The sequence below is a fragment of the Mustelus asterias genome, chromosome 17, assembly GCF_964213995.1.
Source record: "Mustelus asterias chromosome 17, sMusAst1.hap1.1, whole genome shotgun sequence".
NCBI lineage: Eukaryota > Metazoa > Chordata > Chondrichthyes > Carcharhiniformes > Triakidae > Mustelus > Mustelus asterias.
Window position 1 is genome coordinate 84,759,201 of NC_135817.1, and position 144,179 is coordinate 84,903,379.

Genomic DNA, 144,179 nt, shown 5'->3' on the forward strand with positions numbered 1-144,179 from the left:
AGGCCCCACCTTCTCAACCTTGTCCCTCGCCTGAGGTGTGGTGACCCTCAGGTGAAATCACCACCAGTCAACATTTATTGTCCATCTATAATTACCCTTTAGAAAGTGGTGTGCTGCCTTCTTGAACTGCAGCCATCCTCATGGTGTATGATCTCAGTCCCAGGACAATACTGCAAGTGTTCACTGGGATAGTATCCTAGGTCCACCCATCTTCAGCTGTTTCACCAATGACCTTCTCTCCAACATAAGGTACAAGTCAGGAGTGTGATGGAAGTCTTTTCATTTGCCAGCCTCAACACTCAAGAAGCTTGACATCATCCATGACAAAGCAGACTGCCTGGCTGGCCATCTTAAACATTCACTCCCTCCAACACCGACACACAGGAGCTGCAAGGTAGACCATCCACAAGATACACTGCAGCAACTCACCAAAGCTCTTTTGCCAGCACCTTCCAAACCCATGACCTCCACCACCTAGGAGAAGATGCACAAGAACACCAGTACCTGCAGTTCCCAACCAAGTCAGTCACCATCCTGACTTGGAAATATATCGCCATTCCTTCACTGTCACTGTGTCAAAATCTGGTAATTCCCATTCTGACCAGACCACTGGAGTGGGTCAAGAAGAAGGTTCATAATTACCTTTTCCAGGACAATTAACAATGACAATAAATGCTGACCTCGCCAACGTCAAAGAAAGTCGTGCAACGTTGGTCTGAGGAATCAGATGATCTCCTAGAGTCAGTAGAATGGTCCGTATTTAAAAACTCTGTGACCAGCCTGAACGAGTACGCCACTACAGTAACTGACTTCACTAGTAAGTGTGTAGAAGACTGAGTGCCAAAAAAGCAAATCCACGTGTTCCCCAACCAGAAACCATGGATGAACAGGGATATCCACTGCTTGCTGAAGTCCAGGTCTGAGGCGTTCAAGTCAGGTGACCCTGACCTATACAAGAAAGCCAGATACGATCTAAGGAGATCCATCAAAGATGCTAAAAGACAATACCGGACCATGCTAGAGTCCTAAGCTAGCCACATGGACTCCAGTCGACTATGCCAAGGTCTGCAAGACATATCAGGCTACAAGATGAAGGCATGTAAAATCGCCGGCTCCAACGCACCCTCTCCGATGAGCTCAACGCATTCTATGCCCATTTTGAGCAAGAGGTCAGCGAGAACATGCCTCCACCCCGAAGCTTCAGATGAACCTCTATCTGGGGTCACCATTGCAGATGTCAGAGCAGCCTTCTCGAAGATCAACTCACGGAAAGCGACTGGCCCGGATCGGGTACCCGGACGAGCACTCAGATTCTGCGCGGATCAGCTGGCGGGGCTATTCACAAACATTTTCAACCTCTCTTTACAACAATCTGAGGTCCCTATCTGTTTCATGAAGACGACCCTCATTCCGGTACCAAAGAAAAGCCAAGCAGCGTGCCTTAATGACTATCTGGTGGCTCTGATATCCATCATTATGAGGTGATTCGAAAGGTTAGTCATGGCACGAATCAATTCCAGCCTCCCAGATTGCCTGGATCCACTATAATTCGACTACTGCTGCAACAGGTCCATAGCAGACGCCATCTCCCTGGCCCTGCACTCAACCCTGGAACACCTAGATAACAAAGACATCTATGTCAGACTCCTATTCATCAACTACAGCTCAGCCTTCAACACCATTATTCCCACAAAACTCATCTCCAAACTCTGTGGCTTGGGGCTCGGCTCCTCCCTCTGTGACTGTATCCTGAATTTCCTAACTCACAGACCACAATCAGTAAGGATAGGCAACAACACCTCCTCCACGATCATCCTCAACACCGGTGCTCCACAAGGCTGTGTCCTTAGCCCCTTACTATACTCCTTATACATCAATGACTGTGCGACCAAATTCCACTCCAACTTGACTTTCAAGTTTGTTGATGACATCACGTAGTGGGACGGATCTCAAACAACGCCAAGTCTGAGTACAGGAAAGAGATAAAAAATCTGGTGAACTGGTTAAACGACAATAGTCTCTTCCTCAATGTCACCAAAATGAAGGAGATAGTAATCGACTTCAGGAAGCGTAAAGAACATGCCCCTGTCTACATCAACGGGGACGAAGTAGAAATGGTCAAGTTTTTAGGTGCCCAGATCACCAACAAACTGTCCTAGTTCCTTCATGCCGACGCTTTAAGAAAGCCCACCAACGTCTTTACTTTCTCAGAACACTAAGGAAGTTTGGCATGTAAGCTACAACTCTCACCAACTTTTATAGCACAGAAAGCATTCTTTCTGGTTGTATCACAGCTTGGTATGGCTCCTGCTCTGTCCAAGAACACAAGAAACTACAAAGGGTCGTGAATGAAGCCCAATCCATCACCCATCCATTGACACTGTCTACACTTCCCGCTGCCTCGGAAAAGCAACCAGCATAATTGAGGACCCCACACACCCAGGACATTCTCTCTTCCACCTTCTTCCATTGGGAAAAAGATTCAAAAGTCTGAGATCACGTACCAACCGACTCAAGAACAGCTTCTTCCCTGGTGCTGTCAGACTTTTGAATGGACCTACCTTGTATTAAGTTGATCTTTCTCTACACCCTAGCCATGACTGTAACCCTACATTCCGCACTCTCTCCTTTCCTTCTCTATGTACAGTATGCTTTGTCTGTACAACGCGCAAGAAACAATACTTTTCACTGTATGTTAATCCATGTGACAATAATAAATCAAATCAAATCAAATCTATTCAAATTCAAAGACATCCACAACTTGTGAAAGAGCAAATTGAAAAAAATAAACATCATTAAGAAAATGATTTATTCATTATTGTTTTGTGGGACATTGTTAATTGCCCGCCATGTTCCCCGACTCTACACCAGTGACTACAGTTTAGAAACTGCTCCAGTGATTGTAATGCACTTTGGGACTGCCTGGGACTGTGGAAGGTGACGTCCTTAGTGCTCTTTCTAGAAGCATCCCAGATTGTTCAGATTCATGGCACATTCGATGACAAGAAAGTTCAACAAAAGCATAGATAAAAAAACGTAACATCAAATTTATCGGAGAATGAAACAAGGACAATGGTGCCTTTGGAGAAAATTTCCCACTGTGGTTACAATGTCTCTAATATTCAGCGATCCTGAAAATATTTTATCAAGCGTTCGTGAGATACAAGACTCCCTGGCAAGGCTTGTATTTGTTGCCCATCCCTAACTGCCCAGGAGTAATTGGTGAACTGCTGCAGTCTGCGCGGTGTGGTTACTGCAGTGCTGTTGGAAGTTCCAGGATTTTGCCTGGCCAACAGTGAGGGAGCGCAGTTCCGTATCAGGATGCTGTGTTGCTTCGAGGGGAACTTGGTGATGTTCCTATGTATCTGATCCCCTTGTTCTTTCTAGGTGGTAGAGGTTGTGGGTTTGGAAGGCACTGTCAAAGGAACTTTGGTGAGTTGCTGCAATATACAGGTGGTACACACTGCTGCTGTTGTGCGTTGGTGTTGGAGGGATTGAATGTTTAAGGTGGCGGATGGAGTGCCAATCATGCGGGCTGCTTTGTCCTGGATGATGTTGAGCTTCTTGAGTGTTATTGATGCATACATCCAGGCCCATCACACTCCTTACATGTTTCTTGCAGATGGTGGACAGGCTTTAGGGAGTCGGGAAGTAGAATTCCCAACATTTTCCCGGCTCCTGTGGCCACAGTATTTACATGGGTCTATTCATGTTGCTGATCAGTGGTAAATAACTGATGAGTGGGGGATTCAGCAATGGTCATGCCATTGACCGTAATAAGATTCTCTTATTAGAGATGGCAATTACATGAAGACTTGTATGGCACAGAAGTTAGTTACCACACATATCAGCAAATGTCAGAACAGTGTCCAGGTCTTGCTGCATATGGATACAGACTGCTTCAGCATGTGAGTGGTGCGTGAATGGTACTGAACATTCTGCAATCAACAGCAAACATCACCACTTCTAACCTTATGACACAGGGAAGGTCATTGAGGAAGTAACTGAAGACATGTTGCACCCTCTGCAGAACTCCTGTAGAGATGTCTTGGGGCTGCGATGATTAGCTGAACAACCACAACCATCTTCCTTTGTGCTAGGTATGACTCCAACCAGTGGAGAGATTTCCCAATTCCCACTGATCAGTTTTGTTAGGGTTCCTTGATACCCTAGGTCAAATGTTGCCTTAATGTAGTGACTTTAACCTCACCTCTCAAATTCAGCTCTTTTTTTCCAGTTTTGAATCAAGGCTACAGTGAAGTCTGGAGGCAAGTGCCCCTTGCAGAACCCAAACTGAGCACTGGTGAGCTGGTTATTGCTGATAAAGTGCTGCTTGATAGCACTGAGAGTGACATCTTCCATCACTTCACTAATGATTGAGAACATATTGGTGGAACTGTAATTGTCTGAATTAGATTTGTCCTGCATTTTGTGGGCTAAACATACGTGAGCAATTTTTCACATTGTTGGGTAGATGCTAACATTGTAGCTGTACTGTAGCAGTTTGGCTTGGGGCAAGCCTACGTCTAGAGCACAAGTCATGCGTACTACAGTCAATCATGATCCACAGTGATGTTTTCTGTGAGGGAGTCCCAACTTGAAACACTGGTTAATGGTGGTGTATAGTCTTGTTTTTGGAATGCTGCGAGGAGTCACGTGAAACCCCAGTGTGAATAACCAGTCCAGTTGCTGTTTAATAATTATTGAAAACTATTTATTAAAGTCAAATGCACACGAACAGGACTATAATACTCTGAGACAATTAAGTATATGAATCACTATTCACACAGTTTATGTAGAAATTACCTGTTTCTCCAAAATATATCTATGATCCCTTAACTCCTTAAGACTTTCCGCTTCACAAGCAACATCTAAATTAAATAAATCTAGAAGTCAAATCCAGCTTATAGTTACCAGACAATACAAGGCTGAGGATCAAGTCTGGGAAATGTCTTTTCTGGTCCAGCGAAGATATTTAAACTGCCTTTATGAAGGTTTCAGCACTGTCTTGGCTTTAAGACTTATATGCAGGTCTAGCCTCCTGGCTGTGAGTTATGGACTGGCCTCTCAAGCTGTTACTGGGCTGCCTGCTTCTGAGAGTGCTGGCAATTAAATAAGGTACAAATTTAATCTTGACTTTGTGCTTTGCTATTTGTGCGTCAAGGTTAAAATTTAGTTAGCTTCATTTTAAACAAAGGTGCATGTATGTATAGACATGGAGTACAATGGTTTACAGCATGAAAGCAAGTCCTTTGGCCCAACTTGTCTATGCCGCCCAGTTTTTACCACTAAGCTAGTCCCAATTGCCTGTATTTGGCCCATATCCCTCTATACCCATCAAAATGCTTTTTAAAAGACAAAATTGTACCCGCCTCTACTACTACCTCGGCAGCTTGTTCCAGACATTCACCACCCTCTGTGTGAAAAAATTGCCCCTTTGGACCCTTTTATATCTCTCCCCTCTCACCTTAAACCTATGCCCTCTAGTTTCAGACTCCCCTCCCTTTGAGAAAAGATGTTGACTATCTACCGTATCTTTGCCCACCATTATTTTATAGACTTCACGCTCCAAGGAAAAAAGTCCCAGTCTATCCAGCCTCTCCTTATAACTCCAGCCATTAAGTCCTGGTAGCATCCTAGTAAATCTTTTCTCCACTCTTTCTCACTTAATAATACCCTTTCTATAATAGGATGACCAGAACTGTACAGAGTATTCCAAGAGTGACCTTACCAATGTCTTGTACAACTTCAACAAGACGTCCCAATTCCTGTATTCAATGTTCTGACCAATGAAAGCAAGCATGCCGAATGCCTCCTTCACCATTCTGTCCACCTGTGACTCCACTTTCAAGGAGCTATGAACCTGTACTCCTGGATCTCTTTGTTCTATAACTTTCCCCAACTCTCTACCATTAAGGACTATCTGAATAAGTCCTGCCCTGATTCATTCTACCAAAATGCATCAACGCACATTTATCTAAATTGAACTCCATCTGCCATTTATCGGCCCTGTGGCCCAATTGATCAAGATCCCGTTGCAATCCTAGATAACCTTCTTCACTGTCCACGAGACCACAAATCTTGGTATCATCTGTAAACTTACGACCCATGCCTCCTAAATTCTCATCCAAATCATTAATATTAATGACAAATAACAGTGGACCCAGCACCGATCACTGGAACATTGAGCTGCCAGTCCTGTCCCTCCCTTAGCTATGTTTCAGTGACAGCTATAATATTCCAGTGGCATGTACCCATCCATGCCCTGAGTTCATCTGCGTTGCCCGTCAGGCCTCTTGCAGTTTAATTTGGACGTCCTTTGCTCTCTGCCCTGCTTTCTCAGACCATCTGTCCAGTCTTGTTTTGTACACTCTCCCTTGTGCTTTATTTCTCTTAGCCTCACTGGACCCATTCACTGAGCTCTCCAGTCTCTGTACTCTATATTGTTGGCCCTTATGATATTTAACTTTAGTTTCTTTGCCTTTCACTTTTCCCCTTACTGCCTTTTGTTTCTGTCCCCACTCTACTCTGACCTCCTGCATCGGTTCCCATCCCTCTGCCACATTAGTTTAAATGTCATGATGTGGAGATGCCGGCGTTGGACTGGGGTAAACACAGTAAGAAGTTTAACAACACCAGGTTAAAGTCCAACAGGTTTATTTGGTAGCAAAAGCCACACAAGCTTTCGAAGCTCTAAGCCCCTTCTTCAGGTGAGTGAGAATTCTGTTCACAAACAGAGCTTACTTGGCTATCAGTTTCTGCTCAGCGACTCTGCACTGTCGTGTGTCGCGAAGGCCGCCTTGGAGAACGCTTACCCGAATATCAGAGGCCGAATGCCCGCAACGGATGAATGAACACCGCTTGACAATCACCAGGCAAGACTGTTCTCTTCCTGTTGGGGAGCACTTCAGCGGTCACGGGCATTCGGCCTCTGATATTCGGGTAAGCGTTCTCCAAGGCGGCCTTCGCGACACACGACAGCGCAGAGTCGCTGAGCAGAAACTGATAGCCAAGTTCCGCACACACGAGGACGGCCTCAACCGGGATATTGGGTTCATGTCACACTATTTGTAACTCCCACAGTTGCGTGGACCTGCAGAGTTTCACTGGCTGTCTTGTCTGGAGACAATACACATCTTTTTAGCCTGTCTTGATGCTCTCTCCACTCCCATTGTTTTGTTTCTTAAAGACTTGATTAGTTGTAAGTATTCGCATTCCAACCATTATTCATGTAAATTGAATCTGTGTCTTTATAAGCTCTGTTTGTGAACAGAATTCCCACTCACCTGAAGAAGGGGCTTAGAGCTCCGAAAGCTTGTGTGGCTTTTGCTACCAAATAAACCTGTTGGACTTTAACCTGGTGTTGTTAAACTTCTTACTACATTAGTTTAAACCCTCCCCAACGGCACTAGCAAACACTCCCCCGAGGACATTGGTTCCAGTCCTGGCCAGGTGCAGACTCTCCGATTTGTACTGGTCCCACCTCCTCCAGGACTGGTTCCAATGTCCCAGGAATTTGGATCCCTCCCTCTTGCACCATCCCTGCCTTCCTACTCTTCCTTTGTCTGGTGATCACCCATTCCCTAGCTCCCTCAATAATCTTTGTCTGCGGTGTGAACAACTCACTGAACGTGCTATTCACGACTTCCTCAGCATCGTGGATGCTCCAAAGTGAATCGATCTGCAGTTCCAGAGCTGTCACGCAGTCTAACAGGAGCTGTAGCTGGACACAATTCCTGCACGTGAAGGAGACAGGGACACCGGAAGGGTCCCTGAATTCCCACATCGCACAAGAGTATGAAATATATTGTCAATTGTGTTATCCTTACAAATCTGTGTACAGCTGTAATGGTGGAGCTGTGGTGGAGGAGTAGCATATTATAGCTCAAACTTTCTTGTCTAATAAATGTTTTATTCTTTTATTAAAAGTTAATTGGCAGTGATTCTGTTCATCCATGCCTGCAAACAAAAAAGTTAGGATTTATTAAGCCGGATTTCACTCTGGGACCTGACTGTCCCATCAGCTGGGATTGTAACAGAGCCCATAGGTTTTGCTGTATCCAGTGCCTTCAGCCATTCAGTAAACTGAATTGTCTGAAAATTGGCATCCATGATGCTGTGGACCTCAGGAGGGGGCCAAGATGATCATCCATTTGCCACTTCTGACTGAAGAATATTGAAAATGCTTCAGCTCTGTCTTTTGCACTGATGTGTTGGGCTCACCCTTGATTAGGATTTGTGGAACCTCCCCCTTCAGTTACTTGTTTAATTGTTCACCACCACTCTCGACTGGGTGTGGTAGAATTGCAGACCTTTGATCTAAATCCGTTGGTTTTGGGATTGTTTCGCTCTATCCTCTGTTGTTTAGCATCTACTTCTATGTTGTAGCTTGACCAGGTTAGCAGCTCAATTTCGCACATGCCTGGTGTTGCTATTGGCAGATACTCCTGCACTCTTCATTGAACCAGGGTTGATCTCCTAGCATGATTGCAATGCGAGAGTGCAGGATATGCCAGACCTTGAGATTACAAACTATATTTGAATATAATTCTGCTGCTATTGATGTACAGCACCTCATTGATGTGCAACTTTAAGCCGCCAGATGTTCTTAATCCACCCCATTTAGCACAGTGCTAGTGCCAACATAATGTGAAAGCAGAACTTCAACTCCAGTAATGTTTACTCCTACCAACACTGTTATAAACAAACGTATCTGTGACAGTGAGATAGGTAAGGCCGAGGCTTTTCCCTCCTAATGACTCTCTCATCATCTTCCATAGGCCCAGTCTCACAGCTTTGTCCTTCAGGACCCATTCAGCTCAGTCATAGTGGTCCTATCGAGCCACTCTTTGTACCCTTGTTACCCCCAGTGCTTCAAAGTTGAAGTACAGCAAACAGTACTGATTCAACAGTTGAGGGAGGTTTTTTTAATTCTTTCACAGGATGTGCATGTTACTGTCTGAGCAGCATGTACTGTCCATCCCTAATTGCCCTTGAGAAGGTGGTAGCAAGCTGCTTTCTTGAACCACTGCAGTCACATGGTATAAGTGCACCCCCCAATGCTGTTGGGGAGAGAGAAATCATAGAAACCCTACAGTACAGAAAGAGGCCATTCGGCCCATCGAGTCTACACCGACCACAATCCCACCCAGGTCCTACCCCCATATCCCGACATATTTTACCCACTAATCCCTCTAACCTAAGCATCTGAGGACACTAAGGGGCAATTTTAGCATGGCCAATCAACCTAACCCGCACACCTTTGGACTGTGGGAGGAAACCGGAGGACCCGGAGGAAACCCACGCAGACACGAGGAGAATGTGCAAACTCCACACAGACAGTGACCCAAGCAGGGAATCGAACCCAGGTCCCTGGAGCTGTGAAGCTGCAGTGCTAACCACTATGCGGCACGGTAGCACAGGATCTTGACCCAGAGACAGTAAAGGAACAGGCTGGTATGTGACTTGGAGGGGAACTTCCAGGTGGTGGTGTTCCCATGCATCTGCTGCCCTTGTCCTTCTAGTCGGTAATCAGCAGGAGGTTTGCTTGTCCGTTTGGCCAGATGCCATGAGACTTCATGGAGTCGGGAATCAATTTTAAGGGCTCACACTCTCTCAAGTGAGATGGTGATGGTGACTAAGTCACCAACGCTGGAGGGCTCAGTCCTGCCAGTGGCACAGGACATACGCAGGGGTTGGCTGAGGCTCGAGGACGTAAGGTACGGTTTGCTGAGTGCGAGTATGTCAGCTTGACATGTGGAACAACTCTCCCAATTTTGGCACAAGACCCCAAACGTTATAGAGAACTTTGCAGAGTCGACTGGACAGTGTGTGCCTTTGTCCTTTCCAGTGCCTCGGGAGATGGCGAGTGCTCTGTCCCATATCATTCCTCCTGCTGTGATTACAATATCACTACTGCAGTGCAACTCAAGGTTTAGTTACAATGTCTCTGAAGAAACATTCAACTTGTACAAGAAAATAACTTTTCAAGGTGAAGACAGAATTGTTTGCAATAATATTTAATTTGCTAAAGAGACAAAGAATTAGCCAGCTGTGGTATTCTCATATTCACAGCAGGAACCCGCAGTTGAAGGCAGTGTGAATCAGAGAAAGGCCTGGAATACTGCCAAACTATTCAACCCATGCCACCTTCAAAGGCAGTTCCCTGCCAGTAGCAACATTGTTGGACAGTCTACCATACAGTTTCGCCCAAGTGCAAGAATTAATTACATATCTTTCAGCCATATTAGTACCTTTGCAGAATGTTGCACGGAAACAATGAAGTATAAAGTGGTCCAATGCACTACTACTAATTCATCAACTCAAATTGCTCCTGCTTAGTGCCACCAGCAGAGAGAAGTGAGCAGAGGTTTACACCGGTTGCAGTCAGTTCTGAAGCTTCTCTCCAGGTACAGCCTATGTTTGGAGCGCCGTTAAATATGTTTCACATTATGAGTGGAGTGGGCATGAAATATTTCTGACGCCCATCAATAAATACTCTCCCAAACCCCATGTGATCACACTATCACCGTTAATCCAAGTGTGTGGCATCAACACTCTCAAAGCCACCTCCTCCACCTTCCTAACTTTACATCAGACCTGTGGATCTGGGCATCCAATTCAACTTGCCACCTGAACATTTCTCGGGGTATTTGGTTTAACCGTAAGTTCATATTAAACTGTTCTGATTCTTCCAGGTCTTTCATGCATCTTTCTTAGAGGGCAAAGGTTAGAGCCTCTATATTTGGTTCACTCGAAGCCCCCCCCCTTCCTCTGCCCCCATCGCTGTCCCACCACCACCATCAGTATTTCTTCTTTTTGGATTTGTGCTTTTTGTACTGGCGCCCCCGCTGCTTGCCGCTGGTCTGAAGCTTCTCCCGGCTTCTGCTGTCACTGTCGCTGTCGGACTCCCTTTCCTGCCCTCCTCCTCCGCCGCTGCTGCAGCAGTTCCCGTGGGTTGCGTCCCTCTGTTGCCAATCATCCCAGGCCGGCTGCTGTGACCTGGCCACAAGTTCCGGTGGCACTGGACTGAAAGGAGGCATCTGAGCCGTGAGTCCCACCTGCTGTGCCATTGCCTGGTAATATTGCTGCTGCTGCTGCTGTTGAACCGTCTGCGAATTGATGTGGTACTGCTGCAGCGTATAAGTGTTCATCTGAAAAGAAAAGCAAACTACCTTAAGAATGGCAAAACACCTCGGGATTTCTGCACCGTTCCCCCACACCATGTTTTCCCTTCATCCCTGAAAGCGTTGAATCCTGCAATTCCTCCAGGCATCCCGGTTGTGGGATCAGAAGCTGCTCCTCTTCCACGACCCGCTAAGCAAGCATCAACCAGCTGTTCAACAGGGGAGGGTGTCATACAGCAGGCCCTCTCACCTGATGCCAAAGCCAGCACCAAGTGCAGTGGTGGTGAAAGTGGCAAACATGATCGCGGGGTGGAAGCCCAGGGAATGTTAATTAGCAAGTGCAAAAAAAACGCAGGCACACAGCCAACCCCTCAAGTACAGTGCTCAGTGCTGAACTGTGCTACAGGGCTGTGAAAGGTGAGAAATACAAGGGAAAGCAAGCTGATTAATGGGATTGTACACCCAGAGCCATGAGGAACAAAAAAGTAAAGACTTGCATTTATATCGCAGTTGGACATCCCAAAGCATTTTACAGGCAATGAATGCAATCCCTGATGTAATATAGGAAACACCCATATATAACTGCAGCATTGATGTACCAGAATAATGCTGAGGCTAAAAGGGTTAAATTATGAAGTAAGGTTGCACAAATTCCCCTGAGCAAAGATCTAATTATAATCTAACTTTAAAATTATAGCATCTATACTCATTAGGCGCTTAATCACAAAATCACTGAGGGAGTGCTGCATTCTCAGAGGTGTGTCTGTCAATTGAGACTTTACACCGACATCCTGTAAATCCGCGTGACACTATTAGAAGAAGAACAGAGGAGTTCTCCTCTGTGTTCTGATCTAGGAAGGAATGTAGAAAGAGGCCATTCACCACTCAAACCTGTCTCGCCATTCAACCATAATCATAGGACAACTAGTTTGTCCAGGGGAGATGCCAAGATGCACTTCTTCACACAGAGGCAAATGGAAATCTCAAACTCTCTCCTCCTAAAGTTTATTTATTGATCACATTAGGCTTACATTAACACTGCAATGAAGTTACTGTGAAATTCCCCTATTCGCCACACTCCGGCACCTGTTCGGGTCAATGCACCTAACCAGCCTGCCTTTCAGACTGTGGGAGGAAACCGGAGCACCCGGAGGAAACCCACGCAGACACCGGGAGAACGTGCAAACTCCACACAGACAGTGACCCAAGTCGGGAATCGAACCCGGGTCCCTGGTGCTGTAAGGCAGCAGTGCTAACCACTGTGCTACCGTGCCACCCTCCAGAAGAGCTGCTGAAGTTGGGAGTCAATTGAAAATTCCAAACCGAGTTAGATTTTGCTGCAGAAGAATCTAAATGATCCCAAAACAAAGCGAGTTCACTCAACTGATTGCTGGGATGATGGGGCTGACCAATGAGGAATGGTTAGACCAGGGCCTGTATCCATTGGAGTTTAGAAAAATGAAAGGTAATCTTATTGAAACACTTACGCTCCCAAGGGGATTTTACAGGATAGATGCTGAGAGGATGTTTCCTCTTGTGGAGAGACTAGAACTAAGGGGCACAGTTTTAAACTAACAGGTCTCCCATTTAAGACAGAAATTGGGAGATTTTTCTTCTCTCAGTGGGTCGTCAGTCAATGGAATTCTCTTCCCCGTGGAGGCTGAGTCATTGAATAGTTTTAAGAATGAGATTGATTCCTGATTGACAAGGGAGTCAAAAGATATTAGGGGGGGGGGGGGGGGGGGAGAAGTGGAGTTGAGGTTACAAAGAACTCCAGCATAATCTGACTGAGTAGTGGAGCATGTTAACGAGGCTGAATGGGCCACTCCTGTGCCTGCTTGTATGTATGAGACGGTGAAGTTAAGGCAGACATCACTCATGATCTAACTGAATGGTGAAATAGCTTTGTGGGGATGAATGGTCTCTTCCTTCCTACATTCCTTCCTAGTTCAGAAGACGGAGGATCTTAGTATACTTCAAACAGTGCCATGCCACCTTTACAGGCCTCAGTATAAAGTCTCCATTGAAAGGTGCACTTCTGAGAGTGCAACACCACCTCAGTACTGGAGCATTCGCCGAGATTCTGTGATTAAGCACCGATGAACATAGGCACCTGGGAGAAACTTAGAGAGCTGATTGAGTTATTTAACAAGTTAAGGACAACAGATAAACAGGATGGAGATGCTTAATACATGATCGAGCTTTCCACTTCCTCCACCCCCATTTTATGCCACTGTGACCAAAATCTTCATCCATGCTTCGAGTCACGACAAAACTCCAACTCTCCAATGCCTTCCATCCTAGACAAATACCAAGTTTCCAACAATAAATGACTCGTGCCCATCACATCTGCTCCTGCTGGTAATCTCTGGCTGTCTGGACCTAATGCACTGGATTTGAAATCTCGTTCTTGCCTCAGGCATCCTACCTCTGCAACCCCTTTGCAGCCACACAGCGCAAGCCCATGTTCTCGGGTCCACTGACCATTGCCTCCTCTCTCCTACTGTCAGCCATCTTATTTCCCATTGCACTTTAGATGTCAATTCCAATGCAAATTTCTGTATATAGGTTTAAAATTTTAAAAACAAATTTAAAAACATCAAAAGCAGTCATTTGGAATACTGACACCCTCCAATAACACAATACTGTGGAACAGCTACTTCAATGACCTGTTTGAGTTACTAAACAACAATTTCATTTTATTATCTCAATGAAACATGCGGCAGCAATAGGACCATGGCGTCATACATGGTTTAATGTTCCTACCCTTTCAAATTGTGTGCTCTCTCATAAGCGCATGATAAAACTCTGATAAAACAATAAACCCCATATAATGTACCCTGTGATATAGTGGTGGACCCTCTGATATAATGGTGTATTCCCTGGTATAAATGTAACCACAGTAAGGAGTCTAACAATACCAGGTTAAAGTCCAACAGGTTTATTTGGTAGCAAACGCCACTAGCTTTCAGAGCGCTGCTCCTTCATCAGGTGGAGTGGGAGATCTGCTCACAAGCAGGGCATACAGAGACACAAACTCAATTTACAGAATAATGAATGGAATGCGAGTGTTTACAGTTAATCAAGTCTTAAAGGTACAGACAATGTGAGTGGAGAGAGCATTAAGCACAGGTTAAAGAGATGTGTATTGTCTCCAGACAGGACAGCCAGTGAGATTTTGCAAGTCCAGGCAAGTCGTGGGGGTTACAGATAGTGTGACATGAACCCAAGATCCCGGTTGAGGCCGTCCTCATGTGTGCGGAACCTGGCTATCCCCACAACTTGCCTGGACTTGCAAAATCTCACTGGCTGTCCTGTCTGGAGACAATACACATCTCTTTAACCTGTGCTTAATGCTCTCTCCACTCACATTGTCTGTACCTTTAAGACTTGATTAGCTGTAAGGACTCGCATTCCAATCATTATTCTGTAAATTGAGTTTGTGTCTCTGTATGCCCTGTTTGTGAGCAGATCTCCCACTCCACCTGATGAAGGAGCAGCATGCTCCGAAAGCTAGTGGCGTTTGCTACCAAATAAACCTGTTGGACTTTAACCTGGTGTTGTTAGACTCCTTACTGTGTTTACCCCAGTCCAACGCCGGCATCTCCACATCATAAATGTAACCTCCAGTTTAATACGCATATCTTCCGATAAACTAACTGTATAATGTTGCACCCTGATGAACAGTGCACCCTCTAATACAATGGTGTACCCTATGATAACCAAACGGTGTGCCCTCTGATAAAACAGTGTACCCGCTGACTTACCAATAGCAGCATCACGGAGGATTTTCTAGTATATGTAAAAATGGTACATGTGCGTGCATTTTGTCCATCCTACTCCAGATGTCACACTTTGTTACAGATGCAAAACAAGCTTTAAAAGAGAGAAAGAAAGCCAGTCACCTAATGTTTCTGACCTGGGGCCTGCTACTGATGAGCATTTTCCAATTTTCACTGTTCCCTCACACAACAATTAAACTCAAATCGATCTCCCAGCCTGTATTTACTTAACGACAATTAAATTTTGTGGCCTTCATTAGCTGATCTTAAAACAGGACAATAAAACATTACGTACCACAGTCCGGTCCTTACAAAACAATGTTCTATCATTGAACATTATTCAGCAAAGCGGCCTTACAGTTCTCATTTGTAATTTATTTTGATCTATAGCTTTGGTTTCCTTTCGCCGGCCTTACTCTACTTCTGCTCCTGGGCCTGGGTAAGCGCTGCTAATGGACCACCTGCGTTTTTGTTTAGATTGAGAGGCTTAAGGTGAAGTAAATTAAGAATGTCATGTTTAGGTGATGTTACATTGTGTTCTTTGAAAGCCTACGGAAGGAGATAGGAGATTCCTGGGAAAGAAAGCAAGAGTAGGGAAACGCTATGTTGGTTCTTGAATTCAAAACAGTAAGTTTGAAGGAGGCGTATTCCAGCATCATTGATGGTACAGCACACCCTTAGCAGCCTATATTACATGCTATTATATTGTCAACATCCTGGGGGTTACCATTAATCAGAAACTTAACTGGACCAGCTACATAAATGCTGTGGTTGCAAGAGCAGGTCAGATGCTGGGAATTCTGAGGTGACTCTCACCTCCCGACTCCTCAAAACCTGTCCACCATGTATAAGGCACAAGTCAAGCATGCGATGGAATACTTTCCACTCTCTACTGCCTGGATGAGCACAGCTCGATAACACTCAAGAAACTCGACATCATCCAGGACAAAGCAGACTGCTTGTTTGGCACTCCATCCACCACTTTCAATATCCACTCCCTCCACCACCAGCGCACTGTGGCAGCAGTGTGTACTATCTACAATTCACTGCAGAAACTCACCAAGGTTCTTCCAACAGCACCTTGCAATGGTGCAAGAAGGTGGCCACCTTCTCAAGGGCAGTTAACGAGGGGCAATAAATGCTGGCCTCGCCAGTGACACTTACATCCATGAACAAATACATTGAAAAAAAAATCTCTAGCGTGGAGACTGACTCAGAACCACCAAGTCAAGGAGCCAAAGCTGGAACACAACCTGTATGTTTCTCCAAGACTGAAGGAGCAAGCTGCTCTGCATTTTCTGTTTTTAATCTCCCGCCTAACACTGTCCGGCCTGTTCGGGAAGCACATGTCTACACCATCACGAGAGATTCCAAGCAGCTGAACCCGATTGCTTGCAATGTCGCACCCTGTTCAATTTGAGCTTCCGACCCTAGATTCTCCTTGTAACAAATATCATCTCCTCGTGCTGCCTTTCCCCACCTCAGCTACTGAAACCCACACCCATGCCTGCCACCTTCAGACAAAACCATTCCGGCAGTCTACTGTCTTGGCACGCTTCCCATTGTCCAATTTCATCTCATCTGAACTCTGTTTCCTATGTTCTCACTTGATTTGCACTGGCTCTTGGTCCAATGTTTCCATTCTAAAATTCCCATTGTTGTGTTAAAATCTCTCCACAGCTTCGGCCCCTCTTACTCTTTGTAGTGTCTGCTAGCTCCAGAACACTTCCCACAAAACTCTCCATGTTCTGCCCCTTTGTGCACACATATCCCTTTGCCCCATCAGTAAGGTTCTTCAGATCTCAGGCTCTGAAACTCCTCTTTAAACCTCACTGCATCTGTCTCCTTTTTCCAACCAACTTCTTTGACAAAGCTTTTGATCACTCACCCACCTTAACAGCACATTTTTTGTCTCAGCATTCATTTTTGCCTGACTATGCCTCTGTAAAGTGCCTTGGGACGGTCCGCTACATTAGCATCACTATATAAATGCAAGTTGCTGTTATAGGAAATACTGTTCACTGTCCCTGGGAGAGGTTGGTTACCTATTGAACGAGGCTTTAGGTCTGAAAGACCTCGGGTTTCCAATCCACAAGGCTTTATAATTTCATACTCACTCCAGCTTGCCAGTCGTAAGGGTCAGGATTGCTGAAGTTGTTGTTCATGGAGTATGGCGGAGGCAGGCACAAGGAAGAACTTGGTCTATCATGGAATGGAGAGTTCCTAAAACAATATACAATGAATATATTAACAGGGGACTAAGGAAGGCAAGGGCTGACCTATGCATCGCCCTCAGTTCACTGTACTACAATGGCCCCAAGATTTAAAAATATTTATCCAAGGTATTCAAAACTATGACCTCACCCTTCTCTTTCTCTGTAACCTTCTCCAGCTCTACAACTTTCCAAGATGTCTGTGCTCCTCTAATTCTGACTTTTGCACATCTGATTCTCACTGCTCCATCACAGACAGTTATGCTTTCAGCTGTTGTGTCTCAAGGTCTGGAATTCTCTCTCTGAACCTCTCTCTCCTCTTTCACGATGCTCCTTATAACCTCCCTCTTTAATGAAGCTTCTGGTCGCCTGTCCTAATATCATCTTTATCATGTTAAAGGCGCTACATCAGAGTTGGAAATATAATATAGAATCACAGCGCAGAAACAGGCCATTTGGCCAAACTAGTCTGTGATGGTGCTTACACAGTGCTTCCTCATCTCAGCTTTCCTGAATGGCTTTCTATGCCCTTTTTTTTAGTAATCAAGATTCCTTGTGAAAGCATCCAAGCTAACTGCCTGAACGATTGCTGTGGTGTTAAGTTCTACAGTCTAAGTCATGAGTAAAGGATTTGCTACTGATTCAGGAGTCAGCAACCTGCAGCTACAGGTGGTGGTCTTTGGCCTTTTCTAGTTGGGTCATGTTCACATGAAAAATGACTTTAAAAACTCAGAAGAGAGCTGTGTTTCTACTGGAAGGAGAAAAGGCTAATCATATGTATAAAATGCCTTGGGATTCTCCTTATTCCTGTCTACCAAGGACATTTTGGGACCCCTTTTTGCCCCCCCAACTCCCTGTTTGAGCATTTCTCTACTTTCCCTGTATTCAAGTGCTTCATCTGTTTTCAGTTGCCTAGACCTCGTGCATGCATCCTTTTTCTTTTTGGCTAAGACTGGCAATTTCCCTGGTCATCCACGGTTCCCAAATCCTGCCTTTCCTGTCCTTCCTTTTCACAGGCACATGCCTGTCCTGCACTCCGATCAACTGCACTGCCAAGTGAGGTGGTTCAGGCAGACACGTTAGCGACATTTAAGACTTATCTGGATAGACACATGAACAGACAGGGAATAGAGGGATACAGGCGCTTGGTCTAGATAGGACAACGTGATTGGCGCAGGCTTGGAGAACCAAAGGGCCTGTTCTTTTGCTGTACTGTTCTTTATCATTATGCAGCATCTTATGATTTTAAATTGTGTCTACAAAAAAACATCATTGTGCTCGAAGTACATCTATTTATGAGTGATGTAGCTACACCATGGTTATAGATAATGCTTCGAGCAACAGGTTTTACGGTTGCAACCATTATTGTTTTTAATACAGCCAAGATGATATGTTGTTCTGTATCGGTTAATAGAAGCTATTTTTTAAACCATGAGAACCAAGTGCCAAAAAATCATGTTAATTCCATACATCGTAAGCAAAAGCTTAATTTAAAGATGATTTTACTGACAACATTATAGTTAAGTCAAACAATGCAATAATTCAGAATTAGGTCTATTTTAATTCTAATATTTTTCTACCAATTAAATATACAACCTATACATTCTATGAGACACTTGGCAATTTGTCAAGTATCGGGTTTCATAATCGTAAATTCATGTCTTACAGCTCCTAATAGTTTTTATTTTTGGCACTTTGTGACAATACTGTGCCTTGAAGAAATGTATTTGAGTTGTGTTCGTGAGCAGGATCTCTTGTGGCAGTTCTACGCACTTGGGAGACACTCTGTTTATAACCAGCATCCTGTATTGTTGCTGCAGCAGCATAATTGCTTAATCTGAGCTAATGCTGTTCTGCCGTTCTTGGTGTTCCCCTGGGATTTTGCAGAGTGGGGCTTGATTAGGATGACTGACAGGTATGGTCATGTGACTGGGTACAGCTAGGCTTACACAGAGAACTCAAGCTCAGTCTGCTTTCTGGGAGGAGAAGAAGTGTCTCTATTTTCTGTCTCTGAAGTCTGGAGACTAAGAGCTACCAGAGATGAGGTTTACTTCTCTGAAGTTTTGAGGGTATATCGTTCTCTGAAAACTGTTGATTGGATCTCTGTCCAGAAGTGTTTTTAAGCTTGAAATCTAGTATCACATACGCATTTTTGGTTTCTGTCCTTACTGGTTCGACAGAAAGGATTCGTGTCTATGGGAAATACTGCTGAATTGGAACAATAGAAATAGCTAGCTGTTAAGAATTATATTTTGTCATGTTTAAGACTTTTATTTGGTAAAGGTTATGTTACTTCTTTTTGTTATATTCCAACTGTGTTCTTAAATAAAGTTTGTTTTGATATCAGCTTCCAAGTGGGTTACTTGAATCATACCTGGAGTGAAACATTTATGCTCCCCCCAGTGCCAAAATCAAATGTAAAAGTTAAGTCTAGGCTAACTTCATAACATACCTTGGAGTTCCTGGTCTGGTCTTTATCAACCCATTCTCTGCCCTCGTGGATTTATTAATAACTATCTTGTCTTTAGAGATCCTAGTTTTGAATTTTCTCACAAGTGGAAACATTCCCCCATATCTATTCTATCCGAACCATTCAGAACTCTTCTCTTTCCCAAATAAATTAACCCAACTTGTTCAATCTTTCATAAGAGCTGTATTCTCTCAGTTCTGGTAATATCCTTATAATACGGTATTTTGTAGTTTGGAGGAGGGGGGGAGGAGGGGGGAGGAGGGGGGGAGGAAGGGGGAGGGAGGGGGGGAAGGAGGGGGGGAAGGAGGGGGGGGAAGGAGGGGGGGGAAGGAGGGGGGGAAGGAGGGGGGGGAAGGAGGAGGGGGGAGGAGGAGGGGGGAGGAGGGGGGGAGGAGGGGGGGAGGAGGGGGGGAGGAGGGGGGGAGGAGGGGGGGAGGAGGGGGGAGGAGGGGGGGAGGAGGGGGGGAGGAGGGGGGGAGGAGGGGGGGGAGGAGGGGGGGAGGAGGGGGGGGGAGGAGGGGGGGGGGAGGAGGGGGGGGGAGGAGGGGGGGGAGGAGGGGGGGGGAGGAGGGGGGGAGGAGGGGGGGGGAGGAGGGGGGGGAGGAGGGGGGGAGGAGGGGGGGGGGAGGAGGGGGGGGAGGAGGGGGGGGGGAGGAGGGGGGGGGAGGGGGGGGGGAGGAGGGGGGGGAGGAGGGGGGGGAGGAGGGGGGGAGGAGGGGGGGGAGGAGGGGGGGGGAGGAGGGGGGAAGGAGGGGGGGGAAGGAGGGGGGGAAGGAGGGGGGGGAAGGAGGGGGGGGAAGGGGGGGGGAGGGGGGGGGAAGGAGGGGGGGAGGAGGGGGGGGAGGAGGGGGGGGAGGAGGGGGGGGAGGAGGGGGGGGAGGAGGGGGGGGAGGAGGGGGGGGAGGAGGGGGGGAGGAGGGGGGGAGGAGGGGGGGAGGAGGGGGGGAGGAGGGGGGAGGAGGGGGGAGGAGGGGGGAGGAGGGGGGGAGGAGGGGGGAGGAGGGGGGGAGGAGGGGGGGAGGAGGGGGGAGGAGGGGGGAGGAGGGGGGGAGGAGGGGGGGATGGGGAAAAGGGGAAGTGGTGAAGAGAGAGAGAGGAGATGAAGAATAGGGAGTGATTGTACTGCTTCTATGCCAGATTGGAAGTGTAAATGACTTCCTCTGTCAACAGCTCGGTGATGCAGGACAGGACCCACTGGAGAAATAACTCCCTCTTCTGATTTTCATGTTCCCTCACCCAACAACCATGGGAAAGTATCTGGCTTTCAGTAAGAGCCTCGGCACATACCTGAGCTAGGAAATTCAGTGACATGGGGTTACTGAACAATGCTGGCTACCGAAGTTGCAGGTTGGATCTTTTCATTTCATTAATACATATTTACCCCGTTCTCCCTCTCCTAAAGGTGCTGGTTCTTGCAGTCCTCACAAACCAGCCTGGAGAATACCAGCAGGTTACAGGGATAGCGGGAGGTCCCTTATCCAATAATCTCTGGCAAGTACGGAAAGAGCGCACCTTTCGCTGTGTAGCAATGAAAAAGTACTGTTCTGTACCTGCTATCTTGTGGTGCTCGGCATTGTATGTTGTCCAGTCCCGGGTATACTGTGCTTAGGTCCACTGTATGAGAGCTCCCTGCAACACAGACAAACACAGCTACCCTGATATCATCACAAAACATATTGCTGCTGCTAAACTCATAAAAGGTGGTATCAGTTACAATGTGCTGTCAAAACCATTAGCTTTTTGGACAGTGCTCTTCTATTATACACTCAATTTACTCCAATTGCCCAATCACTAACAAAAGCAAGTTAGAACTCCTTGTTTCATTTCAGTATAGACTGGGCTGCAATTATGATCGTACAATCAAAACAGATTGTTCCCTCAATTTAATTAACCTCCTATGATTGAAAAGAACTGTTCTTTTATATACTATCAGGATTAATACCCGTAGGAGAGTTCCAAACTTCCATTATTCTTTGTGCAAAGTCATGTTTCTTGACATTACCCTTGAATGCCCAGGTTGAATTTATCAGCCCCCACCCCCCTCCCCACCACACCACGAGAGAAAATAGTTTCTCCCTACCCTATGGATTCCTACTACCACCTTAAAGACCCCAACTTTGTCACTCCTTATGTTCTTTCATTGCCACTGGTGTCAAAGTCACCGAGTTCCCTTCCCTCCCTTCCCTGCTGCCTTCCTAACAGCACAGTGGGTGTACCTACACCACAAAGACTGCAGCGATTCAAGAAGGCAGCTCATCAACACCCTTTCAAGAGCAATTTAATTAGAATTAAATAATTCTAGCCTTGCCAGCAACGCTCACATCCCATGAATAAAAACAAAAATACATGTTTAATACACAATCTTGGAGTAGTTGTAGGGGTTAACTAACAACAGCACTATCAGTCTTGGATTGCTGAGACAATTAGGAATGGTGCCAGTTAGTTTGGGGAGGAGAAGGGGAGTGTGAGAGATGAATAGCTCTCTCTGTAATAAATATCAAATAAAGATAAGTTAGTGAAGGCCACGCAGAAGGCTGCGGTGAGTCACGTAGAGAGAAAAATGAACAAAGTGTAGCAATAGTTTCAGCAATGGCGAGCAGTAACTCTGATTTATTTATTCATTCAGGGCCAGCATTTACCACCCATTTACTGCTGGGCCATTTATAGAATCATAGAAACCCTACAGTGCAGAAAGAGGCCATCTGGCCCATCGAGTCTGCACCGACCACAATCCCACCCAGGCCCTACCCCCATATCCCTACACATTAACCCGCTAATCCCTCGAACCTACGCATCTCAGGACACTAAGGGGCAATTTTAGCATGGCCAATCAACCTAACCCGCACATCTTTGGACTGTGGGAGGAAACCGGAGCACCCGGAGGAAACCCACGCAGACACGAGGAGAATGTGCAAACTCCACACAGACAGTGACCCAAGCCAGGAATCGAACCCACGCCCCTGGAGCTGTGAAGCAGCAGTGCTAACCACTGTGCTACCGTGCCGCCCAATTTCAGAGGATATTTAAAAGTCAACCACATTGTTGTGGCTCAGGAGTCACATGTAAGCCAGACTGGGTAAGGGTGGCAGATTTCCTTCCCTAAAGAGCATTAGTGAACCAGATGGGTTGATATGACATTCGACAATGGTTTCATAGACTATTACTAGACTTCTTCATTCCAGATTTTTATTTAATTCAAATTTCACTATCTGCCATGATGGGATTCAAACTCAAGTCCCTGGAGCGGGTCTGGATTACTAGCCCAGTGACAATACAGCCTCCCCCACTTAATGACACCTCCAGCCAATATACTAATCACGCACAGGGGGAACATGCTGGTGTAGTAACTTTAGAAAAATCTAAATGAACCACAATGCACCAAAGCTCTTCTGGGACCTATAACTAGTTTTATTTGGGCTAGGACGAGCACTCAAAATGACATAACTTTAGGTCTCAAACAGTGGGCAGCACAGTGGTTCGCACTGCTGCCTCACAGCTCCAGGGACCCGGGTTCGATTCCCGGCTTGGGTCACTGTCTGCGCGGAGTCTGCACATTCTACCTGTGTCTGCGTGGGTTTCCTCCGGGTGCTCCGGTTTCCTTCCACAGTCCAAAGATGTGCGGGTTAGGTTGATTGGCCATGCTGAATTGTCCCTTAGTGTTCCTGGATGTGTAGGTTAGAGGGATTAACGGGATAAATGTGTGGGGTTGTGGGAATAAGGCCTGGGGTGGGATTGTTGTCAGTGTAGACTCGATGGGCCAAATGGCCTCCTTCTGCACTGTAGGGTTTTTATGATTCTAGTTCATTGTTCATGACTATTCCTGAGAACCAATTTCATTGATACTGCACAAAATGGCTTATGTCAATAAAGGAAATGAATCAGACATCTCAGTGTTCCCTGCTCCACTAACATGTATCGAAGGGAAATGTCATATGACAATATCTGATCAAACAATCTCTAAACCTACCTCTCACTTAAGGGATTAGTGGAAATATCGATTTTCACATTCAAACTGGAACACACAATCATTTTGACATTTGACTGCAGGACTGAAGGAGTAGTGCATTGTTGGAGAGGCTGTCTTTCAAATGAGACGTGAAGTGAGGTCCTGTTGACCAGATGGATATAAAAGATCGCCTGGCACTTTTCAAAGAAGGTTCTCCCAGTATTATGGCCTGCAACTGTCCCTCAACAAACACTAATGAAACAGATTAACAGGCCATGTGTTGTTTCTGGGACACTGCTGTGAACTAAAGGGCTAAAGCAGTTGTCTATTGAACAACGACTATATATGGTTGTAAATTAGTTTAAAGTTTTTAAAAAGTTTATTTATTAGTGTCACAAGGAGGCTTGCATTAACACCGCAATGAAGTTACTGTGAAAATTCCCTAGTCGCCTCACTCCGGTGCCTGTTCGGGTACACTGAGGGAGAATTTACCACGGCCAATGCACCCAACCAGCACATCTTTCAGTCTGTAGGAGGAAACCGGAGCACCCGGAGGAAACCCACACAGACACAGAGAAAACATGCAGATTCCGCACAGACAGTGACCTAAGCCAGGAATCAAACCCAGGTCCCTGGCGCTGTGAGGCAGCAGTGCTAACCACTGTACCACCGTGCCACCCATTTATTCTTGAATTAAAATATAACCATTTACATAGAGATCAGGATCTGATGCCTTGATTGATTTTTCACCTCTGCAATATTGAGATCAATGGAAGCCCCTAAAATAGTGTCAGCCATGGTGCAAGTGGGCAGCATTCATTTCCCTGAATCAGAAGGATAATGCTTTAAATCCCCCTCCAGAGCACACAAGCTAGGACATCACTCCAGCCCAGTATAAAGTATAAAAGTGTATTTATCAGTGTCACAAGTAGGCTTACATTAACACTGCAATGAAGTTACTGTGAAAATCCCTTAGTCGCCACACTCCCGCACCTGTTCGGGTACACTGAGGGAGAATTTAGCATGGCCAATGCACCCTAACCAGCACTGTGGAAGGAAACTGGAGCACCCGGAGGAAACCCACGCGGACACGGGGAGGACGCACAAACAGTGACCCAAGTTAGGAATCGAACCAGGGTTCCCTGGCGCTGTGGGGCAGCAGTGCCAGCCACTGTACCACCATGCCGCCAGGAACTAACAATCTGCTTAAATCTTCTTCTCAACGTCTAGATTTCCTCAAGGTACATAGTGCTGCAATGGCCTCTGGCTCTCTCTGATCAATGGGCTGCTCTGGCAGAGAAATAGGAGACCCAATACAACAGAAATCAGCAGCTCGAAAAACCACTGGCACAAACCCACTGTGCCAGCGAGTGCTAAAGTGTAGAACCACATGACATACCAGAGCGATACTGTAGATTCAGCGGTCTACCGTATAATCTGATTCCGTTTAGCAAGGTGATGGCGTATGGAACGGACTCGGTGTGCTTGAAGCAGACAAAGCCATAGGTCTTCTGCCTGCCATCCTTGTCTTTAGCTATGTGCACCTTGGTCAATGGTCCAGCCTGCAATCACACAACAGCATCAGTCGTAACGCTCACTGACATGTTAGCATCATAGAACTTTGCAGCGAAGGAGGCCACTTGGCCCATCGTGCCTGTGCTGTCTCTTGCCCAAAGAGATTGGGACAGGTACTTTAAAAGAGAAAGATTTGGAAAAGAGCAGAAATAACAGTACCAAAGAACCAGTACAGACAGGATAGGCTGACTAGCCTCGTTCTATTATATATCGCATCATGATTCAAAGGAACTTCTTAAGTTCCTGGCAGCCCATGGGACTTGCAATTATTCGAAAAACACTGTGGATCGGTGAGCTAAACGGGCTGAACGACTTCTGCTTGAAACTATCCGTGCGTGCAGTGCAATATAGTTCCAGCAGTTGAGAGAATGCAAATATCTCAGATGTTTATTAAAGTCTGAGTCAGAGTGCTCCTCTCTCAGCATCTTTCTGGGACTAACTGAGGGAGCTACCTACCAAAATATCTCCAATGTGGGGGGGAAGAAGAATTTTATTTAGAATTAATAAAATACATTATTAAGTTATTGCAGAGAAACAGGTTTTTTGGCACAAGTTTGTGGCATAGTTTTTGTACCCTTCCTCCAACTCTCCTCATCTAACCCCACCAATAAAATTGCTAGCTCTTTCTCCCTTGTGTGTTTGTCTGGTTCCCGCTTAAAAACATCTCTATTATTTGTCTCAACCACTCCCTGTGGTGTCGAGAGCCACCTTCACTTCACTCTCTGAGCGAAGGTGCTTCTTTGGAAAAACAAACTCCTGTAGCTGCTTGGGATTTGAAACCAAAAACAGAAGGTGCTGGAAAATCTCAGCAGGTCTGACAGCAGCTGTGGAGAGAGAATAGAGCTAGCGTTTCGCGTCTGGATGACCCTTCGTCAGTTCTGACGAAGGGTCATCCAGACGCGAAACATTGGCTCTATTCTCTCTCCACAGAAAGGGCGGCGCGGTGGTTAGCACTACTGCCTCACAGAGCCAGGGACCCGGGTTCAATTCCAGCCTTGGGTCACTGTCTGTTGTGGGGTTTGCACTTTCTCCCTGTGTTTGCGTGGGTTTCCTCCGGGTGCTCCCATTTCCTCCCACAGTCCGAAAGATGTGCGGGTTAGGTTGATTGGCCATGCGAGATTGACCCTAGTATCAGGGGGATTAGCAGGGTAAATATGTGGGGTTACGGGAATGGGACCTGGGTAGGATTGTGGTCGTTGCAGACTCGATGGGCTGAATGGCCTCCTTCTGCACTGTATGGATTCTATTACAAAAAGATGCTGTCAGACCTGCTGAGATTTTCCAGCATTTTCTGTTTTTGTTTCAGATTCCAGCATCCGCAGTACTTTGCCTTGACAACTCCTAAGTAATTGAAGAACAAAGAGTCATGTTAGACTCGAAACATTAAATCTGTTTCTCTCGGCACCAGCCCAGATGCTGCCACCAACCTTGCTGAGTCTTTCCAGCACTTTTGTTTTTTGTTATTATGCATCTTTTGAATTCCTTTCTGCACCTGTCACTGACTATCTCATTCCTGTGAACCCGTTCCAATCACATATTTAGGGCATGTTCTACATTGAGAGTTCAAACTGTCACTCAGATTTAAAAAGGGTACTGGGGAATTTCCAAACCAGGCACCGGAAAGGTTAATTTACCCATCCTCTGTCTTGATCAAAGAACAAAGAAAATTACAGCACAGGCCCTTTGGCCCTCCAAGCCTGCACCGACCATGCTGCCCGATTTAACTAAAACCCCCTACCGTTCCAGGGACCATATCCCTCTATTCCCATCCTATTCATGTATTTGTCAAGACGTCCCTTAAAAGTCACTATCGTATCTGCTTCCACTACCTCCCCTGGCAACGCATTCCAGACACCCACCATCCTGTGTGTAAAAAATCTGCCTCGTACATCTCCTTTAAACCTTGCCCGTCGCACCTTAAACCTATGCCCCCTGGTGATTGACTCTTCCACCACAGGAAAAAGCTTCAGACTATCCACTCTGTCCATGCCTCTCATAATCTTGTAGACTTCTATCAGGTCACCCCTCAATCTCCGTCATTCTTGTGAGAACAAATCAAGTTTCTCCAGCCTCTCCTCATACTGATGCCCTCCATACTGAGTTTTTCACTCAGAACACACACTCATTCTCAGTAGTATCAAAGAAATCAGCAGAGTTGAAGCTGTAACCCTTGTGCACCTGGACTCATCAAAGCAGAGCTGTCTCCAGACTGCGCACAGAGCAGATACTGGCAAGGAAGAGGCTTGTCGGGGCGTCTGTCTGACAGCAAATCCAACCACATGTCTAAAGTCTGAAAGGATGAGGAAGATTCTCCCTTTTTTAAGTGCCTTGATGGGAACTCTCTCCCGTGGCCCCGAGCAGTAAACCCCTCACCTCTGCACCCTTCCGATCATGGCCTCTTGTGCACCCCAGAATCCCTTCACTCCACCAATTGCAACTGTGCATCAGACTCTGCAATTGTGCCTCTAAACCACTCTGTCCCTCCCTCCTCCTCAAAGAAACCTCTTTGGTGAAGATTTCATCCTCCTCCCCACACAACAAAATCCGAATTTCCTGCTTTGGTTCAGCACCCATTTGCATTCCGATTACACCTCTGTAACTTTAAGTGCCAGCCATGGTTCAGTGTAACACCCTTGCATCCAAGTTTCACAAGATCTTTTCTTTGGTGGGGGTGGGGCAGGTGTTTTTGCGTGAGGTTTTTCTGGGGTATTTTATGGGACGAGTGGATTCTGAAGGGAATGGGTTTGAAGTATATATATTTAGTGGAGAAATGCTACAGGGGCAATCCCTGGTAAAGATTTTGCCCATAGATTTATGGGAATATTTCAGGGTGGGAATATATCCAACAGGACATATTTGAAGGGAAGGATTTTTGGGGGCATATTTTCTCAGGGTAGATTATCAGCGGTAGATTTTATGGGAAAATTTCAGTGTGGGATCCCCAGGAGGGAATGGGTTTTAGGGGAATTTTCAGAGGGGATATTTAGGAGGAAGGCTTTACTCAGGTCTACTTTCAGAGGGTTGATTTTGAAGCAGTTAATTTTCAGAGTAATCCTCACAGTCTGAGGATTCGGGGTAGACCATTTAGAATGGAGGTGAGGAGACATTTCTTCACCCAAAGAGTGGTGAGCCTGTGGAATTCATTACCACAGGAAGTAGTTGATGCCAAAACATTGAATGTATTCAAAAGGTGGTTGGATATAGCATTTGGGACGAATGGGATCAAAGGTTACGGGGAAAAAGCAGGATTAGGCTATTGAATTGGACAATCAGCCATGATCGTAATAAATGGGGAAGCAGCGCAAAGAGCCAAATGGCCTCCTCCTGCTCCTCACTTCTATGTTTCAATGTTTCTATGTAATTTGCAGGGGTGATTTTCGGGGGGGTTGATTTTCGGGGGGGGTTGATTTTCGGGGGGGTTGATTTTCGGGGGGGTTGATTTTCGGGGGGGATTTTAAGGGGGGGGATTTTAAGGGGGGGTGGTTTTCGGGAGGGGTGGTTTTCGGGGAGGGGTGGTTTTCACGGGGGGTTGGTTTTCGGGGGCGGGTTGGTTTTCGGGGGGGGTTGGTTTTCGGGGGCGGGTTGGTTTTCGGGGGCGGGTTGGTTTTCGAGGGGATGATTTTCGAGGGGGTGATTTTTGGGGGGGTGATTTTCGGGGGGGTGATTTTCGGGGGGGGTGATTTTCGGGGGGGTGATTTTCGGGGGGGTGATATTCGGGGGGGTTGATTTTCAGGGGGGGTTGATTTTCGGGGGGGTGATTTTCGGGGGGGTGATTTTTGGGGGGATTTGAAGGGGGGGTGGTTTTCGGGGAGGGGTGGTTTTCGGGGAGGGGTGGTTTTCACGGGGGGTTGGTTTTCGGGGGGGTTGGTTTTCGGGGGCGGGTTGGTTTTCGGGGGCGGGTTGGTTTTCGAGGGGATGATTTTCGGGGGGGTGATTTTCGGGGGGGTGATATTCGGGGGGGTTGATTTTCAGGGGGGGTTGATTTTCGGGGGGGTTGATTTTCGGGGGGGTTGATTTTCGGGGGGGATTTTAAGGGGGGGATTTTAAGGGGGGGTGGTTTTCGGGAGGGGTGGTTTTCGGGGAGGGGTGGTTTTCACGGGGGGTTGGTTTTCGGGGGCGGGTTGGTTTTCGGGGGCGGGGTTGGTTTTCGGGGGGGGTTGGTTTTCGGGGGCGGGTTGGTTTTCAGGGGCGGGTTGGTTTTCGAGGGGATGATTTTCGAGGGGGTGATTTTTGGGGGGGTGATTTTCAGGGGGGTGATTTTCGGGGGGGTGATTTTCGGGGGGGTGATATTCGGGGGGGTTGATTTTCAGGGGGGGGTGATTTTCAGGGGGGTGATTTTCAGGGGGTGATTTTCGGGGGGGTGATTTTCAGGGGCGGTGATTTTCGGAGGGGTGATTTTCAGGGGGGGTGATTTTCTGGGGGTGATTTTCGGGGGGGTGATTTTCTGGGGGTGATTTTCGGGGGGGTGATTTTCGGGGGGGTGATTTTCAGGGGGGGTGATTTTCGGGGGGGGTGATTTTCAGGGGGGGTGATTTTCGGGGGGTGATTTTCGGGGGGTGATTTTCGGGGGGTGATTTTCAGGGGGTGATTTTCAGGGGGGGTGATTTTCAGGGGGGGTGATTTTCAGGGGGGTGATTTTCAGGGGGTGATTTTCGGGGGGGGTGATTTTCGGGGGGGTGATTTTCAGGGGGGTGATTTTCAGGGGGGTGATTTTCAGGGGGTGATTTTCAGGGGGTGATTTTCAGGGGGGTGATTTTCGGGGGGTGATTTTCGGGGGGGGTGATTTTCGGGGGGGTGATTTTCAGGGGGGTGATTTTCAGGGGGGTGATTTTCAGGGGGTGATTTTCAGGTGGTGATTTTCAGGGGGGTGATTTTCAGGGGGGTGATTTTCAGGGGGGTGATTTTCAGGGGGGTGATTTTCAGGGGGTGATTTTCAGGGGGTGATTTTCAGGGGGGTGATTTTCAGGGGGTGATTTTCGGGGGGGGGTGATTTTCAGGGGGTGATTTCCTGGGGGTGATTTTCAGGGGGGTGATTTTCGGGGGGTGATTTTCGGGGGGGGTGATTTTCGGGGGGGTGATTTTCAGGGGGGTGATTTTCAGGGGGGTGATTTTCAGGGGGGTGATTTTCAGGGGGTGATTTTCAGGGGGTGATTTTCAGGGGGGTGATTTTCAGGGGGTGATTTTCGGGGGGGGGTGATTTTCAGGGGGTGATTTCCTGGGGGTATCTCGGGCTGGGCTGAGTGTGGGGGGTATTTTGAGGGGATATTGTGAAGGGAATGGGGGTGTTTCTGGGCGCGTTATACAGTTTATTAAATAATCTATTTGGCCTTTTACCTGCAGGAAGAGCTCGAACAGGATCTCCTCCCGAGTGTTGCTGTCCAGGTTCCCCACAAATATAGTCCTGTCCGCCTCGTCCTGTTTACTCATGGCCCCGGGCCCCCCTTCTCCCTCCGGCTCACCATCAATCCCCGGCCCCAAGCCGCACTGCCATTCTCCCCGCGACCGCCACACAGCCCACAACCGGGAACCCTCCCGGCCACAGGGGGCGCCAGAGCCGGAGGACCCAGTCCACAGTTAGCGGGGTGTCGGACTTCCAGACACAGGCGGCGCTACAGCCGGAGGACCCAATCCACAGTTCGACGGGGAGGACTCCCAACCACAGGGGGGCGGTAGCTCTGGAGGAACCCTGTTCACGGTTAGCGGGGTGGAGGACTCCCAGCCACAAGGGGCGGTATCTTAGGAGGGGTTCGGCGCAGCGTTAATTCGCTGAGGTACTCCGAGTTGACGGGTGGCGCTGTAACTGGAGGACTCAGCACCGCGCCAGCGGGGAGGAGAATCAGTCGGAGTGGTGCTCAGTTTAAGGAAGACTCGGGACATCGTGAATGGCCTGATGGACAGGGTCGCTGTGCCCAGAGGAGTCAGCGGGCCATTCCCGGTGAAGTACACCTGTCTAATCGACGGCGCTCTTGCCTGAAGGCTCGGTACGCGTGAATGAAACGAATATCCTCCCAGACGGCAGGGGGCGCACTTGCAGGAGGATTCAGTGGACCACTGGCCGGGTGGGGTACTCCTCGCCGGGGGGTGGGGGGAGCCGGGATGGAGAATTCAGTGCAGCATTATAGGGGGGGCTACTCCCAGAAGGCAGGTGGCGCTGTAGGATGCACTATCAATCACGGCGGCACGGTAGCACAGTGGTTAGCACTGCTGCTTCACAGCTCCAGGGACCTGGGTTCGATTCCCGGCTTGGGTCACTGCCTGTGTGGAGTTTGCACATTCTCCTCGTGTCTGCGTGGGTTTCCTCCGGGTGCTCCGGTTTCCTCCCACAGTCCAAAGATGTGCGGGTTAGGTTGATTGGCCATTGTAAAATTGCCCCTTAGTGTCCTGAGGTTTGTAGATTAGAGGGATTAGCGGGTAAAAATATGTAGGGGTATGGGGGTAGGGCCTGGGTGGGATTGTGGTCGGTGCAGACTCGATGGGACGAATGGCCTCTTCCTGCACTGTTTCTATGATATGTGGGGTTTCTATGATTTCTATGAATCAAGCGAAGACTAGTTTGTATACAAGAACAAATAGGCTTTTATTTGCAAAAGCCTTGGAGCACACCCGAACTGGTCCAGCGACTGAGGCAGGGGGGTGGGGAGCAGTCACCTTTATACCTGGACTGGTGGTGGGGGGTGGAGGAGTCTCAGGCAGGGCTGGCAGGGGCATGCCCAGGCATGTCACACACACAGTCAATAAGCTTAACAGTGGTTTACCACATTGTGGAAGGAGGATCTGTAGCACCATTGGAGTGGAGTACTCCCTGCCAGTAGGGGGCATTGTTGTGGGAGGACTGTGGTTAACAGGGCTCTCAACCAGGTCCAACCCATCTCCGGGCCACTGCTCTCACCCCCCTCCCTACCTCTGCATTCAAAGGATCATTCTCTGCCATCTCCAGTAACCCCAGCACGATGCCACTACTCACCTCCCCCGTTGCATTCTGTCGGGACTGTTCTCTCCGGGACACCCTGGTCCACTTTTCCGTACCCAACGCCTCACCCTCCCCATGCAATTGTAGATAGTGCACCACCTGCCCCTTTACCTCCTCCCTGCTCACCATCCCAGGTCCTTCACAAGCCCCTCCTTCAATCTGGTCTAATGCATTTGCTGCTCCCAATGTGGTCTACTCAGACCAAACACAGACAGGGTGACCGCTTTGTTGAACACCTTCGGTCCATCCACAAGCAGAACCCAGACCTTCCTATTGCTTGTCACTTCAACACACCGCCCTGCTCTCCTGTCCACATGTCTGAACTTGTCCTTTTGCAATGTTCCAATAAACGCCAATGAAAACTGGAGGAACAGCACCTCACCTTCTGATTGGGCACTTTACAGTTTTCTGGACTGAACACTTGAGTTCAATAACTTTAGAACATGAACTCTCCCCTCCACCTTCACCCCATTTCCATTTGTTTTATTTCATTCTGTTTCTTATTTTCATTTCATTCATCCATTTTTACCATTTCTCACTTCTATTTTTCCACTTCTCCTTCTCACTCTCCTTGCACCCCCCCAAGCCCCCACCTTTCAGGCCAACTGCCTTAACAATCTGTACCTCTGTTCTGCCATTCACACATTCTGATCACTCAGTGGAGACTTTTAGCATCTCTCTCAAACCTCCTTTATCCTCATTTACATTCCCTTTGTCCTATTACAGCACCCCCCGCCCCCATTGTATAAATCTCTCCTGATTTTCTTTGCTCTTAGCTCTGATGAAGGGTCATCCTGGCTTGAAATGTTGGCTCTATTCTCTCTCAATGTGGAGATGCCGGCGTTCGACTGGGGTAAACACAGTAAGAAGTTTAACAACACCAGGTTAAAGTCCAACAGGTTTATTTGGTAGCAAAAGCCACAAGCTTTTGGAGCCTTAAGCCCCTTCTTCAGGTGAGTGGGCTTCTTCAGGTGAGAGCCACTCACCTGAACAAGGGGCTTAAGGCTCCGAAAGCTTGTGGCTTTTGCTACCAAATAAACCTGTTGGACTTTAACCTGGTGTTGTTAAACTTCTTACTCTATTCTCTCGCCACAGATGTTGTCCGACCTGCTGAGATTTTCCAACATTTTCTGTTTTTGTTTCAGATTCCAGCATCCACAGTGTTTTACGTTTACCTGTTTTGGGAGAATTCAGTGTAACATTAGCAGGGTAGAGTACTCCCAGCCAGAAAGGGGCACTATAACAGGAAGATTCAGTGTAATGTTTGCAGGGTAGAGCACTCCCAGCCAACAAGGGGCAATGTAACAGGAGGATTCAGTGTAACATAAGAGGGATCACGTTCCCCTATAGGTGGAGTATTTCACCATTTGTTCGTGGTCGAGCTCAATGGTAAGGGCCTCCCACCCCACAGCTGGTACTCTGGCAGAAAGATTCTCACTCCTGTGGCAGGTGAAGCCAGTGATTTAGGTCTCCCCAGCCTGCAGGGGTCACTGTGAGGCAGGTGGAGGACTGACACGAGATGATGGTACAAAGACATTGGGACACAGGTTCAATGTTTGGGGAAATACAAGGAAGAACTTTCTTGCACAGCGAATGATAATGACCTGGAACACTCATCCTTACAGAGCTAGTAGAAGCAGAGATGATGAATGATTTTCAAAGGAATTTAAGGCAAATTGCAGGATTATAGGGATAGAATGGAATTCATAGGAGTGTTTGACAGAGAGCTGGGATGGACTCGAAAAGCTGAACAGCCTCTCCCTGTGCCATACTTTTTAGAAACATAGAAACACTACAGCACAAAACAGGCCCTTCGGCCCCACAAGTTGTGCCGAACATATCCCTACCTTTTAGGCCTACCTATAACCCTCCATCCTAATAGAAACATAGAAACATTTTGATTTATTATCACATCTATTAGTATACAGTGAAAAGCATTGTTTCTAGCATGCTATACAGACAAAGCATACCGTTCATAGAGAAGGAAAGGAGAGAGTGCAGAATGTAGTGTTACAGTCATAGCCAGGGTGTAGAGAAAGATCAACTTAGAATGAACGGTGGGAAGCTTTTCCCCAGGTCGGTGGTGACGTTCACGAGGCGTCATAGGTTCAAGGTGAAGGGGGGGAGGTTTAACACTGATATCAGAAGGACATATTTTACACAGAGGATGGTGGGGGCCTGGAATGCGCTGCCAGGCAAGGTGGTGGAGGCGGACACACTGGGAACGTTTAAGACTTATCTAGATAGCCATATGAACGGAGTGGGAATGGAGGGATACAAAAGAATGGTCTAGTTTGGACCAGGGAGTGGCACGGGCTTGGAGGGCCGAACGGCCTGTTCCTGTGCTGTATTGTTCTTTGTTGGAACATAGAACAGTACAGGCCCTTCAGCCCTCGATGTTGTGCCGAGCTTTGTCCGAAACCAAGATCAAGCTATCCCATTCCCTATCATTCTGGTGTGCTCCAGGTGCCTATCCAATAACCGCTTGAAAGTTCCTAAAGTGTCCGACTCCACTATCACAGCAGGCAGTCCATTCCACACCCCAACCACTCTTTGAGTAAAGAACCTACCTCGGACATCCCTCTTATATCTTCCACCATGAACCTTATAGTTATGCCCCCTAGTAACAGCTACATCCACCCGAGGGAATAGTCTCTGAACGTCCACTCTATCTCTCCCCCTCATCTTATAAACCTCTATTAAGTCGCCTCTCATCCTCCTCCGCTCTAAAGAGAAAAGCCCTAGCTCCCTCAACCTTTCCTCATAAGACCTACCTTCCAAACCAAGCAGCGTCCTGGTAAATCTCCTCTGCACTCTCTCCAATGCTTTCACATCCTTCTTATAGTGAGGTGAGCAGAACTGCACACAATATTCCAAATGTGGTCTCACCAAGGTCCTGTACAGTTGCAGCATAACCCCACGGCTCTTAAACTCAAACCCCCTGTTAATAAATTTAAATTTAATGTTCCCTCCACCCATATTATCTGTACCTTTTAAGACCTGGCTGGCTGTAGAGATTTGCATTCTAATTAGTATTCTGTAACTTGATTTCTGTGTCTGTGTACTGTTGGAGAACAGATAACTACTCCATCTGACGAAGGGGCATCGCTCCGAAAGCTTATGGTATTTGCTACCAAATAAACCTGTTGGACTTTAACCTGGTGTTGTGAGACTTCTTAATAAACGCTAACACAGTATAGGCCTTCTTCACGGCTCTATCCACTTGAGTGGCAACCTTTAGAGATCTGTGGATATGGACCCCAAGATCTCTCTGTTCCTCCACAGTCTTCAGAACCCTACCTTTGACCCTGTAATCCACATTTAAATTAGTCCTCCCAAAATGGTTCACCTCGCACTTATCAGGGTTAAACTCCAGCTGCCATTTTTTGGCCCAGCTCTGCATCCTATCAATGTCTCTTTGCAGCCTACAACAGCCCTCTACCTCATCCACTACTCCACCAATCTTCGTGTCATCAGCAAATTTACTGACCCACCCTTCAGCCCCCTCCTCCAAGTCATTGATAAAAATCACAAATAGCAGAGTTTAGTGCGAGGTGGGTCCTTTCAAAACAGCAGGGAAGAAGCTGTTCTTGAGTTGGTTGGCATGTGTCCTCAGACTTTTGTATCTTTTTCCTGATGGAAGAAGGTGGAAGAGAGTATTTCCAGGGTGTGTGGAGTGCTTAATTATGCTGGCTGCTTTGCCAAGATAGTGGGAAGTGTAGACAGAGTCAATGGATGGGAGGCTGGTTTGCGTGATGGATTGGGCTACATTCATGACCCTATGTAGTTTTTTGCAGTCTTGGGCAGAGCAGGAGCCATACCAAGCCGCGATACAACCAGAAAGAATGCTTTGTATGGTGCATCTGTAAAAGTTGGTGAGAGTCGTAGCTGACATGCCAAATTTCCTTAGCTTTCTGAGAAAGTAGAGGAGTTGGTGGGCTTTCTTAATTATAGTGTCGGCATGGGGAGGACCAGGACAGGTTGTTGGCGATCTGGACACCTAAAAACTTGAAGCTCTCTATCCTTTCTACTTCGTCCCCGTTGATGTAGACAGGGGCATGTCCTCTACTACGCTTCCTGAAGTCGATGACTATCTCCTTCTATAACCTCCCTGGCCAGGGGTTAACGTGAGGGGGCCATGTAGCTGGTGAATGTATTTGTGACTGTGTGCCTTTTCCTAATTCCTAATACATGCATTGATACAGCTGGAACTGAATCACAGAATAGCTATAGCACAGAGGGAGGTTATTTAGCCCATCAAACCGGGCTGCCTTGCTTCAAAAGCAACTGAACCAAGTTCCACTCTGCTGCCCGCTCCTCATGGACCTGCAATTTTTCTTTTCTCCAGTATCCTTTTAGAAAGCGCAACTGAATGTGCCGCCTCCACACTCCATTATTCACAGGCTTGTATCGACTTGTTTGTGTAACAAATCAGATTCTGTGTTGACAGACTGAGTTAGACAGATTTTTGCTAGATAAGGGAATCGAGGCTTATGGCAGTCATGGAGAGTGTTGGACAGGAATGTGGATTTATTATTGTCACATGTATTAACATACAGTGAAAAGTATTGTTTCTTGCGCACTATACAGACAAACATACCGTTCATAGAGAAGGGAAGGAGAGAATGCAGAATGTAGTGTTACAGTCATAACTAGGGTGGAGAGAAAGATTAACTTAATACAAGGTAAGTCCATTCAAAAGACTGACAGCAGCAGGGAAGAAGCTGTTCTTGAGTCAGTTGGTACGTGACCTCAGACTTTTGTATCTTTTTCCCGACAAAAGAAAGTGGAGGAGAGAATGTCCGGGGTGCGTGGGGTCCTTAATTATGCTGGCTGCTCTGCCGAGGCAGCGGGAAGTGTAGACAGAGTCAATGGATGGGAGGCTGGTTTGCGTGATGGATTGGGCTCCATTCACGACCTTTTGTAGTTCCTTGCGGTCTTGGGCAGAGCCGGAGCCATACCAAGCTGTGATACAACCAGAAAGAATGCTTTCTATGGTGCGTCATTGCTGACATGCCAATTTTCCTTCGTCTTCTGAGAAAGTAGAGGTGTTGGCATGGGGGGACCAGGACAGGTTGTTGGTGATCTAGACACCTAAAAACTTGAAGCTCTTGACCCTTTCTACTTCGTCCCCGTTGATGTAGACAGGAGCATGTTCTCCTTTACGCTTCCTGAAGTCGATGATTATCTCCTTTGTTTTGTTGACATTGAGGGAGAGATTATTGTTGCTGCGCCAGTTCACCAGATTCTCTATCACATTCCTGTACTCTGTCTCGTCATTGTTTGAGATCCGACCCACTACGGTGGTATTGTCAGCAAACTTGAAAATCAAATTGGAGGGGAATTTAGCCACACAGTCGTAGGTGTGTAAGGAGTATAGTAGGGAGCTGAGAACACAGCCTTGTGGGGCACCGGTGTTGAGGATGATCGTTGCCTACCCTTACTGATTGGTGTCTGTGAGTTAGGAAGTTCAGGATCCAGTCGCAGAGGGAGGTGCCGAGGCTCAGGCCACGGAGTTTGGAAATGTGTTTTGTGGGAATAATGGTGTTGAAGGCTGGACTGTATTCAATAAGTAGGAGTCTGACAGCAGCAGGGTTATCTAAGTGTTATCTTGTTATCTAGGTGTTCCAGCGTTGAGTGCAGGGCAAGGGAGATGGCGTCTGCTGCGGACCTGTTGCGGCAGTAGGCAAACTGTAGTGGATCCAGGTAGTCCAGGAAGCTGGAATTGATTCGTGCCATGACTAACCTTTCGAAGCACTTCATAATGATGGATGTCAGAGCCACCGGCCGATAGTCATTAAGGCACACTGCTTGGTTTTCTTAGGTACCGGGATGATGGTCGTCTTCTTGAAGCAAATAGGGACCTCAGATTGTTGTAAAGAGAGGTTGGAGATGTCTGTGAATATCCCCGCCAGCTGATCCACGCAGGATGAGTGCTCGTCCGGGTACCCCATCCGGGCCAGTCACTTTCCGTGGGTTGACTTTCAAGAAAGCTGATCTGACATCTGCAATGGTGACCCCAGATACAGGTTCACCCAGGATGGAGGGCATGCTCTCGCTGACCTCTTGCGCAAAACGGGCGTAGAATGCATTGAGCTCATCAGGGAGGGGTGCGTTGGAGCCTGTGATTTTACATGCCTTCATCCTGTAGCCTGTTATGTCTTGCAGACCTTCAACCAGATCTGCCATGATCTAATTGAATGGTAAAGCAGGCTTGATGGTAACCTGATCTAATACCTCTCTGAGGCTTGGTGCTGCATGTTGTTTGGCAACTTCCCAGCAGAATGTTCGAAGTGTTTATCCACCCCAAAGCGGCTGCATAAATGTAAGTTTTTGTTGAAACATGTGCGATGGACTTACCTCAACAGGAGTCCTCCCTTAACAATTTTATTCTAAAATTGCCTCTCCTCCCCCACTTGTTTTAATGATTATTCAACCCCTCCACTCCCCCCAGGATATGCATCCAGTTTTAGTGTGATGAACAGATGTAATAATTAGATTAGCTGCGGAAAAGAACAGAATATCCCTGCAGTTAAATATTAAGTACTGCACACAGCAAAACTAATGGAAACTCAAAAATGTGGGGCGATAATTGCAGTTATTTGTTGAACAGATTATTTCAGAGAGTGAGGAAAGTGCCATTTTTTTGGTGCAAGGTCACAGCCAAGTTAAAGCATAATGTCAAAGAGTGAGGAGCTAGTTGTTTGAAGTGCTCTGAGCTGTGTCCTCCTGTTGCTTTGAACCTGGGAAGTACAATCATTTAACACTACATCAATTTGCAGGTGTGTTACCAACTTTGGTTGGAAATATTCCTGGATGTTTTGTCACGTGATCTTCCACTTCCAACAATCAGTCTTTCCATCTGAAATGTTTTTATAGCTTCCGTGAGAGTTTTGTGCAAGGGAAACTATGTTTAACTAATTTATGGGAGTTCTTTGCAGGAGCCACATGCGCTGTGGATAAAGGGGAACCAGTGGATGTACTGTACTTAGGTTTCCAGAAGGCATTTGATAAGGTGCCGCATCAAATATTTCTGCAGAAAATAAAAGCTCGCAGTGCAGGGGGTAACATATTAGCCTGGATTAAAGATTGTCTGACGAACTGGGGATACAGTTGACATAGTGTGAGAGAGAAATTGGATGTGTGAGAGGATGTGTGTGTGAGAGAGGGGGCAGGATGAATGCGTGTGAGAGAGGAGTGAGTGTTTGTGAGAATGTGTGTGTACGTGAGAGAGAGGATGTGTGTGAGGATGTATGTGAGAGAGAGCTTAAGGATAGATATATGTGCAAGAGAGGATGAGCATGTGTGTGATAGAGAGAGCGGGGGAATGCATCTGAGTGAGAGGGGTGAGGGAGAGAGGTGTGTGAATGTGAGGGAGAGACTTGAGTGTGTGAGGGAGAGAGGGGTGCGTTTGTCTGATACGAGAATCAGCTTTCCAGCATCACTTCTCACATTAAAAATTAATTTTAATTTTTAATTTTTTTAAAATAAGAGAATGTTTTAATTATTACCAGTTTAGCCACTCCTAAAGTGGTGACTAATTGGTTTTAGGAGGGTGGCTTGGCCAGTGGTTAACGTGAGGGGGCCATGTAGCTGGCGAATGTATTTGTGATTGTGTGTCTCTTCCTAATTCCTAATACATGCGTTGATACAGTTAGAAAAGACTTGTTTACATTTGATTTCTGCGTTCACATCTACTTCATACAAAACAGGGGTGTCGACATTCTGAGAATTTTAGGGGTTCCCCGGTGGGGTTGGCCAGTCACAGTGGGTTCCACGGCTCAAAAGGTTTGGGGAAACCCTGATCTAATTGAATAGTGGCGCAAGCTCGAGGGGCGGGGCGAGTGGCCTACTAGCTCCTTATTCCTTGGTTTGTATGAGCTCAAAGAAAATGAAATAAAAAGAATCAAGTTCTTTTCTGCTCTCTGTGACTTTTCCCCCTGGCGTTTTGCTCACAGGTGCACTCTGGGGATTCATCTTTCATTCTTGGAAATTTTAGGTCACCCCTGGAGAGTTGACAATCGTTCCTATCACTTGCTTGTTACTGACTCACCCAACATTGCTTCCCCCAACCCACCACCGATATTGCTGCGCCTCTTTCAGTTTCAGTAACTTAATACAGGGAAATGCAGAAGGACATGATATCTGACATACCAATAGCCCAAAATAACTCTTGTCTCCCTCCCTCTCTCTCTCTCAAATATTTATCGAAATGGTCCTTAAATTGTCCCACAAACGATTCTCCCTGTGCAGTCACTCTCCACGTAATGTAAATTCCAGGTGGCTTTAGGATTTCTGACAGTCTTCAACAAATTTACCAGGTTCTCACAGCGCCAGGGACCCGGGTTCAATTCCGGCCTCGGGTCACTGTATGGAGTTTGCACACTCTCCCCGTGTCAGCGTGGGTTTCCTCCGGGTGCTCCGGTTTCCTCCCACAGTCCAAAGATGTGTGGGTTAGGTTGATTGGCCATGCTAAACTGACCCTAGTGTCAGGGGGATTAGCAGGGCAAATGTGTGGGGTTATGGGAATAGGGCCTGGGTGGAATTGTGGTCCGTACAGGCACGATGGGCTGAATGGTCTCCTTCTGTACTGTAGGGGTTCTATGATTCAGTTTCCTCGTGGATTACACAGAATTTACAGTTAGCTCCAATTTGTGCTCCAATTCGCAAACCTGCTCCCATTCCACTTCTTTATACCTTATGAATGTTATTCTAATTCATATATGAACATCGGACATTCGCAAGCCACTGAAGACATCCATGTTAGACACCAGATCCACAGAGGGTTTGTAAATCAGTGGGAGTCCACAACCAACACTCCTTAAAACCACCCTGCCGAACTGACCTGATTATTCCAGCCTGGCCCAACCGACTACCTGCCCCAATATAACTCTGACCCCCGTCCCCCCACTTAAATTGTCTACCCACACAGCCCTCTCTGACCCAACCCAACTACTCCCCCAACTCCACTGACTAACCCCTACCACCTGACTAACCCCTGACTACCCACTAATCCAACTGACTACAACCCCAACCTAATACCCTTTCTCCCACCCCAAACCCAACTATCCCAACCCCAGCCCAACTGGTTACCTCCCCTATCTGACTCTTCACTCCCTCCCAAAGTGACTACTCACAACCCCCGACTGTACCCAACCCAACTACTCCCCAATACGATTGACTGATCCGTTTGCCCCAACTGCCAACCCAGCCCAACTCGGAAACACCCCCCCCCCCCAACCAATTAACTAACCCCCGATCCAACCCAACTATTCGCCCCAACTCCATCAACTAAACCCTCTGACCCCCTCACACAACTACCCCTGATCCAACCTGCCGACCCCACCCCAAGCCCGACTACCCCCGACCTGATGAGACTAAGGTATCTCAGCCCAAACTACATACCCCAATCCAACCTAACTACCACCCGCCCCCCCCCACCCCCCAACCTGACTCCCCATTGCGTTACTCACCCTGTCACCCTCACCCATCCAGCTACTCACTGACTTAGGGTCTTTAAAAACTTACCTGAATATGCCTCTGGTGTCATAAAAAGTGAGTGTGTCTTTTTACAGTTAAATCAGGTTAAACACAGGTAACTAACTGGACTCTCATATCGCTTACTTTTGACAATGAAGCACCACTTTGAAGGAAATCAAGGAATACCTATAAAGCATTATATTCTAATACACTGTCCACATGTGTTGGTTCACGAAACCAACACATGGACTGTTTTTGATTGTGTAAATTACTTTTTGGCAAAAAAACTGAACTGTGACATAACCGCACATTTTTTCCGCAACTTCCTGATTGCAACCAGAGCGGAAACTCTACCACAATATATTTGAAACAAACTTGAGTTATATCCCGCTTTCTGTGTTCATTTCAACGTGTCCAGTGTCCGTGCGTGAGCATTATCTCCAGAAGAACAATTTAATTCATCCCCCTGCCCTGCCCGTTCTCTGTGGCTCTGCAATATATTTTCCCCTCAGGTTTTTATGCAATTTTCTTTTGAAAACTATTGCCGGAATTTTACCGCGGAATTTTACTCAGAATCGGAGCGGGCAAGGCTCGCAGAACGGCATTCTTCGTTGGCCTCTGGCAGGACCTTACGAGCCTCAGGCGGGCGAGGTGGTAAAATTCCATCATATGAATTTGCCTCCACCAGACTGGGTTTTCTTTTGCAAAAATATTCTTTATTTGTAAAATATCTGAAAGAACATTACAAATGGGCAACACGGTGGTTCTCATTGCTGCCTCATAGAGCCAAGGACCCATATTCGATTCCCAGCTTGGATCACTGTGCTTGTTGAGTTAGCACATTCTCCCCATGTCTGCATGGGTTTCCTCCCAGAGCCCAAAAGACGTGTCAGCTAGGTGCATTGGCCATGCTAAATTCTTAAATTTCACCAACGTATCCACCTCAACTACCTCACTTGGCAGTGCATTCCAGGCTCCCACCACACTCTGTGTAAAAATATTCCCCCCGCACATCTCCACTGAACCTTTCCCCCCTTACCTTGAACTTATGCCTCATTTCTGCCCTGGGAAAAACTTCCAACTGTTCACCTTATCTATACCCGTCATAATTTTATAAACTTCTATCAGGTCGCCCCTCAACCTCCGTCTTTCCAGGGAGAACAATCGCAGTTTATTCAATCTCTCTTAATAGCTAATGCCCTCCATACCAGGCAACATCCTGGTAAACTTTTTCTGTACTCCCTCCAAAGGCTCCACGTCCTTCTGGTAGTGTGGTGACCAGAATTGGACACAGTATTCCAAACGTGGCCTAACCAATGTTTTAAATAACTGTAATATAATTTGCCAACTTTTATACTCTTCCATTCCCTAAAAAGCTTTGTTCATCATCTCACCTCTGGATCTTTTGCCAATCGCTGTAACTGCAGAGTTCCTACACATCTGTGCACACATGCCCATCAGAGGCAAAAATGATATCTCCACAGAGCTCTTTCCAATATTTAACAGGTCAATACACTTCCCTGTATGGTGCAAGTGCTTGAATGATGGTATCAGTTTGATTTCCCCACTACGGATTTTCCCGAACCTTTTGACCTTCCGAGAGTACTGACGGAATCCCTGAGAAACATTCTTATTGTGTTGAAGAGTTAACCCACAGAAGTTGATTATTTTTGTGCAATAGGTACAAACATACGGAATCAAATTTTAAAAGTCTTTTATATTTCTTATAGGCACTTATAATTAAAAAGTTCTCTTATTCAACCAACTACCAAAGTCTTACCTTTTTGTCATTTTTAGTGGGAGGAGTGATGCTGCTGCTTTTGCTTACACACAATTAAAATTAGGAATGCTGGATTCTCATGTCAGACACGCACACACACCTGCTCTCACTAACGCGCACATTCACATTCTCACCTCTCTCTCACACACGCACTAACACTTATAGTCCCACCTCTCTCTCACACACTCACCTCTCTCTTCCGTGCACACATACACACATCTCTCATACACTCACGTTCTCACCACTCGCACACATTCTCCCTTCTCTCTCACACACATTCACACTCCCACCTCTTTCACACACATACACACTCACTCAGAGTTGGGACGTCTTGTTGAAGTTGTACAGGACATTGGTACGGCCACACTTGGAATACTGTGTGCAATTCTGGTCACCCTATTATAGAAAGGATATTATTAAACTAGAAAGAGTGCAGAAAAGATTTACTAGGATGCTACCGGGACTTGATGGATTGAGTTATAAGGAGAGGCTGAATAGACTGGGACTTTTTTCTCTGGAGCGTAGGAGGCTGAGGGGTGACCTTATAGAGGTCTATAAAATAATGAGGGGCATAGACAAGGTAGATAGTCAATATCTTTTCCCAAAGGTAGGGGAGTCTAAAACTAGAGGGCATAGGTTTAAGGTGAGAGGGGAGAGATACAAAAGTGTCCAGAGGGGCAATTATTTCACACACAGGGTGGTGAGTGTCTGGAACAAGCTGCCAGAGGTAGTAGTAGAGGCGGGTACAATTTTATCTTTTAAAAAGCATTCAGATAGTTACATGGGTAAGATGGGTATAGAGAGATATGGGCCAAATGCGGGCAATTGGGATTAGCTTAGGGGCTTTTAAAAACAAAAAGGGCGGCATGGACAAGTTGGGCCGAAGGGCCTGTTTCCGTGCTGTGAACCTCTATGACCCCCTCTCTCTCTCTCTCACACACATTCTCACCTCATACACACATTCACACTCTCACCTCTTTCACATGCGCACGTATACACACTCTCTCCCTCTTTCTCACATGCCCACCCCTCTCCCTCATACCCCCCTCACTTCTCCATCACACACACATACACATTCACCTCTCTCCCTCAGACACACACATACACACTCTTTCCCTCACTCGCACACACACACACCCTTCTCCCTCGCACCTCCTCACCCTCACACACAAACACACTATTGCCTCTCACTCCATGGCCAGTTCTCCTCTCGCCCTGTGATTGCTGCCTCTCTCTCTGCCACCACCCACTCTCTCCCTTGCTCTAACCCTGGCCTGGATCTGTGAGCACTTAGTTTCCTGCTGTTTCCAGATTGTCCAATCAAAGGCTGGTTTATCGCTGCTTCGGACAAAGGGTCGTCCAGACTCAAAACGTTGGCTCTATTCGCTCTCTACAGATGCTGTCAGATCTGCTGAGATTTTCCATCATTTTTCTGCTTTTGTACCGGATCTGTTATCTGGTGTCCAAAACTCTGGAAGTTCCTGAAAACCAGGTCCCATCCTGGAAACTCCAATCCTCATCAGGCATTGCTGCCTGCCACATTTGATCTCAATCTTATTTATTCCATGTCAGATTAACAATGTGGAAACCAGTCCGGTCTACTCTTCATCAATTCCCTGGGGGCAAAGAAATCAGCACGGCTTTAAGCTTTAATTAATTACCATCCTATTCCCCCTACCACCACCACTCCAGAAGGACCAGAAATCCAGCACTTGTCCAGTCCCAAGCTTCCCAGATAAGGGGTCCTGTACCTGTGTTTTTGATTTGATTTATTATTGTCACATGTATTAACATACAGTGAGAAGCATTGTTTCCTGCGCGCTGTATAGACAAAACATACCGTTCATAGAGAAGGAAACGAGAGTGTGCAGAATGTAGTGTTATAGTCATAGCTAGGGTGTAGAGAAAGATCAACTTAATGCAAGGTAAATTATAAATAAAGTTAAATGCCACTAGTGTACAGTTAATACAACCAGATTCAATAGTAACTTAGAATGGGATGAATTCTTTGAAGGGAAAATGTTTGCAGCACAGTGAGAACCAGGTCCAGGGCATGGGATTAATTGGATAGTTATTTTAAAAGGCAGGCAGAGAAGTGATGGGCAGAAGGTCCTCCTCTTGTGCTGTATCATTCTGTGAGTGGATCTTGGAACCCACAACCATGAGGCATGGGTGCCACCTTAATGAGAAACTTAAAAAAAGATAATCCTCCCTGAGCAAAGTTTGCTTGCTGTCGAAGAAGAAATCAAAAACAGAAAAAGGTGCCTCTGTGAAGTTTCTTTCTTCCTGAGTGATCTGCTGTGGGCAGAGGCCCCTTTCAGAAACGCTTGGCAGAAGCATACAAAAATTCATGTAGCCCATTTTACTCTCCAATTCCCGAGGGCCTTGGCAACCCTCACAAACCTATTGGAGGCAGGGGCGTGTTTAGCTGTGTCGTGCCTTCGTTCAGCCCAGTGTGTGTTAGTATTGACAGCTGCTGTTGTGTTCCAGGGCGTTCCCAGGATTTGAGTCGCAGGCAGGCTGCATCAGGAGGGGGCTTCACTATGGAACTGAGTGCAAGGAGAGTGGGTGCAGTGCGAGTCGGGGAGGCCTCAGAGACAGAGCACAGCCCTGGAGGTAACAAGTGTATGAATAATAAATGCAATCACAGGCATGCCTGCGTCTCTCTCTCTCTCTGTCTCCCTTTGCTGACTGCAGTGTGGCTGGCTCTCTTTACCAATCTGCCTTTTCTCTGCAGGGGCTGGGTGTTTCGGTTGGATTCTCATCATCCTTTCGTGCATCTTCATTCTTGCAACTTTCCCCCTCTCAATCTGGTTTTGTATAAAGGTAATTTCAATCATTTTTATTCTCTGGACAGTTTAAGAATTGCTTAGGATTGCTCGGCTTCTCTCCCCCAGTTGATTCTCAACAATATCCTCTGCTAATTGAGAAAGTTCACTGTTATTTCGCACTAGCTTGTGACAGGCTTGATGAAGTTTGACTCTGTGTTTTTATATTTGTTAAAAATAAGATTTTCCTCAATAGCCCGCAGTGCCAGATCAGTCCCTTGAATCATCAGGAGTCAAGAAAATTTGTTGGTGTTTGGGGGGTGTGGGAGTGGGGTTTAGCGATCCATTGTCAACAGTTTACAATTCTAAAGGGTACGCACGTTCAGAGAAAGCTCGGGGCGTGCATACGCAAATCTCGGAAGATGGAGGGACAAATTGAGAAGGCTGTTTAATAAAAAATAGGATTATTGGGCTTCATTAATGAAGGAATGAACATAGAACATAGAACATAGAAAGCCACAGCACAAACAGGCCCTTCGGCCCACAAGTTGCGCCGATCACATCCCCACCTCTAGGCCTATCTATAGCCCTCAATCCCATTAAATCCCATGTACTCATCCAGAAGTCTCTTAAAAGACCCCAACGAGTTTGCCTCCACCACCACCGACGTCAGCCGATTCCACTCACCCACCACCCTCTGAGTGAAAAACTTACCCCTGACATCCCCCCTGTACCTACCCCCCAGCACCTTAAACCTGTGTCCTCTCGTAGCAACCATTTCAGCCCTTGGAAATAGCCTCTGAGAGTCCACCCTATCCAGACCCCTCAACATCTTGTAAACCTCTATCAGGTCACCTCTCATCCTTCGTCTCTCCAGGGAGAAGAGACCAAGCTCCCTCAACCTATCCTCATAAGGCATGCCCCCCAATCCAGGCAACATCCTTGTAAATCTCCTCTGCACCCTTTCAATGGCTTCAACATCTTTCCTGTAATGAGGTGACCAGAACTGCGCGCAGTACTCCAAGTGGGGTCTAACCAGGGTCCTATAAAGCTGCAGCATTATCTCCCGACTCCTAAACTCAATCCCTCGATTAATGAAGGCTAGTACGCCATACGCCTTCTTGACCGCATCCTCCACCTGCGAGGCCGATTTAAGAGTCCTATGGACCCGGACCCCAAGGTCCCTCTGATCCTCTACACTGCTAAGAATGGTACCCTTCATTTTATACTGCTGCTCCATCCCATTGGATCTGCCAAAATGGATTACCACACACTTATCCGGGTTGAAGTCCATCTGCCACTTCTCCGCCCAGTCCTGCATTCTATCTATGTCTCGCTGCAACTTCTGACATCCCTCCAAACTATCCACAACACCACCTACCTTGGTGTCGTCAGCAAACTTACCAACCCATCCCTCCACTTCCTCATCCAGGTCATTTATGAAAATGACAAACAGCAAGGGTCCCAGAACAGATCCCTGGGGCACTCCACTGGTCACTGACCTCCATGCAGAGAAAGACCCCTCCACAGCCACTCTCTGCCTTCTGCAGGCAAGCCAGTTCTGGATCCACAAGGCAACAGCCCCTTGGATCCCATGCCCTCTCACTTTCTCAAGAAGTCTTGCATGGGGGACCTTATCGAACGCTTTGCTGAAGTCCATATAGACCACATCCACCGCTCTTCCTTCGTCAATGTGCTTGGTCACATTTTCAAAGAACTCAACCAGGCTCGTAAGGCACGACCTGCCCCTGACAAAGCCGTGCTGACTACTTTTGATCATACTAAACTTCTCTAGATGATCATAAATCCTGTCTCTCAGGATCCTCTCCATCAACTTACCAACCACTGAGGTTAGACTCACCGGTCGGTAATTTCCCGGGCTGTCCCTGTTCCCTTTCTTGAATATAGGGACCACATCCGCAATCCTCCAATCCTCCGGAACCTCTCCCGTCTCCATCGACGATGCAAAGATCATCGCCAAAGGCTCCGCAATCTCCTCCCTCGCCTCCCACAGTAACCTGGGGTACATCCCATCCGGTCCCGGCGACTTACCAACCTTGATGCCATTCAATAGTTCCAACACATCCTCTTTCTTTGAATGAAGTACAGAAGCAAGGAAGTTCTGCGCAATCTTTGTAAAACACTTGTTAATGGCCTCCCCTGGGAGAGAGGCAGTGGCGCAGTGGAATTGTCATTGAATCATAGAGTAGAATCGTAGAATCCCTACAGTGCCAAATTCATCCCATTGAATCTGCACCGATCACAATCCCACCCAGGCCTGATCCCTGTAACCTCACATATTTACCCCGTTGGACTAGTAATCCAGATATCCAGGATAACGCTCTGGGGATCTGGGTTCGAAACTCACCACAACAGATGGTGAAATTTGAGTTCAATAAAAATCTGGAATTAAATGTCTAATGAAGACCATGAAACTATTGTTGATTGTTGTCAAAACACATCTGTTTATTTATTTATTTAGTGTCACAAGTAGGCTTACATTAACACTGCAATGAAGCTACTGTAAGAATCCCCTAGTTGCCACACTCCGGTGTCTGTTCGGGTGCACTGAGGGAGAATTTCGCATGGCCAATCCACCTAACCAGCACGTCTTTCGGACCGTGGGAGGAAACCCACACAGACACGGGGAGAATATGCAGACCCCGCACAGACAGTGACCCAGGCTGGGAATCGAACCTGGGTCCCTGGCACTCTGAGGCAGCAGTGCTAACCATTGTGCCACCATGATCTGGTTCACCAATGTCCACTCAGGAAGGAAATCTGCCTTCTTTACCTGGTCTGGTCTACATGTGACTCCAGACCCACAGCAAATGTGGTTGACTCTTAATTGCCGTCAGGGATGGGTAATAAATGATGGCCCAGTTAGCAACACCCACAACCCATGAACGAATGGTGCCAAGGATGAGGGACTTCAGATATGTGGAGAGACTGGAGTACCTGCGATTGTTCTGCTGAAAGCAGGGAAGGGTTAAAAGAAGATGTGAAAAGCACGTGTGAAAGTATTTTCACAGATGTTCAAAATCACTCAGTCATTTTGATGGAGTAAATCAGGAGGAACCCACTATTTCCATTGGGCAGAAGAGTCAATCGGATATAAAAGCAAAACTACTGAGGATGCTGTAAGTCTGAATAAAGAAAAGAAAACGCTGGAAATCCTCGGGAGACATGGAGGAGAGAAATGTTTCAAGTCACAGCCACATGGGTGGCACAGTGGTTAGCACTGCTGCCTCACAGCGCAGGGACCCAGGTTCAATTCCCGGTTGGGCCATTGTCTGTGTGGAGTTTGCACATTCTCCCCGTGTCTGTGTGGGTTTCCTCAGGGTGCTCCGGTTTCCTCCCATGGTCCAAAAGGCGTGCTGGTTAGGTGCATTGGCCATGTTAAATTCTCCCTCAGTGTACCCAAACAGGTGCCGGAGTGTGGCGACCAGGGAATTTTCACAGTAACTTCATTGCAATGTTAATGTGACTTGTGACTAATAAATAAATAAACATTACTTCAGAGGTTGCAGCTATAGCAGATTTTAAGGAAGTGCAGAGGCAGTAATAGAGGGGAGGACAAAATATATGTGAAAGGGTGAACATAGATTTAAAGCTGCTGGAACCAGAGGTGGCGCAGATTAACATTTCTTTAAGACCATAAGACATAGGAGCAGAATTAGGCCCATCAAGTCTGCTCTGCCATTGAGTCATGGCTGAAGCGGTGAGTTGATCTGGAATGCACTGCCTGAAAGACTATTGGAAGGTGAATCGTAACTTTTGAAAGAGAATTTGAAGAGTATTGGGCTATTGAGAAAGAGCAGAGAAGTGGAATTAATTAAATTGCTCTTCCAAAGAGCTGATGCAGGGATGATGGGCTGAATGGCCTCCTGTGCTGAATTATTCCATGATTAAGCTGTGTGGTCCATCCCACATAGTTGAACAGTCCACCAGTGATCACAGCACTGAGCTCATTGGGAGACAGTCCAGAGGCCAACATGTGCTCATTCATGGAGAGGATGCAGGTCAGAATATCAGTCAACGCACTGTCAAGACCGTAAAAATACATGAAGGCCAGGCAGATGGATGGAGTTGAAATACTCATTAACCTGATCTCATTGAACGGTGCAACAGGCTTGAGGGGCTGAATGGCCTCCTCCTGCTTGTAGAAGAATCATAGAATCCCCACAGTGCAGAAGGAGGCCATTTGGCCTATCAAACTTGCACCGACAACAATCCCACCTAGACCCTATCCATGTAACCCCACATATTTACCCTGCAAATCCCCCAGACACTAAAGGGCTAAATTGTATGACCAATCCACCTAACCCACATATCTTTGGAGTGTGGGAGGAAACCCACGCAGATACGGGGAGAATGTGCAAACTCCACACAGTCACCCAAGGCCGGAATCAAACCCAAGTCCCTGACGCTGTGAGGAAGCAGTACTAACCACAGTGCCATCGTGCCGCCCTTCAAGCTTCCTAAAAGCAAAAAGCAGCCTTGAGTTTAAGTTTATGGTCTGCCTCACTCAGTTTGCTCAATAAAGCCCTCGAACATCATCACTAAAACAGATTGGTTAGTCATTTCTCACATTACTGATTGTGAGATCTTGCTATGCGCAAACTGACGGCTGTGTCGTCCTGCATTGCAACAGCGACTAGACTTCAAGGGAAGCTGTAGCTAGATCAAAAATCTTATCTGACCCACACTCTTATCCCTGTTTCTTTGGTTCAAAAAGTGATTTGTTGGCTGTGAACCGCTTAAGGAGTTCTCAAGGTCACGAAAAGCACAACAGAGATCTGATTTCTATCTTTGAAAAGCACTGGCACGAGAGGTCTACTCGCGATCAATTAAATTACAAGACTTTCCCCAGTGACTCATAAGTAACTGTTTAGTCAATTTGGAGCTGAACCGTAACCAGGTTCACTCACCGATCTGTTCTGCGTAATTTGATCTAATTTGTAGCCGTACTGGAAATATTGCAGTTGGGTGTGGCATGGCTGATCGCAGGATGAGGGTTAAAATCCTGCCTAGTTCCTGTCCACTGAGCCTTTCTCGACAGTCTGTACCGTAGAAGGGGGCCATTCGACCCATTGAGTCTGCACTGACTCTCGGAAAGAGCATCTTACCCAGGCCCACACCTCACCACCCTATCCCCATAACCCCGTGTCGTTACCATGGCTGATCCACTTAACCTCCACATCTTCGGACCACCAAGGGACAATTTTAACACGGCTAATCCACTTAACCTCCACATCTTCAGACTGTGGGAGGAAACCAGATCAATCGGAGGAAACCCACGCAGGCATGGGAAGAGCGTGCAGACTCCAGACAGACAGTCACCCAAAACCAGAATGGAACCAGGATCCCTGGCACTGTGAGGCAGCAGTGCTAACCACTGTGCCGTCCTACCTGTAGGTATGGACAATGTCGGCCTCCGCTCACTTGCTGATTAATTTCCCAACTAACAGTTGCTGGGCTCACAAAAAGAATCCGTGCTTTTATATAATGCCTTTGATGACTTCAGGATCCCAAAGCGTACTATAACAAATGAAGTATTGTCTTTCTGAAACATCGCCAGGTCGGCGATGTTGGAAATGAGGCAGTGTATTTGTGAACAGCTAGTTTCCACAGTGATAATGTGATATTGGTCAGCTGATCTACTCTTAGGTGTTGGTTGAGGAATGAATATTTGCCAGGATCCTGGAAGGAACAACTCTGCCACTATTTAAAATAGTGCCGTGGGATTTTTTGGGACCACCAGAAGGATTGGTGGTCTCCTGTGAAGATTGGACATCTGGCAGTACTGCACTCCCTCAGTACTGGCACCAACTGTGCCAGACACTCCAGTGTCTGGGGTGACTCGAACCCACAACTTTCTGATTCAAGAGCTAGGGGCGATAGCACCGTGGTGCATTAATACAGCACAATCCTCAATCATGACCCTTGCAAAAGGTCAAGAGATAAGGGCTGGAAACAGTTATAGGGATATATTGTCAGACTTAGTTTTGTTAGTGACCTTGGGGTCAAATATTTGTGAGTCTAAGGCCTACTTCAGAGGCTTGAGCACCAAATCAAGGCTAACACAAGGCTGACACTCCAATCTAAATGCCAGTCATATGTGTTTGTAAGATGGGTATAGAGGGATATGGGCCAAATGCGGGCAATTGGGATTAGCTTAGGGGTTTAAAAAAAAGAAAGGGCAGCATGGACAAGTTGGGCCGAAGGGCCTGTTTCCATGCTGTAAACCTCTATGATTCTATAATTCAGTCCTATGGGAGTGCTGCATTGTCAGAGATGCCCCTTTCGGTTGAAGTGTCTCCATCTGCCCTCTCGGAGGATGTGAAATATATATATATTTTTTTATTGTCACAAGTAGGCTTACATTAACACTGCAATGAAGTTGCTGTAAAAATCCCCTAGTCGCCACATTCTGGCGCCTGTTTGGGTACACTGAGGGAGAATTTAGCATGGCCAATGCACCTAACCAGCACATCTTTCAGACTGTGGGAGGAAACCGGAGCACCCGGAGGAAACCCACGCAGACACGGGGAGAACGTGTAGACTCTGCACAAACAGTGACCCAAGCCGGGAATCGAACCCGGGTCCCTGGCGCTGTGAGGCAGCAGTGCTAACCACTGTGCCACCCCATAGTGATGGCACGATTTCAAAGAGGAGCAGGAGAGTTCTCCGTTGTGCCCTGGTCAATATCTATCTTTGAACCAACATCACTAAAACAGAATATCAGCTCATTTATTCCATTGCTGTTTGTGGGAGCTTTGCACGTTTTCCACATTACAACAGTGATTCCGTTTCAAAATGAACTGACTGGTTGTAGATAAACATTGAGGGGCCCAAAAGGTGCTATCTAAATGCCAGTCTTTCTGTCTTAAATTGTTTTCAGATTAGCCCGTTGCAGGCTAAACTGTGGAATAATTGCTTTCCTGCTTGTTGAAAAAAAGTTTAATTGAACTAATTTAGCTCAACAGGAAATCAATTCATCAGGTGCACTGGCTTCAAGCCAATCCATAAAGAAATATTGTTTACCTGATTAATTTACAATGTATGTCACCAGAATACATTCCATGAACTCGATATATGACTCATTTCCCCCCAACGTGTTTCTATTCAAATTTCATTTGTGGCTTCACTTCTCTTGTCTACTATCGAGGCATCTCTGTTCTGGTTGCCACATAATTGTTCTGGAGAGAATACAGAGGAGATTTACAAGAGTGTTGCCAGGGCTTGAAAATTGCGGCTATGAGGAAAGATTGGATAGGCTGGGGTTTTTTCTCCTTGGAACTGAGGAGGCTGAGGGGTGACATCATTGAGGTGTCCAAGATGATGAGGGATCTAGGTACAGTAGACAAGAACGTCCTGTTTCCCCTTGCTGAGGGATCAATTTCCAGGGGGCACAGATTTAAGGCGATTGGTAGAAGGATTAGAGAGGACGTGAGCAAAATGTTCTTGGTTTAGAATGTGTTTGGAATTTGCCACCTCGTTTGCCAGTCATAGTCGTAGAGACATACAGTGTCGCAAAGGCCCTTCGGCCCATTGTGTCTGCACCGACAATAACTACCACTGAAGTCGCGCTAATCCCATTTTCCAGCACTTTGTCCCATATCCTTGAATGTTATGATATTTCAAGTGCTCATCCAGATGCTTTCTAAAGGTTTAAAAGCAAATTACTGCGGATGCTGGCATCTGAAACCTTTGACAAATCTGACCCTTTGACAAAGGGTCATCTGGACTCAAAACGTCAGCTCTTTTCTCTCCTTACAGATACTGCCAGACCTGCTGAGATTTTCCAGCGTTTTCTCTTTTGCCTTCTAAAGGTTGTAAGGTTTCCGGCCTCCACTACCTTCCCAGGCAGTGCATTCTAGATTCCTACCACCCTCTGGGTGAATTTGTTTTCAAATCCCCTCTGAATCTCCTGCCCCTCACCTTAAAACTATGCCCCCTGTGGTTGACCCCTCACGGTGAGCAACTGCTTCCTACTCACCCAGTCAATACCCCTCATAATATTATACACCTCAAACATGTCCCCCCCTCGAGCCTTCTCTGTTCTAAAGAAAACAATCCAAATCTCTCCTTATAGCTCAAATGCTCCATTCCAGGCAGCATCCTGGTGAATTCCCTCTTAATCCCTCTAGTGCAATCACTTCCTATAGTGAGGTGACCAGAACTGCACACACTACTTTTAAGTCTGAGCGTTCTGGTTACTGACCCTCCAACTCCTGGAAATGTTTTCTCTCACTTACGCTGTGAGGAAATGTATACACAGGTACAGTGCCTAGAAAACAGCAACCTCGGGACCGAGTCTGTGCCAGCTGTTTTTCAGAATCATTTTTCGGATCAGGTGGTTTGGGCTGTGTTCGGTGGGGCAGATGAGGTCAAGCTTGGTGGGCTTGGGGTCAAGGGTCGTTCAGACCACTCAGAGTGTGGGAAATGCCTAGGCCCCAAAGCCAATGCCCAGTCCATGCCAGCGCAGCCCCTAGTCAAAAAAGCTGGTGAGTTATTTTACTCGTTTAATATGAATTTAAATTCATGCTTCGCAGTTTAGGACATCGCTGGTTTTCGGAAAGCCAGAATTGAGACACTGTATAACTCCTCAGTTGTGGTATAATCCTTCCAAATGTTGCTTGCAGCTTTTCAAATGCTTCTGTATTCTATTTTATAATAAGGAGAGCAATCATTCACAACATAAGAACATAAGAACTAGGAGCAGGAGTAGGCCATCTAGCCCCTCGAGCCTGCCCCGCCATTCAATAAGATCATGGCTGATCTGAAGTGGATCAGTTCCACTTACCCGCCCGCTCCCCATAACCCCTAATTCCCTTACCGATCAGGAATCCATCTATCTGTGATTTAAACATATTCAATGAGGTAGCCTCCACCACTTCAGTGGGCAGAGAATTCCAGAGATTCACCACCCTCTGAGAGAAGAAGTTCCTCCTCAACTCCGTCCTAAACCGACCCCCCTTTATTTTGAGGCTGTGCCCTCTAGTTCTAGTTTCCTTTCTAAGTGGAAAGAATCTCTCCCTCTCTACCCTATCCAGCCCCTTCATTATCTTATAGGTCTCTATAAGATCCCCCCTCAGCCTTCTAAATTCCAACGAATACAAACCCAATCTGCTCAGTCTCTCCTCATAATCAACACCCCTCATCTCTGGTGTCAACCTGGTGAACCTTCTCTGCACTCCCTCCAAGGCCAATATATCCTTCCGCAAATAAGAGGACCAATACTGCACACAGTATTCCAGCTGCGGCCTCACCAATGCCCTGTACAGATGCAGCAAGACATCTCTGCTTTTATATTCTATCCCCCTTACGATATAGGCCAACAACCCATTTGCCTTCTTGATCACCTGTTGCACCTGCAGACTGGGTTTTTGTGTCTCATGCACAAGGACCCCCAGGTCCCTCTGCACAGCAGCATGTTGTAATTTCTTTCCATTTAGATAATAATCCAATTTGCTATTATTTCTTCCAAAGTGAATAACCTTGCATTTGTCAACGTTATACTCCATCTGCCAGATCCTCGCCCACTCACTCAGCCTGTCCAAATCTCTCTGCAGGTAGACCAAATCCCTATGCAGGTTTAACATATCTTCACACAACACCAAAGCAAAATACTGCAGCTGCCAGAAATTAGAAGTAAAAACAGAAAATACTAAAAGTACCCAACAGCATCTGTGGAGAGAGAAACAGGAGTTAATGTGTGGGATCTTCCTACTCCAACAGCTATTGTGGACAGGATGGGAAAGTTCAGAGAGCCAATTGACCTTTGGCCACTCACCAAATTTTCCCATCCCACCCGTGACAATGTCTGCCACATTCGGGGCCAGAAAAACCTGCCCAGTGTTTTCGGTCAAAGACTTTTCTATTTTTAATCTTCTCATTTAACAGAACTTCTCAGCTCTTCAATTCTCTCTCTCTCTATACGGTGTGACAGTGGTTACCACTGCTGCCTCACAGCGCCACGGACCCAGATTCAATTCCGGCCTTGGATGACTGTCTGTGTGGGGTTTTGCATGTTCTCCCCGTGTCTGCGTGATTTTCCTCTGGGTGCTCCGGCTTCCTCCCGCAGTCCAAAGAGGTGCGAGTTAGGTGGATTAGCCATGCTAAATTGCCCCTTAGTGTCTCAAGATGTGTAGGTTAGAGGGATTAGTAGCATAAGTATGTGGGGTTGCAGGGATTTGGTCTGGGTAGGATGGGCTATTGGAGTCGGTGCAGACTCGATGGGCCGAATGGCCTGTAGGGATTCGATGAATCTGGGTTTTGCTTTTTTAAAAAACAAGAATCTGTTGCTACTTTTAATGATTTGTCTATCTGTACCCTTTGCTGCTCAAATAGATTTGGACTCTCAATTTTCCAAGGATTTTGTGACCTTATTGTACTTTCCCCCAGAATAAACCACCTCACATTTATCTATATTAAAATTAATGAAAGCGAAGAGTGTTGCGATGTTTCTGATACACAGAAAGCTCATTGTCAAATACAAGTTTGATAAATACAAGTCTTTCTTATTGACTGTGCAGATGTCATCTTGTTGTCTGACACAAGGGACTCATTCATTTCTCATCCAGCTGAGTTTGAGTTAGAAGCAAGAAGCAGTCCACTGGCCAATGATTCAGTCAGTGGATTTGTTTTTCCTTTATTCCTTCATGGCATGTGGGCATTGCTGGCAAAGCCAGCATTGGTTGCCAATCCCTAATTGTCCTTGAACTGAGTGGCTTGTTAGGCCATTTCAGAGGGCATTTAAGAGTCAACCTCATTGCCGTAAGACATGCAGGCCAGACCAGATAAGATGGCAGATTTCCTTCCTGAAAGGGCATGAGTGAAACAGTCAATGATTGTCATTATCACCATATTGGGCATGATGACCCTACTGTCAATTTAACCGTGGCGGCATGGTGGCACAGTAGTTAGAACTGCTGCCTCACAGCACCAGGGACCCGGGTTCAATCCGGCCACGGGTGTGGAGTTTGCACATTCACCCTGTGTCTGCGTGAGTTTCCTCCGGGGCTTTGGTTTCCTCCCACAGTCCAAAGATGTGCAGGTTAGGTTGATTGGCCATGCTAAATTGATCCTAGTGTCAGTGGATTAACAGGGTAAATATATGGGGTTACAGGAATAGGGCCTGGGTAAATGTGTGGTCAATGCAGACTCGATGGGCCGAATGGCCGCCTTCTGCACTGTGGGCATTCTATGATTCTTAAGTTCCACCTGCTGCCGTGGTGTGATTTGAACCCATGATCCACAGAATATTAGCCTGGGCCTCTGGATAACCAGGCTAGTGACATTACCACTACACCATGATCTCCCACATTTTTCATCTCTATCATTTCCCAATGATCAATGCTAAATTCTCCCTTGATAGAATCATAGAACAGCACAAAATGAGGCCATTTGGCCCATCTGCTCCACCAGCTCCGTGCAAGTATCACTCTCTTGCCTTTTTCCTGTAGTCCTACTTTTTTTTTTCCTTTTCAGGTAACAATCCAATTCTCTTTTGAATACCTCAACTGACCCTGCCTCTATACATTCACAGGCAGTGCATTTCAGATCCTAACCTTTTGTTGCGTCAAAATGGATTTTCCTTGTGTCTTCTTTACTTTCTTCACCAATCACCCTAAACCAGTGCCCTCTGCTTCCTGATGCTTCCACCAGTTGGAGCAGTTTCTGCCTGCCTACTCTGTCCAGGCACCCTCATGATTTTGAACACCTCTACCAAATCTCCTCTCAACCTTCTCTTCTCTGAGGACAACAGGCCTAAGCTCTCCAATCAATCCTCAGAACTGAAGTTCCACATTCCTCTGACACTTCTTTTGAATTGCCCCTCACTCTTTGTCATGCCTTCACATTCTTCCTTAAAGGCTAAATTTATGAGTATATTATAAAACAAAGCAACAGGCCTTTCAGACCAACAGGTCCATGCCAGTATTGATTTGATTTGATTTATTATTGTGACGTGTATTAACGTACAGTGAAAAGTATTGTTTCTTGCGTGCTATACAGATAAACATACCGTTCATAGAGAAGGAAACGAGAGAGTGCAGAATGTAGTGTTACAGTAATAGCTAGGGTGTAGAGAAAGATCAACTTCATGCAAGATAAGTCCATTCAAAGGTTTGACAGCAGCAGGGAAGAAGCTGTTCTTGAGTTGGTTGGTACGTGACCTCAGACTTTTGTATCTTTTTCCTGAAGAAAGAAGGTGGAAGAGACAATGTCTGGGGTGCGTGGGGTCCTTAATTATGTTGGCTGCTTTGCCAAGGCAACAGGAAGTGTAGACAGAGTCAATGGATGGGAGGCTGGTTTGCGTGATGGATTGGGCTACATTCATAACCTTTTGTAGATCCTTGTGTCTTGGGCAGAGCAGGAGCCATACCAAGCTGTGATACAACCAGAAAGAATGCTTTCTATGGTGCATCTGTAAAAGTTGGTGAGAGTCGTAGCTGACATGCCAAATTTCCTTAGTTTTCTGAGAAAGTAGAGGTGTTGGTGAGCTTTCTTAACTATAGTGTTGGCATGGGGGGACCAGGACAGGGTTGTTGGTGATCTGGACACCTAAAAACTTGAAGCTCTCCACCCTTTCTACTTCGTCCCCATTGATGTAGACAGGGGCATGTTCTCCTTTACGCTTCCTGAAGTCGATGACAATCTCCTTCATTTTGTTGACATTGAGGGAGAGATTATTGTTGCCGCACCAGTTCACCAGATTCTCTATCTCATTCCTGTACTCTGTCTCGTCATTGTTTGAGATCCGACCCACTACGGTGGTGTCATCAGCAAACTTGAAAATCGAATTGGGGGGGAATTTGGCCGCACAGTTATTGGTGTATAAGGAGTATAGTAGGGGGCTGAGAACACAGCCTTGTGGGGCACCGGTGTTGAGGATGATCATGGAGGTGGTGTTGTTACCTATCCATACTGATTGTGGTCTGTGAGTTTGGAAGTTCAGGATCCAGTCGCAGAGGAGGTGCCGAGGCCCAGGCCACGGTGTTTGGAGATGAGTTTTGTGGGAATAGTGGTGTTGAAAGCTGAGCTGTAGTCAATAAATAGGAGTCTGACATAGGTGTCTTTGTTATCCAGGTGCTCCAGGGTTGAGTGCAGGGCCAGGGAAATAGCATCTGCTGTGGACCTGTTGCGGCGATAGGCAAACTGTAGTGGATCCAGGTAGTCTGGGCGGCCGGAGTTGATTCGTGCCATGGTTAACCTTTCGAAGCATTTCATCATGATGGATGTCAGAGCTGCTCCACATAAACCCCACTATCTGATTCCATCAGTGTATCCTTCTGTATCTTTCCGACTAATGTACTCATTCAGTTTCCCATTGAATACATCACCTGAAAAGCTGGGTCAGTAAGAGCGGCCATGAATCCAAAGAAAAACCCAACCGATTCACAACTGTCTGCAGGGGGTGGAAGTGAAAGGACACAGGAGAGGAGACCAATCAGCCACTTGAATCTATTCAACCATCAAGTTAAATAACGGATGTGTTGTGAAATTAACTGTATCCACCCCCCTCTCCACCCCGCCCCCCCCTGCTCACACACGTCCCCAAGGGGGTGTGATCATCCAGGTCAGGAACACTGAGTTATCAACCAGACAGTTGCCATCGCAGTTAGAATGACAGCAGCTATTGGAAATGACAGGATTACAAGCACGGACAGCGTAGTAGGGCAGCCATCCAACAAGTAACTTAATAAATCAAAGGCAGCATTCCTGGCTCATCAGCCAGTTATATTTAGAAAGTGCCCTCAATATAATAAAATGTCCCGAGGTGTTTCACAGCAACATAGTGATATAAAATTGGCACTGAACCAAATTAGGGTGAATGACCAAAAACTGGTCAATGAGGTAGACTTAGAGGATGTCTTAAAGTTGGACAGCAAAGAGGCAGAGAGGTTTATAGAAGGATTTCCAGAGCTTGAGAGCCCAGGCAGCTGACGGCACAGCCAACAATGACAGAGCAATTAAGAACATAAGAACATAAGAAATAGGAGCAGGAGTAGGCCATCTAGCCCCTCGAGCCTGCCCCGCCATTCAATAAGATCATGGCTGATCTGACGTGGATCAGTACCACTTACCCGCCTGACCCCCATAACCCTTAATTCCCTTACCGATCAGGAATCCATCCAACCGCGCTTTAAACATATTCAGCGAGGTAGCCTCCACCACCTCAGTGGGCAGAGAATTCCAGAGATTCACCACCCTCTGGGAGAAGAAGTTCCTCCTCAACTCTGTCTTAAACCGACCCCCCTTTATTTTGAGACTGTGTCCTCTAGTTTTATCTTCCTTACTAAGTGGAAAGAATCTCTCCGCCTCCACCCTATCCAGCCCCCGCATTATCTTATAAGTCTCCATAAGATCCCCCCTCATCCTTCTAAACTCCAACGAGTACAAACCCAATCTCCTCAGCCTCTCCTCATAATCCAAACCCCTCATCTCCGGTATCAACCTGGTGAACCTTCTCTGCACTCCCTCCAATGCCAATATATCCTTCCTCATATAAGGGGACCAATACTGCACACAGTATTCCAGCTGCGGCCTCACCAATGCCCTGTACAGGTGCATCAAGACATCCCTGCTTTTATATTCTATCCCCTTCGCAATATAGGCCAACATCCCATTTGCCTTCTTGATCACCTGTTGTACCTGCAGACTGGGCTTTTGCGTCTCATGCACAAGGATCCCCAGGTCCCTTTGCACGGTAGCATGTTTTAATTTGTTTCCATTGAGATAATAATCCCATTTGTTATTATTTCCTCCAAAGTGTATAACCTCGCATTTCTCAACGTTATACTCCATTTGCCATATCCTCGCCCACTCACTCAGCCTGTCCAAATCTCTCTGCAGATCTTCTCCGTCCTCCACACGATTCACTTTTCCACTTATCTTTGTGTCGTCTGCAAACTTCGTTACCCTACACTCCGTCCCCTCCTCCAGATCATCTATATAAATGGTAAACAGTTGCGGCCCGAGTACCGATCCCTGCGGCACGCCACTAGTTACCTTCCTCCAACCGGAAAAACACCCATTTATTCCGACTCTTTGCTTCCTGCCAATTAACATTGGCAATGCCCAATATCTCAGAACTAGAGCAGCGGAGAGATCTGAGATAGTTCGGGGCTGATGGACATTACAGAAAGAAGTCTCACAACACCAGGTTAAAGTTCAACAGGTTTATTTGAAATCACGAGCTTTCGGAGCGCTGTCCCTTCATCAGGTAAGTGGAGATGTGGGTTCCCAAACAGGGCATATATAGACACACAATTGCAAGACAATGGTTGGAATGCAAGTCTTTTCAGGTACAGAGAGTGCGAGTGGAGAGAGGGATAATGACAGGTTAAAGAGGTGTGAATTGCCTCAAGCCAGGACAGTTAGTAGGATTTTGCAAGCCCAAGCTAAATCTTCAACCTCTCTTTACAACAATCTGAGGTCCCTATCTGCTTTAAGAAGATGACCATCATCCTAAGAAAAACCAAGCAGTGTGCCTTAATGACTATCGTCCGGTGGCTCTGACATCCATCATTATGAAGTGCTTCGAAAGGTTAGTCATGGCACGAATCAATTCCAGCCTCCTGGACTACCTGGATCCACTACAGTGAGCCTACCGCCATCTCCCTGGCCCTGCACTCAACCCTGGAACACCTAGATAACAAAAACACCTGTGTCAGACTCCTATTTATTGACTACAGCTCAGCCTTCAACACCATTATTCCCACAAAACTATTTATACATCTATGACTGAGTGGCCAAATACCCCTCGAATTCGATTTTCAAGTTTGCTGACAACACCACCATAGTGGGACGGATCTCGAACAATGACGAGACAGAGTACAGGAATGAGATAGAGAATCTGGTGAACTGGTGCTGTGACAATAATCTCTCCCTCAATGTCAACAAAACGTAGGAGATTGCCATTGACTTCAGGAAGCGTAGCGGAGAACGTACCCCTGTCTACATCAATGGAGACAAAGTAGTAGAAACGGTCGAGAGCTTCAAACGTTTAGGTGTCCAGATCACCAACATGGGTCCCCCCATGCCGACACTATAGTTAAGAAAGCCCATCAATGCCTCTATTTTCTCAGAAGACCAAGGAAATTTGGCATGTCAGCTATGATTCTCATCAACTTCTACAGATGCACCATAGAAAGCATTCTTTCTGGTTGTATCACAGCTTGGTATGACTCCTGCTCTGCCCAAGACTGCAAGAAACTACAAAAGGTTGTGAATATAGCCCAATCACACAAACCAGCCTCCCATCCATTGACTCTGTCTAAACTTCCCGCTGCCTCGGCAAAGCAGCCAGCATAATTAAGGGTCCCATGCACCCCGGACGTTCTCTCTTCCACCTTCTTCTGTCAGAAAAAAGATACAAAAGTCTATGGTCACATACCAACTGAGTCAAGAACAGCTTTTTCCCTCCTGCCGTCAGACTTTTGAATGGATTTACCTTGCATTAAGTTGATCTTTCTCAACACCTTAGCTATGAATGTAACACTACATTCTTGAATCTCTCGTTTCTTTCTCTATGTACGTTATGTTTTGTCTGTATAGCGCGCAAGAAACAATACTTTTCACTGTATACTAATACATGTGACATTAATAAATCAAAAAATAAATCGGATCAAATCAAATGGTGGGGGGGGTTACATGTAGTGTGACATGAACCCAAGATCCAGGTTGAGGCCGTCCTCATGCGTGCAGACCTTGGCTATCAGTCTCTGCTCGGCAGTTCTGCATTGTCGTGTGCCTTGAAGGGCGCCTTGGAGAACGCTTACCCAAAGATCGGAGGCTGAATGTCCTTGACTGCTGAAGTGTTCCCCGACAGGAAGGGAACACTCCTGCCTGGTGATTGTTGCGCGGTGTCCGTTCACCCGTTGTTGTAGCATCTGCATGGTCTCCCCAATGTACCACGCCTGCAGCGGATGAGGTAGACAATGTTGGCCGAGTCGCCAATGATTACAGAGATAAAGAGGGGCGGGCGCAAGGAGTAATTTGAGAAAACAGAATTTTGAAGTGTGGTTTTACTTAACTGGGAGCCGGTGTGAAGGTCAGCGAGCACAGGGGTTGCGAATTAAGACACTGGTGGAAAGATTTTTGACAACATCAATTTCATGGAGAGTTGAATCTGGGAGATTGGCCATAGAAATTGGCAAGACATCCTGCAGAATTGTGAATCAAACAGAAATTTGACACCGAATAGATAACAAAATATTAGTTTAATTTAAATATTCATGTACAAGTAGGCTTACATTAACATTTCAATGAAGTTAGTGTGAAAATCCCCTAGTCGCCACACTCCAGTGCTTGCTCAGGTACACTGAGGGAGAACTTAGCATGGCCAATGCACCTAACCAGCACGCCTTTCGGACTGTGGGCAGAAACGGGAGTACCCGGAGGATACCCACGCAGACATGGGGAGAACATGCAGACTCTGCACAGACAGTGACCCAAGCCGGGGATCGAACCCGGGTCCCTGGCGCTGTGAGGCAGCAGTGCTAACCATTGTGCCACCGTGCCGCCAGGTGACTAAATGTTCATGGGGGTTGCATGGAGTTCTGGATGTGGGGGCTGGAGCATAACCTTAAAATTAGCAGATCTTAGCACAAAGGGTAATGGAAATCTGGGACTCTCACCTCGATAAAAGTGTTGACGCTGAGGATCAAGTGAATATTTCAAAACTGGGATTGACAGAGTTTTGTTAGGCAAATGTACTGAAGGTTGCAAAACCAGGATGAGTGGATGGAGCTAAGGTATACAGCAGCCATGATCATGGTTAAATGATGGAACAGGGTCAAGGGGCGAGAATGGCCTCCTGTTCTTATGCTTGGTCAGGGAAGGATTTAATCCACATCTTGTATGAGGAGAGAAACGTGGTGAGAACTCGGGAGAGAATCCCACTAAAATGTGTGACTTAAGCCTCCGGAGTTTAGAAGAATGAGGGGGAGACTTGATTAAAGTATATAAGATCCTGAACGGTCTGGACAAGGTGCACGTAAAAAGGTTGTTTCCTCTTCTGAGTGACTACAGAACTAGGGGACAGTGTTTTAAAATTAGGGGTCGCCCTTGTAGAACAGAGATGAGGGGAACTTTTTTTGAGTCTGCTGATATCCTGGCTGATCTGTTTGTGTTTCAAGTTCCACATACCCATCTACCCCCTTGATTCCCTTGGAACAAGAATCGATCTACCTCGACCTTAAAAATAGCCAACGACCCGACCTCCATCGCTTTCTGAGGCAGAGAGTTCCAAAGTCGCACAACCCTCTGAAAGAAAAAAAAACTTAAGCTGCAAGCATCAATCTCTCAAACATCCTGTGAACCGCCTCCAATGCATTTCCTTAAGCCCCACACCTAGTCTTTCTGTTGTCGGGGGAGGGGTGTTCTGATAGTTTATAGCAGGAGATTAGGAAGCATTTTACTGGTGGCAATGCTGAAATTAGTTATGCGCATCAGATTAGGTCCGGGTAGATGAGCTGAGCATGCGGGAGAACCTCCGGATTAATTACCTGAGGGTTCGCTGGGAGGGGAAACGTTAGAACAGTGATTGGAACATGAGATTGGAATAGGGAAGATCTCAGAAAGTTGAGAACTGAGCCACCTGATGTGAGGTGGAAAGGGAAATGAGCACTCCAAACTGCACATCAACCATGAGATATTGTCAAAACAGAGATTACTCCATTTTAGAAAAGTTATGTACCAGTAAATTAAGTGTCAGATTTTCCTGGATAAATCAAGAGGATAGCCATAACGAGAACTGAAGAAGGCGGCACATAGAACCTCCAGATATGATTAAAAAGAAGAGAGAAAATAGGAAAATGAGAGAAGAGGTTAAGAAAAAGATAAGAAAAGCAAGTGGGGAGTGTTTGTTTTTTCAAAGTATTTAAGTACAGACAGGGTGTGGGTGTTACTAGTAAAGCCGGACTAATTGCCCATTCCTACGTGCCTCTGAGATGTTGGTTGTAGTTGAATGTCATATGTTCAGTTGGTCCCTCAAAAAGGTTTTGAGTCCTGTATGGTTGAAAATGATAGGTTAATTAACAACTCATAATTATATATGCATAAATAGCCCAAGCTATGAGCTAACTCCATGCTTGCTGCTACACAGGTCTCTGTCCAGTCCACAATTGACTATAAGTTTCAGGTCATGTGTCTCTTTACATCACCCTGTGGACAATGCTGTTTCCCAGTCCCACATTGCTATGTCAAATAACTTCATATGGACATACAAAATGGGAGCAGAAGTTAGGCCATTTGGCCCCTCAAGCCTGCTCTGTCATTCAATAAGATCATGGCTGACCTGTTTGTGTTTCAAATTCTACATTCCCAGCTACCTCCAATAACTTTGATACCCTTGCCTAACAAGAATCTGTCTGCCTCCACTTAAAAATAATCAATGATCTCTTCTGCAGTGCTTTCTGACCAGGGAGTTCCAAAGTCGCATAACCCTCTTGAGGGAAAAAAATTTCCTCAGCTCTGTCCTAAACAGGTGACTCCTAATTTTAAAACAATGCCCCCTAGTTCTAGGCTAACCACACAAGGAAACATCCTTTCCACATCCACCTTGTCAAGACCATCAAGGGTCTTATATTTCAATCAATTCACCCCTCGTTCTTCTAAACTCCAGTGGAAACAAGCCCATTCTGTCTAGTGTTTCCTCACAAAACAACCCACGCATTCCAGGCATCATTTTTTGATTTGATTTGATTTATTATTGTCAAATGTATTAGTATACAGTGAAAAGTATTGTCTCTTGCGCACTGAACAGACAAAGCATATCGTTCATAGAGTAGGAAACGAGAGAGTGCAGAATGTAGTGTTACAGTCATAGCTAGGGTGTAGAGAAAGCTCAACTTAATATGAGGTAGGTCCCTTCAAAAGTCTGATGGCAGCAGGGAAGAAGCTATTCTTGAGTCAGTTAGTACGTGACTTCAGACTTCTGTATCTTTTTCCCGATGGAAGAGAGTATGTCAAGCTAGTGACATCCCTCCAAACCACTCCCAACACATTTCCCTAAATGAGCAGACTAAAACTTCACATGATATTCTAGACGTGGACTGGAATTCTCTGATCTCATATGACCACCAACACTGACATCGAGAGCGGAGAATTAGGCACTCGGGCAAATCTCCATTCACAGCAGCGGGACCGGAGAATCCCAGCCACAGAGAACCCTGGTCAGTTGTGAATACAAGGGTGTAGACCATTGCTGTGGGTAGGAAACTAGATAAAGGCCAGACCAAGTAAGGGCATTACTGAATGCGATGGGTTTTATCTGGGGGTGGCATAGTGGTTAGCACTGCTGCCTCAATGCTCCAGGGACCTGGGTTCGATTCCCGACTTGGGTCACTGTCTGTGTGGAGTCTGCACATTCTCCCTATGTCTGCGTGGGTTTCCTCCGGGTGCTCCGCTTCCTCCCACAGTTCAAAGATGTGCGGGTTAGGTGCATTGGCCATGCTAAATTGCCCCTTAATGTCTTGGGATGCGTAGGTTAGAGGGATTCATGGTGTAAGTATGTGGGATTACGGGGATAAGGCCTAAGTGGGATTGTTGTCAGTGTAGACTCGACGGCCCAAATGGCCTCCTTCTGCACTGCAGCGTTTCTATGGTAGCTTCAAGGTCACCATTCTTGATAGTTTTTATTCCAGAATTTATTTAATCTGTCCCAGTTTGCTGTGTGGGTTTCAATTTATGTTTCCAGTGACATAACCATTGTGCTGCCAAACTTGTTTGCATGTTGTATGATCACATCAGTGAGATGTCTTTGACCCTGTTCTCTGGTGCAACTTACCATACTGCCAGGGCACTTGCTATCAGTCTTTGCAGCAACGGGAGTCACACCAGGGACCTGTTGAATGTAACACCATGACCATTTACACTCAGTTTTACAACACTCTCCAGTCTTGCTGGAGAATTGTTCAGCAAGATCACAGTACTGGAAAAATATCTTGGAACAGATTGTGAATGTGTACATTGGGAGGGACATAATGGCAACAAGTTAAAACACTGTGGAATGAGGTTTAGAGAAACAAGAAAGTTTTCTTCTAACTTCTTCTTGGTACAAACATTGTAGAGATGTTACTTGTAGAGACAATGGACAAGTGAGAGATTGTTTGTGAATGCTGAAGTGTTGATAATCGTATAATCATCTAACCTTCCTTCCAGGTTGTGAAAGAATATGAACGAGCTGTGATATTTCGATTAGGTCGCATTGTTCCTGGTGGAGCCAAAGGTCCAGGTAGGTTTTCAAATCCATTGCAAAGAATTGACAGCACAGAGACAGGCCATTCGGCCCAACTGGTTCATGTTGTTGTTAATGCTCCTCCCTCATGAATCTCCTCCCACCTTGCCTGCGCTCGCTAATCTGCATCAACTCTCGTTTCAACAACATCTCGGCTGTAAAGTGCTCATCCTTGCTATCAGCTCCATCCATGGCCTTCCCCCTCCCTACCTCTGTCCTTCCCCTCAATCCTACAACCTTCCAGAATCTCTGTGCTCCTCTAATTCTGGCCTCTTGAGCAACCTCGGTTTTCATTGTTCAGTCTTTGACCCCATATCTCTGACTGTCTCTAGCTCTGCAGTTACTTCCATAAATCTCTTTGTCTCTGTAGCTCTCTCTCTCCTGCTTTAAGATGCACCTACAAACCTTACTCTTTGACCCAGCTACATTAAAGCGCTATATAAATGTAAGCTGTTGTTTACTCAAAACCCCCCAAATGACCTTTATTTCTAACTCTAGGCATTTTCTGGACTATACCCTGCACTGATACCTTTTGCCTTGTTGATTTGAGGACGGTCTCATTCTCTGTACCACCACAAGAGGTAGGTCTCACCAGTTGATTCTGTTATGAAGCGGAGGTGGATTCCCCCCCCCCCCTCCGACAACAAACACCCAATCACTCAAAGAGGAATACCTGGCCTCATAATCTGTAAAAGTGAGTGTGAAGCGGTAATATCTGCACTTCAGTAACTTTTAGTGGTTAAAATAACTCCCTTACACTCTCTCTAAAGTCAACAAGTCACAATTTATTTATCTAACTAACAGTGAACAGGTTACCTAAACTATTCACAAAACCAAATCAAACATGATTCTAATGGAATGCTGTTTAGATGAATGCAATTCTTACTTATTAACAAAAATAAATAAAATTTAAGTCACTCTCAGTTACAACCAGGTTTGTCTCTTCCGGAATATTTTGGGCTTTCTCTGTTAATTCTTCTGTCTGGAACTTCTGTCTACTTTGGTACCTTCGTTATCGAGATGAGGCTTTCTCTAAGACATGGATCCCACTGCCTGTTCTTTTATACCTGTGATGACACATCAACACCCCCAACGATAGGATTGGTTCTCAGGTTGCCAAAACAATTAAATTCAAATCTAATAGGTTGCTGGTATCCAAGTCCCTAATTTAAACTGATTGGCTGAATTCAAAAGCATTCAAATGCCTGAAGCCTGTTACCAAGGCAACCAAGACTTGGCCTTGGCACCCCATATGGACCTGCATTTCTTTTTAACTTTCTAAGCACAGGGAAAACCACCACCTTTTCAGAGGGACAGTGCAATACTTTCACCTCTTTGCATTTTACAATTTTTTAGAATTTTGCAAACACCAAATTCTAACATTCTACTTCCCAATTTTGCAACAATTCATATCAGGTAAATTCATCAGCGTGAAAGGTTTCCTTTGTCACATGGTGTTCATGCAGGTCCAGATATGAGCTGTAAATATAGTTCCCCTCCAGGACTGGACTACTGCCTCCAGCACAATGTGCCTACCAGCAAAACCCAGGAGAAAAAATCATCAGGGCACTTAATAAATCCATTTCTGATTAATGCTCGCTTTTAGTCACCTTTGAAACAATGGCGATGGAATCATAGAATCCCTACAGTGCAGAAGGAGGCCATTTGGCCCTTCGAGTCTGCACCGGCTCTCTGACAAAGTATCTTACCCAAACCCTTTCCCCCATTCTATCCCCATAAACCCCCATAGAATCAAAACCAGTCCCACCTGTGCCCTCCTCACCTGATTTTCACATGTCGACATGAATGTATGGAGGTGGGTGGCCTCAGTGCCAATCAAGAGCATGGGTGTGGCCCAGTGGTTAGCACTGCTGTCTCACAACGCCAGGGACTTGGGTTCAATTCCGGCCTTGGGTCACTGTCTGTGTGGAATCTGCACATTCTCCCCGTGTCTGCGTGGGTTTAATCCGCGTGCTCCAGTTTCCCCTCTCAATACAGAGATATGCAGGTTCAGTGGAATGACCATGCTAAATTGCCCCATGATGTCCAAAAGATGTGTAAATTAGGTGGATTAGCCACGGTAAATGTGCAAGGTTACAAGGGGGAGGAGCTGGGTAAGATGCACTGTCAGGATTCTATGAAGCGTGGGTACAATTTCTGTCCCCGTTTCCATAACCCATCTCATTAATACACACTGAATCACAATTGCTGCTCTGTTGGACTTTAACCTGGTGTTGTTAAACTTCTTACTGTGTTTACCCCAGTCCAACGCCGGCATCTCCACATCATGACTGGGTGAGAACAGCCAGTCCACACATACAGCACCATTGAAGCTTTGCTTAATGGCAAGACAGACATTTATTGCCTGTTGCAGTTGTCTCTTGGAGAGGTGATCATTATTCTTCTTGAACCATTAGAGTCTGTGATGTGAATATAAACCATGTGGGTTGATCGAGATTTGCAGGATATTGATCCTATGACAGTGAAGGATGCGTCGTGACTTGGTGGAGAACTTGGAATTGCTGGCATTCCCGTGTGCTTTTTACCCAAGTGCTTCTCGGTAATAGAGGTCACAGGGTTAGGCGATGCTGTCGAGGAAGCCGTGGCAAGTTGCTGCAGTTTATTCTGTAGATGGTACACACTGCGGCTGTGGCACACTGGTGGCAGAGGCTATTGGACCCATTGAATTTCTGCTCGTGGAATCGAAACCAATCCTATGGCTCTGCTCTTACTACCCATAGCCATGTATCTTCTTCTGTTCTGTAAGAAGTCTCACAACACCAGGTTAAAGTCCAATCGGTTTATTTGGAATCACGAGTTTTCGGACTGCTGCTCCTTCATCAGGTGAGTCACTGATGTCAACCTAACCTGCACATCTTTGGACTGTGGGAGGAAACTCACACAGACACGGGGAGAATGTGCAAACTCCACACAGACAGTGACCCAAGCCAGGAATCGAACCCGGAGTCCCTGGAACTGTGAGGTAGCCGTGCTAACCACTGTGCCACTGTGCTGCCCCTTATTTTATTGGCAGTTTACTTGCTGTCTTTTGATAACATAAGTAGTTAAAATCAGTGCTTACAATTGCAGAGCATAATCTGGAATGCCACTGATCCAGTTGTTTCCCTGGCAGCACAAGAGTGACTACCTTTGATTTGATTTATTATTGTCACATGTATTAGTATGCAGTGAAAGGTATTGTTTCTTGCGTGCTATACAGACAAAACATACCGTTCATAGAAAAGGAAAGGAGAGAGTGCAGAATGTAGTGTTACAGTCATAGCTAGGGTGTAGAGAAAGATCAACTTAATGTGAGGTAGGTCCATTCAAAAGTCTGACAGCAGCAGGGAAGAAGCCGTTTTTTTGAGTCGGTTGGTACGTGACCTCAGACTTTTGTATCATTTCCCGACGGAAGAAGGTGGAAGGGAATATGTCCGGGGTGCAGGGGTCCTTAATTATGCTGGCTGCTTTTCCAAGTGTAGATAGGGTCAATGGATGGGAGGCTGGTTTGCGTGATGGATTGGGCCACATTCACAACCTTTTGTAGTTTCTTGCGGTTTTGGGCAGAGCAGGAGCCACACCAAGCTGTGATACAACCAGAAAGAATGCTTTCCATGATGCAGCTGTAAAAGTTGGTGAGGATCTTGAGGATTTGTTCCGTTTTCTTTGTGTTTCTGGTTAATATAGTTCCCAGCTCTTGGTGGTTAGCCTCCTCCATCATCACGCCCTTCAGTTCTTCTCTCTAAACTCCATATCTTTCTTTTATAGCATCTATAGGGGAAGCAATGGTGTACTGGTGTTGTCACTAGATTCATAATCCTGAGACTCTGGGGACCTGGGTTCAAATCCCACCACAGCAGATGTTGAAATTTGAATTCCATGAATATCTAGAATTAAAAGTCTAATGATTATGAAACCATTGTCAATTGTCGTAGAAACCAATCTGATTCACTAATGTCTTTCAAGGAAGAAAATCTGCCATCCTTACCCGGTCTGGCCTACATGTGACTCCAAAGCCACAGCAATGTGGTTGATTCTGAAATGGCCTCACAAACTACTCAGTTCAGGACAATAAATACAGGCCCCACCAGTGACACCCACATCCCATGAATGAATAAAATAAAATCTATTCAGTTATCGAGTATCTGGATCCTCCTCCCAGCATTAGGCACAAATATCAGTTGTTGGTCCAAACAGTTAACCCATTTTATGGGCTTTACCTGCAGGTGCTAACAAAAGACTCTGTCACAATTATGGTGGATGCGATCGTCTACTATCGTGTCTTTGATCCTGTGATGTCTGTCATTAGCGTGATCAACGTGGCCAATGTTACTCACCTGCTGGCTCAAACAACACTGCAGAACATGCTGGGCACCAAGAGCCTGACAAGCATCCTTACCGAACGTGAGCACATGGCACAGAAGATGGAGGTACACTCAAAACAAGCAATTACCCGGACATAAACAATTATACACTGTTGGGACAAACACATTCGCTCCAACCTCAGCACAAGGCTTTCCATTTATAATACTCCTCTGTTACACATGTCACCCTCAGTCTAAAGCTCTCAATTAAAACACTGCCTATAACATAGTCCACTCTCTGTAAAAAAGTTCACAATTTATAATGCTCCCTCTGTTACTGGGTGCTCACAAAGCACTGTCTCACTGCACATTGTATAAGACCATCAGTGCGACACTCTCCATTCTGCTCCACTTTCAATACCGGGGTCTCGCTTTTGGCGTTGTCATACCCTATTTATAAGTTTCTCAGTTTTAACACTCACAGATACTCACCCAGTTTTATAACTCTCTCTGTTACATACATATATAGGTCTCTCAGACCATTCTCTAACGCAGTGCAGCAATTGTACCACATTGTCCCTCCCTGATTGTCTATTCCTTGTGCTCCCCCGCACTCAGAAAAACCTGTTTGATGCATCGAAGGGATGGGGAATCAAGGTAGAGCGAGTGGAAATCAAAGACGTGAGACTGCCGGTGGCATTGCAAAGAGCGATGGCAGCAGAAGCTGAAGCTGCAAGGGATGCCAAAGCCAAGGTGAGGGTGCAAGTCTTGCTCGGTTATGTGTTGGAAATGTGGAGGGATAGTGGGGCTGGATTTCACTCTCTTACACCTATAAAAAGATCATAACATGATGACCAGGTGGGAAGGGGTGAACTGGCTCCTCTCTATTCAACCTCCTCAGCTGGTGACAACAAAGATCTAAGTTTCTCTTTCTCAAGGATATGTCTTTCCCAAATCAGAATGCATTTAGCGATTTAAGCCGTGAGCAATAAGGATTTAATCAAACAACATTTCCTTGAGTGAAAGAAAGAGCAAATTTATTACCCAAGAAACACGAGAAAAATATATATTTTTAATTCATCCCAGGGATGTGGGCCTCACTGGCTGGGCCAGCGCTTATTGCCCATCCATAACTGTCCTTGAGATGGACAATTGAGAAGGGATTAAAACATGATGTCGAGCATTCAACCCTCATGCAGCCATTCTGGTCCCATACACATATCAGAAATGAAGGGAGTTCGAGTCCAATAAATAAAATAATAAATGGTTAAGTGTCCTTTAAGACCATAAAATATAGGAGCAGAATTGGACCATTTGGCCCATCGAGTTTGTTCCGCCATTCAATCTTGGCTGATATGATTCTCATCCCCATTCTCCTGCCTTCTCCCCATAACCCTTGATCCCCTTATTGATCAAGAACCTATCTATCTCTGTCTTAAAGATACTTAATGACCTGGCCTCCACAGCCCTCTGTGGCAATGAGTTCCACAGATTCACCACTCTCTGGCTGAAGAAATTCCTCCTCATCTCAGTTTTAAAGGAGCGTCCCTTCACTCTGGGTTCTGACCTCAGAGTAAAGGGACGCTCCTTTAAAACTGTTCTAGTTTTAGTTCTAGTCTCTCCCACTAGTGGAAACATCCTCTCCACGTCCACTCTATCCAGGCCTCTCGGTATTCTGTAAATTTCAATAAGATCCCCCCTCATCCTTCTAAACTCCATCCTCAACCGCTCCTCATATGACAAACTCTTCATTCCTGGGATCGTTCTTTGATTGTCCTTGAGGCATAGATTTTAAACGTAGTGGCCGATTTAAGCCAGCTGGCTTCTTAGATCCATTCAGATGTAGAAGATGTTGTAATAATTATAAGATCTTAGTTGTCTGATAGAGCTTCTTGAACTGTACACTCATTCACAAAGAGAGCGGGAGAGAGAGCAGCCTTCAGCCTGCTTCCTCTGCTGAAGGCTTTCTTGACACCACTTGTATCACCTGCGATCTCGCTCTAATGGCTGGGGAGCCTTGCTTTGAAATATTTCACCCATTTTGTATTTCCAAGACATTTTAGGTGGGTCTGTCTGGTGGCAGCCATTGTTTCCATATCCAGTGCTTTACAATTTCTTTGACGGTTCCGAGTTTTGATGGGTGTCTGTATTCGAGGAAATGTCACTCTCTTCACAGTCCCCTGAGGGTGATTTTTTTGTTTTGTTTTCCCCCCTACACCTTGCATTTTAAAGCAGCTTGCTCTGTCTCCGTTCAAATTAAAATATTTCCGGTCAGATGAAAGTTTAAATATCATACTTTCAAAACTAAAGAGGGCACAGCCTGGTAACCATAAGAACATAAGAAGTAGTTGCAGGAATGACCGTTCTGTCCCTTGTGTCTGCTGTACCATTCAATAAGACATTGTTGATCTTATTGTGGTCTTTACTTTCTTGCTTTCATACCAAAACTCTTGACTCCCTTGTCAATCAAACATCTATCAAACAAAAGATAATTAATTTCTGGCCCGTCTCCCTGGCCTTGGATGTAATCCTAGAGTTTTGATAACATGACGACCTCCTTCACCAGGCCCTTTCTCATTGGTTGCCCAACAGATCCATTCGGATAGGGAAGCCCTTTCCCATGGACAGCGGGGAGCGAATGGATTCCTCATTACCCAGTTGATTTTTTCATTGCCAAATCCAACATTATTGCAAAAAGGGTTGGGAGTAAATTATTTTTCAATGCTCCGATCATTTTATTTTTCCTCCCTTGGATATCTAGTACCTTGGAGATTAATCTTAAATGTCTGGAGATTCCAGGGTGATACTGGAGGGTCGGCGACTCTGGCTGCTGTTCACTAATCTTGATACCAGTGCTACTTTTGACTGCCCAATTCAGCTACCAATTCCAGGGAGCTGAAGCTCAGCTATCATGGCATCTCTTGGTACCTTCCTGGCCTCTGGGGCTGAGTGCCATGTCCCACAATACCCTTATTCCACCAGCAGAAGACAAATATGATGTGGTCCTTTTACTCGCACTGGGATGGGTGCTGTGCTGATTCACCAGAATGATGCCAGGGCGTGGAGTCTTCAATTATGATGACAGCTTGTACAAACTTGGCTTGCATGTCACCGATCATTAACGAGTGAGCTGACTGAAGAGTAAATGTATCACCTCGCATTTATCTAAATTAAACTCCATCTGCCATTTGTCAGCCCACTGGCCCAATTGATCAAGATCCTGTTGCAATCCTAGATAACCTTCTTCACTGTCCACTATACCACAAATCTTGGTGTCATCTGTGAACGTACTCACCATGCCTCCTAAATTCTCATCCAAATCATTAATACAAATGACAAATAACAGTGGACCCAGCACCAATCCCTGGGGCACATCGCTGGTCACAGGCCTCCAGTTTGAAAAACAACCGTCTACAATCCCCCTCTGTCTTCTGTCATCAAGCCAATTTTGTATCTAATTGGCTACCTTACCCTAGATCCCTTGAGATTTAACCTTATGCAACAACCTACCATGCGGTACCTTGTCAAAGGCCTTGCTAAAGTCCATGTCGACAACATCAATTGCCCTGCCCTCATCTACCTTCTTGGTTACCCCTTCAAAAAACTCAATTAAATTTGTAAGACATGATTTTCCACTCTCAAAGCCATGCTGACTGTCCCTAATCAGTTCTTGCCTCTCTAAATGCCTGTAGATCCTGTCTCTCAGAATACCTTTTCACAATTTACCCACTACAGACGTTAGGCTCACTGGCCTATAGTTCTCAGGCTTTTCACTGCAACCCTTTTTAAACAAAGGCACAACAGTTGCCACCCTCCAATCTTCTGGCACCTCACCCGTGACGATCGATGATTCAAATATCTCTGCTCGGGGACCCGCAATTACCTCCCTAGTCTCCCACAACATTCTGGGATACACTTCATCAGGTCTCGGGGATTTATCTACCTTGATGCACTTTAAGACTCCCAGCACTTCCTTCTCTGTAATATCTACTCTCCTCAAGACATTACTATTTATTTCCCCAAGTTCCCTAACATCCATTCCTTTCTCAACAGTAAATATTGATGAGAAATATTCATTTAGGATCTCATCCATCTCTAGTGGATCCGCACATAGATGACCTTGATGATTCTTAGTTACCCTTTTGCCCTTTATGTATTTCATATAATTCCTACAGTGCAGAAGGAGGCCATTTGGTCCATCGAGTCTGCACCGACCACAATCCCACCCAGGCCTTATTCCCGTAACCCCACGTATTTACGCTGCTAATCCCCCTGACACTTGGGTCAATTTAGCATGGCCAATCCATCTTGTAGAAGCTCTTTGGATTCTTCTTTGCCTCATCTGCCAAAGCAATCTCGTTTTGCCCTCCTGATTTCTCTCTCAACTCTACTCCAACCCCCTCTTTACTCTTCGAGATCCACTTGATCCCAGTTGCCTATGCAGGACATATGCCTCCTTCTTCTTCTTGACCAGGAGCTCAGTATCCCTAGTCATCCAAGGTTCCCGACTTCTACCAGCCTTGCCCATCACTCTCAAAGGAATGTGCTTATCCTGAAACCTGGTTAACACACTTTTGAAAGCCTCCCACTTACCAGCTGTCCCTTTGCCTGCCAACAGACTCCCATAATCAACTTTTTAGAACGTTTTCTTTTGGGCCAGACCTATCATTCTCCATAGCTACCTTAAAACTAATGGAAAGGATATTGATACAGAGATTTGATATCTGGAGCACTTCAATGGCAGATCTGACGGGACTGAATAATCCACTCATGTTCTCAATGGCCCTCTGCAATTTCCTTCCCATTTCCCCCAGGTGATTGCTGCGGAAGGTGAGATGAATGCCTCTCATGCCCTCAAGGAGGCAGCGATGGTGATGGCGCTGAGTCCAAATGCCCTGCAGCTCCGTTACCTTCAGACGCTTTCCGAGGTTGCTTCAGAGCGGAACTCCACCATCTTGTTCCCAGTGCCAATCAACACCATGACAACCTTCACAAAGAAGTGAGGTGGGCTCATCAACACAGGTGTCTTTGGGAACTATTCTTTCTGAGTGCAGTACTGCAAAGTGAGCTGTGGTGCACACTATGTAAAAAGTTGACCGGTTATCCATCTGAATGAACTATCCGAGAAACCTGCGCCATTAGATGTTGGTCATTTTTGTGGGTCTGTCATTCACCCTATCCCCTTTGTACTCTGCCTCCTCCGTGCATAGCCCTTAGTCTTTGTGCTCTATGTGTGTCTGTCTGCAGGTTTGCATTCATGATTCTAGCCTAGTTGACTCTGGAACATCAACTTGGGAACCCATATAATTCTCTTTCCTTTAGCTTATTTTTAAATGAAAGAAAATAACCTTTGCATGCCAGGTTACAACAACTTCCTAGTGGTTTCTTTCTCTTTGGTTTCCAATTGGTAACTGTCAACATTAGGATTAAGTCACCCCGCTGTCTCATTAATCTGCGTTGTAAAAGTTCCCTTTAACCAAAAACACCAGTTGGAACTGACAAAAAAAGGCTAGAAAAAAAGACTAACAAATGCAAACAGAAGGTGGTAAATAAATGCCAGTTCTGCAGTGATAAACACAGCTTCCCCATGACTCCAAACCTCCTATTCTGTGCAAAGAGGGGTGGAATTGGCACTGTGCCTTCTACAGAGCATGAATTGCTGCTTATTCTCAGACTGTACGTAACGCATACTGGAGATGGATCTGAACACACTGTCAACTTTTGCCAAGCTTGTATGTAACTAGTTTCACCTCTGTGAGCCTTTCACTTGTGCTGTGTTCTGGTTGGTTAAACTATGTCATACATTTAAGCTTTTTTTTTAAAGGTTTGTTTACTGTATCTTTTTTAACGCTGACAATTAAAATGTTTCTAAACAAGGTTTTAAAGAAATTTGTTGTCCATCCGTTCGAGTCAATGTTTAATTACCAATATTCAACTTTCTTCTTGCAAAGGTCTCGCCTTCTGTTTGGCATCATCTCTGGTTATCTCCCCGTTGTTTGAGAGTGGAGGGGTGTTTGGGTGCCTGGTACGCCTGAATCTCTTAACAATGAATTCACCAGACTGCACCCAAAAACAAGGATAACCATTAAAAACAGAGCAAAAGAGCCCTGAAGAAAATAACTTCCAGCTTTTAGGTCTTGCTTTTTCAGTCCTATGAAAAATGGAAGAGCTAGGTGTTAACAACAAGGCCCTCTCCCTTCAGAAAATGGCAGCCCCATCAAACCCTTCCAGAATGCTGTGATAGAAGGTAGTTTACTTGGGTACTGCCTGCCTGACAACTTGCATGTCTCAGGTGATCTTACTTCGAGATAAGTGCAGGTAGAAATACTGTGGGGGAAGGGGTGATTGCGAGGGGAGGGCATGGAGGGTGGGGAATTGAGGTGTGGGCAAGAACACAGTGTTAGGCCCCACCTTCCAATCTGCAATAGGACAATGGAGGAGAATCCATGTACATTGACTGATCAAGTCTAAGGGGCAGTTACTGTTGTCATTGAATCATAGAATCCCAACAGTGCAGAAGGAGCCATTCAGCCCGTCGAGTCGACACCGACCACAATCCCACCCAGACCCTATTCCCGTAACCCCACACATTTACCCTGTTAATCTCCCTGACACTAGGCTCGATTTAGCATAGCCAATCAACCTAACCCATGCATCTTTGGACTGTGGGAGGAAACTGGAGCACCCAGAGGAAACCAACGCAGACACGGGGGGAACGTGCAAACTCCACACAGTGACCCAAGGCCGGAATTGAACCCGGGTCCCTGGCGCTGTGAGCCAGCAATGCTAACCACTGTGCCACCATGCCGTGTCATGGAAGGAAATGGAGAAACCAATTGGTGCATAGTAAAACCTGCATACAGATAAGATAGCGTCATGGTAATGTCACTGGACTAGTAATCCAGAGGTCTCAAGAGACGAGAGTTCAAATCGCATCAATGCAGCTGGTGGAATTTAAATTCAATTAGTTTATAAGATCTGGAATTGAAAGCTGTAACAGTAATTGTGCAATGAAACCATCATTGGCTGTCCTAAAAGCCCATCTGGTTTATCAGTGCCCTTTTGGGAAGCACATCTGCCACCCTTACTAACATGTGACTCTTAATTGCCCTATGAAATAGCCAGGAAAGTGTTTGTAGCAAACCATGTAATTATCCCTGATAGACCAATAAGCATTGACCTAGTCACTGGAAATGACAATGGCATCCCAGCTCCGTTGACCTTGCAACGTCCTCCTTACTCACATTTGGAAGTTTATGCTAAAATTGGGAGAGCTGACCCACAGACTGGTCAAGCAACAGCCTGACATAGTCATACTCATGGAATCATACCTCACAGACAATGTCCCATCATCAGCCTTGGGTATGTCCTACCTGGAGGATAAATCCACCAGAGGTGGCTACACTGTAGTAAACATGCGGGATGGAGTTTCCATATGAGTCCTCAACAATGACTCTGGTCTCCATGAAGTCTTGTGACATCATTCAAACATAGTCAAGGAAAAACCATAGAAGGTGTTGTCAAGCTACACAGTGATAACCAGCTCACTGATGCTCCTGATGTTTCGAGTTCCAGCAGGCCCACTCAGCTCCAGACCTCATTATAACCTTGTTCCAGATATGGACTTAAGAGCTCAGATGACTGCCCTTGACATCAAGGCAGCTTTGACCAAACATTGCATCATGGAGCCCTCGCAAAACTGGAGTCAATGGAATGGAAAACTTTCCACTGGTTGGAGTCACACCTAACACAAAGGAAGAGGGCTGTGGCTGTTGGAGGTCAATCGTCTCATTCCCAACGTCACTGCAAGAGTTCCTCAACATAATGTCCTCAGCCAAACAATGACTGGGAGAAGCTTGAGACATCTCCTTCAAAGTAACAACAACTTGTCCATCAAGCTGTGTCACACTTTGAGTAACAATGTCTTACTAATGAGGCAGAGCTGCAGCAGAGGAGGAAAGACAAGAAAGCGGATCCTCAGACTCCACTACCTTATGGAATGTCCCGCCCCAAGTGTCCATGGCTACTCAAGGCATTGGTTTTCAATTCCATCCCACTAGATACAAACCACAGTGCTTTGTTTTTTGATGACCATATTCACAGGTTGTGCAGATCATGTGGCACAGTGGTAATGTGCATGCCTATGACAGAAGAACAAAACCGCACAGGAACAGGCCCTTCGCCCCACCAGCCTGCCCCTATCACATTGTCCTATCTAAAAGTAAAAAAGTAAAGTTTATTTATTAGTCACAAGTAGGCTTACATTAACACTGTAATTAAGTTACTGTGAAAATCCCCTAGTTGCCACACTCCAGAGCCTGCTCGGGTACACTGAGGGAGAATTTAGCACAGCCAATGCACCCAACCTAATCTAGACCAACCGCCTGTAGCCCTCTATTCTCCGCCTGTTGATGTGTTTATCCAAATAAAATGTCACTAACGTTTCTGCCTCAACCACCTCATTTGGCAGTGCATTCCAGGCCCCACCCCTCTCTTCCCCCGCACATCTCGACTGAACATTTCCACCCTTACCTTGAACCCGTGCCCCCTTGTAATTGGCATTTCTGCCCTGGGAAAAAGCTTCCAACTGTTCACCTTATCTATGTCCCTCATAATTTTATAAACTTCTATCAGGTCGCCCCTCAGCTTCCATCTTTCCAGGGAGAGCAATCCCATTTTCTTCAAGCTCTCCTCATAGCTAATGCCCTCCATACCAGGCAACATCCTGGTAAATCTTTTCTGTACTCCCACCAAAGACTCCATGTCCTTCTGGTAGTGTGGTGACCAGAATTGGACACAGTATTCCAAATGTGGCCTAACCAATGTTTTATACAACTGTTAGACAATTTGCCAACTTTTATACACGATGTCCCAGCCGATGAAGACAAGCTTGCCATATGCTTTCTTCACCACCTTTTCCACCTGTGCTGCCACTTTTAATGATCTGTGGACCTGTACTCCCAAATCTCTGTGTGTGTCTATGCTCCCAATTGTTCTGCCATTTATTTTATAGCTCCCACCTGAATTGGACCTACCAAAATACATCACGCCACTTTTGTCTGGATTAAATTCCATCTGCCATTTCTCTGCCCAATTTTCCAGCCTACCTATATCATGCTGAATTCTCTAATCATCTTCATCACTACCTGCAACTCCGCCAATCTTAGTATCATCCGCAAACTTGCTAATCAGACCAGCTACGTTTTCTTCCAAGTCATTTATATATATTACAAACAACAGAGGATCCCAGCAATAATCCCTGAGGAACACCACAAGTTACAGATCTCCATTCAGAAAAACACCCTTTCACCATTACTCTTTGTCTTCTATTGCCAAGCAAGTTCTGAATCCATCTCGCTAGTTCACCCCTGATCACGTGTGATTTAACCTTTTGCACCAGCCTGCCATGAGGGACCTTGTCAAATGCTTTACTAAAGTCCACGTAGACAACATTCCTGGCCCTTCCCTCGCCAATCATTTTTGTCACCTCCTCAAGAAACTCAATCAAATTAGTGAGACATGACCTCTCTCGAACAAAACCATGCTGTCTGCCACTAATAAGACCATTCAGTTCCAAATGTGTATAGATCCTATCCCTAAGAATCTTCTCCAACAATTTCATGATCACTGACGTCAAGCTCGCTGGTCTATAATTACCCAGGTTATCCTTGCTACCCTTCTTAAATAACAGGACAGCATTGGCTATCCTCCATTCCTCTGGGACCTCACCGTCTAGGAAATTAGACAGATGTAGTCCTTTGGGACACTTGAAATGTCCATGATACCCCACATCTCGCAGGAGTAGCACCCAACTCCAGCAATTGACATCCCTCTCCCTCTATTGGTTGTTAGATTAAAAACTAAATATTAGTTAGGCACTTAAAAGCTACTGCTGCTGCTCTCACGAATAAGCCCCCTAAAATTAATGTGTCTCCTGGTTCGTACAGGTTGGTATAAATATTAAGTACAGCTTGCTACCTTCTCGTAAGTGTGAGAAAAAAACTCTTACCTTCGAAAATGTAGCTCAGGTTCTACTCCTGTGAACCTGGGAATGAACAGGTTAAGGACATGTGTCTCCTGATTTACAAAGAACCATTCAGGAGCCTCTCTGTCTTTTGAAAGTCTGACGTCAGCAGGAAGTAATCCTGTAGGTTCTCCCGGTGCTGCTGGAAATGGGGTGTCGATTGGAGTCTCATGGGCTGCTCCTCTCAGCTCGGCCCCCTGGAATTGACCTTGGGGTTTGAGTCCCACCCCATGGAAGGTGCCTTCATAAGGTCAGCAAACAGGTCGATTATCGACCTGTAAATCCTTTCATAGAGTCATAGAGGTTTACAGCATGGAAACAGGCCCTTCGGCCCAACATGTCCATGCCGCCCTTTTTTTTTTAAAACCCCCAAGCTAATCCCAATTGCCTGCATTTGGCCCATATCCCCCTACACCCATCGTATCCATGTAACTATCTAAATGCTTTTTAAAAGATAAAATTGCACCCGCCTCTACTACTACCTCTGGCAGCTTGTTCCAGACACTCACCACCCTCTGTGTGAAAAAATTGCCCCTCTGGGCACTTTTGTATCTCTCCCCTCTCACCTTAAACCGATGCCCTCTAGTTTTAGACTCCCCTACCTTTGGGAAAAGATATTGACTATCTACCTTGTCTATGCCCCTCATTATTTTGTAGACCTCAATAAGGTCACCCCTCAGCCTCCTACCCTCCAGAGAAAAAAGTCCCAGTCTACTCAGCCTCTCCTTTTCACTCAATCCATCAAGTCCCATGGCAGATGGAAGAGTGGAGGCGTTGCCTGGTGAGCCGTATTTGATGAAGCGTGGCACCCCTCAAGCTGTAACCTCTGCCAACAAGTCCAGTTTAAAATTAAGAAAAAGCAATCAGGAATAAAGATTTCAAATATTTACAGCTCCTGCAACCTCCTTGGATCCCCAGTGTCGGATTTGGGGGGTACTCCAAAGATGCGTCGGGTAATCCCCTCTTGCAAGTTGCCAAATAAGGGTTTAAGTGGTAAACTGTCCCCTGGGCAATTGCACTGCACTTGGAACCATCCGACAAAGTGCGTTAAATCACTAACTTCGGATTGTTCTGCCAGTTTACACTCACTCTTACTCTTGAAGAGTTAGAAGGGAAAAAACACTTTTTCAGTGAAACTAGACGAAAACCCAGATCGAGCCCTGCACGGATTAATATCCACCCCCCCGCCCCCCCCTACTCCTCACCCCTCCAGAGACCCCTATCGCCCCACACCACCCTCAAGTAAGAGCCCCACTCCCCACAGGGGAGGTGATGGCCTAGTGTTATTATCGCTTGACTATTAATCCAAAAACTCAGCTAATGTTCTGGGGACCCGGGTTCAAATCCCACCACGGCAGGTGGCAGAATTTGAATTCAATAAAAAATATCTGGAATTAAGAATTTACAGATGAACGTGAAACCATTTGGTTGTCGGAAAAACCCATCTGGTTCACTGATGTCCTTTTGGGAAGGAAATCTGCCGTCCTTACCCAGTCTGGCCTACATGTGACTCCAGAGCTACAGCAATGTGGTTGACTCTCAACTGCCCTCGGGTAACTAGGGATGGGCAATAAATGCTGGTCAGGCAGCGATGCCCATGTCCCACATACAAATATAAAAAAAAATTCCCCACTCACATAGGATTCTGCACCCCTGTCCCCTTCGACCAGACGTCTGGGCCCGACATCACACCAGCCCCCCACAACACTCCCCAATTCAACGCACTGACCCACAACCCCCCAGTGTCCAACTCCACCCACACGACACCCCAAATCTTTGACTCCCCCCCCCCCCCACAAATCTCCAACTCCGTGACCCCCCCACCCCGACATCCAACTCCCTCCCACCGATGTGTGGCTACCTTCCCGATCTCCAAACCCCACTTTCTAATGTTTAAAATCCCCATCCTGAAATCCCATTCACTTACCTTCGAAACCTACCTTCTCCCTTGGGGTGGCACAATGGTTAGTACCGCTGCCTTTCTGCGCCAGGGACCCGGGTTCGATTCTCGGTTTGGGTCACTGTCTGTGTGGAGTTTGCGCATTCTCCCCACGTCTGCGTGGGTTTCCTCCGGGTCCTCCGGTTTCCTCCCACAGCCCAAAGATGTGCGGGTTAGGTGGATTGGCCATGCTAAATTGGCCCTCAGTGTCAGGGGATTAGGATGGTAAAATGTGGAGTTACGGGGATAGGACATGGGTGGGATTGTTGTCGGTGCAGGCTCTATGGGCCGAATGACCTCCTTCTGCATTGTAGGATTCTATGATTCTATTCCATGATTCACTTTCAATGGGTCCTTTAAACTCACCTGCTTTACGGCAACCAGTGCTGTGAAAAGGTGCGTGTCCTCCCTCACTCCACTCCTTTTGCCCTTTGCTGCTGCGGGAACCATGGACACGCTTCTTGAGCCTCACCTGGCCTGAGTCAGGAAAGTCAGCGAGACAGACACTTTAGAATTTATACGCAGGTAAATCTACTGCTGATTGCCGCTCTGAGGAAGTCACAGCCCATAGTGTTGGGTTTCTGTTCCAGGTTGGGAGTACACAACAGGTGTACTTGTTTATTCCAGCAGACTAGTTGCTTTCACACTAACATCATGACAGCTCAGTGCAATTTACACAACTGCAACAACCTGTTCTTCTCCCTCCATGTCGATGCTATAGTTAAGAAAGACCACTAATGCGTCTACTTTCTCAGGAGGCTAAGGAAATTTGGCATGTCCGTTATGACTCTTACCAATTTTTACAGATGCACCATAGAAAGCTTCCTTTCCAGATGTATCACAGCTTGCTCTGATCAAGGCCGCAAGAAACTACAAAGGGTCGTGAACTTAACCCAATCCGTCATGCAAACCAGCCTTCCCATCCATTGACTCTGTCTACACTTCCCACTGCCTCGGAAAAGCAGCCAGCATAATTAAGGACCCCACGCACTTCGGACATTCTCTCTTCCACCTTCTTCCATCAGGAAAAAGATACAAGAGTCTAAGGTCACGTACCAACCGACTCAAGAACAGCTTCTTCTTTGGTGCCATCAGACTTTTGAATGGTCCTATTATTATATTAATCTGATCTTTCTCTTCCTCCTATCTGTGTGACTGCAACACTATATTCTGCACCCTATCCTTTCCTTCTCCCCTATAAGAACATAAGAAATAGGAGCAGGAGTAGACCATCTGGCCCCTCGAGCCTGCTCCGCCATTCAATAAGATTATGGCTGATCTTTTCGTGGACTCAGCTCCACTTACCCGCCCGCTCACCATAACCCTTAATTCCTTTACTGTTCAAAAATTTATCTATCCTTGCCTTAAAAACCTTCAATGAGGGAGCCTCAACTACTTCACTGGTTGACACACTCCGGCGCCTGTTCGGGTGCATTTAGCATGGCCAATGCAACTAACCAGCACATTTCTCTGATTGTGGGAGGAAACCCACGCAGACACAGGGAGAATGTGCAGACTCCGCATGGATATTGACCCAAGTCGGGAATCGAACCTGGATCCCTGGTGCTGTGAGGCAGCAGTGCTAACCACTGTGCCTCTGTGCCACCGTGCTGCCCATTCCACCCATAGCAATTCTGCTGCCTGCTTATTGATATCCTCTATTTCTAATGCTGTAACTGTGTCTTTGTGATGTCTTGTGATGCAGTAGATAGTGTCTCTGCCTCTGAGCCAGAAACCCTGGGATCAGGCCCCACCCCAGGATTTGCTGGCCAGTGGAGGTCCATTAGAATGTGGCCAAATAAGGTGAGTGCCAACCTACAAATCTTTTCCATTGACGTCAATGCGTCAATGGCAGGCAGTGAGAGCAGGAGAGATTCCTGATCAGCCATGTGATAGAAAGAATGATGGAGCCTCTGGCATCCCCAGCCCCGGTCTGAAACATGCATGTAGGCAGTGCAACTGAGACTCACTGAGGGATCTGCAACTCACCATCAATTTGATTTGATTTGATTTATTATTGTCACATGTATTAACATACAGTGAAAAGTATTGTTTCTTGCGCGCTATACAGACAAAGCATACCGTTCATAGAGAAGGAAAGGAAAGAGTGCAGAATGTCGTGTTACAGTCATAGCTAGGGTGTTGAGAAATATCAACTTAATGTGAGGTAGGTCCATTCAAAAGTCTGACAGCAGCAGGGAAGAAATTGTTCTTGAGTCAGTTGGTACGTGACGTCAGACTTTTGTATCTTTTTCCCGAAGGAAGAAGGTGGAAGAGAGAATGTCCAGAGTGCAAGGGGTCCTTAATTATGCTGGCTGTTTTGCCGAGGCAGCGGGAAATGTAGACAGAGTTAATGGATGGGAGGCTGGTTTGCGTGATGGATTGGACTACATTCATGGCCTTTTGTAGTTCCTTGCAGTCTTGGGCAGAGCAGGAGCCATACCAAGCTGTGATACAACCAGAAAGAATGCTTTCTATGGTGCATCTGTAAAAGTTGGTGTGAGTCGTAGCTGACATGCCAACTTTTCTTAGTCTTTTGAGAAAATAGAGGTGTTGGTGGGCTTTCTTAACTATAGTGTCGGTATGGAGGGACCAGGACAGGTTGTTGATGATCTGGACACTTAAAAACTTGACCCTTTCTACTTCATCCCTGTTGATGTAGACAGGGGCATGTTCTCCTTTACGCTTCCTGAAGTCGATGACAATTATGCCTTAAAGCAATATTGTTACTCCCTCTTTTCCAATTCCCCTACCCTTTCTAAACCCCTTACAAGCTGAAATGTTTATATCCCAATCATATCTGGTTTACTGCCAGGTCTTAGATATGACTGGTACATCATACACTTCAAACTGCATTTCTGATTTTAATTCACTTGTTGTCTCAAACGAGAAGGCATTTATTGCCCATCTTACAATTCTGTAAACTTTAGGATAGCAATGGAAAAAGATGAGTGTTGTCCTATGGGTAAGGTACTGAATTGGGGGAAGGCTAACTACAACCGGATTAGGCAGGATTTGGTGGCTGTTGATTGGGAGAGGCTGTTTGAGGGAAAATCCACACCTGGCATGTGGGAGTCTTTTAAGGAGCAGTTGATAGGACTGCAGGACAGGCATGTGCCTGTAAAGAGGAAGGATAGGAAAGGTAGGATTTGAGAGCCGTGGATAACCAGTGAAATTGTGGGTCTAATCAAAAAGAAAAAAGAGGCATATATGAGGTCCAGGCAGCTAAAAACAGATGGAGCACTGGAGGAATACAGAGAAAGTAGAAAAGAACTCAAACAGGGACTTAGAAGGGCAAAAAGGGGTCACGAAGTGTCCTTGGCAGACAGGATTAAGGAGAATCCTAAGGCATTTTATACATACGTTAGGAACAAGAGGGTTGCTAGGGAAAGACCCGCAGAGGGACCTGGGTGTACAAGTCCACAGATCCTTAAAGGTGGCAGCACAGGTGGAGAGGGTGGTGAAGAAGGCATATGGCATGCTTGCCTTTATTGGGCGGGGCATAGAATATAAAAGTTGGCATATGATGTTGCAGCTGTATAGAACGATGGTTAGGCCACATTTGGAATACTGCGTCCAGTTTTGGTCGCCACACTACCAGAACGACGTGGAGGCTTTGGAGAGAGTACAGAAAAGGTTTACCAGGATGTTGCCTGGTATGGAGGGTCTTAGCTATGAGGAGAGATTGGGTAAACTGGGGTTGTTCTCCCTGGAAAGACGAAGGATGAGGGGCGACCTAATAGAGGTGTATAAAATTATGAAGGGCATAGATAGGGTGAACAGTGGGAAGCTTTTTCCCAGGTCGGAGGTGACGAACACAAGGGGTCACGGGTTCAAGGTGAGAGGGGCAAGGTTCAACACAGATGTCAAGGGGATGTATTTTACACTGAGGGTGGTGGGGGCCTGGAATGTACTGCCAAGCAAGGTGATTGAGGCAGACACACTGGGACTGTTTAAGACTTATCTAGATAGCCACATGAACAGACTGGGAATAGAGGGATGCAAAAGAATATTCTAGTTGGGCACATGAGCGGCGCAGGCTTGGAGGGCCGAAGGGCCTGTTCCTGTGCTGTATTGTTCTTTGTTCTTTGTTCATCCCTCATTTGAAATAAGTAGCGAACAGCAGAAATCAGTGAGGTTTAGAGCTTTTGATTCAACTGGTGGCACAGTGGTTAGCATTGCTGCCTCACAGCGCCAGGGACCCGGTTCAATTCTCGGCTTGGGTCACTGTCTGTGCGGAGTCTGCATGTTCTCTCCGTGTCTGCGTGGGTGTCCTCCGGGTACTCCGGTTTCCTCCCACAGTCCCAAGATGTGCGGGTTAGGTTGATTGGCCATACTAAATTGCCCCTTAGTGTCAGGGGGATCAGCTAGGGTAAATACATGGGATAGGGCCTGGGAGGGATTGTGGTCGGTGCAGACTCAATGGGCCGAATGGTCTCCTTCTGCACTGTAGGGTTCTATGATTCTATGAGCTGAATGAGTTGCTAGGCCACTGCTGAGTCTGGAGTCACATTTAATCCAGAGCAATACAGTGACCCAGCAGAGGCAGCTGCCTCTCTCATTTGTGTTTAATTTATTGATTTTTGTTTAATTTGAAAAGAGTATAAACCAGACCAGATAATAACAGCAGCTTTACATTTTCTCAAAAACACCACTGAACCAGCTAGGTTTTTTAATGACAATCTGGAAGTTTCTAGGCCACCATTGCTTATACCAGTTTTTTTATTTCAAAATTATTCAGTTAGCTGGGTTAAAAATTCCTCAGCTGTCAAAGTGGGATTTGAACTCATGCCCCCTTCACCCCACTGCCCTCACCATCCTCCAGCATGATTGGCTTAAAGTCCTTTGTGCAGTCCCTGTTGGATCTTGGTAATGAAAGTTGGATAAAGCAACTGAACGAAGTTTTGAATGAAGAAGAGACCTTTTGCGATGAAAGGCTTGTTTCTGTGCTGTGAATTCTGTGCGGGCTTTGTGCCAAAGTTCCAATTCTCAGAATTATAGAATCCTGACAGTGCAGAAGGAGGCCATTTGGCCCATCGAATCTGCACCGACTCTCTGACACAGCATCTTACCCAGCCCTCTCCCCAGCCCTATCCCCATTAACCCCGCACATTTCCCATGGCTAATCCATCTAACCTATACGTTTTGGGACACTAAGGGGCAATTTAGCATGGCCAATCTACCTGGCCCGCACATCTTTGGACTGTGGGAGGAAACCCACGCAGACACGGGGAGAACATGCAAACTCTACGCAGTCACCCAAGGCTGGACATGAACCCGGGTCCCTAACGCTGTGAGGCAACAATGCCAACCACTGTGCCACCCGTGTCAGCCCTCCTAAATCTCTCTTTTTCCTCTGGTTGACTCACTGCCCATTCTCTCCCACCTTCCGTGCCTTGAATGGACTTTTCTGCATCAAAAGGTGCGACACTGATACAGATACAGATAGCTGCAAGTGTTGCTAGTTCCATAGCCACAGCAGGAATAGACTGAATGGGGCTTTACCACCAATGTAAATATTTATCAGTGCCCACCACGCCACACTGGCCGAGTCACTGTTGTATTTGTTTCTGTCTCATCTCGTTAATTCACATGGGTTTTGCAATCCCATCGCTATGGTAACCCTAGTTTATATTTGACTGCCTATTGGCCGTGCTTGAAGTTTGTTTTTGCTGTTTGTCGTTTGCAAACAGGCATTGCATTCCAGAAAGGGAACCCTTTATTTCAATGTTTTACTACCAGCTGAGTTCTGATTGTTTTTGCATTCCTCTTCTTATTCCACAACCCCAAGGACTATGTTCCGCTGGTTAACGCTTGTACTATGTACCACAGTCATCGTACCAGGTAACTATGACTTTCTCTGCTTCCGTTCTCCGGTCTAACTTGCAGTGAATTGAGGTTTTTTTTCACTAAATGTACAGATTGATGCACAGAGAAAGTTCAAAACCAGGGCAGAATGATACAGGACAATGCCAGCGCAGACACGATGGGTCAAATGGCCTCCTTCTGCACTGTACCAATTCCGTCACATCCAGGATTGATCGCAGACTGGATTCAACGGTGCAGAGCAACACCAAAACTGGATGTTTAGAACGATTTGCCATTTTACCCAGTGGTCTGGTGTGCTGAACCATGCGGCCTACTCAATTTGAATCCCAGTCACGGCTCAGTGGGTATGTCTCAGCAGGACTGGGCACAGAGTGTGACAGCTGATCTAAATAACCCTGAACTGAAAAAGGGTAAGGGAGGGGCAGGAGAGGAGTGACTGGGGGGAAGAGGAATTCTCCTGACATCAGATAACGATGATGTGGAGATGCCGGCGTTGGACTGGGGTATCAGGTAACGATTCAGGGAAACATTTTCCAGGATCTGCAGGGTTTTAGTTTTATTCATTTCACTCGCAATCAGAGGTAAAATCAACCAACCTTTTATAAATGTCTCTAATGATTAATGTTATTAATGTTAGATAAATGCAGGTAGATAAGATGACAAACTTAATTAGAAGTGCATTTTTAAAAATTATTATTCATTCGTGGGACATGGGCATCGCTGGCTGGGCCAGCATTTGTTGCCCATCCCTAGTTGCCCTTGGAGGGCAGCTGAGAGTCAACCACATTGCTGTGGCTCTGGAGTCACATGTAGGCCAGACCGGGTAAGGACGGCAGATGGCCTCTTCCTGCACTGTAGATTTTATGATTCTATTTCCTTCCCTAAAGGACATTCGTGAACCAGATGGATTTTTCAGACAATCCACAATGGTTTCATGGTCATCCTTAGATTCTTAATTGCAGATATATTTCCTTGAATTCAAATTTCACCATCTGCTGTGGCGGGATTCGAATCCGGGTCCCCAGGACATTAGTTGAGTTTCTGAATGAATGGTCGAGCCATAATACCACTAGGCCATCACCTCCCTGAAATCTAGAACGGTTGATGCTAATTTGGGAAACTGAAGTTAATTCAACACCAGCCTCCTGATGGCCTCCTCCTCCTCCCAATGGCATGTCTCAGGATTATCTGCAGACTGTCTGTGAGATGTCTGTGGACTGTCTGGGATCTGCCTTCATATTGACTGAGTCGCCTGTAGACTTTCTGTGGACTGCCAGTGAACAACATCCTCTGAATGTGTCTGGAGTGTTTGATCTGTCTCCGGACTGTCTTCGGAGTCCCACAGAGATATCCATGCTGGTATGCAGCAAGACCTGGATAGTACGTAGGCTCAGGCTGATGAGTGACAAGTAACATTCATGCCACACAAGTGCCAGGCAATGACCATCTCCAACAAGAGAGAGTTTAACTATTGCACCTGTCACATTTGCCAATTCCTTTGGTAAAGTAGTGCACTTAATCAAGCTCAACTTCTTTGATACTGAATGTAATTTCCACCACCTCTCCGGATTTTCCACTGATTTTATGGAACATCATTGGGAAAATCCAGCTGAAGAAGTCCCTGTTCAGATCAGCTTGGCTAGGTTTCTTGCATCAGTCTTCTTCCACCCACTGTATATGTTGATAATTGGGATGTATGAACCAATTGATCGGTAAGGGAATTAGGGGTTATAGGGATCAGGCGGGTAAGTGGAACTGATCCACTTCAGATCAGCCATGATCTTATTGAATGGCAGGGCAGGCTCGAGGGGCTAGATGGCCTACTCCTGCTCCTATTTCTTATGTTCTTAATTGCTGCGGACTTACATTCTAAACAATTTGGATGTTTGAAGAAACTTTCCCACAAGTTGCCCTGAAGCATTTCATGAAGAGAATCATAGAATCCCTACAGTGCAGAAGGAGGCCATTTGGCCCATTGAGTCTGCAGTGACCACAATCCCACCCAGATCCTATCCCCATAACACCATGTATTTACCCTAACTAGTCCTCCTGATGCCAAGGCGCAATTTAGCATGGCCAATCAACCTAACTCGCACATCTTTGGAGTGTGGAAGGAAACCGGAGCACCCGGAGGAAACCCACACAGACACGAGGAGAATGTGCAGACCCCACACAGACAGTCACCTGAGGCCAGAATTGAACCCAGGTCTCTGGCACTGTGAGTCAGCAGTGCTAACCACTGTGCCACCATGTCGCCTGGATTATAACACATAGCCAAGATGATTGTATGAGCAGTTGTTCGAAGATGTAGGCTGGGTGGACTCAAGGACCTTTTCTTATTCCGCATCTTTACTTTTTATGTTTTCACATCATTCTATTTTCCTTCAGTGCCGAGTCAAGGAGCAGAATGCCACAACTTCACAAAACTACCAATGACTGACACAATCATTGGCACTGATCTGGTAGTGAGACTTCTGCTCTACACAGGGAGGAACTCGGACTGTGCCACCTTGATCAATGCCACCCATACCGGTCTGCTGGATGTCAGCAAGAAAACCATCTTCCTTATTCATGGATACAGACCATTCGGATCCCCACCCAATTGGTTGAGAAAAATGATAATGACTTTACAAATGATGGGTGACATAAATGTAGTCATTGTTGATTGGAATAGAGGAGCAACCACCATTAACTATGCAGTTGCCGTCTCCAACACCAAGAAAGTTGCTGAAATTTTGGTACCCGTTATCCACAGCATACTGGTAAGAACTTTTGGTTTAGTGTTGTATCAAACCCCTTTGATGGCTGTGCGTCGGGTGATTATTGGATTCTCAAAGTTCTTATGTTTTTTTTCATGGTCTCAGTAAGAGCAGGGCAACATCAATGGAAGAAAATCAATGTCCCATTGTCCCCCCAATCTCAGGTCACCTGAGCTTTGTTGCTAAAATACTGGGACATGATTAACTCCAACCAGAATGGTAGATTTATATAAGGTCTTAACCAATACAGGCAAGGGCAACGCATAGGGGAGACAGGAATGTTGATTGCTGCATTAATGTCTGAATTCAAAGCAGGAATTGAGTGTGGGAGAAATATATAATGGCAATCGAGGGCGGAGGATACATGGTGGTGGAAGGAGGAGAATGGAAGGCAGGGAAAGCCAGAGGGAAGGGAAATGATTAAAAAGGATGGAGAAAGACAAGGGGTTAGAAGCTGGGATTGCTGGAAGTACATGGAGCAGGGAGGAGACAAGAAGAGTGTTAGAGTCATAGAGGTTTACAGCATGGAATCAGCCCCTTCAGCCCAACTTGTCCATGCTGCCCTTTTTTCTTGTTAATGGCTAAGCTAGTCCCAATTGCCCGCATTTGGCCCATATCCCTCTATACCCATCTTACTCAGTTAGCTTCAGTAGAAAGGGAATGGTGATGAAGAGGGAATGTAGGTTCAGACTGCCAGCCTAGTCGGAGCGGGGAGGATGGGGATGCTTGAATTGGGAAGTGGAACACGAGGTGCGAGCCACACTGACAAAGCCCAAGCGACAAAGTGCATCCGACCACTTAGTTTCATGTATTAGGTCTGTCTTTGAGCTGCGGCTTTCTGGGGCTTCCTCCATATTTTCTGGAGCTGCTTGCTGACTCTTGTTATTTTCTTAGCTTGTTGTGCATGTAGCTATCGAGGAGTTTGAGCACTGGAGTAGATATGTAGACATCAGACTCCTCGTGATTCAATCATAGAACCATAGAATCCCCACAGTGCAGAAGGAGGCCATTCGGCTCATCAAGCCTGCACTTTAAGAATGGAGTAAAAATTATAAAAATAAATAAAAATAGCCCAATGTTAACACCTCAACAATAGAAAATGTACCAGAGTTACACTGAGAGGACTGCCCTGTATTTATAGCTTGAAAGTAATGGTTCATTATTGTTCATCATCAATATACTGTTTCCTTAGAAAATCGGAGGTTCCCTCAACCTGATTCATATGATCGGTGTGAGCCTCGGTGCACACGTATCTGGCTTTGTTGGAAGTAGTTTCAATGGACAGATTGGACGAATAACTGGTGAGGAACATTAACTCATTTACTTGTCAAATTCTGAGAATGCTCGGGATCTGAAGTGTGAGCGGATAATGCTGGAAATGGAAACCGGGTCAGGCAGCATCAGTGAAAAGAGAGAGAGAGAGACAGAGTTTACATTTTAGGTTGGTAACATTTCCTCAGAACTGGAAGATGTAGCAGGTTTCAACAAATAGAGAGGCAGAACTCATGCCCTTACCCCTTCTCCAATCCAGGACCCAGGTATAAAGTCATAGAGGTTTACAGCATGGAATCAGGCCCTCCGGCCCAACTTGTCCATGCCGCCCCTTTTTTTTAACCACTAAGCTAGTCCCAGTTGCTCGCATTTGGCCCATATCCCTCTATACTCATCTTACCCATGTAACTGTCTAAATGCTTTTTAAAAGACAAAACTGTACCTGTGCCCGCCTCTAACACTACCTCTGGCAGCTTGTTCCAGGCACTCACCACCCTCTGAGTGAAATAATTGCCCCTCTGGACACGTTTGTATCTCTCCCCTCTCACCTTAAACCTATGGCCTCTAGTTTTAGACTCCCCTACCTTTGGGAAAAGATATTGACTATCTAGCTGATCTATGCCCCTCATTATTTTATAGATCGCCCCTCAGCCTCCTACGCTCCAGAGAAAAAAGTCCCAGTCTATCCAGCCTCTCCTTATAACTCAAACCGTCAAGTCCCGGTAGTATCCGAGTTAATCCTAGCATACTTCCCAGGTGAAGCAGCGATTTTTACTTGTGTTTCTCTCGCTGCTCATAAGAGTCCCAGCTACACTGGGGAACCCAAACACAGATTGCTGATCGCTTTATGGGACAGCTCCTTTCAGTCAGCAAGCGAAATTCCATGCTGCCATTTGTCTGTCATTTTAATTTTCCATATTCCTCCCACCTTCCACACTCTTCCGACAAAGCTCAATACACACAAGGAATAGCATCTCACGTTTCAAATCGGACCCTTTCATTCTTCCAGAGTAAACATTGTCCAAATATTTTAAATAGAAACATAGAAACTAGAAGCAGGAGAAGGCCATTCGACCCTTCGAGCCTGCTCTGCTGTTCATTTTGATCATGGCTGATCATCAAATTCAATATCCTGATTCACTGCTTCCTCCCATATCCCTTGATCCCTTTAGCCCCAAGAGCTATATCTAATTTCTTCTGTCCCAAGGATCTGGTGTGGCGGTGGCCCCCCCCCCCTCCTACACCAGATCCTTGGCGATGGAGGCGTGAAGAGACACCAGTGTGAAGCACATTTAGAACAATGTGGCATGCAGATGTTGAGACTCGTCTGAACAATGCCTGGGACTGTTCTGGAGTTTGGGACAGAAGCTGCCCACAATCCTGGACCCCGGAACACTAGTAGATCAAGGGAGCATCTGCAGATGGACCTTTCAGATTTGGTGTTCTGAAGGGGGTCCGTCTTCCAACCTCAGAATGACTCTGGAGGTCCATCTTCATCAGAATCATAGAATCATAGAATCCCTACAGTGCAGAAGGAGGCCATTCAGCCCATCGAGTCTGCACCGACTCTCCGACGGAGCATCCCACCCAGATGTTAACTCTCTAACCCCACATATACTCCAGTAATCCATCTAACCCACACATCTTGGGACTCTGAGGGGCAATTTAGCAAACATTGTCCAAATATTTCAAATAGAAACATAGAAACTAAAAGCAGGAGGAGGCCATTCGGCCCTTCGAGCCTGCTTCGCCATTCATTTTGATAATTGCTGATCATCGAATTCAATATCCTGATCCCCCCTTCCCCCCATACCCTGAATGCCTTTAGCCCCAAGAGCTATATCTAATTTCTTTTTGAAATCAGACAACATTTTGACCTCAACTACATTCTGTGGTAGTGAATTCCACACATTCACCACTCTCTGGGTGAAGAAATTTCTCCTCACCTCAGTTCTAAAAGGTTTACCCTTTATCCTCAAACTCCACACAGTCACCCGAGGCTGGAACTGAACCCAGGTCCCTGCGCTGTGAGGCAGCAGTGTTAACCACTGTGCTACCTTGCCACCTGACCATCATCTGGTCTCAGAGTGCACCTGGAAATCTACCTTCGTTTTCACGTGATCCAGCTTCTGTCTGAGGATCAGTGATGTGGGGCGCCTTTTCAATACGGCACCCAGACATGATGGCAGACAACGAGCCATCCAGGTCTGCCTCGCTGCAGAATACGGCATAAACACTCAGGTGCAGAATGAATGAGGCTGGGGCTGGGAGATTTGCCGTGTTTCCCCACTCAGTGAGAAGCACTCCACATTCCCGCCTCAACACGGCATTTAGTTTCAAAATGGGAGAATTCCAGCCATTAACTCTGTTTTCCTCGTCAAAGAATGAAGAACAAAGAACAGTACAGCACAGGAACAGGTCCTTCGGCCCATCACCCTGTGCCGATCACGTTGTCCTATCTAGACCAACCGCCTGTATCCCTCTATTCCCCCATCTGTTCATGTGTCTATCCAGATAAGTCTTAAATGTCGCTAACGTGTCTGCCTCAACCACCTCACTTGGCAGTGCATTCCAGGCCCCCACCACCCTCTGAGTAAAAAGCTTCCCCCGCGCATCTCCACTGAGCCTTTCAGAACGGTACGGTGGCACAGTGGTTAGCATGGCTGCCTCACAGCACTAGGAGCGCGAGTTTGATTCCCTGCTTGGGTCATTGTCTGTGTGGAGTCTGCACATTCTCTCCGTGTCTGCGTGGGTTTCCTCCGGGTACTCCGGTTTCCTCCCACAGTCCAAAGATGTGCGGGTTAGGTGGATTGGCCATGCTAAATTGCCCCTTAGTTTAGGGGAACTAGCTGGGGTAAATACATGAGATTATGGGGATAAGGCCTGGGTGGGATTGTTGACAATGCAGACTCAATGGGCTGAATGGCCTCCTTCTGCACTGTAGTGATTCTATGAATAAGCTGAGCACTTCTGACATTGTCTGTTTATATAACCCATTTCTTTGGGTGTTTCTGTGCTGGAAGGTTTACCAAAGCACCCTGTCCCTGTGTACTGAATATTCACCTCTCATTTCTTTCCTTGTCTTTTAGCAATGGTTCTGAATACTTCCTTTTTTAATTCAAACCCCAGCAGAAGTTGTCGATCAGTCCAAGAAGGCAACTAATGGTATCAATAATTTTGTACAATATGGTACAATTAGCTACACTCAATAAAAAGGCAGGTACAGTGGCACAGTGGTTAGCACTGCTGCTTCACAGCGCCAGGAACCCGGGTTCGATTCCCGGCCTTGGGTGACTGTCTGGTGTGGAGTTTACACATTCTCCCTGTGTCTGCGTGGGTTTCCTTAAGATGCTCTGGTTTCCTCCCACAGTCCGAAGGTGTGTAGGTTAGGTGGATTGTCCATGATAAATTGCCCCTAATGTCCAAAGATGTCTAGGTTAGGGGGATTAGCAGGCTAAATATGTGGGGTTACAGGGATAGGGCCTGGGTGGGATGCTCTGTCAGGGAGTTGGCGCAGGCTCGATGTGCAGAATGCCTTCCTTCTGCACTTTAGGCATTCTATGGTTCTATGAAGTACAACATGATCGATGTTATCTCCAGTCCCTTGAAAAGCTGGATTAAAACTGTCAGTCTCTCTGCCCTGAAGGTAGTCCTTTAAAGGAAAGAAAGACCTGAATTTATATGATGGCCTTCCACAAATTCAGGACAACCTAAAGTGCTTCACAGCTAACTGAGGAATGTTTGACCATTAGTGATTCACACACAGTAAGTTCCTATAAACAGCAGTGAGATAATGATCAGATCATCTGGTTCAAGTGATACTGGTTATGGGAAAAATACTGGTCAGTTTACCTGCTCTTCTTTGAGATACTGCCATGGGATCTTTTACGTTCACCTGAAAGAGCAGAAAGGTCCTCGGTTCGATGATTGATTTGTAAGAGTGCATCCCCAGTATTGCAGTGTGGGACTAGTTGACTTAAAGTGGGACTTCAGAGCAGGAGACCATTTGGCCCTTTGAGCCTGCTCTGTCATCTGGAAAGGTCATGGCTGATCTGAACTGATCTGGGTCATGAACCATACACTTTTGCCTCTTGCTTCAGAAGCAAAAGTGTTACTGACTCAATGTGACCATAACACTCACCATAACCCAATGTCCGCCCCTTGTAAATTGGCTAGTTGTCCAGGAATAAGGAATACGTCTATGGCACTGTAACCTAGAGTATTAACACTGAGATCAGAAAGTCATGGATGCAAGTCCCAATCCAGAACCTGATTAGAAAAATCTATGTAACACCTCTTTTGCCAATACTGAGGGCGGCAGCAGAGTAAGAGTCTGGAGATTTGTATTTATGACTCAGGAGCAGGGTTTTAACCCACACAGCTTTTGGACTTGAGATGAGAGTAGTACTTAACCACGACTGATACTTCATTTGCCCAAACTACCTTGTGCTATCCATGTGATTCTAACTACAATGGGCCAAATGGCCTCCTTCTGTGTTCAGTAAAAAGTCTCGCAACACCAGGGGTTGAAGTCCAACAGGATTATTTGGTATCACGAGCTTTCGGAGTGCTGTTCCTTCATCAGGTGAGTGATTCCAAATGAACCTGTTGGACTTTAACCTGGTGTTGTGAGACTTCTTACTGTGCCCCCCCCCCCCCCCCCCACCAGTCAAACGCCGGCATCTCCATAGCCTTCTGTGTTGTATGATTCAGCTTATCTATTTCTGCTTAGCCACCATGTGGTGAGTGTAATGTACACACTGGGGTGTCAGAATTAAGTCACAGTGGTGGGTGGAATTTTCTCATTTTTTTGTCTCAGTGTGAACTCAGGTGGGAAAAGCAGAGTATATCCCGTCAGCTCCACTCCAATATTTTTAAACAGTTAGACAAAAAAAAACTGACGGAGCGGGTCCCATGACATCACGTAGGTGAGATGGGCTCATTCAGAGTATGCCCCACCAGCAACCTTGACTCCTAACAGATCAGGGCACCCAATGAAAAGAAGATAGGAATAGAACAGAGGACCCATCCCACCACCACAGCATCTGTCCCCCCCTCTCCACCACTACGGGATCTTCCTCTCTCCGTCCCACAGAAATCCACCTCCACCATGGAAATCCACCTCCTCTCATCCCCCACTGCCACGGACACGGGCACCACCTCCTCACCTCCCCAGGGACACGGAACCTTCAGCACCACCTCCTCACGGATCACCTCCTGCACTGTTCTCTGGCACTGCCTGGGCATGACCCACTCCCTTACCTAGCGGCTGTACTTACCGGTGGGTTCTGTTTGCCAGTTCCCTGTTTTTAAAAGCCTCTTGTAAACAGTGACCATGTGACATCCCAAAGCGGCATAAAACCCACTTTGGGATTCCCCCTCGATTCTCCACTTCCTCCGCCATTCTCGCCCTCCAAAAACTGTGGCGTAAAATCCCCTCCAGTGACACTGCTCATGATTAATTAATCTGTTAGCATTCACTGATCAGACTCACAGCTGAAGTATGATCACTGATAAGTTTAAAATTTATTTATTTGAAGTCTAAAATTTATTTTTTATAACCTTCTTGCTTTTGCACTTTATGGCTCTATTTAAAGTTTATTTATTAGTGTCACAAGTAAGCTTACATTAACACTGCAATGAAGTTACTGTGAAAATCCCCTAGTCGCCACAATCTGGTGCCTGTTCGGGTACACTGAGGGAGAATTTAGCATGGCCAATCCACCGAACCTGCACATCTTTAGAGTGTGGGAGGAAACCGGAGCGCCTGGAGGAAACCCACGCAGACCCGTGGAGAACGTGCAGACTCCACACAGACAGTGACCTAAGCAGGGAATCGAACCAGGGTCCCTGGCGCTGTGAAGCAGCAGTGCTCACCACTGTGCCACCACGATGGACTGAATACTGCTGGTGTTAGCAAAAATGTATTCCTGTGCCTTCAGAAAAAAAGAGGGATAAATTAGACAAGCAGTCAGAGATTTGTTGGTGAGATTTGCTTTTTCTTTGTAGGCCTCGATCCGGCTGGGCCTCTGTTTCGAGGGAAAGGTATAGAAGACAGACTGGATCCTGCTGACGCTCAGCTGGTCGATGTCCTCCACACAGACACAGATGGTATTCCTACTCATTCCATTCTCAGCACATGACCAGATTCACATGAATGTTGTGATTTATTAACAAGGTGGAGCTTCAGTTATCTGTGATCTAGTCACACAGTGGGTTCCTGATTTCAAATCATGCCCAACTTCCATATCAAAGCCCATTCACCGAATACACATACTGCCTCATTGGAGCCATCCCTCTGGTACCCTGACTCTCTCATGAGATATTTAGATAATGGTGGACTAATTATTGCAACATTAACATTTTAAAAATAGTTTTTATCCCACTACTGAGTCCCAGGATGATTCCACCAAAATTCATCTCCAAAACACCTGACTCTCCCAACGAAATCAATCCTTTATTACCTTAACACTTTTGCCAAAGTCCATCTGTCGAACTGTATCTAATCCCCTGATTAACATATCAAAGCCCATCCTTCTAATGCCCTCATTCTTCGATTGAAATCCATCTGTCCAATGGCCTATCTCTCTCTAAATCCATTCATCGACACGGTGGCACAGTGGTTAGCACTGCTGCCTCACAGTTCCAGGGACCTGGGTTCGATTCCTGGCTTGGGTCACTGTCTGTGTGGAGTTTGCACATTCTCCCCGTGTCTGCGTGGGTTTCCTCCGGGTGCTCCGGTTTCTTCCCACAGTCCAAAGATGCGCGGGTTAGGTTGATTGGCCATGCTAAATTACCCTTTGGTGTCCTGGGACGTGTAGGTTAGAGGGATTAGCGGGGTAAATATGTGGGGATACGGGGATAGGGCCTGGGTGGGATTGTTGTCGGTGCAGACTCGATGGGCCGAATGGCCTCCTTCGGCACTGTAGGGATTGTATGAGTCAATGATCCATTTTCATGAATGTCCTGTCAAAGATCTCTCACCTACCTGAACTCTTCATCAAAATTAATCCCTCTAATATTTTTACTCTCCCATCACAGTCCATCCCTTGAGCCACCCTTACTTTCTCATGAGATATTTATTTATTGGTGGGATAATTATTACAAAAATAACATTAAAAATCTTTCTTCCTGCAGCTCTTGGCTACGAAGAATTTTTGGGGAGTATAGATTATTATGCCAATGGTGGAACGGACCAACCAGGATGTCCTGCTACTATAATGAGTGGTTTGTATCGGCACTCAGCCCTGCTCCTGTTTTCCATTTCTTTTCAAATTGTCGCTGATTTGTCGCTCAGGCAGCTCTACCAATTCTTGAAAAGCTGGCCGAAGTCTCTCACGTTATTGCATTCTCCTGTCTGAGAATCACTACCTTCTTCATACAAACACGAGGCCATTGGAATCCCCAATACCTTCCTCGCAGTTTCTCAATGGAAAGTGAGCGGAGGTTTAGAAACATAGAAACTAGAAGCAGGAGTAGGCCATTCAGCCCTTCGAGCTTGCTCTGCCATTCATTTTGATCATGGCTGATCATCAAATACAATATCCTGATCCCCCCATCCCCCATATCCCTTTATCCCTTTAGCCCCAAAAGCTAAATCTAATTTCTTCTTGACATCAGTCGACATTTTGGCCCCAACTACATGTTAGGAAATAAGAGATTGTGATGGGCGTTGAACTATCTGAGCATTCATAATGTCCTCAACAAGGCCATTGACGTTGACCTCTTAGAGTATGAGCTCCCTGATTGAGGTAATGATTGCCTGCTCAATCAGGGAGTCTCACCTGTGTATATATTGAGGAGTGTCAGGGCTACTGGCACTCCGGATTCTGATTGTGTACCTGAAGCACTCTTAGAAGTGGAGATAAGTTGGTAAATAAAGGGAATCTGGTGAAGGGACACTGGCCTCTGAGGAGTTATTTCATATACGATCATTGAAAGGTCTCCATTAAAAAGACAGGAACTTTTATTTTAATAGAAGGATTTCACCACTGCCATGAATGGCAAGTCAACCCCATCTTTACAGGGTTGGTATTGGCTCAGCAGGTAAGCACCCTTGTCCTGGAATCAGAATTTGTGAGTTCTAAGCCCTACATCAGACGCTCCCATCGGCAGCACTGAAGGAGTGCTACCCTGTCGGAGGCACAATTTTTCTGATGGGACATTAACCAAAACCCCCCCTGTTCTCTCAGGTACGCATTCAAGAACCTGTCACAGTTTCAGAAGGAAAACAAGGGAATTCTCCCCAGTGTCCTCTGAACAACCTGCCCTCAACCAGCAATTATCAACGCATTTTTCTTATTGCTGTTTGTGGATCTTGCCACATGGCAATTGTGTTTCCCTACATTGTAACAATGACTGCACATCAAAAGTTCTTAAACTGGCTTGGAATTGCTTTGCCTATCCTGAATTGATTCTCCCTCATTAACCAGCACGATAAAATGGCCACTGATCTAAAAATTGGGCAGGAAAGGAAAAGGAGACTAAGAAAGGGAAGAGGACAAAAAGGAGAAAGGAGGGACTATGTTATTGTTTTGTTTCAATCTGCTATGACCAAGGAAAGGGAATTCACTTTGCCGATTTACCCATAATTATATCTCCATAAGACCATAAGATATGGGAGCAGAATTAGGCCATTCAGCCCATTAAGTCTGCTCCACCATTCAATCATGGCTGATATGATTCTCATCCCCATTCTCCTGCCTTTTCCCCATAACCCCTGATCCCCTTATTAATCAAGAACCTATCTATCTCTGTCTGAAAGACACTCAATGACCCGGCCTCCACAGCCTTCTGTGGTAAAGAGTTCCACAGATTCACCACTCTCTGGCTGAAGAAATTCCTCCTCATCTCTGTTTTAAAGAAGCGTCCCTTTACTCTGAGGTTGAGCCCTCATGTTCTCGTCTCTCCCGCCGTGTTGGCTAATAATCATTTTCCATTACTTGACAGAGTTTTTTTTTCAATCATGGAACTTTAATTTTCACAATCGTTGTAACCTAACTTCCACACTCCTCATACGACAAACTCCTTCATTCCTGGGATCATTCTTGTGAATGTCCTCTGGAACCCCTCCAAGGCCAGCACATCCCTCCTTAGGTATGGGGCCCAAAACTGCTCAGAGTATTCCAAATGGGGTCTGACCAGAGCCTTATACAGCCTCAGCAGTACATCCCTGCTCTTATATTCTAGCCCTCTGGAAAAGAATGCTAACATCTCACATCAGCTTGAGCTGCAGTGTAAAAATGTCACCTTGCCCTTGAAGGCAGCTCTGCTTAAAATTAAATTTGCAGTCAAATGATGCGAGTGGGATTTTGATTTGCCTTAATTTGATTGTGAAAATGACGATTCTTTCACCGCCTTCTTTCTCTCTAGTTCCATTAAGGTCTTGATTGGTTCCATCAGTTCAATATTCCATTAGCAACAGCAGCGATACAATGATTGTGGCTCAAATACTCCTATTTGTGAACGTAGATAATCACAACTTCGATGAAGAGGTTCCTGACCACTATAATTATGAACTTTATAGCTGGAGATCAAACATTACATTATATCGGGCAGAGTGCAGGGCAAGCGTTCCCATCAATTTCCTGGCGCATTAGGTCAAATTTTCCCCCATTAACTGTGTGAGGAACGTTGCAGCAGTTGGAGAAGGATTGAAGTCATTCACCTTGGAACAAAGAGATTCAAATTGGAATTTAGAATCACATAAGGAAAAGGAGCATGAGTAGCCCACTCGGCCCCTTGAGACTCCTCCAATAAAATCATCCAATAAAATCATGGCTGATCTGATTGTAACCTCAACTCCACATTTTCACTTGTTCCCGATAACCATTCGGCCCATCGACTCTGCACCAACTCTCTCCAATAGATAGATAGATGGATGGACGGATGGATGGATTCTATCCCCATAACCTCACATATGTACCCCACTAATCCCCCTAATCTTGAGACACTAAAGGGCAATTTACCATGGCTAATCCACCTAACCCGCACATCTTTGGAGTGTGGGAGGAAACCAGAGCACCCGGAGGAAACCCACACAGACACAGGGAAAACGTGCAAACTCCACACAGAGAGTCACCCAAGCCGGGAATCGAACCCAAGTCCCTAGCACTATGAGGCAGAGTGCTAACCACTGTGCCACCCTGAGCCTCACTACCCTCTGAGAGAAATACTTTCCTCTCATCTCTATGCACAGAAAGACCATTTTGTACATCATGCCTTTACTGGCTCGGTAACAAGCTATCTAGACAGTCCTGTTTTCCTTGCTCTTTCCTGCCAATGTTTCTTTTGACAAATATGTTCAATTCTTTTTTAGGTTATTACAAACTCAGCTTCCACCATCAGTTCAAGGTGTTACATTGTGCATCATAACCACTAGCTCCAAGAATTCATTTCCCCTCTGGCTATTTCTTAACTGCAAGTATTGAAGGACCAAAGAAATTAGGGATGTCCAGATACACCATAGCCAAGTGCAGTTACAGAAGGTTAATCAGATTTGGAATGGCAGTGATGGGGATAAGGGGCTGGATTTAGTATGGAGGTGGAGGCTCATCTCAGTAGCTGGTAGGTCATTGGGGAGCCCATCTCCGCTGGCCTTGGAAGTCTTGATGCTCTTTTGCACAGCTCAGACAATTAATGACCTGCCTAAGATTATGGCTTGACTGTAAAACTACATTCTGCTTGCATTAAGTTGATCTTTCTCTACACCCTAGCTATGACTGTAATAGTGCATTCTGCACTCTTTCCTTTTCTTCCCTATGAATCATAGAATCCCTACAGTACAGAAGGAGGCCATTCAGCCCATCGACTCTGTACCGACCACAATCCCACCCAGGCCCTATCTCCGTAACCCTACATATTTACCCTGCTAATTCCCCTGACACTAGGGTTAAATTAGCATGACCAATCAACCTAACCTGCACATCTATGAACGGTATGCTTTGTCAGTATAGCGCGCAAGAAACAATACTTTTCACTGCATACTAATATGTGACAATAATAAATCAAATCAGACTTGTGACAATAATTCATCAAATCAAATCAAATATCCTGAGGCAAGATTTCCCACCACCGAGAGCTACTGGCCAATCAGAGGAAAGTTGACGTGTTGACGGTGCTTGTCCTGTGATCTCACCAATGTTCGATGCAAGTTGCCCATAGCTGCTTTGTTTATCTATTCTGTTACCTCCAGGAAAAAAGTATATGGTGTGCGACCATCAGAGATCTGTCTATTTGTATATAAACTCCATGATCTCAACCTGTAATATCACCGTTTATCCTTGTGCATCGTATGAAGAATTCCTGGATGCCCGCTGCACAGACCAAGACAGTACCTATCCTATATTTGGTAAGATCTCATGTTTTTGTTGTTGTCAACTGTCTCCTCTCCTCATCTGATGGTGCTAATCGGAGTATTGGTTTGACATGCATTAGACTGCCCTCTGCTCTCTCACCCAACCAGTATGTGTCAACCCAGATGGAGACTAGAATGGAGAGAGTAAGAAATGCTCTCCTCCGAGCAGAGAAGTTTTTTTTATTCACTGGGTGTGGGCATTCCTGGCTAGACCAGCATTTATTGCCCATCCCTAATTCAACTGAGTCGTTTGCTAGACCACTTCAGAGGAATATAAGAGTCAACCACATTGCTGTGGCTCTGGAGTCACAAGTAATCCAGACCAGGTAAGAATGGCAGATTTCCTTCCCTAAAGGACATTCGTGAACAAGCTGGGTTTTTATGACAATCGACAATGGTTTCATGATCATTAGACTTTTAATTCCAGATTTTTATTGAATTCAAATTTCACCATCTGCCATGGTGGGATTCGAACCCGGATCCCCAGAGCAATACCTTGGGTCTCTGGATTACTCATCCAGCCACAATACAATTACACCACTGCCTCCACAAGTGGGCAATTAGTAGAGGCATTCAAAATAATGAAGGATTTTGAAGGAGCGGACAAGATAGAGGAGATAGAGGAAGCAATATATCAAATGGCGGGACGCTGTACCAGAGGACAATGATTGGAGATCATTGGCAAAAGAAACAGGGGGAGATGAGAAAAAATTTGTTCACATAACGGGTAGTTATGATCTGGAACGCACTGTCTGAAAGGCCAGTGGAAACAATTTCATAATTGCATAACTACTTGAAAGGAGGAAATGCAGAGAAGAGTGGGTAAGTGGAACAAATTTGATAACTCTGTCAAAGAACTGTCTTTGATCTACTCTGCACCCTCTCTGTAGCCTTCACATCCTTCTTAAAGTGCAGTGTTCAAATTTGTACCTAATGCTTCAGTTGTGGCTGAACCAGTGTTTATAAAGTTTTGTCATAACCTTCTTGCTTTTGTACTTTATGGCTCTATTTAAAGTTTATTTATTTATTAGTGTCATAAGTAGGCTTACATTAACACTGCAATGAAGTTACTGTGAGAATCCCCTAGTCGCCACACTCCGGCTCCTGTTCGGGTACACGGAGGGAGAATTTACCGTGGTCAATGTACCTAACCAGCATGTCTTTTGGATTTATAAAGCCCAGGATCCTATGTGCCTTTTGAATCACTTCCTTCAACTTCAGCACATAAACTCTCAGGACTCTCTGATCCGACACCTCCTTTTGAATTGTATCCTTTTTTACATTTCATCTTCACCAGAATGAATCACTTCACAGTTCGTGAATTAGATGTCACCTGCCATGTGTCTGCTCATCCCATAGCCTGTGTATGTCCTCTTCAAATCTATCACTATCCTCCTCACAGTTCATACGGGTGGCATGGTGGCGCAGTGGTCAGCACTGCTGCTTCACAGCGCCAGGGATCTGGGTTCGATTCCCAGCTTGGGTGACTGTCTGTGTTGGAGTCTGCATGTTCTTCCCGTGTCTGTGTGGCTTTCCTCTGGATGCTCCGGTTTTCTCCCACAGTCCTGGTTAGGGTGCATTGGCCATGCTAATTTCTCCCTCAGTGTACCCGAACAGGCGCCAGAGTGTGGATTTTCATGCTAACTTAATTGCAGTGTTAATGTAAGCCTACTTGTGACTAATAAATAAACTTTACTTTTAAAAACAATACTTCCATGTTCTGTGCCATTGGCAAATTTTGAAATTGTGGCCTGCACACCCAAGTCCAAATCATTAATGTTTATCAGGAAAAGCTTTGTCCCCATATCAACTCCTGGGGAATATCTATTATACAACACTAGTTTGAGTACGTGGGGGAAAGTTCTCCCTGGGTTCATATTTGTTCAGTAACAGTTTTAACAACACCAGGTTAAAGTCCAACAGGTTTATTTGGTAGCAAATACCATTAGCTTTCGTCAGATGGAGTGGAAACCTGCTCTCAAACAGGGCACAGAGACACAAAATCAAGTTACAGAATACTGATTAGAATGTGAATCTCTACAACCAACCAGTTCTTAAAGATACAGACAATGTGAGTGGAGGAGGGAGCATTAAGCACAGGTCAAAGAGATGTGTATTGTTTCCAATATTTGTTCCACAGCCTTAAAAACTACTGCGTTGGCTGATAAATGCTTCGGCACATCCTGAGTCATATATCAATCCAAATCTTTAATTTAGTCTAAAGCTATTCACATATAGCTTAAGTAGGATACACTGAAGGAGCCCTGGGCTCTGATCTACATCATTGTACATCCCACCTGTTGCGATGACTGTAACACAGAATGAAGAATTTTTATTTGCCATTGTCTCCTCGTATATTCTTCACTAATCCCCAATGTTCAATTTCTCCACACTGAAATGCAGGGTATCACATTGACAAGTGGGCAAACTCCAGCAGTTTAATGAGGTTTCCAAATAAGGTGTTCTTTCAAACCTCCACAGAGGAACCATTTTGCAGTAAGTCATTTTCTAATGCATACTTTATACTGTAGGAACATCACAACCCAAGGATTTTTAGAAACAATCTTTTTACTTCCCCATGGACAAATCTCACCCATCTCTCTCCATATCCCTTAATCCCACCTACCCACCTCTCTCCATATCCCTCAATCCCACCTACCCACCTTCTCCCCATATCCCTCAAACCTATCTACCTCTCCCCATATCCCTCAATCCCACCTACCCACCTTCTCCTCATATCCCGCAATCCTACCTACCCACCTTCTCCCCATATCCCTCAATCCCACCTATGCACCTCTCCCCATATCCCTCAATCCTACCCACCCTCTCCCTATATCCCTCAATCCCACCGACCCACCTTCTCCCCATATCCCTTAATCCCACCTACCCACCTTCTCATATCCCTCAATCCCACCGACCCACCTTCTCCCCATATCCCTCAATCCCACCTACCCACCTTTCCCCATATCTCTCAATCCCACCTTCTCCCCATATCCCTCAATCCCACCTACTCACCTTCTCCCCATATCCCTCAATCCCACCGACCCACCTTCTCTCCATATCCCTCAATCTCACCTACCCACCGTCTAACCATATCCCTCAATCCCACCTACCCACCTTTTCCCATATCCCTCAATCCCATCTCCCCACCTTCCCCCCATATCCCTCAATCCCACCTAACCATCTTCTTAGCAGATACTGCCAGTTTATTTGTCTATATTCTCATCATTTTCCCCTCACACCTATTTACCCACTTTCTTATATGTTTCAATCCTACCTAGACACCTTGTCCCTCCACCTCAATCCCATCCATTTATCCCTCCAATCTATTAAATCCCCCAAACCTGCGACCTAATTTTCCCAACCTCCCTCAAACCCACCCATTTATCTTCACATCTATCAATCTTCTCTCTTCCTAAAAGTAGATCCTCACCTTAAATTAATTGACACTATAATCATCCTTGTAGATGATTTAGCCCATAACTATATTTTTATTAGCATCCTGAATTTCCCCTTGAGAAGGTGATGGTGAACTGCCTTCTTGCACCGCTGCAGATCATGTAGTGTAACCACGGTGCTGTTTTTAAAAATTCATTCATGAGACATGGGCATCACTGGCTGGCCAACATTTATTGCCCATCCCTAGTTGTCCTTGTTCAGGGGGCAGTTGAGAGTCAGCCACATTGCTGTGGCTCTGGAGTCACGTGTAGGCCAGACCAGGTAAGGACAGCAGATTTCCTTCCCTCAAGGACATTAGTGAACCAGATGGGTATTTCCAACAATTGACAATGGTTTCATGATCATCAGTAGATTCTTAATTTCCAGATTTTTTTATTGATTTCAAATTCCACTATCTGCTGTGGTGGGATTCAAACCCGGGTCCCCAGAATATTGGCTGAATTTCTGGATTAATAGTCTAATGATAATACCACTGGGCCAACGCCTCCCCTTAGGGAGGGAGTTGCAGGACTTTATCCCAGCTAATTGATAGCAAGGTTAAAATCAGTTAACTCAACATGGACAAGGATCTAAACCAGACTGTTGTTAGCCCTGGCAGTATATTTAATACAGTAAGAAGTTTAACAACACCAGGTTAAAGTCCAACAGGTTTATTTGGTAGCAAAAGCCACACAAGCTTTCGAGGCTCTGAGCCCCTTCTTCAGGTGAGTGGGAATTCTGTTCACAAACAGAACTTATAAAGACACAGACTCAATTTACATGAATAATGGTTGGAATGCGAATACTTACAACTAGTCCAGTCTTTAAGAAACAAAACAATGGGAGTGGAGAGAGCATCAAGACAGGCTAAAAAGATGTGTATTGTCTCCAGACAAGACAGCCAGTGAAACTCTGCAGGTCCACGCAACTGTGGGAGTTACAAATAGTGTGACATAAACCCAATATCCCGGTTGAGGCCGTCCTTGTGTGTGCGGAACTTGGCTATCAGTTTCTGCTCAGCGACTCTGCGCTGTCGTGTGTCGCGAAGGCCGCCTTGGAGAACGCTTACCCGAATATCAGAGTCCGAATGCCCGTGACCGCTGAAGTGCTCCCCAACAGGAAGAGAACAGTCTTGCCTGGTGATTGTCGAGCGGTGTTCATTCATCCGTTGTCGCAGCGTCTGCATAGTTTCCCCAATGTACCATGCCTCGGGACATCCTTTCTTGCAGCGTATCAGGTAGACAACGTTGGCCGAGTTGCAAGAGTATGTACCGTGTACCTGGTGGATGGTGTTCTCACGTGAGATGATGGCATCTGTGTCGATGATCCGGCACGTCTTGCAGAGGTTGCTGTGGCAGGGTTGTGTGGTGTCTTGGTCACTGTTCTCCTGAAGGCTGGGTAGTTTGCTGCGGACAATGGTCTGTTTGAGGTTGTGCGGTTGTTTGAAGGCAAGAAGTGGGGGTGTGGGGATGGCCTTGGCGAGATGTTCGTCTTCATCAATGACATGTTGAAGGCTCCGGAGGAGATGCCGTAGCTTCTCCGCTCCTATTTAAGCCCCTGCAAAAACTGAACACACAAGTCTTGCTTTTAAATTCCACGCTGACAAAGAGCCTTCACAAATAATTCCACAATTTGTATTTAATCGACCCATTAACGCAGCAAAACATCCCAAAGCCTTTCACAGGACAGTCATCGGAAATAATAATTTAACACTGAGTAGCATTTGCCAACTGATGACAAATGTATTCCTGGAGGTTTTATCACATGACTTACCGCCATTCTCCAGCAATTAGTCATCCAACCCTATAACAAATGCCCTTCCTCCACCAGTTGGAAAGAAAAAAGACTAATTGGCCAGAATTTTACCGTCCCGCCTGCCATGGGAATCAGAGTGGACGAGGGGCGGACCATGGAAAGGTCGATTGACCTCGGGTGGGATTTTAAGGTTTCGGGACGAACAAGGCCGTAAAATCCCACCCTTTGCCCATTTGTACTGTCAACCAAACAGTTTTGACTCCCATTTTCAATATTTTAATATCTAGTAAAGTGAAAGAAAATAGCAAAAAACTAATCTTCCTTAATGTCCCGATGGGATTGCACACAGCAGTGCCCTGGAGATTGGTCTTCAATTCCTCGGTTCTCCTGTCTAATCCTAACATAAGGAGATAATCAGATTGGTGGCCGAAGTTTGCTGAAAGAAGGATGTTTTAAGGACCGTCTTAGGGAAGAAGAGAGAGTTAGAGAGGTGAAGAGAACATAGGAACAGGAGTAGGCCATTCAGCCCCTCGAACCTGCTCTGCCATTCAATATGACCATGACTGATCATCTACTTCAATGCCATTTTCCCACACTATCTCCAAATCCCTTGATACATTTAATATTTAGGGAGGGAATTCCGGAACTTAGGACCAGAGTGTTTCACTAGTACCCTATTAAAATGAACATCGGATTGACTTTACTCAACTTTACTCAAGTCCTTCCCCAGAGCAATAGAGTGAAGTCTTTGAAGAAAATTTATTCATAGTTCACCAGTTAGCAGTGTCAGTGGTGGTAGGTCAAAGAATCTAGGTGAAACTGGTAAGGTTCATTTATTAGCTATTCTTAATGATCAACCGAAGGCCATCTCCTGAAGGGATTTTGGTTTTTTCTCGGGCAATGAGGCTATACCGTGCATTAGGATTGGGGTGGGTCGAGACAGTCAGACAGGACAAAGATGGTACATTGCATTTCCAGCTTGTCATTAACTCAGAAACTGACTTGTTGAATTCAATTTCACAAGTTACCCTGACAAGGTTTGAACTCTCAAGCGGCACGGTGGCACAGTGGTTTGCACAGCTGCCTCACAACTCGAGGGACCCAGGTTCAATTCTGGCCTTGGGTCACTGTCTGTGTGGAGTTTGCACATTCTCCTTGTGTCTGCCTGGGTTTCCTCCGGGTGCTCCGGTTTCCTCCCACAGTCCAAAGATGTGTGGGTTAGGTTGATTGGCCATGTTAAATTGCCCCTTAGTGTCAGGGGGATTAGCAGGGTAAATAGCAGGGAATAGGGCCTGGGTGGGATTGTGGTCAGTGCAGACTCGATGGGCCGAATGGCCTCCTTCTGCAGTGCATGGATTCTATGAAAACTTCTATGAAAGCCTAATGATTTCTGGGAAAAAGAAAATAAACCATATGAGAAATGAAAATGGGCTCAACAAAGTGTTGTCAATCTATTTATATTGTCCAGTCAAGGCTTTATGAGCCACCAAGCATCCTGCCTGAGGATGATTTTTCTAAGCACAAGTTTCTTCAAAAGACTTGTACTTCGGAAAATTTCCTGTACTTCTTGAGAAATCAGGGATAGACTGGATAGGATAGCTTAGAGTTAGAGACAGAATGAGTCCAGTTGTCCCATTGAACCACGCTGGCTCTCAGTAGGACAATTCCAATCGATTTTATTCTCCTGCTCTACCCCCACAGCTCTGCAAACTTATCCGTTCAAGTGCCCATTCCAAATTCCTTTTGAAATCACACATCACCTCCACCTCTTCGTAGGCAATGAGTTCCAGGGTCATTGGCACTTGCACTAGCCAATCTGCCATAGTTTCAAACCGTCATATGAGAGAGGATGTTATTGAAACTTACAGGATACTGCGGGCCTAGATAGAGTGGATGTGGAGGGGATATTTCCACTAGTAGGAAAAACCTGAGAGCACAGTCTCAGGCTCAAGGGATGATCCTTTAAAACAGAGATGAGGAGGAATTTCTTCAACCAGAGAGTGGTGGATCTGTGGAACTCTTTGCCGCAGAAGGCTGTGGAGGCCAGGTCATTGAGTGTCTTGAAGACAGAGATAGATAGGTTCTTGATTAATAAGAGGATCAGGGATTGTGGGGAAAAGGTGGGGAAATGGGTTTGAGAAAAATATCAGCCATGATTGAATGGCGGAGCAGACTTGATGGGCCGAGTGGCCTAATTCTGCTCCTATGTCTTATGGTCTTATGATCTCACCATCTCTGACCTCTTCCAGCCTCATTCCCCTCCCTCTACCCCCTCCCTTCCTCTACAGTTGACCTTAAACTATGGCTTATTTAAGCTTGCTGGAAGTGATATACATTTATACACAGGGATTGTTCTCTGCAAGCAAAAAGAATATGTTCAAGCCTTGCACATTTTTGAATTACCCGAGAGTTTGGGGAGCCAATGGTTTCCTATTGTTTTCTCCATAGCAATGCCTTGGCCAATCAGAGTTGACTTGCCAATCAATCACCATCCTTCCCACCTGTAATTTAAATTGCTGCGATCATTTGAAATTTGGCATTCTTGTGTTTGTCCTGATGCGGTACTCGATGAAAAGCTTTGTTAATATGTCTCTCAGTGAGACTCTGTACTAGCATGCAATTCCTGCAACTTCGATAGAATCTATAGCACATAAACAGACCATTCAACTCGATTGATCTATGCTGGCTTTTATGCTCAATGTCTGCCTCTTCCCACCCCTCTACATCTAATTCTGTTAACATATATTTCTTCTCCTTTCTTCCTCATGCGTTTATTGAACTTTGCTTTTAAGTGCACCTTTGTGATTCCCCTCAACTCCTCCCTGTGGTGGCGAGTTTCACATTCTTACCATTCATTGGGTTAAGAAGTTTTTCCTAAATTCCCGATCAAATTTACTGGTGACTTATATTTAGTTTCAGATTCCCCCACAAATAGAAATATCGACCAGAATTTTACCACCTCGTCCGCCATGGGAATCGGAGAGGGCGAGGGATGGACCATGGAAAGGTTTACAGTTCCAGGACAAGCCAGGCCAGAAAATCCTGCCCATCTTTTCTAACCTCGCGAACATTTTTATAATTTTGAAGGCATTATTAAGGTCACCCCCTCAAGTCTTCTCCTTTTGAGAGATAGGAGCCCCAGCCTGATCAGACTTTCCCGATTGTTGGAAACTATTGGTTCCAGTATTGTTCCTGTAAATCAATCTTTGTGCCATCTCCAGAGCTTCAGCATCCCTTTTGCAGTTTGGAAGCCACAACTGTGCATTGAAATGTCCTTTCTTCCTTCACATCATGCAGTGTATTATTACCTTCTGGAGATCATCACCTGGAACAGGAATACCCGCAGAGGTTACATTACAGTTGGGTTAACTGGAGATAATGGATTACTGGTGAAATCGAAACCCAATCGGTGAGTGTAATGAACTGTCCACTTGGAAACTTCTATCACACGGGAACTTTTCCCAGGGATCTGAATCACCTTTACGTTCATTTTTTTGTTTGATATCCCTCTGAATTCATTCGGATGACTCCACTGGATAACACTGTGAAGCACCACAGGAAAACACGCACTGATGCAGAATATTGCAATACCAGAAAATGCAGATGTAGAAATTGTCCTCTTTGTTTCAGTACGCTCGTGATAAATACATAATTACATAAAAATCCATTGCACTGAAACAGACCAACTGGCCTATACTGGCATAGACAAGCCTCCTCCAACCTTATTTCACCTCGCCCGATCAATACTTCTTTCTATTCCTTTCTCCCTCATTTAACCTATCTAGCTTCCCCTTAACTGTCACCTGTTACTCACCTCAACCATTCCGTGTGGTAGCGAGTTCCACATTCTAACCACTCTCTTGTGTCTATATATGCCCTGTTTGTGAACCCAACTCCCATTCACCTGATGAAGGAACAGCGCTCCAAAAGCTCGTGCTACCAAATAATGTTGGACTTTAACCTGATGTCGTGAGACTTCTTACTGTGTCTTCTGATCTAGTTACATATTGAAACAGCAGTACACCCAGGTCACCTGAAAAACTTGATCCCCCTCCCGCCCAGTCCAACTTTGCAATGTGACCAATGCTGACAGATGCAGGACTGCGAGACAATACAATAGCGCATGCAAACATTGCAGCCAGGCATCTGGCTGCTAAATTTGTTTGTTTAACTCCAGTTTTATGCCTGAAAAAACAGGTGTAATGCACATCAGTTCCTACTCTGCTTCTTTCCAGCATAAAACCACAGGATGGCACGGTGGCACAGTGGTTAGCACCGCTGCCGCAAAGCGCCAGGGTCCCGGGTTCGATTCCCGGCTTGGGTCACTGTCTGTGTGGAGTTTGTACATTCTCCAAGTGCCTGCATGGGTTCTCTCTGGGTGCTCTGGTTTCCTCCCAAAGATGTGCTAGTTAGGTGGATTGGCTACGCTAGGTTCTTCCTCAGTGTACCCGAACAGATGCCAGAGTGTGGCGACTAGGGTATTTTCACAGTAACTTCATTGCAGTGTGACTTGTGACTAATAAATAAACTTTACAGTAACTATGTTAATGCTATTTAGAATCATAGAATCCTACAGTGCAGAAGAGGCCGTTCGGCCCATCAGGTCTGCACTGATTCTCTGACAGAATGTCTTAGCTAGGCTCTCTCCCCTGCCTTATCCCTGTAATCCCACACATTTCCCATGGCCAATCCACTTAACCTGCACATCTTTGGACACGAAGGGGCACTTCTTGGATATTCTGAGGATTGACTTTCAGCATTTGTCGTAGTGCTGATTCCTGTTTTGTCTCTTTTTCAGGAAGGCAAAATCATTCGAAACGTTCAAAGAGGTCACTCTCCTTGTCAGTGTCGACAAAGACGTGGGGAATATCGCCACTGTTTCACTGATGTTCAGTTCAGCCAATCTGGTAGAACACAAACTGAAACTGGGAATACTGCGAATGAAGCTGAGGTCATTGACCTATCCCCAGAGGTTAGTTCCAGGGAATTCTTGGAAATGTAAGAACTTCAGATTGAACCAGGGCAGGACTTACTCAGTTAATGGTAGGGTGTTGGGGAGAGATGCTGAGCAAAGAGATCTATGGGTACAGGTTCATAGCCCCTTGAAAGTGGAGTCACAGGTGGACAGAGTGGTGAAGAAGGCATTCGGCATGCTTGGTTTCATTGGTCAGAACATTGAATACAGGAGTTGGGACATCTTGTTGAAGTTGTACAAGATATTGGTAAGGCCACACTTGGAACACTGTGTACAGTTTTGGTCACCCTATTATAGAAAGGATATTATTAAACTAGAAAGAGTGCAGAAGAGATTTACTAGGATGCTACCAGGACTTGATGGTTTGAGTTCTAAGGAGAGGCTGGATAGACTGGGACTTTTTTCTCTGGAGTGTAGAAGGTTGAGGAGTGATCTTATAGAGGTCTATAAAATAATGAGGGGCATAGATCAGCTAGATAGTCAATATCTTTTTCCCAAAGGTAGGGGAGTCTAAAACTAGAGGGCATAGGTTTAAGGTGAGAGGGGAGAAAAACAAAAGTGTCCAGAGGGGCATTTTTTTTCACACAGAAGTTGGTGAGTGTCTGGAACAAGCTGCCTGAGGTAGTAGTGGAGGCGGGTACAATTTTGTCTTTTAAAAAGCATTTAGACAGTTACATGGGTAAGATGGGTATAGAGGGATATGGGCCAAATGCAGGCAATTGGGACTGGCTTAGGGGTTTAAAAAAAAGGGCAGCATGGACAAGTTGGGCCGAAGGGCCTGTTTCCATGCTGTAAACCTCTATGATTTTATGAGGTGGCAGATAGAGAGGAAAAAGTAATGGCAAGGAGGAAAGAAGAACTCGCATCTACATAGCACCTTTCAGGGAATCTCAAAGCATAAATTAATTTTTAGTGTATTCCCTGTTGTAATATAGATATAGCGGGAAGGATAGAATGAATGGCTTTTGGCAATGCTGTGAAAAGTGAAAGATAAGGAGCGGGGGAAGTTAGACAGAGGAAGGGAAGGAGATTGAGGGATTGTCCTCTATACCTGTAGGCCACTGGCACTCGTCACTGAAGGATGGTCACTTGGGGGACAGACTGATGGTCAACATTGGAGATCCCCCGTGGGAATGAACGCTTTCTAAATTAGAAAAGGGAAAAAACATCGAGAAATGAGTCAAAAATTGCCAAATAAAACAGTTGTCTGACTCAAATTCTTTTGCTCAAAGGCCTCACATGTGCAGGTATGATATAGCCCTGCAGAAGGACTTGGAGGAGGCGTTTCAGCCAATCGAGTGCCAAGTGCAGGAAATGTAGCCTGGATATCTTTCCTCCATTGCCCGTTGGGCACTCGACCAACCTTGTTCTTCAACGCCGAATGGCATCTCCGGGCCGAATGGCCTCCTTGTGTGCTGTAATAACTCTATGATGTCTCCGTGTATACTCAGAGGACCCTGTTGCATGTGTAAAATGATCAGTGACGTCTGATGGCCACCTACAGTTTGGATGCAGGTCCTTCCTCTTTTGGCTGTACTTGTCAATCCACATCCCCGACTTGCATTTACAGCATGAGTTCCCAGCCTTGGGCCTCTGAGAGGGTTAATTTGCCACCCAGCCAGACTCAGAACGGGGGTTGGTTGCCTCACTGCCCTGCTAACGCCAGCCATGTATCCAGCGTCCTTTTAATACTGATCTAGAACATACACCTGTATTAAAATGAATGGTATATAAAAATGTTATTAACTGGATATTACATAGTTCTCTGATGTGATTTTTAAAAAATTCATTTGTGGATCACGGATGTTGCTGGCTGGCCAGTATTTATTGCCCATTCCTCATCGTACATTAACTGAGTGGCTTGCGAGGCCATTTCAGACAGCAATTGAGAGTCAATAGACAATGCACAGAATCATTAGAACATTGAGCAGGCCTCAAAGTCTATCCCATCATTCCATTTAATTTGTGGCAGACCTGAATCTTAACTCTTTAGCTCTGCAGCGAAGGTTTACCAGGCTGATTCCGGGGATGGCAGGACTGATGTATGAGGAGAGATTGACTAGGTTAGGATTGTTTTCACTAGAGTTCAAATGAATGAGGGAGTATCTCATAGAGACTTATAAAATTCTAACAAGACTAGACAGGATAGATGCAGGAAGGATGTTCCCGATGGTGGGGGAGTCCACAACCAGGGGTCACAGTCTGAGGATTCAGGGTAAACACAGTAAGAAGTTTAACAACACCAGGTTAAAGTCCAACAGGTTTATTTGGTAGCAAAAGCCACACAAGCTTTCGGAGCCCCAAGCCCCTTCTTCAGGTGAGTGGGAATTCTGTTCACAAACAGAATTTATAAAGACACAGACTCAATTTACATGAATAATGGTTGGAATGCGAATACTTACAACTAATCAAGTCTTTAAGAAACAAAACAATGTGAGTGGAGAGAGCATCAAGACAGGCTAAAAAGATGTGTATTGTCTCCAGACAAGACAGCCAGTGAAACTCTGCAGGTCCACGCAACTGTGGGAGTTACAAATAGTGTGACATGTGACATGTGACATGATTCAGGGTAAACCATTTAGGACGGAGATGAGGAGACATTTCTTCACCCAAAGAGTGGTGAACCTGTGGGATTCATTACCACAGGAAGCAGTTGATACCAAAACATTGAATGTATTTAAGAGGCAGCTGGATATAGCACTTGGGGCGAATGGGATCAAAGGTTATGGGGAGAAAGCAGGATTAGGCTATAGAGTTGGACAATCAGCCATGATCGTGATGAATGGCAGAGCAGCCTCGAAGGGCCAAATGGTCTCCTCCTGATCCTGCCTTTTATATTTCTATAAACCCGAAAGCCCTAACAAAAATCTATCATCTGGTTTTAAAATTTTAAACTGGTCTCAAGCCTCATTTTCTGTTTGTGGGGGGGCGCGGAGTTCCAGATTTGTGTGGAGAAGTGCCCCCTGTCATCACCCCGGCTTTCATTCAAAGGTTGTGTTCCCAGTTCCAGTCTTACCCAATGGTGGAAATAGTTTCTCTCCTAATAAATTTTTTAATCATCCTAAACCCAATTTCTTGTCCTCTCAACACCCTCATTGGGCAGAAGATTCAATGAACCCAACATCTGCATGAACCCCAGATCCCAATCCTGTGTCCCAGCCTCTTGCAAGGCTATTTATAAACTCGAATAAACCAGTTGGCGAGGAGGTGTGAATCTGATGCTAAACATCTCCAGGAGGAGGAGGCGGGAGCTGCCTGCTGGCAAAGACAGGTGGCAGCCATGTTGGGGACGGACACAGCCTGGCTGAAGAGAGAAGACAGCAAGCTGGAGAGTTGACAGCATCCACAGCGATTAAAGGGGCCACGCAGGCGAGATGAGGGTGGAGCTCTGGAATTGGCACATGGAGGCCCGGGAGAGTTCTACTTTAAGTAAATGGGGAAAATTTACAAAATTTACAGCAAACCCGACAGTGTTTCAGTAACAGGCATCGGACTGATAGGATTCGGCAAATTAAAGATTGAAAATTGCACTCAGGAACACACAGGCCCCTCGTTAAGAAGCCTTTGAAGATTAAAATTCATCCAGAGATGTTGGGACCCTGAGATGCCCTCTCGAGTTGGGTTTTGATTTCCCCACCCTCACCAAATTTGCGGGCCTTTGATAATCCCGCAAGTTGTTTTTATTCATGTATGGGATGTGGGCTTCGCTGGCTAGGTCAGTGTTTATTGCCCATCTCTAATTTCCCTCGAGAAGGTGATGGTGGGGTTGCCATCTTGAAACGCTGCACTCCATGTGGTGTAGGCACATCCACAGTGCTGCTAGGGAGGGAATTCCAGGATTTGGACCCAGCAACAGTGAAGGAACAGCCGATATATAGCCAGGATGGGTAGGTGACTTGGAGGAGAACTTGCAGGTGCTGGTGTTCACACCTGTCCGAATCATAGAATTGAACCCCCACAGTGCAGAAGGAGGCCATTCAGCCTGCACCAACAACAATCCCACCCAGACCCGTAACACTAAGGGGTAATTTAGCATGGCCAATCCACCTAACCCGCGGATCTTTGGAGTGTGGGAGGAAACTGGAGCACCCGGAGGAAACCCTCACAGACACGGGGAGAAAGTGCAAACTCCACACAGACAGTGCCCCGAGGCCGGGATTGAACCTGGGTCCCTGGTGCTGTGAGGCAGCAGTGCTAACCACTGTGCCACTGCGCTATCCTAATGCTGCTCTTGTCCTTCTGGTGATAGAGGCATAGGTTTGGTAGGTGTTGCTGATCACGTTTATATCCTGGGGAAGTCATTTGGAAAAGCAGGGAAGAATAAACCGAGTTTCTAATAAAGAACGGGACTAAACGATGTTTTTTTTTAACGAGCTTTGCATTTTAAGTGAATAAAAAACATTCTCACAGGCAAGAAGATATGCTGATTGTTACCACAGGGGGGCAGCGTACACACACACTAAATACCAAGCACCCTTTGCTGTGAAGGCTCTTACTACAGGACCAGAACGTGCTTTTTTCACAATCTTTGCATGATGCCACGGGCTACGTTCACAACCCTCTGTAATTCCTTGCGATCTTGGTCAGAGCAGGAGCCATACTAAGCTGTGATACAACCAGGAAGGATGTTTTCTATGGTGCATCTGGAGAAGTTGGTGGGTGTCGTAGCAGACATGCCACAGTTCCTTAGTCTTCTGAGATTATACTCATAGGGATCATTTCTATAGTTCTTTCCTCGAGAAATGTGTTTGGTCTCACAAACCAGGAGGAGGATTGATGCGCGTTATCACACACGAGGCTTGATGCTCAGGAAATAAAGGCTTTTATTTGCTGTAACAAAGCAGCTACTAATTATATACACGATCCCAGACTGAGGGGTCCCAGACAGAGCAGAGACCTTTATACCTCTCCCAGGAGGCGGAGCCCGACTGGGATGTACCACAATAACTATAATACAAGGTGTAACAGCCCAACCCTAACCCCAACAGCAACAAGTAGAACAACCCATCCCTAACCCCAACAGCAACATATATACATACTTGTAGTACTGGCCAGACCCTGGCTCAGTACTATCTAATGGGAACCAACGATGGTTCACCACATTCACCCCTCCTTTGAAGACAAAGGCCGGCGGGGTACAAAAAAACAGAATAATTTGTCACCAGCCTATAAGTTCAGACGGTCAGGGGGACCGCACCGTCGTTGTGACCTCCTCAATACCGGCGATGACACCGGAGTAGGCACTCGCGGTGGCGTTCTCCCCAAGGCGATGTCCAACTGTTCCTCCACAGACTCACGGGCCAGTTGACCCTGAGGTGATGGTAATCCATGGAGTTCCGACACGCCCTGAAGTGGCGACCATCCTCTGGACTCAGGCAAGCTGTACACGGGTGTAAAAGGGTTAAGTAATGGTCCCGATGCTGCCCGCGCCGTGTCCGGAGGGGAAACAAGAGTTATGGGGTTTGTAACAGGGGGTATGGGAGCGACAGGGGTTTCTACGTCCCCTGCTGGCGCCAGGTCTCGGATCGAGACCGTGTCCTCTCGCCCGTCAGGGTATGCCACATAGGCATACTGAGGGTTGGCGTGGAGGAGATGGACCTGTTCGACCAAGGGGTCGGACTTGCGGGCCCTTACATGTCGCCGCAGGAGGACAGGTCCTGAGTACATCAACCAAGACGGTAATGAGGTCCCAGAGGAAGACTTCTGAGGGAATGAAAACAGCCTCTCATGGGGAGTAGCATTGGTTGCCGTACACAGGAGTGAGCGTATGGAATGGAGTGCATCAGGGAGCACCTCTTTCCAACGGGAGACTGGAAGGCTTTTTGACTTCAACGCCAGTAAGACAGCCTTCCAGACTGTAGCATTCTCACGTTCCACCTGTCCGTTACCTCTAGGGTTGTAGCTCGTGGTTCTACTGGAGGCAATCCCGTATGAGAGCAGGTATTGCCTCAAGTCATCGCTCATGAACAACGAGCCCCTGTCGCTGTGAATGTAGCTGGGGTACCCGAACAGGGTAAAAAGATCACGGAATGCCTTGATAACCGTGGCAGCGGATGTAACAGAGCAGGGAATAACAAAAGGGAATCTCGAATACTCGTCAATGATGTTGAGGAAGTACACATTCCGATCTGTTGAGGGAAGGGGGCCCTTAAAATCGACACTCAGTCTTTCGAAGGGACGAATGGCCTTGACTAATTGTGCCCGGTCAGGTCGGTAAAAGTGCGGTTTGCATTCCGCGCATACCCAACAGCTTCTTGTTATGGACCTGACATCCTCCACCGAGTAGGGCAGATTGCGGGCTTTTATAAAGTGGTAGAGCCGAGTGACCCCAGGATGGCATAGGTCATTATGCAGAGCCTGCAAACGGTCCTCCTGTATACTGGCGCATGTTCCACGCGAGAGGGCATCCGAGGGCTCATTGAGTTTCCCTGGACGATACATGATGTCATAGTTATAGGTGGAGAGTTCAATTTTCCACCGCAAGATCTTGTCGTTCTTGATCTTGCCCCTCAGCGTGTTATTAAACATGAACGCCGCGGACCACTGGTCCATGATCAGGGTGAACCGTTTTCCCGCCAAGTAATGGCGCCAGTGCCTGACGGCCTCCACAATGGCCTGGGCCTCCTTTTCCACCGCTGAATGCCGAATTTCGGGGCCTTGGAGGGTGCGGGAAAAAAAGGCGACGGGCCTGCCCGCCTGGTTAAGTGTGACGGCCAGGGCGAAATCAGATGCATCGCTCTCCACCTGAAAGGGGATGGACTCATCAACAGCGTGCATCGTAGCTTTCGCGATGTCGGCTTTTAATTTATCAAAGGTCAATCGGGCCTCTGGTGTTAGGGGAAAAGAAGTGGACTTAATGAGCGGACGGGCTTTGTCCGCGTAATTGGGAACCCACTGTGCATAATAAGAGAAGAAGCCTAAGCATCTTCTCAGTGCTTTTGCACTAGTGGGCAGGGGAAGTTCAGAGAGGGGACGCATACGGTCTGCATCAGGGCCAATGACCCCGTTTTCCACCACGTATCCGAGGATGGATACGGCGCGTACGAAATACACACTTCTCCCTGTTGTAGGTCAGGTTCAGGCGAGATGCAGTGCGCAGGAAATTCAGGAGATTTGTGTCGTGGTCCTGCCGGTCATGGCCGCAGATGGTGACGTTATCCAGGTACGGGAAGGTAGCCCGCAGCCCGTTCTGGTCCACCATTCGGTCCATAGCACGCTGGAAGACCGAGACCCCATTGGTGACACCAAAGGGAACTCTGAGAAAGTGATACAAGCGACCATCCGCCTCAAAAGCCGTGTATTGTCGGTCCTCTGGGCGAATGGGGAGTTGGTGGTAGGCAGACTTGAGGTCTATGGTGGAGAACACCCGGTACTGCGCAATCTGATTGACCATGTCAGATATGCACGGGAGGGGATACGCATCCAGCTGCGTGTATCTATTAATGGTCTGACTGTAGTCAATGACCATCCGGGGTTTGTTCCCACTCTTGACCACCACGACCTGCGCTCTCCACGGACTAGCGCTAGGTTGTATGATCCTTTCCTTGAGGAGCCGCTGAACTTCAGATCGAATGAAGATCCGATCCTCAGCGCTGTAACGCCTACTCTTAGTCGCAATGGGCTTGCAGCCTGGCACAAGATTCTGGAACAGGGAGGGTGTGGTAATCTTCAGCATCGAGAGGCTACAGGCGGGGCGCGTTGGGCAATTTGGAGGCTGCTGTTCTCCCACTGAAAGCGAAGGGAGTGGCCCACCGTACTGTAGGGTTACACTCCTCAAGTGGACCATGAAGTTTAGTCCGAGAAGTATTGGCACGCAAAGGTGCGGCAACACCAGGAGCTTGAAACGCTCGTAAACTGTGCCTTGCACCGTTAAAGTTACCACACAACTCCCTAGCACGGTGACAGACCGGGACCTTGATGCCATAGAAATTGTCTGTTTGACAGGTTGAATCCGGAGTCCACACCGCTTCACAGCGTCTGGGTGGATAAAACTCTCAGTGCTCCCGCTGTCAAACAGACAATAAATCAAGTGGTCATTTACCTGAATGTCCATCATAGATTTGTCAAGTCTATGAGGCTTGGCCTGGTCCAGGATGATCGACGCCACCGTTGGTTCATGAGCGCCACTGCAGGCAGCTGAAATTGACGAGGATGACCCCTGCTGGTCATTCGCGGTCGGTGCCGACCAACATGGCTGCTCCCATAGGTCGCACGTGGGTGATGGCGCCAAACTCAGCGACCCCTGGTGGTCACACATCTCCAACTCCATCGACCGTAATGGCGTCGTCCTGGCCTCGCACGTGGACGAAACCCTCGATGATGTCGACGACAAAGAACCGGGCTCTGAGGAATGGCAGGCCGCACTGCTGTTCCGAGAAGCAGATTTAGATCGGCACACTTTCAAATAGTGCCCCTTCTTACCGCAGGCAGAGCACAACGCAGCTTTAGCGGGACATCGTTGCCGAGGATGCTTCGCTCCCCCACAGAAGTAACACCACGGGCCGCCCGGAGCTGCTGCTGTCGTCTGGCCCGAGTGTGAGCATGCCATCACGCAGCATTTCGAATCCAAGGGACGAGGAGGGATTGGCGACTGCTCCTGCCACGTTGTCTCCACGTGGTCTTCAGGATACAATACTAGGCTTTTGGAGGCCGTCTCCAGCATCTCCGCTAGTTCTATTGCCTGGGTGAGGTCAAGGTTACCTTTCTCCAGTAGTTTGAGTCGGGTGTATGATGATCCGACTCCCGCCACAAACGCATCTCGAGCGAGGTCGTTCATATTCTGCTCTGCCGACACTGCTTTGCAGTTACAGCCCCTGGCTAGCTGTAGGAGCTCGTTCGCGTATTCCTCCATCATTTCGCCGGACTGCCGTCGTCGAGTGGCTAAGAGGTAACGAGCGTGTATTTCGTTGGGCGGTTTAATATAACGCTTCTTAAGAAGCTCGAGGGCCTTTGTGTAGTCGGTGGCCGCACGGATCGCGAGGTAGACGGTGTCGCTTACCCTCGCATGGAGGACCCGGAGTCTGTCATCATCTGTGGTGACCGCTGCGGAGGCTGCCAGGTAGTCCTCAAAACATTTCAACCAGTGGTCGAAGGTGTTAGAGGCGCCCACCGCACGTGGATCTAGTGTAAGGCGTTCAGGCTTCAATATCTGCTCCATACTCTTTTTTTTTCTCGACGAGAGTTTATTTACAGCAAATAAAAGTGATGCGCGTTATCACACACGAGGCTTGATGCTCAGGAAATAAAGGCTTTTATTTGCTGTAACAATGCAGCTACTAATTATATACACGATCCCAGACTGAGGGGTCCCAGACAGAGCAGAGACCTTTATACCTCTCCCAGGAGGCGGAGCCCGACTGGGATGTACCACAATAACTATAATACAAGGTGCAACAGCCCAACTCTAACCCCAACAGCAACAAGTAGAACAACCCATCCCTAACCCCAACAGCAACACATATACATACTTATAGTACTGGCCAGACCCTGGCTCAGTACTATCTAGTGGGAACCAACGATGGTTCACCACAAGGATTGATGGTGTTCTCTTCTGAGCAGGGAGCAGGCATTGAGTGTTGCTTTTAGCACCTGCTCTGTGTCATTGTTGAGGGTTCCTTCTCTCCCTTGTAGAGAGATGGAGGAAAAGAGCACAGTCTGAGAAAGTAGAGGCATTGGTGGGAATTCTTAACTATAGTGCCGGGTGTGGAGGGACCAGGACAGGTTGTTGGTGATCTGGACTCCTAAAAACTTGAAGCTCTTGAATCTTTCTACTTCGTCCCCGTTGATGTAGACAGGGGCATGTCCTCCACTCCGCTTCCTGAAGTCGATGACAATCTCCTTCATTTTGTTGACATTGAGGGAGAGATTATTGTTGCTGCACCAATTCACCAGATTCTCTATCTCTTTCCTGTACTCTGTCCCATCACTACGGTGGTGTCGTCAGCAAACCTGAAAATCGAGTTGGAGGGGAATTTGGCCGCACAGTCATGAAGTGTATAAGGAGTATAGTAGGGGACTGAGGGCAGAGCTTTGCGGGGCACTGGTGTTGAGGATAATGGTGGAGGAGGTGTTGCTGCCTATCCTTACTGATTGCAGTCTGTGGGTTAGGAAGTCTTTATCATCTTGTATACCTCAATTAGATCCCCTCTTATTCTTCTAAACTCCAGGGAGTATCAGCCTAAATTGCCCAATCTCTCTTCATACGACAAACCCCTCATCTCTGGAATCAATCTAGTGAACCTCCTCTGAACTGCCTCCAATGCCACTGCATCTTTCCTCAAATATTCACAGCAGCTGGATCCATCCCTTCCCACTCTGATATCCTTTCAGGCTAGTTCAGGTATCCCAAACCCTGGCGCCTACTTACAAAGAATGTTGTCTATCCCCCGCCGACTAATTATTGAATCCTCTACAACAACCACATTACTCCCAATACCCCACACCCCTCCCCTTCTCTGTTCACCCCCTCCACGTCCTGCTGCTCCAAGATACCAGAGTCCACATTCTGACTGTCCTTCAGTCTTCGTCCTTAACCTCATAGGTAGCAACTACAGGTAGTAGATTTTCAAATCTCTTCTTGTTTCACCTTGGTTCCCTTCACCCTGCACATCAACTCTCAGGCCAACCTCAATTTGAACCTGCATCTCTCCATCAGGTGTGACCAACATCGAATCATAGAATCCCTGCAGTGCAGAAGGAGGCCATCGAGTCTGTACTGACCACAACCCCACCCAGGCCCTATTCCTGTAACCCTGCACATTTACCCTGCTAATACCCCTGACACTAAGAGTCAATTTAGCATAGCCAATGAATCTAACCCACACATCTTCGGAGTGTAGGAGGAAACCGGAGAACCCGGAGGAAACCCACACTGACACAGGGAGGAAGTGCAAACTCCACATAGACAGTGATCCAAGGCTGGAATTGAACCCGGGTCCCTGGCGCTGTGAGGCAGCAGTGCTAACCACTGTGCCACTGTGCTGCCCCCATGTGATGTAAACTGTCCAGATATTGGTCCCCCTCCCTTATATGTCAGTGTGTCTCCAACGCGCATTCTAGCTGATCGACTCTGAGTTAGAGAATTTTAAGGTGAAGACATCTACCACATATGTGTTCGCTTGGAGCAATCTTACTGCCCACAAACTTCAGCAGACTGCAATCCAGACACACAACCTGCTCTGTCATATCTTTGTCAAGGGTTATTTATATTATCGATATCTACCTTTGTTCAGCCTGTTCCCTTGCTAGTCTCTGTTGTCCAGTTCTCACCACTGGGTGTTGACTTGTTTGACCCACAGTTTGATGTTCTCAGTCAGGTTGCTGTTGTTCCATACCCTCTTACTCAGTGTGGGCAAAGCAGCTGCAGCTTTCATGATCCTTGTCCTGATTTCAGCATCAAGTAACAGATTGCTGGTGATTGTGGAGCCTAGATATGCAGGGCTTTTGACAATCCCCAGTGTCACATAGTCAATGCTGGGAGCTGGCAATATGGCAACATCCAGAACCGTGAGATTTGACTCCTTGATGCTGCTGGTCAAATCAAACTCTTTACAAGTGTAGGAGCTCTATCCATTTGTTTCTGAATGTGTTCCTCACAGTGGAATATTAGTGTGACATTGTTTTGATTTTTGATTTGATTTATTATTGTCACATGTACTAACATACAGTGAAAAGTATTGTTTCTTGCGCGCTATGCAGACAAAGCATGCCGTTCATAGAGAAGGAAAGAAGAGAGTGCAGAATATCGTGTTACATAGCTAGGGTGTAGAGAGAGATCAACGTAATGCGAAGTAGGTTCATTCAAAAGTCTGTTGGGAGCAGGGAAGAAGCTGTTCTTGAGTTGGTTGGTACGTGACCTCAGACTTTTGTATCTTTTTCCCAACGGAAGAAGGTGGAAGAGAGAATGCCCAGAGTGGGGGGGGGTCCTTGATTATGCTGGCTGCTTTTCTGAGGCAGCGGGAAATGTAGAGAGTGTCAATGGATGGAAGGTTGGTTTGCGTGATGGATTGGGCTACATTCATGACCTTTTGTAGTTTCTTGCGGCCTTGGACAGAGCAGGAACCATACCAAGCTGTGATACAACCAGAAAGAATGTCAGTGTGGACCAACCTTTTGACAAGGATTTGACACACCTTTGACTTGGATGTCAGGGGAGCAGCATTCCGTTGGTTCTGGTGTGTAAGTAGACCCGTTCTGTGGATGATCGAAAGGCATATGATGGCAGCAAAGAAAAGAATATGCCAAAGGGTGTTTGACCCCACTGCGGATCTCAGAGCATTCTAACATTGACAACGCATGCGAGATAGGAGAAACAGACTGGACAGTTTCCACCTTTGCTGTCTGAGACGTATCCTCAGCATCTTTCAGCAGGACAAGCTCACCCACTCAGAGGTCCTGAAGTGTGCTAATTCCATCAACACACACTCATTGTAAAGCCAACAATGTTTGCACTGGCTCGAACATGTTAATCAGATGGATGATGGTCATATTATCAAAGAATCTGCTTTTTAGCGGTGAGGCTCTGTAGCTAAGAAGGGCTAAGTTTATATCTTTGTTCTTTTTTCATCAATTCCTTGATTGTTTGAAAACCTCTTTCTGCTTCTCTTGTTGAATGAGGACATCTCAATGAACAAGTCACATACATGAAACCATCTTCCTACATAAAGTGATGGAACAGGGCGGCACGGTGACACAGTGGTTAGCACTGCTGCCTCACAGTGCCAGGGACCCGGGTTCAATTCTAGCCTCGGGTCGCTGTCTGTGTGGAGTTTGCATGTTCTCCCCGTGTCTGCGTGGGCTTCCTCCGGGTGCTCCGGTTTTCTTCTACTGTCCAAAGATGTGCGGGTTAGGTTGATTGGCCATGATAAATTAACCCTAATGTCAGGGGGATTAGCAGGGTAAATATGAGAGGTTACTGGAATAGGGCCTGGGTGGGATTGTGGCCGGTGTAGACTCCATGGTCCGAATGGCCTCTTTCTGCACTAGAGGGATTCTATGATTCTTCTATTGGATGGCACAGTGATTAGCACTGCTGCTTCAGCGCCAGGGACCCGTGTTCGATTCCGGCTTTGGTCTCTGCCTGTGCAGAGTTTGCATGTTCTCCCCATGTCTGCGTGGGTTTCCTCCGGGTGCTCCGGTTTCCTCCCACAGTCCAGAGATGTGCGGGTTAGGTAGATTGACCATGCTAAATTGCCCCTTAGTGTCAGGGTGATTAGAAGATAAATACGTGGGGTTGTGGGGATTGGACCCTGGTGGGATTGTTGTCAGTGCAGGCTTGATGGGCCGAATGGCCTAATTCTGCACTTGGCATTCTATGACATACTCTACGGAATAAAAACTGCTCGTGAACAGACAAAAGGCCATTGACTGACACTACGACATCCGTGATACCCTGTGTCACGATGATTCTATTCAGTGATGTAATGACTGCCTCTGCCGTGGTGCTGTTCAGTCTACTCATTTCAAACTATCTGCAATGGTTATCAATGAGGATTAATGGAAACTGCCTTTAAACTCAAATAAATCCATTGCCAGGCGCTGCCACAGTCTCGAGGAGAAGTGGAGGGTGACAGTGGCTCACTCTGCTGCTGGTTATTCACTACACACGTGAGGTAATTCATCATTAACTCTTCAATGGAATGACTGATGCCTGGACACCAGATTGACTCATAGAGTCCCTACGGTGCAGAAGGAGGCCATTTGGTCCATCGAGTCTGCACTGATCAGAATCCCACCCAGGACCTATTCCCGTAACCCCACATATTTACCCTGCTAATTCCCCTGATACTAATGGGCAAGTTAGCATGGCCAATCAACCTAATCTGCACATCTTTGGAGTGTGGGAGGAAGTCGGAGCACCCGGAGGAAACCCACGCAGACGCGGGGAGAATGTGCAAACTCCATACAGACAGTGACCCGAGGCTAGAATTGAACCTGGGTCCCTGGTGCTATGAGGCAGCAGTGCTAACCATTGTGACCGTGCCGACTAGTGGGCTCTTTCTCAGCATTTTGCTCTTCCCAAGTGACTTTGGTGGATTTTGAGTCAAAATGTTTTAGAGATAGTTTGTCTGTTGTTAAAAACTAAAACCACCGATGACTGTGAGATATTTTCTCTGTTCAAAGTATTGGGTAATATTGGGTTGTGAGGAGTATATTCAGGCCATCCATCCTAGCACTACTCTTATTTTGATACACTCATCATGCTAACAAAGAACAAAGAACAAAGAACAGTACAGCACAGGAAACAGGCCCTTCGGCCCTCCAAGCCTGTGCCGCTCCTTGGTCCAACTAGACCAATCGTTTGTATCCCTCCATTCCCAGGCTGCTCATGTGACTATCCAGGTAAGTCTTAAACGATGTCAGCGTGCCTGCCTCCACCACCCTACTTGGCAGCGCATTCCAGGCCCCCACCACCCTCTGTGTAAAAAACGTCCCTCTGATGTCTGAGTTATACTTCGCCCCTCTCACTTTGAGCCCGTGACCCCTCGTGATCGTCACCTCCGACCTGGGAAAAAGCTTCCCACTGTTCACCCTATCTATACCCTTCATAATCTTGTACACCTCTATTAGATCTCCCCTCATTCTCCGTCTTTCCAGGGAGAACAACCCCAGTTTACCCAATCTCTCCTCATAGCTAAGACCCTCCATACCAGGCAACATCCTTGTAAACCTTCTCTGCACTCTCTCTAATGCCTCCACGTCCTTCTGGTAGTGCGGCGACCAGAACTGGACGCAGTACTCCAAATGTGGCCTAACCAGCGTTCTATACAGCTGCATCATCAGACTCCAGCTTTTATACTCTATACCCCGTCCTATAAAGGCAAGCATACCATATGCCTTCTTCACCACCTTCTCCACCTGTGTTGCCACCTTCAAGGATTTGTGGACTTGCACACCTCGGTCCCTCTGTTTTTCTATACTCCTGATGACTCTGCCATTTATTGTATAACTCCTCCCTACATTATTTCTTCCAAAATGCATCACTTCGCATTTATCCGGATTAAATTCCATCTGCCACCTCTCCGCCCAATTTTCCAGCCTATCTATATCCTGCTGTATTGCCCGACAATGCTCTTCGCTATCCGCAATTCCAGCCATCTTCGTGTCATCCGCAAACTTGCTGATTACACCAGTTACACCTTCTTCCAAATCATTTATATATATCACAAATAGCAGAGGTCCTAGTACAGAGCCCTGCGGAACACCACTGGTCACAGACCTCCAGCCGGAAAAAGACCCTTCGACTACTACCCTCTGTCTCCTATGGCCAAGCCAGTTCTCCACCCATCTAGCCACTTCTCCTTGTATCCCATGAGCCTTAACCTTCTTAACCAACCTGCCATGTGGGACTTTGTCAAATGCCTTACTGAAATCCATATAGACGACATCCACGGCCCTTCCTTCATCAACCGTTTTTGTGATGAGTGTATGAAAAACCTTGTGCTTGCTGAATTTCTCGCAATCTCCTCTCAGTGGCTTCTAAGTGTTTCACAACCAACAAAGTATTTTCTTCCACTTCCTCAATAAAATTTAAATCTTCCAGCTTATATCCTTCCACTGTTCTTGATGAAGCATTCACTCTCATCTGGTAAGCCCCTTGGACATACTCGGTAACTGATTCATATCTCATTAGTTGCAGTCTAAAATGTTGAAACCTAGGCGGCATTTTTGTAATTTCCCTGAGGCTAAGAAAAGTAACCAAAAGTTTGTGGTCAGTTTCAGTTTTAAATGTTAACCCTATGACAATCAGACACCTTCTCCCAGGCCTGCACGGCTGCTAAATCTTTTTTCAAAATGTTTGCGTACCTCTTCTCTGTGACTGTGAGAGATCACAAAGTGTTATAAACTGGTCCTCTTTGTCCCTCTTTTTGAACTTGAAAGAACACCATACCCAAGCCAAGATGCTACAAGTTTTGGTAATTTTGGATTGTATTGCGTTAGAATTTCTGGTGAAATTGGGAGATTTCTGATCTTGCCAGAAGCATTTTGCAGGATCCACATTCCAGAATCACTGCTAACATTGTTTCAACAGTTTTTGGAATGGCTTGGCGATTTCCACCAAGTTTGGTAGGAAGTTGCCTGCTTGGTTGACCATTCCAAGGTATCCTTATAATCTTGTGATATTTTTAGGCTTTGAGAACTCTCTAATGAGCTTGGTTTCCGCCAGGTCAACAGTAATTCCAGAGGTTGCACAATGTGGCCGAACCATTTTATCACAGACCTTGCAAATCCTGTGCCACTACTGTGCCTTTAAGAAAAGTATATTAATCCTATTTCTCTGCAGCTCTTTTAAGAGTGCCTTTCATTCTTGTTGCTGACCTGTCTGAGTCAATGTCCTTTAATTATTGTTAGGGTCATATAATGGACTTTATGTTTATTTTAGATTTGGGCCTAATGCACTCTCCTGGAGTTTACAATCTTTTTGAATTGTGATTTACGACTGTTTGACAGGTCAGGTGCTTTGGACAGTTTTTCTTTCCTCATAGGGAAATCCAGAGTTACTTTCAGTTTTAATTAGAAGCTGTCGGACTCCAGACTGCAAAGGGTGTTTTTGTCTCTCTCCCTGGGATGGGAAATTCTGCTGGCTGGTTGGAAACCATTTTTCTTGCCTCTCTGGAGTGAAATTGTACCTGTTGGTAGTTCTATGTGGCTCTGTCTTTACCTAGACGGATACTGGGAGCTCCAGGATGGGGAAGTTAGAGTTTCAAAGGACTAAGTCACAGCAGGTGCTGCAAAGCTGGAAGATCCAACATCACATGAGCATACGGAAACCAAAACCGGGGTGGATGTTGGTAAGAATGTTGTGTTGGAACAGTATTCATGGCTGTTAAGATTTATACAATATCATGGTTGTTTTTTCTTGTTTGAAATTGGTAAAAGTTATTGCTAATTTTCTTTCAATGTGTTAACTATATTCCTAAATAGGCCTTGTTTGATAAAAGCTCCCGAGTGGGTCATTAGAATCATACCCGGAGTGAAACATCTTATGCTTGCCCATGCCAAATTGAAAATGCAAAATTTATAGTCCAGGTGACTTCAGAAAATACCTTGGAGTTCTGACTTGGATTATAACATCCATGTTTACATTCACATACAAATCCAATCTGGCCAATTAGTAACCCATTACTCTACTCTGGATCATCAGTGAAATGATAGAAGGAGTCATCAACAGTGCTACCAAGCAGCACTTGCTTAGCAATAATCTGTTTGGGTTCTGCCAGGGCCACTCAGCTCCTGAGCTCATTACAACATTGTTTCAGACATCTGTGAGGATGAATGTTATTTTAAAAAATATTTCTGGGGGCTTTTGCATCATTTTGCAAAGAAGGCTATGGCCAGAATTTTCCGTCCCGCCCGCCATGGGAATCGTAGTGAGTGGGACACAGATCATGCAAAGGTCCGTTGACCTTGGGCAGGATTTTCTGGCCTTGGGGCAAACGCGGCTGGAAAATTCCACCCAATGTGTCTGTGTGTTTGGAAATGATGTAATTAAGCTGGGCAAAGGTTAATGGAGACAGCTTGTCTGGGAGAATTTGGAGATTAAAGGGGTAGAGGTGTTAACATCATGCATTTGTAATGAAGCTATGGTCAAGTAGATTTATAAGTCAGTAGAGTTTAGAAATTTGCATTAGGAGATAGAGATGGACTTGCTTATCTCCGTTGTCAAATTTCAAAGGGGAATGAGGCTTTTTCAGCTTGCAAAGGTTTCGTAAGTAAACAAAAGAAGATTAGTAAAGACTGAAAGGGGAGGCAATAGGAAGATCATGAAATATTTTTAGATTTTGGAAAAGTTAAATTCAAAGGGGTGCTGAGGACAATGAAATTAAAGATGAAGGGAGAAAGATATTAAGGAAAAACGTTGAGCAGAATTGGGTTAGCTAGATGGTGAAATCACCCTGGAAGCAGTTCTGAGCTGAGAGAAGGTGTGAAATCTAAAGTAGCCATCCAGAAATCCAAAAACTTCTTTCAGAAAGTAGTCTTGTTCCTGAAGTTCCATGGATTTGGGGCGGCACGTTCGCTCAGTGCCTCACAGCACCAGGGACCCGGGTTCGATTCCCGGCTTGAGTCACTGTCTATGTGGAGTTTGCACATTCTTCCCGTGCCTGCTTGGGTTTCCTCCGGGTGCTCTGGTTTCCTCACACATTCTGAAAGATGTGCTGGTTAGGTGCATTGACCTGATCAGGCGCCGGACTGTGGCAACTAGGGGAATTTCACAGTAACTTCATTGCAGTGTGACTTGTGACCAATAAATAAACGTTACTTTACTTCTTCCACACAAGGATGAAAGCTGGTTTGAGAAGTCGAGTGGTATTCTTTTACTGCAGTGATAGCATTTTGCTTTGGGTAAAATGACTAGATTTTTATAGTTAAACATCTATAAGGGAGTATTGCCTGGAATATTTTTCCTGGTGGTTCGGATCAAGTAGGTTTCTTTAGGGGAATGCTTTTTTAAAAACTATTTTAACAGTGTAACTGTAATCTTGTGTGCTTAAGTCTTCTTTTCCCTTTGTTAATAAATCTTTGAACTTTTAAAATCCCAGAAATGTGACTGGAATTCTATGCTGTTGACATTTTCAGAATACAACAAGTTCCTGAAGTCAAGCTTTCCTCTGGGATTTGGATTATTCAGCAATTAATGTTTGCTGTAGCCATAACACGTGGACAAAAGAGCTGAACTTCAGAGGTGATGTGATAATAACTGCCCTTGAGAATAAAGGCAGCACTTGCCCAAGTGTCAAGGAGCCCTAGCTAAACTGGAGTCAATGGGAATCGGGAGGTTAGAGTCACACCTGGCACAGAGGAAGAGGTTGTGGTGGTTATAGGCCAATAATGGCAGCTGCAGGATCATCACTGCAGGAATTCTTCAGGACAGTGCCACCTGCGTGGTTGGCACCCCTTCCACAAAAATTCACTCCCTCTGCCACTGACGCCCTGATGGTGCCGTCTGCACCATCTACAAGATGCACAGCAGAAACTCACTAAAGCTCCTTCGGCAGCACCTTCCAAACCCATAACCACTACCATCTGGAAGGACATGGGGAAACAGATACCTGGGAACACCACCACCTAGAGGTTCCCCTCCAAGACATTTACGACCCTGACTTGGAAACAAATCGCTGTTCCTTCACTGTCGCTGGGTCAAAATCCTGGAACTCCCTCCCTAACAGCACTGTGAGTGTGTCTACACCACATGGACCACAGCGGTTTAATAATAGTAAGAAGTCTCACAACATCAGGTTAAATTCCAACAGGTTTATTTGGAATCACAAGCTTTCGGAGCGCTGCCCCTTCATCGGGTGAGTGGAGAGGTAGGTTAATTAATTACCTCTCCACTCACCTGTTGAAGGAGCAGCGCTCTGGAAGCTCATGATACAACATAAACCTGCTGGACTTTAACCTGGTGTTGTGAGACTTCTTACTGTGCCCCACCCCAGTCCAACACCAGCGCTGGGGTTCAATAAGGCAGCTCACCAGCACCTTCTCAAGGGGCAATTAGGGATGGGCAATAAGTATCGGCCTAGCCAGTGATGGCCACATCTGAGAAAGAATATAAAGTATAAATCTCAATACTCTACACGAGGTTGTACTTCTACTTCCCTCCAGACCACGGTCTCTTAGTCATGTGACATTGCATCATAATTACATTCTGAGTTACTTCACTATCAGGTATTCCTGATGTTAAGTTTCAACAGCTGACACAACTCCCTGCTCACAGTAATTAGTATCTATTCCAACAATCATTTCCAATCTGATTGCTCGTGGACTGCCCCTATCAGACTGCAGCGTCTTTTACAGTTTTCAAAATCCTGAGTTAAATTCACAATATCAAACCAGATTTCAGTTAATAATGTACTCACCCAGAATTCCCACTCTCACGTAATTCACAACTTGTATTCTCCATTCATGCTGCAATCCTTTTCGAACCACTGGGATAAGGAACTGGTGATGTGGAGATGCCGGCGTTGGACTGGGGTAAACACAGTAAGAAGTTTAACAACACCAGGTTAAAGTCCAACAGGTTTATTTGGTAGCAAAAGCCACACAAGCTTTCGGAGCTCTAAGCCCCTTCTTCAGGTGAGTGGGAATTCTGTTCACAAACAGAACTTATAAAGACACAGACTCAATTTACATGAATAATGGTTGGAATGCGAATACTTACAACTAATCCAGTCTTTAAGAAACAAAACAATGGGAGTGGAGAGAGCATCAAGACAGGCTAAAAAGATGTGTATTGTCTCCAGACAAGACGGCCAGTGAAACTCTGCAGGTCCACGCAACTGTGGGAGTTACAAATAGTGTGACATGAACCCAATATCCCGGTTGAGGCCGTCCTTGTGTGTGCGGAACTTGGCTATCAGTTTCTGCTCAGCGACTCTGCGCTGTCGTGTGTTGCGAAGGCCGCCTTGGAGAACGCTTACCCGAATATCAGAGGCCGAATGCCCGTGAACTGGTACAAGGGCTCGATCATCCTGGGGGCAACTATTGCCCATAAACTGAACTGGACCAACCATATAAATATTGTGGCTACAAGAACCGGTCAGCGGCTGGTGATTCTGCAGCAAGTAACTCACCTTCCTGACTCATCAAAGCCTGTCCACCATCTACAAGGCACAAGCCAGGAGTGCAATGGAATACCCCCAACTTGCCTGGATGAGTGCAGCTCCAACAAGAAGCTCAACATCATCCAGGACAAAGCAGCCCACTTGATTGGCACCCTATCCACAAATATTCACTCCCTACACTGGCAAACAGTGGCAGCTGTCTGTACCATCTACAAGATGCACTGCAGCAACTCAACAAGGCTCCTTTGACAGCACCTTCCAAACCCATAACCACTGCCATCTAGAAGGACAAGGGCAGCAGGTGCATGGGGCACCCCCATCCTGACCTGGTGTTCCCATGATAGATGAACTGCGGTGGTTGAAGAATGTCGCTCACCTGGACCTTCTCAAAGGGCAATTAAAGATGAACAATAAATGCTGGTCTAACCAATGATGCTCACATCCTCGAAAAATAAATGAGAGATTGAATGATTTATTTCTCTGATGTATCATCTACACTTAAAGGGGAGAAATGTCTGTTAGTCCTTTAATGTTTTAAGGAGAATTGAATGAAGAGGCTCTTGATAAATCCAGTGCTATGGCACAGAAGAAAATCAAGGATAGAAAAAGTATTTGCAATGTAAGAGAGAGGAGAGATGCTTAAAGTTTAGTTGTTAGTGTCACAAGTAGGTTTACATTAACACTGCCATGAAGTTATTGTGAAAATCCCCGAGTTGCCACACTCCGGCACCTGTTCGGGTACACTGAGAGAGAATTTAGCATGGCCAATGCACCTAACCAGCGCGTCTTTCAGACTGTGGGAAGAAACTGGAGCACCCGGAGGAAACCCATGCAGACACGGGGGGAATGTGCAGACTCCGCACAGACAATGACCCAAACCAGGAATTGAACCGGGTCCCTGGCGCTGTGAGGCAGCGGTGCTAGCCACTGTGCCACCGTGCCACCCTGCAAAAGGTGTGCAAGGTGTTTGGATGTTGCTAGCTACATCGCATTTTCTTTCCCACACCTAGTTTTCTAGGAAGCATTCTCCATGAACCACTATTGTCCTTGTTAACGGTGACCCTCGCACCATGGCATCTGGTGCGGCTTTAGAAGTAAAGACTGACAGGGAACATAAAAAGAAAATTGTAAAAGATTTTATAGGCACATAAAGGGGAAAACATAGTTAAGGAGCCAGAACAGAGGGGAGTCTAAAGCAGTCCTGCGCCCTCTGAAGTACATTTTATCGATACATTAGTGCTTGTTCACTGTCTTATTTTATCATTATACCTGCACACATGTTTCACCTCAATGATTAAGCACACACTCTATCTCGGCAGATACAGGGTCTCCTGTAAATTCACTTGGAGAGAGGGTTCTGATCAATCAGAGCTGAACACATTTTATAGCCTTTCCAGTCCAGAGCCAGGCTGAGCAGATTATAACTCTCTATCGATCTGAGAAACACTCTGCGTCACTAACCCCCTTTGCTTCTCTCTCTGTTTGCTCCTACTTCTGAGGCTCTGCATTTCCAGTTCCCTGCTTCCTGACGTTGTTTTCCCCTCACCCTTCCATTGACCATCTGTCCTCTGTCCTTAACGCTATCCACAGTCTTATTTGTCAATCCTACTCCACAACAACTTGCTTTTTGGTTTGATTTGATTTATTACTGTCACATGTATTAACATACAGTGAAAAGTATTGTTTTTTGCGCTATACAGGCAAAGCATACTGTACATAGAGAAGGAAATGAGAGAGTACAGAATGTAGCATTACAGTCATAGCTAGGGTGTAGAGAAAGATCAACTTAGTGCGAGGTAGGTCCATTCAGAAGTCCGACGGTCGCAGGGAAGAAACTGTTCTTGAGTCGGTTGGTACGTGTCCTCAGACTTTTGTATCTTTTTCCTGATGGAAGAAGGTGGAACAGAGTGTGTCCGGGGTCGTGGGTTCCTTAATTATGCTGGCTGCTTTTCCGAGGCAGCTGGAAGTGTAGACAGAGTCAATGGATGGGAGGCTGGTTTGTGTGATTGAATGAGATTTGTTCATGACCCTTTGTAGTTTCTCTGCGGTCTTGGGCAGAGCAGGAGCCAGACCAAGCTGTGATACAACCAGAAAGAATGCTTTCTATGGTGCATCTATAGAAGTTGATGAGAGTCGTAGTGGACATACCAAATTTCCTTAGTCTTCTGAGAAAGTAGAGGCATTGGTGGGCTTTCTTAACTATAGTGTCAGCATGAGGGGACCAGGACAGGTTGTTGGTGATCTGGACACCTGAAAACTTGAAGCTCTCGACCATTTCTACTTCATCCCCGTTTACATAGTGCTTTTCAATGTACTGAGACATCCCAGGGGGCTTCACAGCATATCACTTCACACCGAGACACATAAACAGATAATAGATTCAAAGGCTTGGTCAAAGAGGCAGGTATAAAGGTTCAAAGCATTTTAGATCCAATGGAGTACACTTGAAGTTTAATCACTGTTGTAATGGAGGAAACATGGCAACCAATTTGCGCACAGCAAGCTTTCACAAACAGCAGTGTGATAATGACAAGATAATCTGTCTTGTGATGTTGATTGTCGGACAAGCTCTGAGTAGCAGAGGGATCTGGGTGTCTTAGTGCATGAATTGCAGAAGGCTAATAGGCCGGTGCACCAAGTAGTCAGGAAAGCTTATGGAATGTTATCATTTATAATTGTATAGGGCATTGGTGCAACCACATCTGGAGTACTGTGCACTGTATTGGTCTTCTTATTTAAGGAGATTTGTAAATGCATTGGAAGCCGTTCAGGAAGATTTACCAGACTAATAGCTGGAATAGGTGGTTTGTTTTATGCAGAAAGGTTGGAGGGTTGTATCCACTGGAGTTTAGAAGAGTAAGAGGTGGCTTGAATGAAACATATAAGATTCTAAGAGGCATTGACAGGATGGGTGCGGGAAGTATATTTCCTCTTGTGGAAGAATCTAGAACTAGGAGGTCACTGTCAGGATGCCTGATGGGCACTGCCAGGGTGTCCGGTGGGCACTGTCAGGGTGTCCAGTGGGCACTGTCAGTGTGCCAGATGGGCATTGCCAGGTTTGCACAGCTTGTGCACTGCCCAGCCATGCCCACGGCCACTGGGGGGCTTCACGGTGGGCGGCATGGTGGCAGAGTGGTTAGCACTGCTGCCTCACAGTGCAAGGAACCTGGGTTCAACTCTCAGCTTGGGTCTGTATGGAGTTTGCACGTTCTCCCCGTGTCTGTGTGGGTTTCCTCCGGGTGCTCCGGTTTCCTCCCACAGTCTGAAAGACATGCTGGTTAGGGTGCATTGACCCGAACAGGCGCCGGAGTGTTGCGACTAGGGGAATTTCACAGTAACTTCATTGCAGTGTTAATGCAAGCCTTACTTGTGACTAATAAATAAAACTTTTTAAAAAACAAAGGCCTTCGATCCCCCCGGCATGACCATTGTGCCAGGTCTCTGCCAGTGGAGAGCAGCATTGATTCGCGGCAATGTGCCATCCGGCCGGAGAGATGGGCACATTCCGGAAGGGGTCAGTTGAGTGTCGACCTCGCTAATAAGATTGAAATCAAGTCAATCCCGTGCTAACCAGCCTTGCTCCCTTTCACGGTGCGATCAGTTGGTACCAGTAGATGGCAAACTGTTTGGCACTGGGCACGGAACAGATTTTTGTGCCCGCACGTTATCTTCCAGGATCAGCGCGATCTGCGTCAAGCATGGTGAGGATGGAGAATTATCCCCTGTGTCTGTGTGAATTTGTGAGTGTGTGTGTGTGTGTGTGTGTGTGTGAGTGAGTGTGTGTGTGAGTGAGTGTGAGTGTGTGTGTGAGTGAGTGTGAGTGTGTGGGTGAGTGTGTGTGTGTGTGGTGAACCACTGTAACTACATGTGTATGCCTGGACACACCCATGCTGCACCTGGCCTGAGACTCCTCCCTTTCCACCTGAGACTCCTCCCTTTCCACCAGAGCGAGGTATAAAGGTGATGGTTCCTCCTCCTCGCCTCAGTCTAGACCAGGTCAGCTACAAGGGTGTGCTCCTGTTCTTTGTGAATAAAAGCCTGTTAATTTCACTCACTCACTGGAGTCCTCGTATCGTGATTGATAGTGCATCAGTGTGTGAGTGTGTGTATGAGTGTGTGTGTGAGAGTGTGTGTGTGTGAGTGAGTGTGTGTGTGTGCGTGTGAGTGAGTGTGTGAGTGAGTGAGTGTGTGAGTGAGTGAGTGAGTGAGTGAGTGTGTGTGTGAGTGAGTGAGTGAGTGTGTGTGAGTGTGTGAATGAGTGAGTGTGTGTGTGAGTGAGTGAGTGAGTGTGTGTGTGAGTGAGTGAGTGTGTGTGTGAGTGAGTGAGTGAGTGTGTGTGTGAGTGAGTGAGTGAGTGTGTGTGTGAGTGTGTGTGAGTGAGTGAGTGTGTGTGAGTGTGCGTGCGTGTGAGTGAGTGAGTGAGTGTGTGTGTGCGTGCGTGTGTGTGAGTGAGTGTGTGTGAGGGAGAGAGTATGTGTGTGTGTGTGAGGAAGTGTGTGGGTGTGAGGAGTGTGTGTGAAAATGAGTGTGTGTGTGCGTGTGAGTGTGTGTGTGTGAGGAGCGTGTGGGTGTGAGGAGTGTGTGTGTGTGTGAGGAGTGTATGTGAGGAGTGTGTGTGTGTGAGGAGTGTGTGTGAGGAGTGTGTGTGAAAATGAGTGTGTGTGTGCATGTGAGTGTGTGTGTGTGAGGAGCGTGTGTGAGGAGTGTGGGTGAAAATGAGTGTGTGTGTGTGTGTGAGGTTGTGTATGTGAGGAGCGTGTGTGTGAGGAGTGTGTGTGTGAGGAGTGTGTGTGTGAGGAGTGTGTGTGTGAGGAGCGTGTGGGTGTGAGGAGTGTGTGTGAAAATGAGTGTGTGTGTGAGCTTATGTGTGTGTGCGTGTGTGTGTGTGAGGAGCATGTGTGTGAGGAGTGTATGTGAGTGTGAGGAGTGTGTGTGTGTGTGAGGAGTGTGTGTGTGTGAGGAGGGTGTGTGTGTGAGGAGTGTATGTGAGGAGTGTGTGTGTGTGAGGAGTGTGTGTGTGTGAGGAGTGTATGTGAGGAGTGTATGTGAGGAGTGTGTGTGTGTGAGGAGGGTGTGTGTGTGAGGAGTGTGTGTGTGTGAGGAGGGTGTGTGTGAGAGGAGTGTATGTGAGGAGTGTGTGTGTGTGAGGAGTGTGTGTGTGAGGAGAGTGTGTGTGTGAGGAGTGTATGTGAGGAGTGTGTGTGTGTGAGGAGTGTGTGTGTGTGAGGAGGGTGTGTGTGTGAGGAGTGTATGTGAGGAGTGTGTGTGTGTGAGGAGTGTGTGTGTGTGAGGAGGGTGTGTGTGTGAGGAGTGTATGTGAGGAGTGTGTGTGTGTGAGGAGTGTGTGTGTGTGAGGAGGGTGTGTGTGTGAGGAGTGTATGTGAGGAGTGTGTGTGTGTGAGGAGTGTGTGTGTGTGAGGAGAGTGTGTGTGTGAGGAGTGTATGTGAGGAGTGTGTGTGTGTGAGGAGTGTGTGTGTGTGAGGAGAGTGTGTGTGTGAGGAGTGTATGTGAGGAGTGTGTGTGTGTGAGGAGAGTGTGTGTGAGGAGGGTGTGTGTGTGAGGAGTGTATGTGAGGAGTGTGTGTGTGTGAGGAGTGTGTGTGTGTGAGGAGGGTGTGTGAGCTTGTGCCAGCATGCACAGTATGGAGACAGAGCTGCTCTGAGTAATTTCTTTGTCTATTGCAGTTCTTCCCACTCTATCCGCCATTAGCCCAGCATTGACTTTGTTCTCTGTCCTCTCAGTCTGCTATTTATTTCTCCTTCTATCATCTTCACTTTCCTTGACCTCATCTGCAACAAGACTCCCAGTAAATCAGCTTAGTGTTATTGCAGAGCTTCAGTGTTTATTTACACAGGGACTTACAAAAACTTTATTACTAACAAGGTCCAGGGTTGTTTAATCAATTCTTTTTTTGTTCTCAAGGTTATGATTGTTCGCACTGCTGAAGGAAATGTTTTGTTCAGATTTTCTGCTAGTTCAGCTTCTTTGTTGGTGTTACATACCCGGAGGTGATTCACAGGAACATTTTCAAATAAAACCTAACACTGAGATAAGCAAAGTGCCGGGTTTTGAGAAAGGTAAAGAAAGTAACACAGAGAAGGAGAGATTTAAGGAGGACATCGAGAGCTCCAGGCCCAGACAGCTGATGGTACATCCAGCAATGGCATGGTGATATAATTCAGGGTTACGGAGGAGGTCCGAGGGTCGTGGAAAAATAAGATTGGCGTTTCTATCGTGCCAAAAGATGTCCCAATGTATTGTACAGGTCATTAAATACATTTGATGTGAAGTCAATAATTGTTTTTAATTATTCATGTGTGGGATATGGGCATCACTGGCTGGCCAGCATCTATTGCCCATCCCTGATTGCCCTTGGAGAGCAGTTGAGAGTCAACCACATTGCTGTGGGTCTGGAGTCACACGTAGGCCATGGCTTGGAGATGCCGGCGTTGGACTGGGGTGGGCACAGTAAGAAGTCTCACAACACTAGGTTAAAGTCCAACAGGTTTATTTGGAATCATGAGCTTTCAGGGCGCTGCTCCTTCATCAGGTGAGTGAGTGGTGTTGTGAGACTTCTTACATGTAGGCCAGACCAGATGAGGATGGCAGATTTCCTTCCCAAAGGGGCACTAGTGAACCAGATGGGTTTTCATGATTATCAGTAGATTTGTAATTCCAAATTTTTTTTGACTGAATTTATTAGTGACTGTTAGATATTTATGGCTTGGAACCTCTGTGAAAAGGGCCCAAATTCCTGGTTTGTGCAGAATCCCTAATGGTTCATTCTAACCCTTCATCACCTCCTTCCAAAAGAAAAAGTGCTGATATTCGAAGTCCAGAGTGTGGTGATGAGAGTAGTCTTCCCTTTCCCTTCCTTCTCTCTTAACAGCTAGATTTTCATATTAGTCTAGTAAACCTTCTCTGAACTGCTTCTAATGCATTTATAGCTTTCCCTAAATGAGGAGACCAATACTCAACACAATACTCCAGATGTGATCTCATTAGTGCTCTGTATAACTGAAGCAGAACCTCCCTACTTTTGTAACCATGTAATGTAAAAATCACCATAGTCCCAGATGACCACAGCTGCTCTCCCCTTTGAGGAGGAGGGCTGACTGGTGGTGATGTCTGCACCTTAGGCAAGGGGCAAGGTTGAGAAGGCGGGGCCTTCATGAATAATGGCAGGATCAGGCTATTGAATTAAATGATCAGCCATGGTGCAGAAGGTGAAGTCGCATGGGATCAGAGGTGAGCTGGCAAGGTGGATACAAAACTGGCTTGGTCAAAGAAGGCAAAGGGTAGCAGTGGAAGGGTGCATTTCTGAATGGAGGGCTGTGACAAGTGGTGTTCCTCAGGGATCAGTGCTGGGACCTTTGCTGTTTGTAATATATATAAATGATTTGGAGGAAAATGTAACTGGATTGATTAGTAAGTTTGCGGATGACACAAAGGTTGGTGGATTTGCGGAGAGCGATGAGGACCATCAGAGGATACAGCAGGATATAGATCAGTTGGAGACTTGGGCGGAGAGATGGCAGATGGAGTTTAATCCAGACAAATGTGAGGTAATGCATTTTGCAAGGTCGAATACAGACAGGAAATATACAGTAAATGGCAGAACCCTTAGGAGTATTGATAAGCAAAGGGATCTGGGTGTACAGGTACACAGATCACTGAAAGTGGCAATGCAGGTGGAGAAGGTAGTCAAGAAGGCATTTGGCATGCTTGCCTTCATTGGCCGGGGTACTGAGTTTAAAAATTGGTAAGCCATGTTGCAGCTTTATAGAACCTTAGTTAGGTCGCACTTAGAATATTGTGTTCAATTCTGGTCGCCACACTACCAGAAGGATGTGGAGACTTTGGAGAGGGTACAGAAAAGATTTACCAGGATGTTGCCTGGTATGGAGGGCATTAGCTATGGGGAGAGGTTGGAGAAACTTGATTTGTTCTCACTGGAGCAACGGAGGTTGAGAGGAGACCTGATAGAAGTCTACAAGATTATGAGAGGCATGGACAGAGTGGATAGTCTGAAGCTTTTTCCCAGGGTGGAAGAGTCAATTCTAGAGGGCATAGGTTTAAGGTGCGAGGGGCAAGGTTTAAAAGAGATGTACGAGGCAGACTTTTTACACAGAGAGGGGTGGGTGCCTGGAACTCGTTGCCGGGGGAAGTAGTGCAAGCGGATACAGTAGTGACTTTTAAGGGGCGTCTTGACAAATACATGAATAGGATGGGAATAGAGGGATATGGTCCCTGGAAGGGTAGGAGGTTTTAGTTAAGTCGGGCAGCATGGTCGGTGCAGGCTTGGAGGGCCGAAGGGCCTGTTCCTGTGCTGTAATGTTCTTTGTTCTTTGTATAATGAATGGCAGAGCAGGCTAGAAGGGCCATATGAACTCCTCCGGCTCCTATTTTCTGGGCGGGATTTTACAGCTTCACTCGAGTTGGACCGGAAATTCCCACCCAAGGTCAATGGACATTTCCGTTGTCTGCCCCTCGCCCGCTCCAAATTCATGGCGGGCGAGGAGGTGGAATTCCAGCGTCTATGTTTCTTTGTAAGATTTTGTAATCAATTCCCCTCATGATTCACTGAATATATTCAAGAAAGAGAT

The 144,179-nt window shown here is 46.2% G+C and overlaps 3 protein-coding genes and 2 pseudogenes across 5 annotated transcripts; 4 read left to right on the plus strand and 1 right to left on the minus strand.

Annotated features, from left to right (window-relative positions):
* Window positions 1–10,003: 10,003 nt before the first annotated feature.
* Window positions 10,004–30,903, minus strand: LOC144506657 (RNA-binding protein 7-like). The gene is made up of 5 exons (XM_078233061.1): window positions 30,447–30,903; window positions 24,937–25,099; window positions 21,142–21,220; window positions 17,026–17,131; window positions 10,004–11,153 (listed from the first exon to the last, which is right to left on the minus strand). The coding sequence occupies exons 1-5, from the start codon at window positions 30,537–30,539 to the stop codon at window positions 10,803–10,805; spliced, it is 792 nt and encodes a 263-aa protein (XP_078089187.1). The 5' UTR covers window positions 30,540–30,903; the 3' UTR covers window positions 10,004–10,802.
* Window positions 30,904–30,921: 18 nt separating this feature from the next.
* LOC144506656 (stomatin-like) lies at window positions 30,922–77,553 on the plus strand. Of its 2 annotated transcripts, none has more exons than XM_078233060.1 (8): window positions 30,922–31,047; window positions 45,833–45,958; window positions 46,080–46,168; window positions 67,285–67,357; window positions 67,859–67,941; window positions 71,587–71,790; window positions 72,283–72,417; window positions 76,479–77,553. In XM_078233060.1, the coding sequence occupies exons 2-8, from the start codon at window positions 45,886–45,888 to the stop codon at window positions 76,665–76,667; spliced, it is 846 nt and encodes a 281-aa protein (XP_078089186.1). In that variant the 5' UTR covers window positions 30,922–31,047; window positions 45,833–45,885; the 3' UTR covers window positions 76,668–77,553. The 2 variants fall into 2 exon arrangements, with proteins under 2 accessions (XP_078089186.1, XP_078089185.1); XM_078233059.1 differs by having other exon boundaries at window positions 30,952–31,093.
* A 4,247-nt stretch (window positions 77,554–81,800) lies between these two features.
* On the plus strand, window positions 81,801–116,816 carry LOC144506658 (lipase member H-like). 2 transcript variants are annotated; one of them, XM_078233062.1, is made up of 11 exons: window positions 81,801–81,938; window positions 89,419–89,471; window positions 91,845–92,218; window positions 93,408–93,516; window positions 99,497–99,598; window positions 100,625–100,714; window positions 104,682–104,837; window positions 107,247–107,339; window positions 113,334–113,445; window positions 114,835–115,008; window positions 116,244–116,816. In XM_078233062.1, the coding sequence occupies exons 1-11, from the start codon at window positions 81,859–81,861 to the stop codon at window positions 116,329–116,331; spliced, it is 1,431 nt and encodes a 476-aa protein (XP_078089188.1). In that variant the 5' UTR covers window positions 81,801–81,858; the 3' UTR covers window positions 116,332–116,816. The 2 variants fall into 2 exon arrangements, with proteins under 2 accessions (XP_078089188.1, XP_078089190.1); XM_078233064.1 differs by having other exon boundaries at window positions 81,826–81,938; window positions 89,321–89,471.
* Window positions 116,817–119,707: 2,891 nt separating this feature from the next.
* LOC144506685 (small nucleolar RNA U3) lies at window positions 119,708–119,890 on the plus strand (annotated as a pseudogene).
* Window positions 119,891–124,468: 4,578 nt separating this feature from the next.
* On the plus strand, window positions 124,469–124,669 carry LOC144506684 (small nucleolar RNA U3; annotated as a pseudogene).
* Window positions 124,670–144,179: the final 19,510 nt, after the last annotated feature.

Bases quoted from the DNA above. Each gene is read 5' to 3' on its own strand.
- LOC144506658 (XM_078233062.1), top strand. From the start codon at position 81,859: ATGGGCTGCTCCTCTCAGCTCGGCCCCCTGGAATTGACCTTGGGGTTT. The intron at 93,517-99,496 runs GTGAGGAACATT...TTTTCTTTGTAG, and splicing joins ACAGATTGGACGAATAACTG to GCCTCGATCCGGCTGGGCCT. The intron at 113,446-114,834 runs GTGAGTGTAATG...TCTCTTTTTCAG, and splicing joins GTGAAATCGAAACCCAATCG to GAAGGCAAAATCATTCGAAA.
- LOC144506656 (XM_078233060.1), top strand. From the start codon at position 45,886: ATGGAACTGAGTGCAAGGAGAGTGGGTGCAGTGCGAGTCGGGGAGGCC. The intron at 46,169-67,284 runs GTAATTTCAATC...CCTTCCTTCCAG, and splicing joins CAATCTGGTTTTGTATAAAG to GTTGTGAAAGAATATGAACG. The intron at 67,942-71,586 runs GTAGGTCTCACC...CTTTACCTGCAG, and splicing joins TCTCTGTACCACCACAAGAG to GTGCTAACAAAAGACTCTGT.
- LOC144506657 (XM_078233061.1), bottom strand. From the start codon at position 30,539: ATGAGTAAACAGGACGAGGCGGACAGGACTATATTTGTGGGGAACCTG. The intron at 17,132-21,141 runs GTACAGAACAGT...ATATTGTTTTAG, and splicing joins CGAGCACCACAAGATAGCAG to GAACTCTCCATTCCATGATA. The intron at 11,154-17,025 runs GTGAGTATGAAA...TTTTCTTTTCAG, and splicing joins CTTACGACTGGCAAGCTGGA to ATGAACACTTATACGCTGCA.